Source organism: Phragmites australis, chromosome 5, assembly GCF_958298935.1.
Source record: "Phragmites australis chromosome 5, lpPhrAust1.1, whole genome shotgun sequence".
NCBI classification, from domain to species: domain Eukaryota; kingdom Viridiplantae; phylum Streptophyta; class Magnoliopsida; order Poales; family Poaceae; genus Phragmites; species Phragmites australis.
In genome coordinates this window covers 972,457-1,094,110 of record NC_084925.1, presented here as the reverse complement: position 1 = coordinate 1,094,110, position 121,654 = coordinate 972,457, and the positions used below count along the sequence as shown (strand labels likewise).

The following is a 121,654-nucleotide window of genomic DNA, read 5'->3' as shown; positions in this document are numbered from 1 at the left end:
ACTGCCGTCCTGATCGTGAGGATCAATTAATGCTTGATTGCTGGGTCTACGGGAATTAGATCAGACCCTAAAATTGCCGACTATATTTGATTGTGTCTTTTGTAGCAACGAAACCAATGTCGACTACATTTGGATTGTAACTATTTGGCGGCATTTATTATCTTGGTGGCCACCATAGCTAGCCCCATCTATAAAACAAAGAGATGTATTGATTGTATTATCGTAAAATTGCCGCACCTATTACCATGTGCTGACAATGGGATATTTCTTTTCCTACTACAAAATGCTGCTCTATTTACTAAAAAAATGTAATAGTGTGGTTTGAATCAAATTAGCGCAAGCACAGTATACGTAACGTACATAAATCATTAAGCATCACCCATGAACCATGAACATGAAAATCAACTCGGACTTTCGTTTTTGCCCTACTCAAACTGTGACCAACTCGGCCTCTGCTAGTATGATTGCTGCACACCACCAATATAGACCAATTGAAAGTCATATAATATTTTTCTTACCACAAAATGTACATCAATTTACCGTATAAAGTGAAGTGCATTACGATATTTAAATTCAGCCATGATAACAATAAAAGCTAACATCAATTACAACAATGGAGTGTGGTAGTTACTATATTTTTTTTAGTGCCTGTATTCATTTTACATGTAAGGATACCACAGGAATGAATTGGAAATTGAGTTACTACAATTGACATGTTAATTGATAATAAAATGATATATCACTGACAACAAAATGTTGTAGTGGTTTGGATGAAGAGTGAAGCTAGAGAGAATATATTTACAAGAATTCCATGTAGTGTTTACTACATTTATGGTCGAGCAATTACGGCAGTAAGTAGTAATTCAAATAGATGCACTCTGTTCAATTACTGCTCTCAGTAACATATTTTAACTGTTAGATGTTGAATCAATTACTACAATAGAGTGCATTAGTTACGATAGTTTTAAATTCAAAATAGTTTACACTGCTATGAGATGCACGACGAAATTATGGCCGATTACCAGCTATGATGGTAAAATATTTGCCATAACTGCAACGCGGAATGAATGTGTAGTGATGTAAAACAGCCAACAACTGCTAAAACGGTAGCAATAAAAATAATAGAAATGTGCAAGGAAAAATATACCACAGATAGGCATGGTAATTGATATTATAAATTAGAAGGGATTGTGGCCAAACTAAAGTGTGTACACAAAGTACACGGATGTACACGACACACAATAAAGTAACTAGGAAGTTGTATTACAATCAGATAGAAATTTTAAATAAAGTTGTGCCATGAACATTATTGAGGGATTTGAAGCATAAATGGATCAAGGTTGGGGCTTAATTGTCTCTAGGCCATAGGAAGCTTCTTTATCTCATTCAGGGGTGGTAAAGCACGTAGAATAGAACTTCAGTCCTGAATAGTACGACCCTACCCTGCAATGGTAAAGTGATGTAACTATACTGAGATGAATGGAAATTAAAACTGAAAAAATGGATGAATATGAACTTCGTTGAAATGAGAGGACTGGCCGAAATTATTGGTGTCTCGAAAGCTTTGACCCTCCTGTGGAGCTGCTAGGGAGGATTCTCCTCTAAAAGAAAAACATGATATGAACAATACTGTTGTGCTAAGCTCCCTGAAGACAATCAAGTGAGTTGCACACACATTGCATGCCTGAGCAACGAACCAGCACTATACAACACCTATAATTTGGAGGGCAAATTACTGTAACAGAACAACGCTCTTTCCAAAAGCGTAATTTTGGATTTACGACAAATAAAATTTACTAGAACTAAATAACATTAGAGTAGGGATTTACTATAAGCCTAATCTAAGTTCTAATATTGTTCAAAAATTAGGATTCCCCGCATTCACAAACCAATCGAGCCATGAACACAGTTGACATGCAACTAATTAATAGAAAAAAATAGCGAAATTAATGTAACCAGGTGACATGAAAAAGGAAAAAAAATACAATGGTAGGCTGAGAGCTCTAAAATCATCTTGATGTGGAGTAATCCATTCTATGCAAAATTTAACAAGAACAACGGTGAACAGTGGATCAATAAACCTAACCTCCCTGAACAATAGTGTTGTGCTAAGCTCCCTGAACAAGAAATCTAACAAGAACAACAATGAATAGTGGATCATCTCAGGCATGATATGAACAATAGTGTTGTCCTAAGCTCCTTGAAGACAATCAAGTGAGTTGCACACACATTGCATGCCTGAGCAATGAACCCGCACTATGCAGCACCTATAATTTGGAGGATAAATTACCATAACAGAACAATATTCTTTCCAAAAGCCCAATTTTGGATATCCCCACATTCACAAACTAATCGAGCCATGAACACATGACATGCAACTAATTAATCGCAAAACAACGAAATTAATGTAATCAGGTGACATGAAAAAGGAGAAATACAATGGTAGGCTCAGAGTTCCAAAATCATCTTGACGTGGAGTAATCCGTTATATGCAAAATCTAACAAGAACAATGATAAATAGTGGATCAAGAAACCTAACCTCCCAGAACAATAGTGTTAACCTAACCTCCCTAAACAAGAAATCTAATAAGAACAACGATGAAATTGAGGTTGTTGTGGGGGATGCGCCTATGCGCGCCTACTCACCTAGAGAGGTTTCGGATCCAATCCGAGATGGCGGTTGGCCAAGCACCCTAGCGCCAAGGACGACGGTCGCCAGACACTGTGGGTGCTCGAATCTCGCTGCTTCTGAGATGGAACGACAGACGAAGGCAACACGACTCGGAATGGAGAAGGTGCCGGTGGAAAATAGGGGGGATGCAAGGTCCGCCGCCGTGATGAATTGATGTCGTGATCTCAGCGGTGGGACTAGGGGTGGTTCCAAACGAATCGAGGTTTCTAGAAATGGGGCTCAATTTGGGGGGCACTCAGCTGGTTCCATCACTATGGATGAGGATGACTGAGAGAGCCGAGCCAAGCCGGGATGAAGGGATCAGGAAGGTAGCGAGTCTGTTAGGTGGTTGGGTTGGACCAGGATGAGATCGATCAGTCAGCTGCGCTCGCTTTGGGTTCGGCTACAAAATTGTCTATTCTACAGCTGGCTATATATATATATATATATATATATATATATATATATAAGAATATGCATTGCTAATATACATTAAGCCTAACCATATATGATTTAATTTTCTACGCTCGAATAATTGCATGTAACAGATTTCACACGATATACACACGTAACTATACATACATAGCATGATATATGAACTCCGATCTAATTCGAAATATACAAATTTCATAGATCAACATCAACATAATCTTAAACCCTAACTACCCTAGAATTACTAATGCAAGCCAAAAACCCCCCAAAAACTTGAAGAGAATGGATGAGCTACCTTCCTACGACACGTTCCTATGAAATCCCATTCGAATCGGGCCTGATTGGTGGAGAAATGGGGATCGGAGCCGCCGCCGAAGAGGGAAGCATTGCTTATGCTCATGCGCAGCTGGAGGAGGAAGAAGAACTACGGGAGAGAAGGGCTGAGGCAACCCTTGTATGCAGCTGAGTCACGCCAAAAGGATTGATGTGATAGGCGTTAGCGCCAACCCCCATGACACGACTCAGGTCTGCTACGTCGGCAACGCGTGGCACGGTGCCGAGGCGGCCACCAACGTGGCTCCTTGGTGACGCCAAGGTGACCGAGACGGAAATCACGCCAAAGAGTCTGGCATGACCAAATGAGCTCCTTCTTAGAATTTTAGATTCTCACCTGCTGTTATTAAATATTAATTTAAAATAGGCTAAAAAATTCTGCTGGTAGTTGGATTGTAGCATATTTTATGTTGCAGATTGTGTACCTAAACGCAATAGCTGTTGAGTCGTTCACTTGAAAATGAAGCAATAATGCCTAGTGCCTAAGATGACCCCAAATGAAAGGCACAATAAAATAAAATAAAATGATGATATTGTGTGGGCAGTTGTTAGACACATATAAAAGGGAAAACGAAGAAGCTAAAGAGGATGATGATTGGGGAAAAGACGTCACCGAGAAAAGGAGACAAAAGGGCAGTTGAAGAAGGCCCTAAATGGTTATGGTTTCGTTGCTGAATAGGCGTCATTTCATCTGTAAGCATGCATACGAAAGGAGCACTTAGGTTTTATAATCAGATTAGATTCATACCTTTTTACAAACAAATCTCCTCTAATTTTCTTCTGGCGAATACTCCAACATTTTTTCGTTGCACTTGACTGGCGGCAATCTCCTCTAGATACGGAAGGCTCACCTCCATGTGGGACATGTCTGTTCTGCATTGCAGAGCTACTCCTACTGGAGTACATACTAGAGCTTGTCCCAGGACACGACATTCTTTAGTTAATTAATTACCGATTAAATCTGATTAACTTGTGCATTAATAATAGAGTAGTACCCACCCTCATTATAAATATATATCATTTTGGATAATGTAAGGTCTCTAATACATAATTTTAACTACTATTTTCTATTAAAATATATTTATAAATTTATTAAATATATGATATTATAAAAATATTTTTTAAGATAAATATACACATACGAATTTAAGAATTTCGGACTAAATTTTTTGAAAGCTATTATTAATTGAAGTTTTTAAAAATTGATTGAACTTTTTTAAAACATGTATTTATAATTAGAGTAAGTACTGGTGTAGAGAGGGCAGGAATAATAATTACTCCTACTACTAATAAAGAAGGAAATGATGCGCGCGCACACTGTGGTCACCCCACCCACCGCCTCCGTCGGCTCCACCCACTGAGCTCAGGCTCCAGCCCCACCCGCACCGGACCCGGCCACCCCACCCACCATTTCGGCGCGGAGACCGCTTCTTCTCCTCGCCTCCTCCCCCGCAACCCTCTCCCCCCCCCCCTCCTCCGCGCTTCCCTCCATTTGTCCCCGCCTCCCTCCCTCCCGATCTTAACCACCCTCCACGCCCTCCCGCCACCCGGTTTTGTTCGCTTCTTCCTCTCTCAAACCAAACACTCGCCCTCTCCCCCCCTTTCCATCTCTCTTCTTGTTCTCCAAGAGGAGGAGGAAGAAGAGGAAGAGGAAGAGGAGGCTCCCTGCCTGCCTGTCCAAGAAAAGGGTAGAGAGAGAGGAGGAGGAGGAGGATGAGCGCGTCCAGGTTCATAAAGTGCGTCACGGTCGGGGACGGCGCCGTCGGCAAGACCTGCATGCTCATATCCTACACCTCCAACACCTTCCCCACCGTACGCCTTCTTTTCTTGCCTTCCCTCTTGTTCTTGGGTGCAAGATTGTTCCCTTTTGCCGGGATTTTGGTTGGGATGATGTGGAATTGCGGGTAGGGGAAGCGGCATTCTTGATCTGGATGGATTTGGGGGCAAAACAAAAGGGGGAAATCTCCCACCTTTGCTCAGCCTCTGTGCTTGATTTACCCGGCGCTTGTGAATTGGGCCCCAGTTAGGACAGTGCTGCTGTGAATTGCGATTTTTATCTTGTTTAGGGTTCGGTCGCATAACGAAACAGCCGTCGATTGGTTAGGGATAAGGGGGGTCTTTTATCTGATATCCCCAAATCAGACCCAAATTGGTAGCTTTTGCAAAGCGTAGTACGCTACCGTTGATATCCTCAAGTTTGAGGAAAAATGGTTATTACGGCTGCAGTTTGTTGGTAATTACATTTAGGAGCAGCAAAGAAACATTTGGGGGAAATGTAGATTCCCTCGATCCTTGTCAATTTGGCTCGCTTTCTCTGTCTCTGCTGCAGCTGCGGATCCGTTTCAAACAGACCAAGATCACTTTCCCGACTTTTTAGTTACCCTGCCTGTACCTTCCTTCACCACTCACACCTTCCGTATGGTTGGTGAAATGAATAGGCATTGTCTCACTTCACGCAAATCCACACCGGTTGTTGCACCTAGCTTTTCACGCACGGTTCCTTTTCCAATTGAAAATATATCCCTTTCGAGGAAAATTTTCGAAAGAAGTGATTTTCACGCTTGCGTCGCAGTAGATTAGCTTAAAACCGTGAGTAAGTTTGACCGTGTAGTAGTATATCCACAGGACTGGAAATTTTTCGAAAGGAGTGATTTTCACGCATGCTATGCGGTAGATTAGCTTACAGCCTTGAGTAAGTGTGACCACGTAGTAGTATATCCATAGGACCACTGTGGACCGCCCACCACGTTCATGGAGGGTCTGGTGTATCATTTTGGTAAGGTTATCCTATGATAATCTGACAAATTCTTTAGTTGCTTTACGTTTACAGTGGGTATGCTTTGTACCTTCATTTCTTCTTGTCCTCTTCCATGGGCCTGTGCCCAGTTTTCCAGTGTATTAAATTGCTGTGCCTTTAGGTGATATGAGCACTTATTGTTGTCACCATTGCTTTGCCAGGATTATGTTCCGACAGTGTTTGATAATTTCAGTGCTAATGTTGTGGTTGATGGCAACACAGTCAACCTCGGGCTATGGGACACTGCAGGTGACTAGCTATTCTATCTTATTTTGTTACCTGTGGCCCTTTTTCTCCCTCATGCTTATTTTTGCTGGTTCAGAGTTGTAAAGTTTCTCTCTGTGTGACTACAACAGGTCAGGAGGATTACAACAGACTGAGACCACTGAGCTATCGTGGAGCTGATGTTTTCCTTCTGGCGTTCTCTCTAATCAGTAAGGCCAGCTATGAGAATGTTTCGAAGAAGGCAAGACACTAATTCAAATTTTCTCTGTTTGTTTTTATTTATACTGCAAGTTACTTATCCCGGTGTTCTTTGGACATGGTTGTTTTTGGATCATTTGTGCAATAATCTCCATTGAACCGATTCTGATAACATTCTCATCCTTCTGTCTTGTCCATCATGTTCCGAGTGATTACATTTTTCAGTAAAAGAAATGATACTAGATCGAACTAAAAATTGATCTCCAAAACCAATTTCTGAATAGGCATTAATACAGAGATGGACCAAACTTCTGTTGCTCGTTATCTCGACTTCTTGTTTGCTGACTCTGAACTCCTTTTATTTTTCAGTGGATACCTGAACTGAAGCATTATGCACCCGGTGTGCCAATAATTCTCGTGGGCACAAAGCTTGGTAAGAATGATGCAATTCCAAACTTCGAGAAATCTAACCTTCTGTGCTTATAAGGCTTCATTCTGTTAGTTTTTGATGGAAGAATTCATTGGAATTTTTGGTTAGACAGGATCATATTTGGTGGTTGATATTTTGATAGCAATGCATGATTTTGGCAATTATTATGATATCATGTGATGATAGTCTGCACACTATAAAAGCAGGGATGCTACCCAGATTACAAAATAATGTATATATACCTGTATCAACTGTTTAGTTTCTATTATTGTTTTGTTGAAACCAACACAACAGGTAATGTTTAGCTGTCCCTCAGTTTGCTATTGCCCTGTTGGGTTCAGTGCATTTTCTTCTGATGCTCTTACAGCGCTTATGATATGCAACTAGTGCCATAACTTCTAGATGAACCAACATATGGCATAATGCTTCAGATCGCCAGCCGCACCGCATCTCACATTTTTCACAATGTACATTTCACTAACAGATCTTCGAGATGACAAACAGTTCTTTGTGGACCATCCTGGTGCTGTTCCTATCACTACTGCTCAGGTATGGTTATAGGTGTTTTACTTCCTTGTTTACTCTAGGAATATTACATCAAGATTTTGAAATCTTGTGGATGTCATTAAGTTTGTCCTAGTTTTCTTGTTCTCCTTTAACTGTGCTGTCTAACTCACATGGTTACCTTGCTACTTGTAGGGAGAGGAGCTAAGAAAGCAAATAGGCGCTCCATACTACATCGAATGCAGCTCAAAGACCCAACTAGTATTGCTATCTGCTCAATCGTTTTGCTAAACATGCAATATCATGTGAGAAACTAATGGATTTTTTGTGCCTGCCTGATTTGCAGAACGTAAAGGGTGTCTTTGATGCGGCGATAAAGGTGGTACTGCAGCCACCCAAGGCGAAGAAGAAGAAAAAGGCGCAGAGGGGGGCATGCTCCATTTTGTGATCTAATCATAAGTAGACAAAGAACAAGGGCGAAGTTGCCATGCTTTATTATTTGTTGCATCTTGCTTCAGCGAAACAGCATTGGTGGTCCCCCTAGGTTTACTGGCAGCTGCAGCAAGTTCTCTTTATCGAGGCATTGAGCGATCCATTTGTTTCATTTTCTTCTTCCTGCCTTGTGATTATCTGGTGTGACTGACAAGTCATGGCAATTAGGTAACGTGCTTAGAAGGTATTTCCCGTGTTTGAGCAAAAAATATCTTGCTATCTATGTTCCATAAGTAGACATGATGTACTCGTACTAAGTTTATATTTACTTATTTCACTTAAATGGAAAATTATGCTTCCCATTATATGGTCATGCTTGTATGCGAATGCATTCTTTTAGAATGAAGAGTGCTCTTTTCGGTGTCATGCTTACAGCATTTTGGTTTGGCAATTGGAGCATCTAAAGTGTTTTGACTTTGATCATTTGGACACAACAATGATTCCAGGGATATTACAGCTTGCACTAGTAATATGATATGGTACCATGTAGATCATGGAGAGCATGTTCGCAAGTTGCAATTGCAGCAGAGGAATTTTCATGATCTATGATATGATATCTGAAGGAACATAATCTTTAGAAAGCCATGTGGGCAACAACTTAGCCGAGTGAATGTGCTGCACACGCCCAGGTTTCAAAAATGTCATTGGATGGTTCATCACAATTCCATGGTTGGCTGCCACTTACCATAACCGGCTGAACGTCGCCGATTTCAAAATAAACATGAAAAGGTTGGGACGAGAGGTTAGGGATTCGGAGGAGAAGACAGGATAGCTCAAATTAGACAAAAAGTGTTGGGTTTGCTGCTGGCTTTCAAGACAGTATGGGGCGGGAAACAAATGTGTACTTGGGTTTGCCAAATTTCGCTTTTATTGGAAAAAAGAACTTGGAAATGCTTGAAACTTTCCAGATTGTTTTCTCATGAGCTGGCAGCAATACTTAGTTCATTCAAGAATAAATAAATAAACAACAAGAGACAAATCGCAGGAACAGAGACACACCAAGTCACCGATCCCAAAAAAAGGAAAAAAAACTTTCCGTAGTCCCAGCTAGACTACAACGGAGCTTTCAAACCGTGTTTTTTTTTTAAAAAAAAATAAAATTTCTTAACAGAGAAAAAGGCAAAAAGAAATGCGACGCCTGAGAGATTCGAACTCTCGCGGGGAAACCCCATGTACTTAGCAGGCACACGCCTTAACCACTCGGCCAAAGCGTCGTTGTTGAATGTGATACAACACGTGGTACAAATAACATTGAATTCATAAACACCACACCAAAAAGGTGGTATCACTTATTCTTCACCAAGAGGAATCCTTATTTTCAATTCTCAACTCGATTTAGGCCTGAAAGAACCCTTATTTTCATGGCTAAATAACATTCCATGTCCAATATGATCATTTTTTCCGACACGGGGAAACCCATTTCCATTACCAAAATAACGGAATGTCCCACTATGATCTTGGTTGGTCCCCCCTCCCCTGCCTGCTCTTCCCAGGGTGCTGCTAGCCCATGGCATACTTCTGCGTCCAGCCCCGCGCGGTGGACTCATACCTCAGCCGGTCAGTCTTGCACATGTGCGCGATCTCCGGCACCAGCGGATCGTCCGGGTTGGGGTCCGTCAGCAGCGAGCAAATCGACAGCAGAACCTGAAATCTCTCAATCAGATTGTTCAGTTCAGAATGAACACAGATAAGTCCAGTGATTGTGATTGCTCACCTTCGATATGGTGAGGGCCGGGCTCCACTGGTCCTTGAGGATGTCCAGGCAGATGTTGCCATTGCTGTTGATGTTGGGATGGAACACCTTCGTCTTGAACGCCACCTGTTGTTTTCCATCCATCTTCCTCTTTAGTTACACAGCTCTTTGTCTGATCTAACATTGTTCGATTTGAGATGCGAGTTTTCAGTCGGATGAAGAATCTTAAAGTACCTTGGGAGGTTTGAATGGGTAGTCTGGAGGGAAATGGATTGTGACAAGGAACACACCCCCATAGTAGGGGCTGTCACTGGGGCCCATGATGGTCGCTTGCCAGTGGAACATGTCATCAGACACCGGGCCTGAAGAAAAATAACAACACCAAGCTCATCAATTACAATTCAGAACAATTTTCAACTTTGATCTTTTTTTTCTTCTCAACTTCTATATCTGATCATGGCTAGATCAAATTCATGCAAATATGTAGTATCACCTGCACTGCAGGAAGTTGGTGGATCCCTCTGCAGTTCCTTGAGCTCCTTGATTATTCTCCTCAGGGCCATCTCTTGCGCTAGTTTTTTTAACTTCTTGAAATGAAGTGTGCCTTGATCTGAAGGTCTCAAACTGCTGAATTGGTAGAACCTGTTTGATTCGGTGTTCGGGGACTGTGGATCGCCGGGACTATATATACACATATTTGTTCTTGCTCACCAAAAGAGCCTTTTTGCAGTGGTCAAATGGCATTCGATTCTTGAATGAGATGGAAGAAAGCAAAAGGCTAGGACATAATAATAAACAATGATAATATCACACCTAATATCCTCGATAAACTTTAAACAAGTCGCTTCACATCTGCACTTGTGCCTTAAACGAACCTAGGGCTCCAAGAGAATTCATCATGAAGCTAAAGAGGCGGAATTCTGACCGAAAGGGCAAGTGCAAGTGGAGAAGCTAGTGTCGAACTTTTTACTACTGATGGGTGATGGCTCTAGTTCGGGTAACTTGATCCCTCCATGTATGTTTCAAATGCAAGAATAACAAAAGAGAAGATTTCCCACTGGGAAAAAAATCTACTTTGCATCTAAGATCTATTGAGCAGGCGGTCGGCGGCCGTTCTTGAGAGCATATGCTTGAGCCAGAACCGTCGAAAAGATTCGAGCTTATCGCAAGAAGAATCTTGACTGTTTGAGGCCAAATCATATAGCACTACCTCTTGGTTCTTCGGTATGTTCTAAAAGGACAGAACAGTAGCTCTCACCGTCTTGCTGATGCAAGCTGACATGGAACTAACGATTCAGTTCAGGAATAGTTGTTTATGTTCATGTGTAGTAGTATGCTGTTCTGCAATGGTAATCACCGTGAACATGTGCTAACTGCAGAAAGAACAAATCAAGAAAGACTTGACAATAATTACCGTGACACGTGTTTGTTTCTCTGGAATTGCTTTTGCCGTCGTCACTGACTAGTTCTGCAATCCAGTTCAGGAGACAGGAGGCTTCTGCCTGAGGAACACTGTGATTTCTGAAATACTAGATCATCACCTGCAGTTCTTACATGCAGCAAAGCTAGAAGCTATTGCTTCTGCAATTCTCCTCTGATATATTCAGATTTTAGATCCCTCTTGTAACTATCCTTTCTCGTGTGCCTGTCCTTTTATGTCACTGTTCAGCTGAGAACTCTGATGCATGGACATTGCATCAGCAAATATATCACCAGCTAAGCTCCTTTTCGTTTCAACAACCGCTTGCGTCTGCGTTGCTGCCACTGAGAAGGGACCAAAAAGCTCTCTGACCCCCTGCCATTTGAACCGACTCGGTAGACAAATTACATACATGCCCCCTCTCAGATGATAAGTCATTAGTTTTTAATATTTTTTCAGAACATCAAAGTCCATAATTCCATTGCTTTGCCACAAATAAGTTTTTATTTCATTCATAATTCATGAGATATAGGCAGTGTGAGCATTTTATTCCCATGATACATGTTGTCCTCAGAATGAACTCATCTTCTTTCAGAAACGAAAAAGCATGAGAACTGTCATTTATATTAAAAAACATGGTGGCCAAAGGCCCGCCAAAAGCCTATCCTGCTAAGTGTTGGGGAAGATAAGCTTCTTATTCTAAGCACGGTTTTGTTAGGCCAAATTTAATTGCAGATGAGTTGCCACGGTGGAAACCTGGTCCAATTTGCTCCAACACTCAGCTTGCTTAATCGTATGCTGGCTCTGGCTGGTCATTCTTTCACATGGCACAATAAAATCGTTTGCTGCTCATTCCATTCCATATATAGTCCATAAGATTATATTGTTAAATATTACAAACATTTGAACGTAGCATGTTGGATAGATATGCTGAATAGGTGAGCTTATCCTAGCTAGATTTACAACGTAAACACCCACTGTCTTTTCAGTTATATGTTAGCATCTAGTGCATAATTTGCTTATAGAAAACTGCAGAACAGTGCATATTTGCTTATATAACTGTCTTTTCAGTTACATGTAAGCATCTAGTGCATAGTTTGCTTATAGAAAACTGCAGAACAGTACAAAATGCCAGCAAGCCCCTAAAAAATCTTCAGTGTCCTAAAAAAAATCACACAAACAAAAGCATCCAGGATTACGGAGTATTTACACTCACTTAACCTGTTATTAATCGTAGACAATGAGTCAATGACGCGAAAACTCTGCACGAGGTGAGAGTTTCTGCCCCTTCCAATCGCTGGAAGACAAGGTTTCGCTGGAACCTAAAATGTCAGAGCAGGTTCGGGTCAACGTCAAACCCTTCAAACTCAAGCGATGCTCGTCTTCAAACTCGTGTTCTTGGGATAGATGTCTATATTACTCGTGTTCTTGGCACAGATGTCTATATTGCTCGTGTTGACAAGAGCAGTTCTAAATGGAGCAGCTCCTTGTTTGGTTGCATGCTGAAGGTGTGGGACAGTGCTGAGCTAAATGCTAGCATACAAGTCAGTTGGCTTATGCATGCTATGCTACTCCGAATATTTTTTATTTTCTTTTTTAGTTAGACGTGTTAATTAATCAAGATATACTGGTGGAAAACCGCATAAATATTACCTTTTACCAAATTTAGTAGCAAAATCAAATTAAGTAAGTGGATTCTACAGTGCAGCTAAGTGATATGTAGCATGCTACTGCCAAAGTAACGTGTATCATTTCTATGCTTTTCTTTGAATATATCATTTAGGATTTATTTATGAGAAGTATTGAAAAGAAGAGTGCTATTTAAAAAAAATGTCATTATGTGTCACTATCTTGTGACCCTAGGACCCACATGTCAACTATACATGGTGTCACCCTCGTTTCTCCCTCCCCCTCTAATCTCTCTTTCTCTCTATTCCCTCTCTCTGACTGCATGTTTGAATCCCGACGAATTTGCGCTCAAGTTAAGGAAGGGAGGCGTCCATGCATGGTAACCGTTGACTGCAGTAACGAAGGGCATCAAATTTGAAGGAAGACGACGGGGAAAACGGAAACTGAAGTCCCAATTTCTTGCCGCTATTTTAATCCCGCTAGTCGAATCAAATTCACTCTCCTCCCTTTATAAAACCCGAATCAAATCTTCGGTCGAGCCTCCCTTTACCATACTGCGCCCAAGCCCCCAAATCTTGTCGATTTTTATCCACCTGAGAGCTCCCGCGCCGTCGCCAAACTTCTTCCACACCCCGTCTTCATCACTGGACCTCTCCACACCGCCCTGGCACCATTCAAGTTCACACCCGTGCTCTCCGTCTCGCATCTCGTCGTCCATGATCGACCGCCGTCGAGTTCCGCCGCTGTAGCCGAGCTCCTGAGGCCGCTAAACCTTCGTCGTTGAAGTTCGCCGCCGCCAAGCTATCCCAGTCTTCCTCGACTCCATCCAAGCCCTCAAATAAGTTCGTCGTCGACACCTGGTCGTGCTAGTTTAGCCATTTAATAACTCATTTAGCCGTAATTCTCGCATCGTTGCTTCGATTTGGGTGGTTCTTACACCTAAATCTTTTAAAAATCGTACTCTAGCTTGTTCTAGTGTCTGTTTATTTTGTTTGCTTTGTTTATTGTTTGTTCTTAGTATTGCTTATTTGCTCGTGTGTAGAGGAGTTTGTCCCCAAGGTGTTCGAGAACATCCAGATCAAGATTTCAGGGATTTCGAGCAATTCAGCATAGAAGGCAAGTGTCCTTGAACATTTTGCGTCTACTTTTATAAAATTTTGTATTACAAATTGCATGCTCGTCAAGCATGATATCTCATTGTTAAGGTTTTTACTAGTTTTCCTCGATCTTCCTTGTAGCCATAGATTGGTTTTCATGTTATGGGTAAAATGTGCTTAGTTGCGCTTACTTATGGGTAGCATAGGAAAAATATATTGGTTAATAATGGTGAACTTTGGTAAAATGCTTAGATTCGGAAAGTTAGTGGTGACCGTTTTGATCTACAAAATTACACTCTTTTGTGACAAGATGGATTAATATGAAAAGAAAAGGATGTCTGCAAGAACTACATGTTCTGTGGCATCCCAAAAAAATACAATTTGGTGTTCCGTGTAAACAACGTTTTGTAACATCACTTCTTCCTGATCAAGCGAGACTTGGGCACTTGGCATGAGGAGACCTTTAGGCCACTATCATTTATTACTTTTGTACGGCAACAAGTCACAATGCTTTAAACTTTGGGTCAATCGATCTACATCAAGAATGGATGGAGTATCTTGCAACTAAAGCATTGCCTTGGAACGTTATGTCTAGTAGATTACAACCAAGCGTTTGCTTCGTAATTATTCGAAAATTTCTACAAAATATCATGTTCATACAAGTGGACATAAATTCATTTATTTTACTATGGAAGCAAGCTATTACTCATTAAATTCAAGAATTTGCAAATTTAAATTCTATGAAGGAATCCAATTTTCATTTCATTTGGTGAGGATATACACATAAGTTTTAACTGAGTATCTCACCTTGCTGTTAGAAAACTAGATCTCTAAATTCTGTCAAAAATTATTCACGTTTATAGAGTATATAAGTATGATCGTTATATTCCTCGCAAAATAAAAACAAAATATGATCAGTATATTACAAGTGATTCTTATACACCATTACAGCCATTCCCATCCCATTGTGAATACCTGATTACAATGGAATTAATGTTCTGAGTCACGTGAAAACATCAATGATACAAGAAAGGGCCACAAAGGAGATTGCATCCCAATCCTAGTGTCCAGATAAGCAATCTCTATCTTATAAGGAACATTCTTTACACTTCCTGTCTTTATCCATGCACACGATGACACAAACAGCAGGGTTTTCCAGCTCAATTCTTCAAAATCCACAACATGTCGTCTTGCAGTCGTTGTAGCGATGGATAAAAACAGCTCAGAATAATATGTAACATCCGAATGGTAATGTGTTTCCCAGGGAAGAGAGACCATCCAAATGATAACACCACAAGTAATCCCCCCCCCCCCCCGCTTTGTACAATGTTGCCCGGTACGTGTTTCACATACGTAAAATCAGTTTGAGATATAATAATATATGAAAGATAACTATTAAATGTCTAGATATGAAAAACAAATAATGAGAGATTGAATGTATTTTTAGAATATATGAAAGACAAATATTAGATATTTAGATATAGAAGACAATTAGGAGATTAAATTTATTTTTTGAAGTAGGAACGGGGAGAATCTTTGCACGATGATCGTTTGATCAACCTTGTGTGTATAGTAAATATCGTTCGGTTATGTCACAACTTATGCATTTTATAGAAATATAGATAGGCAACGCTGAGGGTTGAGTGAAACTTGCTATTGAATGTCCTATTGTTATATTCCTTCTATATCTCCCAGCTGATAAGGATAATGAGTGAATTGAGCCCTTTCTTTGGTGTGTTTGGTGCATGAGCCAGTGCAGTCCACCATTGGTGGATGCTATCAGATAGGCTCAGGCCGTCGGCTGTAACGCTGGTTGTAAGGTCTATGTCCTGATAATGGACCAAACATGTTTGGTGAAAATACACTTTGCGAAAAGATGATGGCAAGTTTCAGACTGTCTTCGGCACAATAGGCAAATCGGGTTGTGCGGCCACCCTCTTTTAGCTAGCGTGTCTGACGTCCACAATCTGTTTGAATTGCTAACTAGGCGAACACCTTACATTTCAGAGAGGCCCACGCATTCCAGATAATGATGTGAAACTCGTGTTGATCGAATCTACAAATTGTGCCTTATATGCTGCGGCAGATGTATATTGGTATGATTGGTTCATCATCTGAACTTCCAAATGGATGATCATACCAACATCCATAGGGGTGCAGAAAGCGATGAACACCATCACCTCCTCCTGACATACTGATGGAACCTGGACAGATGGATAGATATGTATGTTGAGATTGATCGAAAAGAAAGGAAACAAAATTTGCGATCAGAATGAGCCTTTAGGGCTGAAAACAGTGAATATCGGATATTTTGAATGAAACATTTGGATGTTCCAATACGATCAGATGTTCCAACCGCCAACATCAGATGTTTCGATATGTGCACTTTTAGCCCTAAACTCATTTTTTTCTCGTGGATCGATCAACAAGCTAGCGACAAACTTTAGGAAAAGATGTCTATGATGAAGAATAACACTAGGACCAAAGGGATTTGAGATTCTTCCAGAAAAGATGAAGGGGATAAGACGGAGCTTGAGGATACCTTGATCCAAAAAGGAGCGTGATTCGAGGAAGATTGGAGGATCCGATGCGATGGGAGATTCCGAGCCTTCGGGAGATCCAATCACTGAAGAGGGGGCGAGAGCACGAGAGGCGTCGGGTGGAGAAAAGAAGTAAATGGGTAAGATGGAACTATCCATAGAGGGTTAAGAGATTCTGTTGAAAATCGAATATCAGATGTTCCGATCAGTGGAAAAATGACAAAAAAGGTTCTGGTAGAAAGCGAAGATTGGATGTTTCGATGAGGGAATCGGATGTTCCGATATGGGTAAAATAGCAAAACTTTGGATGTTCTGATTTGAAAATCGGATGTTCCAATTAGTTAAAACTTCCAGATTTTTAGAGAGACTTGAGAGATGAAACTTGAATTTTGAACGAGATTTTGATGGAAACTTTTGAGGATATACTTGAGGTGTTTTCTCTACTTATGATCAGCGAACACTCAAGCATACAAAACAATGACAATAAGTGAATCAACATGATCCGAAGATCAAAATAGAATAATTGGCAAGAAAATATCCAATACATCCGAACAAAGAATATAAGAGACCAAATGAACCAAGATGGTGATTTATCCAAATTTTTAGACATGTACGAATTCATGTAATGTACTAGGACCAAAATTCACTTAGAATGAGATCCCTAAGCACTTGGATTCACTTTTAGCCCATAATTCACTTAAAAGTTTCTTAATTGCTAAAATATCAATTTAATCATACCTTATGATTTGTGAGTGCTTATTGAGAAAGCAGCACTAAACCAAGATATGTTCTCCATCTTTAGCCCAAAAAACACCTAGCCAAATGCAAACAAGGTATGCAAGGAGTCAAGCCATGTTCCGATAATCTAAGATATTTAGCTCATTCATTAACTCGCAAAACCTATGTTCATCTAGGGATTTGGTGAAGATATCCGATAATTATTTTTTAGTCCTTACATGACTTAGGACTATATCACCTTTTGTTGCGTGGTTTCTTAGAAAATGATGTCGGATGTCTATGTGCTTGGTTCGAGAGCGTTGGACAATATTATTGGCTATTTTAATGGTGCTCTTATTATCACACAAAAAGGGGCACATGATTTATATGAATTTCATAATCTTTCAAGGTTTGCCTCATCCAAAGTATTTAAGCGCAACAACTACCCGCCGAGACATATTCTTCTTTGACGGTGGATATGGCTACAGAGTTTTATTTATTGGATGACCATGATACTAAGGACCTACCCAAGAATTAACATGTACTCGATGTACTCTTGTTATTCACTTTACAACCCGTATAATCGGCATCCGAATAGCCGATAAGATCAAAGTTCGAACCCTTATGATACCAAAGCCCTAAGTTTAGGGTATGAACAAGATGTCTAAGAATCCTCTTAATTTCCACTAAGTGGTACTCCTTCGGAGCGGCTTGAAATATTGCACACATGTACACAATTAACATGATATCTGGCTTAGATGCACAAAGATAAAGCAATGAGCTAATCATGGAACGATATACCTTTTGATCAACGGGTTTACCATCATCGTTGAGGTTGAGGTGGCAATTTGATTGCATGTGGGTGCGAATGGGTTTGGCACTTGCCATATCAAACCTCTTTAGCATGTCCTTGATATATATTTTTTGACAAATGAATGTTCCTTCCTTGAGTTTCTTCATTTGAAATCCCAAGAAGAATTACAACTCCCCCATCATTGATATCTCAAATCTTTTAGTCATCATCCTACTAAACTCTTCACTAAAAGTTTTGTTAGTAGAGCCAAATATAATATCATCGACACATATTTGGTATACAAATAAATCATTATCAATCTTAGTAAAAAGAGTAGTATCGACCTTCCCAATTTTAAAACCATTCTTGACTAGAAAATCCTTAAGAAACTCATACCATACTCTAGGAGCTTGTTTAAACCCATATAGTGTCTTATAGAGTTTATAGACATGAGATGGGTATTTGGGATCTTTGAAACTTAGAGGTTGTTCAACATATACAAATTCTGAGATAAGTCTATTTAGGAATTCACTTTCATTTAATATAGCTTAAAATCATAGTGAGTAGAAAAAACAAGTAATATACGAATTGACTCCAATCTAGCAATGGGGGCATAAGTCTCATCAGAATTCAAACATTCGATTTCACAACCAATCTTGTCTTGTTTCTCATGACTATTCCATTTTCATCTTGCTTGTTTCTAAAGACACATTTTGTACCAATTATGTTGTGGTCGAGTCTTTTCACCAAAGACTATACCTCATTGCGGGTGAAATTGTTCAACTCTTCTTGCATTTCCATTACATAATCTAGATCTTCGAGTACTTCTTCTACCTTCAAAGGTTCCAAAGAAGATACAAAAGAGTAATATCCATAAAAGTTAGCAACTCCCCTATTTATGTCACCAAGTACGTTGTCAGCAGGGTGATCTCTTTGCACAGTTTGATGAACTCTTGAGTGTGGGACTTGAGGTTGAGGTTCAACTTCTTCTTATTCACCTTGATCTACAAATGTGTTGGAGACATCTTGATCTTGAATTGAAGTGGGAGGCTCCACTTGTATTGATGAAGAGGAGGGAGTGGGAGCTATTTCAAATTCTTGTGGCCTAATTTCTCCAAATACAATGGACTCATGTGGCGATCCACTTGGATCAAAATGTGAAAACATGGACTTTTCTCCGATCATGTGATTTGTGCAACCGCTATCAATCACTCAACTTCTTCCACTGGAGGTATATTCCTATAAAAGAAATTATGCCCTATTCTTAGGTACCCACATTTTGTTGGGTCTTTTTATGTTAGTCACAAGCATTTTAGGCATCCAAATGGATTTCTCAACATGAATGTTTCTATTTCTAATGTCAACATATTTATCAAAGACTCTACCAAAGTAATCTTTCCTAAGCACATACGATGCATCAATAGTACCATGAGAAGCATAATCAAACTTTTGGATACTTTGTGCCTTCACGAACTTAGTGAAATGTTGATTCCTTTGCACCCAAGTCTTTCCTTTTTCCTTTTTAGGTGGAGTGTATCCAATTCCTTCATGGTTGAAGTTTTTCTTTTGAGAGCCAAGGACTACCCTTATGGCATTTAAGAAAGTCATTTTGAAGAAGCCCCTTGAGCCTCTCATTTTGATTTGCTAATGCTTGCATAGATTTCGAGTTAGTAGCATAAACATCAATATCAATATCTTTATAACTAGAACAAGCAATTTCATTTGAGATATTAGGAGAGCAATTTGATAGGGTGATATTGCTCTTGAGAGTTTCAACTACCACTTCAAGAGATTTATTTGTTTTGTTAAAGCGATCAAAGTTTTTTTGAAGTGACTTGTTTGAGCTCTCAAGTTTAGTATTTAAAATTTTAGCTAACTCAAACAATTTGAACAAATTACCATATTTCACCTTCTCTTTAGTTAAGGTACTCTCTAATTTAAGGTTTCTCTCTTTTTCAAAAATGAGCAATTCTTCTTGTTTTTTGAGAGTGTCCTCTTGCCCCTCTATTGTCTCAAGCAAATCAGACATACTAGGTAAAGAAGATTTATCTAGGTGATCTAGCAAGTCATCATCACTATCACTATCATGCTCACTAGTTGGATCAACATTCGAAAGCTCGGATTGTTGTAATACCTTACGCCCTTTTGCCATGAGACAAATGGGTGACTCATCGTCGCTTGAATCTTCAAATAGCGACTTGGTTTGTGGCGAAGTGACAAGAGCAATTATATCGACACCTTCATCTTCATCGGAGTTAGTGTCGAAGGCCTTTGAGTCTCACTCTTGACCAAGATGAGTTTGACCCTTGTAGCTCTTCTTATAAAGTTTGCTCTTGTCATTATTGTGGTACTTGTCCTTGTTGTATCCTTTCTTCTCACATTCGTCCTTATTCTTCTTGTTGGGGTAATTAGCGATAAAATGATCCTGTTCGCCGCACTCATAGCATGTTCTTGTTTGAATGTCTTGCCCTTGACTTGTTGAAGGTCTTCTTTCTTCCACTATTTTTGTTGAAACCACTTCTCTTGAGAAATTCTTTGAATTTCTTCTCAAATAGCGCCATTTCTTCTCTATCTTGATGATTTTCACTTTCTTCTTCACTATTGCTTTCTTCAACTTCTCTTCTTGCCTTCAATGGAATATTTTGCTTCGTGGAGCTTGAGCTTGGATTATTGATATCATAGACCTCCTTGGAATCTTGTTGCATCAAATCATGAGCTAGAATTCTTCTAAGGAAGTCATGAGGTGTTAGCTTCTCGAAGTCATCTTGCTCACGGATGAAGGTCACCAATGTGATATTTCTTGGAGTGATTGCACGGAGCATCCTCTTGACAATGAAGTTGTCGGTTATCTCCTTACTTCCAAGCCTCTTGATCTCATTGACTAAGAGATTTAGGTAGTTGTACATCTCACTTCGGGTTTCATCATCACTCATGATGAACCGATCCAATTTGCTCTTGAGAAGCTCTAGCTTGGACTATCGAACACTTGAGGTGCCTCCATGTATGTCACAGAGAGTGTCCTAAATTTGCTTTGCACTCTCAAGTCTGGCAACCCAGTTGAACTCATCTCCACTCAAGCCACTACAGATAGCATTTGCGGCTTGAGCATTCTTATTTTCATTGATATCATCTTCGAGAGTGGGATTGTCTGTGTTCTGCAAAACATAGCTAATTTCCACTATGCGCAAAATAAAAGGGTTAATAGATTTTAAATGCATTTTCATCTTATGCTTTCATGATGCATAATGAGTACCATCAAAATATGGTGTCCTACAGGAGGAACCATTCACATATGAAGGTGCTGAAAGGTAATCATATGAAATTCTTACTCCTCTTTCACTAGAACCTACTTCCTTATCTGCCATCCTAGATTTCTCTTAATTAAAAGAGATTAGGCTCTAATACTAATTGAAGGTTCGAGATGGCGGCCTAAAGGGGGTGAATAGGCCTTTTTCCAAAATTACCCTAAAAAGCTAAAATTCCAATTTAATGAAATTAAATACTAAATTTAAATCTACTCTAGGGCAAGTAACAAGATACAAAGCTGTATGAGATATAAACTCGAAGATTAACACAAAGCAATTTATGAACTTGCAACTAAAGCAAAGTAGATATTTGAAATAACCAAACAACGGAGAGATGATAATGTTGTTCCTAAAGTTCGGATCCTTGAGGGGATACTACGTCTCAGTTGAGAGGTTTGATCACACTTGAGCCGAGTCTCTTTCAACCATTTTCCTTCCAATGTTGCACAAAACACTCCTCAGCTTCCTTGTGGTATTTCTTCTCTTACGAGGCAAAATTTAGCCTTCACAAACTTTCTCACGGTACACCACAAATGTGTCGGTGGCTCGTGAGCAAATCCTAGCTGTCTAGAAGTCCTCTAACTCTAAGAGAAACGAATGCAAACATAAAAGTTGGAGAAGACACTTAGTGCTCAAAGATCTACTTTTGAATCTAGCACTCAAACTCTCTTTTTCGAAAACCTCTCAAAAGTGGAACACAATTTTGGGAGAGGAGAGGGGGGCTTTTTCTTTAGAGAGCTCATAGAGTCGAAATGTGCAAGAGGTTGTGAGTGAAAGGGTGGAAGGGTATTTATAGAGACTCCTTAAAAAACTAGCTGTTGGACATATTTTCAGCACACATCGGATGTTCCGAAACTTCATATAAGAACATCTGATCAATTCAAATTTATAGATTTGAACTTCAACACTTAACTCAGAACTAGAGAAAAACACACATCGGAACATCTGATATGGAAAAAACTAAATCTAGTCCAAAAGGTCAAATCTTGCTAAAACCGGAGGTTCTGACTGGATCAGAACATCCAATCCTAATATCGGAACAATCGATAATTCCAAACCGAGACCTCTGAACTTGCTAAAGTCAGACGTTCCAACTCACATCGGAACATCCTATATGAACATCGAACATCCGAGTGCATCGGAACATCCGATCTTGACATCGGAACATTCGATGTGAACCAGAACAAAAAGACTCGGTGCTTAAGATGTGAGCTTATGACCCTTTTTAGACTTTGTGGAGATCTTTTTGAGCATTAAGATTAAAACCAAACTACAGTGTTACACCCCTCTTAATTGTACCGCGGTCCTATACTCAAATTTAAAACAAAAGAGTACTTTAAAGAGTAAATCGTTCGTCATCTTCTTTCATTCATTTTGGGAGGTCACCAACGTCGTGTTGCTTCACATAATGGTATTTTTACCTATTAAAAACTCATGGAATACATTTGTCCCTTAATTATTTGTCGTCAATCATCAAAACCCACATTAGGAGACTAGATGTACTTTCATGGTGTCAAAGCGTTTTCATCAAAAAGCGACATATTCATCACAATTTTATGGCGGTTAGAAACACATCACATAAATTGCACCAGAGCGCGACGCCATCTCTGTTACTCAAACTCGACATCACAAAGTCTTTCTACCCTGTACATTGGAAATACCATATTACCCTATTACAACTACGTGGGGGTTTCCAGTCAGATGACATGATTGGATTGCTATGCTACTTACAACGTCAACCTACAGCGTCCTTCTAAACGGAATCCTTAGTATACCAATTCGACATGGTGGAAGACTCATCTCTCACCCCTCCTCTTTATCATTGCAATTGACCCTTTACACCGTATCCTCAAATTAGCAACAGAAAGACAATTGCTTAGCCGTATGAGGGGACGCGATGCAAGGGTTCACATTTCCATGCATGCCGATGGTGCGATGCTTTTCATCGCTCCGAAAAGAGAAGAGGACGCGGCTCTTGCGGAAATCCTAAACATGTTTGGCGAGGCAACCGATCTAAGAACAAACTTCCATAAATCAATTGTAGTGCCTATCAGATGTGAAAATCTGTGACTTCCCGGCCGTCCAGGTGGCTTTCCCTATCACGTACTTAGAAGGAGCTCATCAGTCATCACAGATTAGACACCATAATATATATGAGATTTCTATTTCTAGATCTGACACCATAATATATATGAGATTTCTATTTCTAGATCCATGGAATTAGGGGAAAAAACAAATTGAGAAAAACACGCTCACGCCTTTCTTGCAACTGACCTACTTGTAACAACCTTCACAACAATATAGGTGTACTAATTGAGAGTAAAAGCCTAGTTTGCTTTCAGTTAATCCTCAGATTTCACTGAACAAATCTCTAGTCTGGAAGAACCCAGGGGGTAATTCAGAGAAGAGACACATATGGTCTGCCAGTGACTATATATACAGTACACGCGCATGACGCAACAGTCCTGCAATAGAAATGATTCTTCGGTTAGCAATAGCTTTCAGCTGATTCACACCTCTCTGCTGAATCATTACCGTATTTCTTCACCGAGTTCAGAGAGGGATATCACCAGGAAGCCGTAAAGGTAGCTTTTCTTCCCACCGGGCTCCATACCTGTCCATGGTAGCTTTTCTTCTCTCTGCTTATTGCCACAGATTACCTAGGCAGGACTCCAGATATCATCATCCAGGTGAATCTCAAGGATGCACCTTTGTTTCTTGCATTCCTTGTACATAAAAGTTACTCCTATTGATAGACTACTTCAGTTTCAGAAACGAAGGTTAAAACAACAGGATTAATTTTCTTACATTCTCCGAGTATGATTTTGTGGTCACATATATCGTACTGATGATACATGACACTGAGCACATGAACAAGTCCACTGGGTCTGATTGTACCCTTGCATGAATCATCTATAGCCTGAAGTTTCTTGCAGCCTTTTTCACACTGATGACATCAAGAGATCCTATCCTGACAACTTGAAAGCAACTCTTGTCCACGCCTTCACTTACAGCTGCATGCAACTGACGCTTACATTACACTGCTCAGTACCATGGGAGGAGGAGATCACCAGTGCATGGCCGCCGTGGCCGCCAGTGGAGGCGTCAGTGTGGAAGCTGCGTTGAGGCCTCTGGTTGGTGCAGACGCCTGGGACTACTGCATCTACTGGAGGCTGTCTCCTGACCAGAGGTGGTATCACGTATCAGTGATCTGGATTGCTTTTATTTTACTTAGAATCATTCGAGTAGTGTGCTCACTCGATCACTGTCTCTGTGGCACCGACTGCAGGTTCTTGGAGATGACTGGGTTCTGTTGCAGCAGTGAGTTTGAGGCACAGGTTTCAGCACTTGGCGACCTGCCCTCATCGATCCCACTGGGCTCCTCATCCGCAGGGTAATTAACAGAGCACTTGGGGTATATTACCAGTTTGATTACTAATCCTTGCTGTTTTGTTTTGTTTGGCACACACATCACACATGCTAATCCTCAGGATGCATGCCGAGGCAATGGTGTCCAACCTGCCGATTTGGCAGACCAGCTGCGCATCAGAGCTCCCAACAAGCTACCCCAGTGTAAGCACAGTTCTTCGCTGTCACTGCCTATGCATCGCATTGCACTGCCTGATCAAGTAACCATGGCTGCAGGAGCCCGGATCAGGCGGCCCGAGGACGCGGCTGCTGGTGCCAGTCGCCGGCGGCCTCGTCGAGCTCTTCGCCTCGAGACACGTAAGAGACTACATTGCCGCCATTAGAAAATCCAGGATTGGTCGATCGGTTTCAGTTAGGCTAAGGGTAGTTAGAGAGCTGCAAGTGCACAGCTTCTGCGTGAGCCAACGACGCCGGCCGACCGGCCCGCCAAAATCTCGCGGTTAACCGCACGCAACAGCCACAGCCTTTGCATTTGCATGCCAAGGCACACACAAACACATGACACACCTGACTCTTATATGTTTGCGCGCGCTGCGCCGTGCGTGCGTGCGCAGATGGCGGAGGAGGAGCAGATGGCAGAGCTGGTCATGGCGCAGTGCGGGGTGTTGTCCAGGACGGGCGCCGGCGAGGGGAACGAGGACGGTGCCGTCCAGGCGTGGGGGGAGGAGCCTGGCTTCGCGTGGGACTCCGGCGCCGCGGCGGGCTCGGACACGCAGCGGATGTATGCGGTGGCGGCGTCGTCGCTCAACCTGTTCGACGCTGCGGGCAGCGTCGCAGCGGACCCGTTCCTGGCGGCGCAGCAGGCATCGGGCGCGGTGGTCGACGACGCGGCGGCGGGCGGGTGGCAGTACGCGGCGGGCGGGAGCGAGCCGTTGGTGGCGGTGCAGCAGGAGCAGCTGCACGGGGCGCGGGCGGCGGGCGCGGAGTCGGGGTCGGAGGGAAGCGACATGCAGGGGGACCCGGAGGACGACGGCGATGGCGAGATGCAGGGGCTGGGAGGCGACGGCAAGGGTGGCGGGAAGCGGCAGCAGTGCAAGAACCTCGAGGCTGAGCGGAAGCGGAGGAAGAAGCTCAACGACCGGCTCTACAAGCTCAGGTCGCTCGTCCCAAACATCACCAAGGTTCGTATCGATCGTCATGTATGGATGCCATGCTTTCTTGCTTCTTTGATCGATTCTTGCCTGCGAAATGACCCTTGTGCATACGTTGAACATTGCTCAGATGGATCGCGCGTCGATTCTTGGGGACGCGATCGACTACATCGTGGGGCTTCAAAATCAGGTGAAGGCGCTGCAAGACGAGCTGGAGGACCCCAGCACGCCGGCGGACGGCGCGCCCGACGTGCTCCTGGACCACACGCCACCGGCGAGCCTCGTCGGGCTTGAGAACGAAGACTCACCGCGCACGAGCCACCACCAGCAGCCGCTCACCGGCGGCAAGAGAGCCCGTGCGGCGGAGGAGGAGAAGGGGCACGACATGGAGCCGCAGGTGGAGGTGCGGCAGGTGGAGGCGAACGAGTTCTTCCTGCAGGTGCTGTGCGAGCACAAGCACGGTCGCTTCGTCCGGCTCATGGACGCCATGAACGCGCTCGGCCTCGAGGTCACCAATGTCAACGTCACCTCCTACAAGTCCCTCGTCCTCAACGTCTTCCGCGTCGTCGTACGCAGCCCTACCTGCGCCATTGATACAATTCTTACGTACTGAGACGTGGCACGTGCTCAAGAACGTTGGTTGGTTTTCGTGGGATTTGCTGCAGATGCGGGACAACGAGATGGCGCTGCAGGCGGACAGGGTAAGGGAGTCGCTGCTGGAGGTGACGCGGGAGTCGTACGGCGGCGTGTGGTCGTCGTCGGCGCCGCCGGTGGGGAGCAGCATCGACGCCAAGCTCGATGGCATCGACGTCAAGCTAGATGGCATCGACGTGCAGGCACCGGCCGCGGCAGAGGATCATTACGGCGGCTATAACCATCTTCTGCGATACCTCGCTTGATTATTAATTTACTGTTAGTTCGTGTTCAATCAAGGGATCGACAAATAAACGGGTTCCGTAAGTAACTAGCTATGAACTACTTGTGATCGGTGGCACTTGGTTAATTAAAACTGTTTCATTTTGTTTTATGGATATTTCTCATCACTTTTCTCTCTCCCTCTTTCTTTTGTTGGTTCGATGAGGGCAAAAATCCAAAATTAGACAACATACGCGACCGTATTTACCGAAATAGATAACATATCAGCGTATTTACAATTTTAGCATCCGTATTCGGCACACCGTGTGCTGAATACGGCATTGTAGCCACCATATTCGGCACACCGTGTGCCGAATATAGGCTGTAGCGTTGTACGTGGGTCCGCGCCAGGGACGATGGCGCGAAGCGACTTCCTCCTAGCTCCGTTCCTTTTGCTTTTTTCACATGCTGTCGTTTCGGTGTCTTCCTGTCTGTGATTATGGCCGGTGGTGCGTCATTTTGTTGCGATGCTTTCAGCACGTCGCCTGCCGCCTGTGTCATTTTATGTAAGCTATTTCATGTGATTTGGCTGTGTATTTTATGTAACCAAATTAAAAATTAGTTGGTAATATAACTGTACATTTTAAAATGCATGAGTAAGAAAGCAGTCAAATCACATGAAATAGCTTACATAAAATGAAGAGCCAAATCGGCACGAAGAAAATATGTATTTCAGCACACCGTGTGCCGAATACCAACTGTATTCGGCCGAGTGCCGAAATACACTTTTGCTTGTATTCGGCACACGGTATACTACGAAAATTCGCTCCAACTTTAAACAAAATTTGAAATTATTTGCTCCATCGTCCCTGGCGATTACATGAAATGACAACACGCCGGTATCAAATGACAGTTAAATTAGCAAATAATTTTAAATTTTGTTGAAAGTTGGTAATTACATAAAATGAAAATACGTCGGCATCAAATGACAATTAAATTAGCAAATAATTTTAAATTTTGATGAAAGTTGGTAATTAAATGAAATGACAACACGGCATCAAACGACATAACTGATCTCGCGCTGCTGCTTCTCCTCACCTCGCGCTCTGCTCCTTGCCTTGCCCTCTGCTGCTCGCTCCTCATTTTGTAGCAGGCGGCAGGCGACGCACTGAAAGCATCGCAACAAAATGACGCACCGTCGGCCATAATCACAGACAGGAAGACACCGAAACGACAGCGACGCGACAAAAGCAAAGCACGATGTGAAAAAAGCAAAAGGAACGGAGCTGGGAGGAAGTCGCTTCGCGCCAGGGACGATGGCGCGGATGTAGGCCGTGTCCGCGCCAGTCATGATGGCGCGGACCCGTCCAGCGTCCGCGCCATCGTCCCTGGCATGGACCCACGTACGACGCTACAGCCCATATTCGGCACACCGTGTGCCAAATACGGATGCTAAAATTGTAAATACGCTGACATGTTGTCTATTTCGATAAATACGGTCGCATATGTTGTCTAATTTTGGATTTTTGCCTTCAATGAGGACGTACGGATTATATACTGAAGTGGATTTTGTGTTGTTTTGCGGAAACAAAATTTGTGCAGTAATTTGATATCGTGTTGCTTGTTTATGCTAAGCTTTCGTGATCACTACTACATAAAATGATTTAGTGGAACGTTTCTGTTCAGAGTATTCTATGAAGCTATCTGTATAAAGATTATCACATACGACTAAAAAAACCATCTGCAAAGATGACGAGACGTGTCCAGAAGTGGTAATACGCTTTTAGTACAGACGTTAGAACCGTCTGTAATATTAATATAGGCGAATCATTTTTGAAGCCATCTGTGGTAAAATAAATATCACAGACGGCTCTGAACAGAAACCGTTTGTAACATTAATATAGACCACTCATATTTAGAGATGTTTATAATAAAACAAATATTACAGACGATATCAAACAGTAACCGTCCGTAACATTAGTACAGTCGGCAACAATATGAGCTGTCTCAGAAAATGACGGGAGAGGTGAGACATTTTAGTACAGACGGCTCGAAACATGAAGCCGTCTGCAATGTTAAAATACTACATCATCCTCTACCTCCAGATCGAAACAGAACATTGCAGAATAATAAAGAACAGTGCACAAATTTTGGAGGAAGTGGCCGACGATTTTGACCAAAATTGTTAAATTTTGGTAAAAATTTGAAGATTTATTGGTATTTATTATTGCAAGGTAATTATTATGTTCTAATTTTATTTAGATGGTCTAGATTTAGTTTGAAGAGCTAGCTACATCTAGATTTAGATCTAGATTTTTTTTTCATGTTGATACAATATTGTTCTATTCATTAGATGATGTAGATTTGTATTCTAATTATGTCATGAGAGATCAACTACATCTACATCTAGATTTAGATTTTTATTCATAATTACCTAGAATATATTAATTGTTCTAGGTATATATAATGCTCAAAGTATATATTAAGGTTTAGTTATATGTTACTATAAATATCTAGCTTTAATTTAGTGTTCTAGATAAATTTTGAATTTTTTTATATAAACATAAAATTATCAATAACTATATAATATTTAACGATAAATTTTGAATTAATATTAGCCCTTATTTTGAGTACAACTCGAAATATGGAAGTTACTGTCCTAGCTGATGTTGAAACTTGAAAGTGCAATCTTGGTCAGTAGCGTGCTCAGAAAGGGAAGTAGGTGGGCAGAAGCATGCTAGAATTGCCCCTTGGTTTTGACATGGAGTACGTATCATTTTTTGAATTTTCCTTACACCCCGTTTGGTTCCCGGAATTGGGCCTAGAATCCTGGAATTGAAATTGGGTCCAATTCAATTCTGATGTTTGGTTGTTATGTCCCTCCGGAATTGAATTGACTCTCCAATTCCATGGAAATCGCATGTAATTGGATCCGATTTTGCAGCCCGGACGTGTGAATCGACTGATTTCGCCCCCACCCGACTCAGCTTGGCTCTCGCGCTCCCACCGACGCCGGCCCCGCCCTCGCCGCTGCCGCTGTCGTCGTCGCCCCCGCCACCGACCGTGGTCCACCTTCCGCCGCAGCTCTAGCCCCTCCCCCGCTGCCACCGGTGCTCAGCCGCAGATCGGGCGCCGTCGCCACCACCCATCCTCCACCCCCGCCTCCACCGTAGATCCGGCGCTACCGCCTCCTCCCGTGCTCAACCACCGCAGGCACCCGTCCTCCACCACCTTCCGCCGCCGCTCCAACTCCTCCCCCGCCACCGCCGGTGCTCAGCCGCAGATCGGGCGCTGTCGCCCCCGCCACCGACCGTGGTCCATGTTCCGCCGTCGCTCCAGCCCCTCCCCCGCCGCCGCCGGTGCTCAGCCGTAGATTGAGCGCCGTCACCACCTCCCGTCCTCCACCCCCACCTTCACCGTAGATCCGGCGCTGTCGCCTCCTCCAGTGCTCAACCACCGCAGGCACCCGTCCTCCACCACCGTCTCCGCCGCAGGTAATACATTTCCACCCGTGCTTCATTAATTTGGTTGCAGATCGTGCGTCCGTTTGTCGGTGTATAGCAGCTCGTCGAAGCCAAGAAGGCTGTCGTCGTCGCATATGTATTACATCGACAGGGCAACATGTTGTTCCTATTATTCTGTATTAGCCTCCAAGCTCACCGCAACACTTGTTGATTCATAGTGTCCCTACTAATCCAATGAACTTTTCGATTCCTATGTTCAGTGCCCCGCCAGAATTCTCGTATGAACCTAGTCAAGTCATCACAAAAGGCCTGCAGGAAGATATGTGCTTGTACTAACATTTTGCCATCTGACAGACAGAGCTAGATGATTTAGTGACTATATTCTCTACCAGTTCTTCCTGAAGATATGATATACAGTCTGACTATAAAGGTATGTTTTTTCTTAACCACCTTGATGCATTGCATTTGGTCCTTAATGTTTTAGCTCTTATCATCTGCTATTATTTTTGTGCCACTACTATGCTTATTTATGTTTTCTCCATGATCCTTCCATTCTTTAGGATGGCTCAGAATAATGCTGATATTGATCTCCCTTGTATGTTAATGTCATGTAGCTATGTTGTAGTTTGCACATAGAAGATTCATCATTAAACATGTGTGCGTACATAAGTGAAGAGAATGAAAGAAGGAAAAAGAGACGAAAGTACATGTCAACTCTCTTTCTTGCCACGATTGTGTATGTAGTTGCACATGTATGTTTTGGAAGGATACCAAAGGAGATTGGTGAATTTAATGATGATGAAGAGCGATATAGAATTAGTAGGTACTTGCTGCAAGATATGTATGATGGCTTAGAAGTAACTTGTTACGATCAGTTACGGGTTACTAAACGCTCATTTCATGACTTGTGTGTCATGTTGCGAGAGAAATCTAGGCTTCGTGGCAGTGTGCACATAAATGTTGAAGAGAAGGTGGTAATGTTCTTGCATGTGCTGGGACATGGTGTGAAATGGACAATGCACTTTTGGAAGTTCTTGTGGAGCACCACAACAATGGTGACCATGCCCAAAATGGATGGAAACCACATGTATACACTGCTGCTATAAAAAATGTAAGCGAGAAGTGCTCTGTTGAGATCACAAAGGACAACATACTGGCAAGGTGCAAAACATTTGACAAGCACTATGAAATTATTAGTAAGATCCTTGCTCAAAGTGGATTTGGATGGGATTGGGAGAAGAATAATCTCTCAATTGATAGTGAAGATGTGTGGGCAAAATATGTGGAGGTATTTATTCCAAACATTTCTTAACTAGTGCATTTCTGCCCCTGTTCATACTTCCTACCCTTGAAGTTTTTTTTGACCTTACCTCATTTTTCGTATTGCAGAGCAACAAAGCTGCTGCCTGCTACAAGAACAAAGTTGTCAAGAACTGGGATGCAATTAGCCTCATATACTCCAAAGACCATGCAACAGGGGAAGGTGCAAGGACTGCCGTTGAGAGTTCCCATGAGCTTGCAGCTGAATTAGGTGGTGACAATGGTCATGAAGGTAGTCCTACCATCTCATCTAGTCATTGGGGCCATGAAAGTAGCAAGGCAAAGAGGCACCGAACACATGACGCACTTTGCAACTTTCTTAGAGAGATTACTACTTCTTTTCAGGCTTCTACGAAGGCAGTTGAGCCTGTGGTAACTCAACCTACGATAACTTCACCTGAAGAAATATTTGAAGCCCTCCAAGAGATACCCGATTTGGCCCATGAAGATATTCTGAAAGCCTACCCTGTTCTTACTAGTGATGAGCGTAAATTTAAATCTCTTATGGCCCTACCCATGGACATGAGAAAGGATTGGTTACTCATGCAAATCTGAAACTAGTATGGTTAGTTGCTTAGGATTAGCCACTTTTGTTGGGACATGTAGTGTATGTTATATTTGGACGGGTCGTCATGTATTTGGACTTTTTAATGTATCCATGTTGTGCTTTTATAGGTGTGAACCTCTCGTCATGTATTTGGACATTTTAATGTTTGCATGATGTCATTTTGTATGCTTCAGACAATGATCTCGCAATATTCTAAGTATGTGACAGCGTGTTTCTAGTTTCTAGTTTAGCTTCTGGCCCTACCCAATGTATTGTTTTTTCCGCCCAACAAATTTGGCAGCTTGTTTCCAGTTTTCCAGCAGTAGTTTCATGAAGTGAATGTAGATAACAATATTTAAGTGCTGCTTGTAAATACGTAGTGTGATTACAAGAGAGAAGAGATCTCGGCTGTAATTAACATTTACCAGGTGGGTAATATGTTTGTATAAAAAATAGTTTACAAGAGATCACACGTAAACAATTTCAAAAATGGTAGATCCAAACAGGTTTAGGAATTGAATTGCATCAGGTTTCTATCAGGCGAATTCAGTTTGCAACCAAACAACAGAATTAGAATTACAGACCAATTCCAATTCATTAGGAAATAGAATTTGTTCTCCAATTCCAGAAAACCAATTCAATTCCAGGAACCAAATGGAGCATTAGGGTACCTCAGGTCTTTAGTTATTTACTGGGCCGGCGCCACCAGGAGGCTTGCTGTACATCGGCGCGGCATTGACCGGCGCTGCTGCAGTGTGCGCGTCCTCACGGGACATGACCATGGCCGCCGATTGCACGAGCTCTAGGCATAGCCGGAGCTTGTTGGGCTCGATGTGCGCGAGGCCCGGCACCGCGCCCTTAAAGAGGAAGTCGGAGGTGAGCGTGCGGAGGATGTCGAGCGGCGTGACGCCGTCGACGGTGCGTACGTTGGGGTCGGCGTGGTGGTCGAGCAGCACTGCGACCATGTCTGGGCACACCATCTCGGCCACGACGTGAAGTGGCGTCTTCCCGGCGGGCCCCGCCGGGTGGTTGACGTCGCCGGCGCCGAGCTCCAGCAGAGCCTTGACGACCTCACGGCTGCAGTTCCCCACAGCGTAGTGCAGCGCGAGTGCCTCGTCGAGGTTGATCCCCTCGCCCATTACCATGAGCTTGACGAGCTCGACGTCGGACGAATCAAGCGCGCGGCGCATGCGGCGGATCTTGTGGTGGTCGTCGATCTCGGCCGCGGACGAGGCCTCGATTCCCGCCGGGTGGTGCGGGTGGTGGTGCGCGAGGAACGGCGAGCGGCGGGACATGGTGGACTTGAGGCGGAATTCGTCAATCTTAGCGAGATTGATAGTTCCTCTTTGCCTACCAAAATTAAGAATAGTAGCTTGATGTTTCTTATCCAGACCTTTTTTGACTTTTAAGGATGAAGCACTAGTATATATTATGTGTTACATGCTAAAAGAACATTAAAGCCACCTAGAGGTAGTATACCTAAAGAGCACTTCGACTCTCCCTTTATATCACCACAACCTTTTGTTTCTTTGTTCCTTTATTTTCATTATCAACTCTACCTAGTACATTTTAAATCTGTCACGCTATAAGGTGCCAAGAACTGGAGCCTTTTTCCCTGTATATAATGAAATAAACATAGCATTAGCACTTTCTTGCAGAAACTGTACAAAATCCTAAATTTATAATTAAAAGGCAATACAATAGCATACGAACTGTTCTAATCTCTCTCTCTGCTGTGGTTGGTTTATTTATTTCTTTCAGTAACGGACAGAGGAAAAAAAAGGGTCAGGAACCCGGTACAAAGTGGGCCACCTTCACTTGGAAATTGCTACCAGCCTCCACGACAACTGACATTATATCCAGTCATCCAATGAAAGTGAAGGACCTCGATACAGTGGATTGGAGCAGTCTTTGCAAAGGAAATCCATCAAATAATATGATTACTGGAGTTCACCTTCCATCATGTACCTAATTTTATTGAGAAGTGCTTAAAATAATTCTTCTTTCAGTGAGTGGTCTCCACAAGTAACTGTTATCTTTTCTCTCTGTTCATATAATATAATGGTAATCATTAATTAGTTTTAAATGAATTGTCATTTGTATTGTTCATGCATGCATGCATGTTAGCTCCATTATTTTCGAGGAAAGTCTTGGTTGCTCTTTTTTTATTAGGTTAATTTGATATTAATTTACTCTATATATTTTAGATAGATTGTGACTGGATGTACTGTTTTCGTATGAACCAATGGTATCTTGATGGTGTGACGACCTTTCTGGCAGCCGCCGAGGAGGATCGTTTGGAGAAGGGTATTGAATTTATATATTATCTTTTATTGTGATTGCATGTGTTATGATATTCGATAATGAATATATGATCTGAGATTGGGCATGTTGTTCTAAGTACATTAGTTTAGGCATGTATTATTTGTAGCTTTTCATTTGATTTTGGTAGCCCCTGGAGATCAACTAGTGTTTACTTGACCTGTGTCTGTGTACTGTGAAAATCTTGTTGAGTTGGTACTCTCATGGGCTACCAGTTTTTGATCCCTGAATTGTTGCTGCTGCTAGTTCAGAGTGTGATGACCAATTTTGATACTTGATACCGCAGCTGCTATAGCTCTCTAGTTTCTGTCAGTACCTGTTTTACAACAACTGGTTGGCTTTGTTCATGTCACTGCAGTATTTTGCTTTCTCAATTTAGAATCTATGTACTCTGGTTTGATGCAGCAACATTATCCATGATGTTTTAATTCTAAAGAGTTATATTCAGGTTCTGAAACTAGATGAGAACTTAGAAATATGCCCCGCCAATGATGTGTCTTCATGGAATAATTAGGGAGCAGGATCACAGTTGTCCTAGGACCTACTGTTGTAATTTATCTGAGAGTAATTCTTTTTTACCAGCAACCTACTGCTCATTTACTATTCTAAACATGATGTATGATAATTTTGCTTATGAGATGTTGTTATTTTCATACAAGGTCATGTTTAATCTATATTCGTTATCCTGCTACTTTATCTTTATATGTGGAGAGGGGTGTGGACACGCGGGGCCACATGTCGGCGCCGAGTTTTGGGAGAGGGGGCATACCATGGAACGGGGTAGACTGCAACATACGTCTTGCCTGGTGCCTGAAGTCTTTAGGAACCATTACAGTAGTAAAGATAGAGATATTGGAACTAACACATGGTTTGGTTTGAGAAATGAAATAGGTTGATACATCTCCAACTCATTCCTCACATGATTAGTGTAATTATGAGGAATTGTGATCCCATAAAAAAAATCGTGGTTTGAACCATGATTGACCATTCCATTAAAGAAGGATTTATCCCTCAAACCAAAAACTCCATATTGAGCACTATCCCATGTGATTGAGTAGGGCCATTAACGTGGAGTGTAAATTTCAGATCAACACTTGATCATTGGAACCTCATTGTTACATACTTCGGTTCTCAGCTCATTTTTTGAGTGTATTCCCGAAAAATGTCGTTTTGGCATTGGAGTTTGATTTCTTCATCTGGGCTCAATGTTATGATGTTCTTTGGTGTCTAATCAGTTGATCACATCTTGGATGGTTGGCTGTGGATTGGTTTACTCAATCACTGTGGGAGTATCGACGTGATGGCATCCAAATCATTTTTTGAAGCAACTTATTAGTGTTCCACATTCCAAATAAGGGAATGATCCTGGATTTAATTGTCGAAAATTTTCTTTTGTGACTGCTGTGTCTGCATTATGGTTCTCTAACTTTGGTTAACATACTGGAATGTTTGAGAACTTTATACTGTTATGTTGAGCTAGAAGAATAGAATGCTTGTACAGATTATAAATTGGAAAAAGGATCCTTGATTTAATTGTTAGGCTTTGCAAGCTTGTAGAACCCAACCCTTACCTGGCCCTCAACCCCAAGAAACCATCGATTTCTCCATACAAGAAGCTACCACCGCCTCTGGAGACCGGAGAAGGAGCAAAATTTAAAGATTAGAAGTTTAAAGCAAAATACAAAAAGTGTGAAAATTGCATGACTAGAAAAAATTAAAGTGGGTAATGTATAAAAAAAACCTTTTTTCTAAGGCAATAGGCACTAGAAGATTCTCTATTACTTTGGAAGATTGGTACAATTATCATTTTAACACAAAGACCCTTACAAGTATAAGAAATTATGTAATGGTCTTCAATAATGATAGAGATGACACAATAGAAAATGAAAAATATAGCAAGGTCATATGAGGAATAACGGCACCGACGATGTTGATGAACCCTAAGCCACCGCAAAAGCTCCCCCACATGAACAGTCAGGGTCAGCAAAGGCACCAGCATCATACCTTCATGCTTAGACATCGCCATCCATATTCAGACCCTTCAATGTCTACAACTCGGAGCCGTCGAGCCACCATCAGGGGCAGGCTCATGGATATATACCTATTTTTGGCAAAATAAATAACTATATATCATGTTCTTTGGTGGCCCAACCACCCTAAGCCCAATGACTTATACAAAGAAGCAACTATGGGCGTGTTTAGTTCTCTGCTCACCTCATCTTGCCTAGCCTTGTTTTTGATGGAGAGTCGGTTTGGCTCGCTCAAGCTGTCAAAGAAAAAATTGGAATAATTTCTTGCTCATTCAGACAAAACAAGCTGCGATAAGGAATCGAAACACGCTCTATATACATTCATTATTAAAATGCTAGGTCCACCGTTGTCTACCACAGCCCTGATGACCAAGTGGCCTATGTTCATATCGATTGATCCACCGTTCGGAGAAGATTCACCGAAGCACGTCCCGCGTACATCCCTGATCGTCGGATCAGGCGATCTAACGGCCTAAAATGCTCCCATCTCTGCACGTGTGCTGCCCTCCAAACCCTGTCCCTTTTGCCATTGCTAACGCCTCAACTTTTCTCGCCGCCGCCACCGTGACGACGAGCTCTGCATCAGATTGACCATCGACGGTGAGGCCAAAGTGCCCCACAAATGGCGGCGGAGGCTGCAGCCCTAGAGGCGCCTCCACTGGACAAGTCCTCGCCGCGGGAAGCCGCCGTCGACGAAGAGATCCGGGCCCTCATCGTCCCCGACGCCGCTGACCTCCCGGCGTCTCCGCCCTCCGCCGTCGAGGCCAACTTCGCGCGCTACTTCGTCGCCGGTAAAAGTCTCGAACTTTTTTATACTTGATTCATTGATTGTTGTCAAAGCTTTGAGCTTTTTTGATTTTGAGGTGTGCTTGTTCTTAGAGTGTTAATTCGTCGTCCTTGCAAGGGTATGGTAGCTTAGGAATGTCGAGGAGCTTACTTTATTAATATTGGAATGCAGTGTTTACTGTTTAATCCCGTGTGATTGAGTAGGGCCATTAACGTGGAGTAGGGGTTCGAGATCTTTGGAACCGCACCGCTAAATACTTCGGTTCTCAGGTCATTTTTTGAGTGTATTATCGAAAAATGCCTTTTTTATATTGAAGTTTGATTTCTTCATCTGGGTGCAATGTTGCGGTGTTCTTTGGTGTCTAATCAATTGAGCACATCTTGAATTGTTGGGTATGGATTGTGTTTACTTAATCACCGTGGGAGTATCGTCGTCCAAATTATTTTTTCAAGGAACTTATTTGTGTCTCACATTCCAAGTAGGAAAAAGGATCCTGGATTTCATTTTTGAAAATTTTGCGCCTCTTGTGTCTGCATTATGGTTCTCTAACTTTGGTTAACATACTGGAATGTTGAGAACTTTATACTATGAACAACAAAATGTTTCTACTGATTTCTAGAACTCTTCTTCAAGTACTCCAATTTGAGTCTTATCACTTTCTTGGGCAGATTTTCTCAATCCAGGACATGATCAGTATGTGTACCGCCATCCAAACGGGTAGGCTTTCAATTTCAAGAATTCAATATTGAGCTTCTTAGGGGAAAAAGCTATACTGTATGATCTTTTGGTGAACATTTCATTTTCACAACATGGACCTAAGCCTGACAATAATTCACTATGGTGCGTCTCTTCAAAGTGGATTATTTCTAGGTAGTAACTAAGAACGCCAAATGTGCTTGAAGACATAATTGGGGTATTGCTTTTATCTGTGGACAAGTGATCTGTTCTTGTGTTAGGTACTTGTTTTCTGCTGTAACTCTAGTTGACAAGTCTAGTAAACTCCTAATCACTAATTTCAATCTGGTTGTTGAGTTCCTTGGTTTATCTGCTCTTGATGATTTCACACAAGAAGGAATAGCTTATCCCGAAATTCCTGTGATGGAGATACAGAAAATTGCAGTAGAAAGGTGCAAGCTGTCCCCTTCGGAGGTCACAGTTGATCTGCTTCTAGCAAGGAAGGAGGAGGAAGGAAGGCTAGGAGCAACGAGTAGCAAGACTTAGTCCCAATCAATGGATAGTTATTCTCATTTTGCTTTTAGCTACAAGTGGATCACATTGTGGTATTTTCTAAATTCTCTGGATTTCATCCATTCGGGTTATCTTTTCTTGTGGATTGCTATCTGGCTTTGGCCTATTTCCTTCATTGGCTTACATCATTGTAAATGCCTTCTGTTGTTGAATACTCTGAATGAGTGGTTTCGTGATAACCTTTGGTTGGTCGGTGTCTGTTCTCTGCAATCCTGTATCTATGGATAACAACACCAATCGAAGTTGGAATATCCTCAATTGGATTATTAGAGGCATAAACTCCAAAGATAAATGTAATGCAGTTAGAGCCAAAATAGAAGAAAGTGCTTGTTCCATATTCTGCATACAGGAAACTAAAAGGGAACACTTTGATCATTCATTTATCAGAAAGTTAGCCCCTAAAAGATTATGTCAGTTTGCATATTCTCCTTCTATGGGCAATTCTGGTGGTATCCTCATGGTTTGGAATAGCAATATCTTTTCAGGGGACATTGTTGAGATTAATAAATTCATTGTTACGGTTAGATTCACTTCAGTGCACAATGGAAATATTTGAAAGCTTTCTACTGTTTATAGACCTTGTCAAGGACTGGAAAGAGATGATTTTGTTAACTGGATGAACAATCTTCAAATTGAGGAGGATGAAAACTGGATGATCATGGGGGACTTTAACTTTTACAGATTTCTGTTAGATAGAAACAAGGAAGGTGGAAACATGAATGATATATCTATATTCAATGAAATCATCAGCAACTTAGGCCTGTTTGAGATCCCTCTCAAAGGCAGAAAATTTACATGGAGTAACATGCAAGAAGACCCACTTCCTGAGCAGATTGACTGGTACTTTACTTCCTCTAATTGGATCAGTGAATTTCCCAATACATTACTTCTTCCTTTGGCAAAACCTCTATCAGATCATATCCCATGCAAAGTTCAAATTGGCACTTCGATTCCAAAGGCCCAATTATTCAGATTTGAAAAATTTTGGGCTGACCACTCTGGAATTTTTGAGTTGGTCCAAAGCATTTGGTCTACCAATGTTAGAGCTAATAACAGTGCTACTAGAATCACTGACAAATTGAAATTGTTCAGAAAGGCTCTCAAGAAATGGAGCAAAGACATATCTCATCTCAACAATGTGATCAAAGATTATGATAGCAATCTTGTAGTCCTAAATAACTAGAAGAACAAAGACCCTTGTACCAGCAAGAGAGTAATTTCCGAAACATTCTAAAAAAACATATCTTGAAGCTACTACATTACAATGAGTATTGGAAAAAAAGATACACAGTGAGATAGACCAAATTTGGAGATGGAAGCACAAAATTCTTTCATGCAGCTGCGGCAGAGAGATACAGGATAAACACCATCACAAGCCTGGAAAGTGAAGATGATAGAGTAGCCACTGATCATCATGAAAAGGCCGCCATCCTTTTGGATGCCTACAAAGCAAGGATGGGTACCTCATCTCGGCCCAAGATGTATTTCAACCTAAATAACCTGGTGAGGAAACACAACAACCTTGACCAACTTTCAGCTCCCTTCGATAGAGAAGGGATTGATAAAGTTGTGATGCAAATTCCTGTTGACAAAGCTCGGGGCCTGATGGTTTCAATGGCCTTTTTATCAAAAAGTGCTGACACATAATTAAAGAAGATTTCTACACACTTTGTGATGATTTCTTCAATGGAACTCTTGAATTGCATGCCATCATGCATCATTCATCACATTGGTGCCAAAAAACAACAACCCTACAGGGGTAAATGATTTTAGACCAATCTCTTTGGTAAACTGTGTTCTGAAGCTGATCACAAAACTCATTGCTAATCGCTTACAAGTTGTTACCATACCTATTATTCATGAAAACCAGTATGGTTTTATCAAAAGCAGGACCATACATGATTGCTTAGCCTGCGCCTTTGAGTACATCTATTAATGTCAACACTCCAAAGAGAGTTTGTAATTCTCAAGCTGGATTTTGAAAAGGCATTTGACTCCATTGAACATAGTACAATTCTGGACATGCTGTCACACTTGGGTTTTGACAGCACATGGGTTAATTGGACGCAGAGAATGCTTAGCTCAGTAACTTATGTTGTTTTGCTCAATGGAGATCCTAGCCAACCATTTCACTGCAAGAGGGGTTAGGCAAGGAGACCCCCTATCTCCTTTGCTTTTTGTTTTAGCCACTGAACTTCTTCAATACATCATAAACAAGTTTCATGAGTTCTGAATCCTTGGTCTCCCAATTCCAGCTAGATATACCAATGATTTTCCAATAATATAATATGTGGATGACACAATTCTTTTTATGAAAGCCTCACAAAAAGACCTGTTATGCTTAAAGGGTATCTTGGAATCCTTCACACAATTTACTGGGCTCAAAGTCAACTACAATAAATCATGTCTGGTTTCTGTCAACACATCAACAAATAAGGTAGAACAACTAGCTAGGTTTTTTGGCAGGAAATTGGGACATTTGCCCTTTACCTACCTAGGTTTACCTCTAGGGACAACAAAGCTAAAAGTGCAGGACTATGCCCCCTTGATGAATTAAACTGAGAGGAGGCTCATTGCAACATCATGTATGCTATCACAAGCGGGTAGGCTGTAGTTGGTAAATTCAGTGCTTTCCTCATTACCTACATACATCATGTGCACCCTTCAAATTCCTGTGGCTGTAATTGAATTCATTGATAGGGCTAGGAAATATTGCTTATGGAGAGGATCAGACATCAATGCCAAAAGCAAACCGCTTGTTGCATGGAAAAAGGTCACCAAGCCTAAGAGCAAAGGGGGTCTGGGAGTTATAAATTTAGGCAACCAAAATAAAGCTCTCCTACTCAAACACCTTGACAAATTCTACAATCAGAAGCAATGCCATGGGTTAAGCTCATTTGGGCTACATACTACTCCTTCTGTTCAGAAATAGTAGACGTATTTTTTTTAAAAAAGTCAAACTTTGTATACTTGACTAATATTTAATCAAATTATAAGAATGTATAGTGTATAAAAATTATAAAACTATGTTTACAATTCAAAATGATTTCACACTATATAGGTTTTATAGCTATAAATAATATATTTTTGTGAGAAAACCTTATTCAAAATCTAACTTCGAAGACCAAGCCCAAAAGAAATACGCATACTATTTCTGAACGGAGGGAGTACTCTGATGGACAAGTCCCACAAGCTGCAACTGAAAAGGGATCCTTTTGGTGGATAGATATTGTGACATGTTCAGAGGTATGGCAACCTGCTCCATTGAAAATGGTGTAACAGAGTTGTTTTGGATGGACTTATGGAATGCACCTTATGCAAGAACTTTCCCAAGATTATTCACATTTGCCAAGGACAAAGTAATTTCAGTAGCAATTTTTGTGACAAGCTCATCGATTGAAGATCAATTCCACGCACCATTGACAATGCAAGCTTATGATGAATACCTTCGGTTACAAGAGATTCTACAAAACACCAAATTACATGCTAGGCAAGATGGCAAGGATTCATGGCAGTACATCTGGGGATCTACCACCTATTCTTCAAAGAAATGTTATAACCTACCTTACAAATACATAAACCCCCCATAACCCTTCTTGTGGATCTAGCAATCTAAATGTTGCAACAAACTCAGAGTCTTTACATGGCTTCTCATGGACAGGCTGAACACAAGGAATATCTTTAGAAGAAAGAACTACAAAATTGAAGGCAACAACTATAACTGTGTGCTTTGTAGGGAGCATCCGGAGGGAACTGTCCTTCATCTCTTCTGTAAGTGTGCCTTCAGTAAAGATTGCTGGAAAAGTCTTGGAATACAATGGATTTCACAGTTACCATTTTTCAGTATGTTGACCAATGCCAAAGCAAGCTTCAATAGGCCTTTCTTCATCGATGTGTTCATCATAGCTGCTTGAGGAATCTGGAAGCAAAGGAACAATGTGAGTTTTGAGAAGAAGCAAGCTTCGCTGCGTTTTTGGAAGAGGAGTTTAGTTGATGAAGTTTTACTTCAGGCAAATAGAATAAAGGAAGATGCTAGGGTAAAATTTTAGAATGGATTGAAGAATTCACAGCTAGAATCTGAGCTCCCTCTTGTTTTGGGGTGGGCTGTTATGTCTCCACCCCTGCCCTTGAACTAGGCTCTTTCCTGTGGCCTGTGGAGCCTTTGTCTATTCCTGTACTTATGCTCTTCTTTTTCAATTTTTTATAAAATCTAACAGTAGGGGCCTCCCCTGCTGTGTTTTTCTTTCAAAAAAAAAAAGTGCCAATACCGTCCTGTTCTCAGATTTAGTGCATATTGAGATTTCTAGTGAGCATAAACATCTATTCTTATGGTTGCTTCCTTTTTCTTAAAAAAATTAGATTGTGTGTGGTTGGTTTAACTCCAGCCCATGTTGCGTTTAAAGAGGAAGGACTAATAACTGCTGTTGACTTCAATGTTGGCAAGTCAGATCGCAGTGAGATGAAAGTCACAGGGAAACGCAAAAGGGTAACTAAATTGCTTGAATCGTGTTTCCTGTTTGGTTAAATAAATGGCAGCATGAATTGATGTTGGTTTTACATTGCAGAATGCACAATATTTGCAAGAAAATTCAGCATTGTGCAAAGTTTGCACAAATGATAAGTCTTTTGTCGTGAGGTTTGTCCACTTGATCTTACAATCAAGTATGTCTGACATCACTGTTTTCTCTGCTGATGTATTGCTTTATGCTGAACTTTTACAGATGCTGTGTGAAAGGCTCACTTTTGGAGATCAATGATAGATTGATCAAACAACCAGATCTTCTTAATACTTCTGTGAGTATACCCTAAATACCTGTATTTCGTTGACTCTTTGTACACTGCTTTGTTGTTCACTCTCCCTTTTCCTTCAAATATTAATGAGACTTTTGCTGCTTTATTATTAAGTGACAAGATATTATCTTGCTAATATTGAAAAAGAATATTAGAATTTTTAATAAAATCTAACAGTAGGGGCCTTTATTCTCCCTTTTCCTTTAAATATTAATGAGACTTTTGCTGCTTTATTATCGGTATGTTTGTTTTGTTTACCACCAACCACACATCTTTAATCCTTTTTTTCTTCTTACTTTTCACATTTAGGCTGACAGAGAAGGATATATAGCAATCTTCCAGCCAAAACCAGCTGACTGGCTCAAAATTAAGGATAAATTTCTTAGTTATGAGGACTACAAGAACTTGAGAGGAGTATGCTGAGACCTAAAAGGTATCTAGTGCCATATATTTCACCCTTTTGCTTTCCTAGCAGCAATGAGCTTGGAGGAACACGATTTCCAACAGCAATGATCTGAATCTTCAGTCATACTGTCTTCTGTTGCGGTATGCAATCTATTTTTTCTTGTGGTCCATGCAGGAGTTTACAACATGAAGCCAGTGCCTTGGTCTGATGCAACCATTGGCTTGGTGATATCTTTACTGGTGCTGATATTCGATTTGCTAATGAAGTCTTCATATTGCCATAGCTACGGGGTTTCCTGTGTGGGCTTTGCTGGGCAGTTTGATAGAAGTTTCATCAGCCAGCTACTGCCTACTGTACCGAATGCTTCACAGCCTACCAAACTGCAAAGCAAATATGGAAACATCATCGGTGCTGGACTCGAAGTTGTGCAACTTATCGGTCGATCAACGAATGCCATCTCATTTGATATAATTACACTGATGATGTTTGCTTACTTACTTTCTTCTGTTGTAAAATTGAAGGGTGATAGTTCAGTCATTTCTTGCCTTAATTTCCAATATGTCAACTTTTGCGACAGTTCCAATTTATCAAAGCAAAAATATCTTTCAGAATTTATGTCATTCAACAATTGACAGGAGATTAGTGTACTATAGAAATGCACGTGGATGACGAGAGTATTGTAATGGAATGATTCATGCTCTCATGCTGCATTGCATCTAATGAATCAACGAACGGTACATCTGTGCATATTCATAACAGTTGGGGCGTAGACAGACTGGATCGCACGCATGCTACCACCTGCTTTCTGTTTTGCTTGCATAAGCTATTCATAGTACAATGCACGCTGAATCACGGCAAAAGTTCAAAGAAGCATCCTTTGGGATAAAAGTTCGAATGGATGGCTTTACATGGCATTGCTCCTAGAATTACATACTTGTATGCAGAGGACCAATGTGACGCCCATTCAAACTCGCGGCCCAGCCCAATCTTCTGATGTCGGCCCAGCTAACGCAGCCCAGCCCGCTCCTCCGTGTTCGCTCGCTGACAGTCGGGTCCCACCTGTCGGCGCCTTCGTCTCCACCGCGCCGCGCCCGTGCTCACGCCTGCGTCGCTCCCGCAACCGCCTCGCGCCCGTACTCTGATTTCGCCGGCACGCCCCGCCCCACGCACCCACGTCCACGCATTCAGTTGCGCGCCCTCGCCTATTTAGCCCCGTAGCGTCACCATCCCGTCTGCCTCACCTCACCGAGAAACCGAACACCCCCACCGCCGAGCTCGCCAAGCAATCCGCCGCGCTCGAGCCGTCCCCACCGCGTCTGAGGGCACCGCCAGCGTTGCCGGAGCGTGGAGAGTCCATTTCACTGCTCGCCGAAGCCCCTCCGCCGCCGGAACCGTGCTCGCACCGATCGCCGGTAAGCGCCGCCGCCCCCTCGCCGTCATCAGCGTTACCCGACTCGTTATTCTGTCAATTGATCCTCTCTCCGGCACCGCATGCTTCCCAGGGAACTCCTCCGACCGTCGATTTTGCTTCTCCATCGTCGCAGTCGCGCTTTCACCGAGCCCCGAGCTCCGCCGTCGCGTCTTGCCGTCGTCGACCACCGCCAGAACCTTCTCGGCCGTCGATAAGCCCTCGGTGAGAACCCCTGTGCACCCCTCTTCATTTTCCGCCGCTCTCTGTAGGTTCTAGTGGCTAGTAGCGCGAGTTAGCGTGTCTCCAGCGAGATTCTGGCGAAGCCCGAGGCGGCGCCGCCGCCCTCCGTCGTCGTCAGCCCTGTTATTCCCCCTGATCAACCTCGGCCGTCCAATCTTAGATGAGCGCCCCAGATTAGAAAGCCCCGTACCCCTTCGCTAGCCAGTTAGAAGTCGCCACGTGTCCGCTTTAATATAGTCAGCAAGCCAAGCCACGTCAGCACGCCATGTGGGCGTTCCTGTCCTACGTGGCAAAGCAATGTCAGCCCTAGAGCCCAGTCAGCCGTCATGTCAGCCAGTGACGTCAGCATTGCTCAATAAATAGAGTTTTCAGTATAAAAATAAATTAAGTTATTCTCCGAAATTAGGTAAACTTGCAGATAGACCCTTAGACTTTACTGTTTTCACAAAAAAGCCCTTAGATAGTTTTGTTTTATGCATTTAGGCCCCTGAACTTTAGGATACTTATCGATAGATCCTTGAACTTTGCACATAAGCCCCTAGAACCTTCTTTTTTCACAACTTAGTCCCTGCAACCCTTCAGAAAAACCCCTGTACAATAAAACTAGCGTAACTTTTTCATACAAGCTCCGATTTAGGTGATTTTCGCGCTCTCGAGATCGTAGCAGCGTGTACTTTCCTTTAATAGCCTTTTTAGAGTTAATTGCCCCTGTTTGGTATGTTGTATTTAGCTGTTTGTTTATTGCTTTTCGGTGTGTGCTTTGGCTTTAGGAGATGAGCAGAGTGTCAGTGTTCAGGACCAAGCTTTTGAAGACTTCGAGCAGCCTACTTTTGAAGGCAAGTGTTCTTGATCACTTTGATGCTATTATAGGACATTATAGTTTTATTTTCCTTAGTTGCATGCTTGTTCAATTATGAAATCCCATAAATAGGGTTTTACTAGAATTTGTGTGATCATTCCTTGTAGCCTCTTTTGGGTCTCGGGACATGAAAAGGGTAGTCATGCTAGTGCAGTCAGGGATTGGAATAATCATGAATTTTGACTAATGTCTATGAAACAAGTAATTGAGGAATGATAATCTTGTAGTAACTTGAACTAGGGATCCCAACTAGATGGCTAGTATGAGGTGGAGCTACACAGCAGGGATTGTGTACGTTCTTGTGTAGGATCCTAAGGACCGGTTCTTGGAGCCTGTAACCCGGCATAATAGCACAACCATGATGTCTATATGTGTACGGCCTGACTAAGTAATTAGTGCCCTTCATATTCTGTACGCACCAATGGTCGGTTAAGTGGCACAAGAGGGGGCCTCTGCAGTTGATGAAATCCCTGTTAGCGGTGAAATCTTAGTGGGTGCTTATAGATGTGAAGGTACTTTGTAACGGCCTTGTAGTGAGACCCCGGCTCTACACCCCGGAAATGTAAAGTAAAACGGGAATCACGACTCATAGGTAAAGTGTTCAAACTCTGCAGAGTGTAAAACTGATCGATCAGCCGTGCTCACGGTCAAAAGCGGCTTGAACTTCTCTATGATTAGATGGGAATCTTAAGGGTTGGTTTGGGCAGTCGGGTGGTGGTACTCTCGATGAGTCGGTAGCCGGATATGGGATATCTGGTGAGTCTGATAGTCGGATGAAATCCGATGAGCTATGCTCTTTATTTGTTGAAGTTTAATCTAGTAAATAGGTTGCTAGGTTATTTGAGTCTTATTTAGTTAGGTATAGTCACAGTAATCCCCAAGTCAACTTTTTCTTGTCATTAGCCTGCATATCATACTTTTCCCCCACTTGCTGAGTACTCTGTGACTCACGCTTGCCTTCTCCCAAACTTCCAGATGCTGCTTAGAAGGTGAAACTTTTGAGAAATTTCCGGACAATGATGCTGAATTCTAGAAGGAAGAAGGTGTCGTTTGAAGGCCATATCCTAGGCTGGTGTTTCCCCCGGACAACACCTGTGGATGGATGGGAGTTCCGCTGCCGTTTGAAGATTTCTTAGTATTTTTTTTCAGACCTTCGGGTCCTTTTGTATGAAATGTTTTCGTTATTTAAGACACAGTTTATATTATCACTAATGATGTCGCTACATGTATGAAAAACTTAATCCTGACATATATGTAAAATACATTTGACTTGTTTCCTTTAAAATCGGGTGTGACAACCAAACATTCCATTCCATTTCCTTGTGCTGGCAGTCAACTCCTGTAAATCGTAACACATGACACATAAGCCATTCTGAATCACGGCTACAGATTTTCTAATAATCGACGAAATGTTGTTACGTCACCTGAGAGTCATTTAGGTTTTTCCTTGTCTAGTGCAATTTCAACAAGCTGAATGTTTCCCTGTAGCGATGCAGCCTTGCATGATGGCAGGAAGGAGAAACCATCCACAAGTTTCAAACACTTCAAACCCCACTTCACCATCAAAAACTCGATCAGATGATGACCACTGCATAGAGAAAACCAACTGATTTATCGGAAATGAATGTAGTATGCCACACTTGTTCCAAGTGAAAGGGGATGAAACGATTCGTTGGGACCTGCGATTGTGGTATGTGGTTATGAACACCGCCCCAGGAGAATTTTCCAGGAGAAAGGTAACTGTCGCGAAGAGATCATCAAAATCTTGCCAGATAGATGCAGTGGTATGTCGGTCAGTCAAAATGATGAGAATACAAATGGAAATGGGCAGCCTGGTGAAGGCACAGGCCAGCAAATGATCATCCACATTTAAGAAATAACAGTAATTTACTAGACATGGTAGAGTAGACGAGCAGCTCACTTGCTGAATCGTAAAGCACATCAGCTCCAAGAATAATGTCAGGATGCAAATCGAATACCGGCTCATCCCAATCTCCCCAGGTAAGTCCTGATACCTGCATGGTTATGATCTAATTGTGAGCTCTGAGTTCAGATAGAATGTAACATGTAAAATTCTGTCCTCCAAATCAAACCATACAGTGCAGTTGGCATTATTGAGAGCGCATATTCTTCTGATGTTGTTCAGTACCTAGTCATTGAAAACAAAGAGGAAACCAATCAATACTGAAACACTGACAAGGAACAGCTAATAAGGATTCTAAGATGGGTTGGAACTAACTTCTGTATTATGTGCAATGTCTGTCAGTGTTACATCTGCTCTAACCTTTGCAGCTACTAATCCTGGTAGGGAGGTTCCAGCGCCAAGCTGTAAGTCATGTATGCAAATCAGAAATGAGTGTAAAACATTAATATCAACATTATTACTCTTCTATTTTGCATCAATAATCTCACCATAGATGAATGTGGGATTCCGTGAAGAGAAGAGACTTTTCAGCCTCATACATGGACTACAAAGGAACTGGGACTTACTTACCAGCTATTGAGCTAAGATTATTCAGTGAATTGCGATTTACACTTTATTGCAATAACAAGTGGACCACAAGTCCACAACGGTCATTGGCCGCGAACATTCAGGGTAGCATAAAGATGAGAAGTAGTACCTCAACAACTCTGGAGCCAGAGAACCGTGATCTCTGCTGCCACACGTACTCGGCCAGAATGACACTGCATGGCCAGACAAACATGCCATAGTCCTCTTCGATATTCTGTAAATCCAACCAAAAGCAGCTTGTCAGGACAAGACAATATGCAACAAAGCAAGATAAAGTAGATATCCAATGTACATAAGGAGGGGGCTCTGGTTGCAACAAAGCAAGACGGGATGAAACTGAAAAAGGAGGGGGCTCTGGTTGCGACAAGGGGGAAGGGAGCTCTGGTGAAAGGGCGATGTGAGAATCTCACCGTTCCGATCGCCGGTGAGCCGGCCACCGGCAACCACGCAGCCCTCCACGAAGCTGGTCCGATTCCAGGACACGTAGATCTTCACGCCGGTTCGACATGTCTCGCTCTCCCAGGAGCGGGACCCCGAAGTCAGCCCATGGCTGCCACCGACACCGGGCCCGAGCGAGCGAAGAACAGTGCCAGTATATTCCCATCTCGTTTCGCATCTGACGAGCCACATCCTCATTCCTCGCCAGTCTCGTTCTCCTCATCCTCTCCGCCTCCTCCATCTCTCTCTTTCCCTAACCCTAGATCGGATTGGGACCATAAGGTCGAGCATCTATGGAGGCGGAGTGCTAAGGTCGGGATGTGCGACAAGGTGGTGGTCCACAGCACGGAGGTGCGATCCAACAAACTCAAATCTTATGTCGTTCCCCTTCATGGTTCGGTCAAGGGATTTGAGTGATCAACGTTAGGAGGTGACACCAGATCTTTCGTGCGGGTGGTGAAAGATCCCCCTCGGGTGAGAATAAACATGGCTGATCGTGAGCGATTTGCGCCTCACCACGGTGGTCCCAACGCCGGTGGTTTTGGCCGCGGGCCTGGCCGCCATGGTGCACGCGGTGGCTTCAGGAGAGGCAAGGGCGGTAGAGCCAATGACCGCCCTCTGAACGAACAGGGTCAATGGGGGCAATGGAATCGGGAGAAACGGCAAAAGAGGCCTACCAACCAGGACAAGGATTTGTCCGAGGAACCCCATACCCAACAAGGGGAAGGTACAATGACCAATGAATGCGGTCAGGATCAGCAGCAAATCAGGGGGGGGGGGGGGGCATGAACGATGAAGGGGGTGACGACAATACCAACCAAGTCGGGGAGGATATAACAACTTAGGACTTCCCTCTGCGAAATCCTTGGGAGTATGTTGCCTCATTCTGCGGCTATGTTATGCCGGGTCCTGGGTTCTATTTGATCCCTGCTGGATCACGTGACGCCAAGGCCCGGGACTTGGCTAGTTGTGCCATGATCACTGTAAAGGAGGGAGTGGTTAATGCTAGACAAATTGAATCTGAATTCAGAACTCTTGCTGGTCCGAGTTCTACATGGAGATGGTATGCTAAGAAACCGAGTGAGAATCAATTCCAACTGAGATTCCCTACTGCTAAAAAAGTTGAAGAACTATCATTTCTTGGAAATGAGAATGAGGATTGTCCCAACTGCTATTATCAAGGTTAATCAATGAAACTCATCTATGGGGTCTAAAGGCCCTCTGGAAATGGCTTGGTTCAGAATCAAAGGCATACCTTTTGACAGAAGAGATGAATCCACTATCTGCTATATTGCCTCCTTGGTAGGCATGGGCGTATGGCATTGGAGGTGGACAAGGAAAATCTTGGGAAATCTGAATATGTTAGAGCCAAAATTGCTTGCAAAGCTATGAACAAGGTGCCAGCTGTGGTTGAGGGAGTGATTGATCTGCACATCTATGATTTCCTATTCCAAAGAGAGGTTACCCAAGAAGGGGCTACAAATACAGCTGGTAACAAATGGGTTTGGGTTAACAAAGATGAACCCGAACATCCCTCCCCTAAGAAACCCAAACCTACTGGTCATTTGGAAAAAACCAACATGAAGTTTATGGTTTATGGCTGATGCTCAGAAAACCTACAATACCATGTGCCCATCGCCCACTCTTGGGGCTGATGTTGGCAAAGGGAAGGCCGTTGTTACCACACCAAGTGATGATAAGGAAAATGATGAGGGCTTGTTAATATGTGACATCATTGCACCAAGTGGGGAGTCCTTGATGTTTGAGCAAACCAACATATAACCTGAAGTGATGGAAACCAGAAAGCTATGGGTTGTGCAAATCCCCTCGTCGGGATTAACAGTCATTAATGAATATGGCTCCAATTGGACTAAGTCCAAATTGATTCCTTGGTTGCTATTGAAGCCAAAATAGCCATTACCAATGGGCAAAAGTAGAATGCAATGGGTGCCCGAATTATTGAAGGTACTCCTACACAGACCAAGAAAATGTTGGAACTCCATGTGCTTAGAAATGTGACATCCGAAACTGATAAAGAAAGGGATGTTTCTTTAAGCATTGGGGAAGAAACACAGGAAGGATCTGCTTTGGAGCTCAGTCAGGGAGAGGTGGAGCAACAAAGCCAACCTGAAGGGGAAACTGTAGTCAGGGTTGTGAATGAGAATTCTCAAGTCCAACAGCAGCTGCCAACAAATGAGATGATGAATGAACATGTTGATACTGGCACTTAGACCAAAGAATCTCAGGAAGAAAAACCTCAGCAGCAAGATGTTAGTCAAGACCAGGAGGTTGTCAATGTCAGGCAGAGCAACAGACTCCAACAACAACAAGACAACAACATAATAGAAAGGAAGGCCACCCTCTTGTCCAAGAAGAAAAACCTTGAAGGTACATCCCTATCTGACTCTAATTCTTTTGCTATCCTTAATTATTTAGATTTGGTTTCTAGATCTATGGGGATAGGTATATCTATTTCTGTGAATGACATGAAAAAATTTGATGTCCTTAAGGATTTGGAGGTGGCAAGACATAATGTGAAGGTTATGAATGAAATTGGGGATCAAAATACTTTTGTTAGTGATCAAAATGATAAAAAAAAACCCTCCCCTTTGAGGAGCAACTAGCACTGATTTTGGAATCAGACGAATCTGACAAGGAAGGATTCCAGCTTGTTTCATCAAGAAAAAAGGAAAAGAAACACAAAAAATTGAGTAAGCAAAAGGAAAGTAGTAGTTCCAGAAGTGTGGTAAGCCAAACTCTTGATGGTGAAAGCACCTCTGAAGGAGATACCACCAAGATTCGCTTTGGATGGAATCTCATAAAAAGACCAGTAAACAAACTAAAATATAAATAATGATAGGTATCATTTGGAACTGTAGGGGAGTATCCAAAAAAGGAATGAGGACTTTCTTGAGAGAGCTGATTCAGGAACAACAAGCTGACTTCATTAGGTTGCAAGAAACTATGAGAAGAAATTTTGGGGACAGATTCTTTAGAAAAATTGATACTGAAAAGTCATATGCTTGGCACTGACTGCCCTCCTCTGGCAGGTCAGGTGCTATTTTGTATGGAATTTATGTTGACCAATTTGACGTTGATTCTTTCTCTTCTGGAAAGTTTCACACTCTAGCTAATGTGACAGAGAAAAGATCAAACAAGAAATGGACAATGGCCACTGTTTATGGCCCTGCCCAGGATGAAGATAAAGAGTAGTTCCTGCTTGTACTGTCTAACATTTGTCGTTCCAACAACCTTCCTCTGTTAATTGGTGGGAACTTCAATATTATTAGATTTAGCTCAGAAAAAAAATAAGCAGTTTCAAGAAAATAGAGTTAGTGATATGTTTAATTCCATTATAAACACTTATGAGCTCAGGGAAGCGTGGCAAATATACCTGGAGCAACAACAGAGAAGATCCAACTATGGAAAAACTGGATAGAGTCTTGATAACTAAAGACTAGGAACAAATGTTTCCCCTAACAACCCTTAAAAAATTGCCAGATACACATCTGACCATAACCCCCTTCTGTTGAACACTGGAGATGCCCCTACCAGACAACCAAAACCTTTTTATTTTGAATTGTCTTGGCTCTCCCACCTTGAGTTCAGGGCTAAAACCACTGCAATCTGGAGTAAAACAGTGATTGCTAAATCTTGCTTGGACATGTGGGTCATAAAAGAGAAAAGGGTCAAGAAATTTCTAAAAGGATGGGGAGACAATATTAGAGGAGAGACCAGGAGAAAAAAGAAACAACTCAATGAAGAATTACTGACCCTTGAAAACCTAGAGGAAGAAGATTTCTTAAATGAGGCTCAACTTAGAAGAAAATGTCATATCCAATCTGAGTTAATGCTTAGGTTGGAGGAGGAAGAAATCTACTGGAACAAAAGGTCAAACTCTAAGTGGCTCTTAAAGGGAGATAACAATACCGAATTTTTCTATAAAATTGCTAACGGTAGAAAAAGGAAGAATACTATCTTGTGCCTCCAGCAGGATAATAGGATTATTGAGGGTGATCAAAACCTTCTCCTTCATGCCACTTAATACTATAAACAACTTTTTGGTCATGGGGAAAAGCCCTTGTTCCATTTTGATGCTAACTGCTAGGGTGAAGATTAAAAAATTAATGATGAGGTCAATACTGATCTAACTAGACCATTCAGAGTTGAGGATGTGAAGCATGCGGTTTTCTCTATGGAGAAAAATACTGCTCCAGGACCAGACCACTTACCTGTTGAATTCTAATAGCAGTGTTGGGACATTATTTACCCTGACTTGATGAATATGTTCCATAATTTCTATGAGCATGATCTAGACATTTGTAGACTCAATTATGGGATAATTAAACTGCTGCTCAAACTAAAAGAGGCCAATAAAATACAGCAATATAGACCTATCTACCTCCTAAACGTTAGCTACAAGATTTTCGCTAAGGTGCTGACCTTGAGACTTGAAAAATACATGCACAAACTGATTGATCCTTGCCAAAATGCCTTTATAAAGGATAGAAATAATATGGAGGGGATAATGTGCCTACATGAAATCCTGCATGACACTAGAATCAAAAAGAAGAGTGGGTTGGTGCTGAAACTTGACTTTGAAAAGGCTTATGATAAGGTCAATTTGGGGTTTCTCTTCACATGACTTGAACAAAGAGGGCTTAATGACAAATGGTGCCATTGGGTGAGAGCAGTGGTCACCCAAGGTACCCTCAATGTCAAAGTAAATGGTAAAATTGGGCCTTATTTTCAAAGCAAAAAAGGTGTTAGGCAAGGGGACCCTTTGTCCCCCTTCTTGTTTAATATTGTTGTTGATACTCTTGCTAAAATGATTTCTATGGCAAAACGAAATCAGCTTATTACAGGGTTGATACCTCGCTATGTTGAAAGTGATATTGCTATTCTTCAATATGCAGATGACACAATTGTGCCCTTGAAAGATGATGTTGAAATGGCAATCAACTTAAAATTGCTGCTTTACAATTATGAAGCAATTTTTGGCCTCAAAATTAACTTTCAAAAAAGTAAAGTCCTCATAATTGGTCAAGAGGAGGAAAAGAAACCTTTCTATGCCGAAATGTTCAACTGTGCCATTGGCGAGTGGCCTATTAAATATCTTGGGGTCCCAGTGGCTACGAATAGGCTTCAGGTGATACATTGGTTACCTTTGGATGAGAAACTTATAAAGAGACTGAATAGTTGGCAAGGCCTTTCTCTTGGTGGCAGGACCACCCTGGTCAACTCTAGCATGAGTAGTGTTCCCATTTATCACATGTCCATGTACATCTTACCCAAAACTATTCATGCCAAGCTAGACAAAACTAGGAAGAAGTTCTTTTGGAAGGGAGGCAATTCTAAAAAAAAAAAGATATTATCTTGTCAAGTGGACTAAAGTTTGTAGTCCCAGAAAAAAGGTGGTCTTGGAATTCAGAATCTCAGCAAGCTAAACATCAGTTTGTTATGCAAATAGTGGTGGAAACTTGAAAATGAAAACAGGTTGTGGCAGCAAATTGTGGAGAAAAAGTACATTAAAGGGAAATGTATTGCCTAGTTAAAGCCTAACCCAAAGAATTCCCCTGTGTGGAACGATTTAATAAAGGTAAAAAGTTTCTACCTGGCTGGTAGAAAAATGAGGGTTGGAAATGGTACGAAAACTGACTTTTGGCGAGATGTTTGGTGTGGTGAGGTGTCTTTCATTAAAAATTTAAGAATCTCTTTGAGATTTGTAATGAGCAAAACATTTCTGTAGGTACTGCTGCCTCAAATGGAACCTGTCATATAGGAGATGGCTTAATGAAGATCTCCAATGTCAATCAAGTAGATTGAGAGATATTCTTATGACTTGTGCTCTGTCTCCTGGGAAGGATAGGCTAATATGGAATTGGGGGAAGTATGAAAATTTCTCTGTGAAGTCTATGTATAAGCATTTATGTAGAAACCAGAATGGGTTGCCATATAATATGATTTGGAAAGCCAAAATGCCTTTGAAAATCAAAATTTTCATGTGTTTGTTGCAGCAAATGCTATTCTTACTGAAGACAATCTCACCAAGAGAAAGTGGAAACGGGACCTCAAATGCATTTTCTGTTCTGAATCTAAAAGCATTAACCATTTGTTCTTCAATTGCACCATGGCTAAGTATGTGTGGAGTCTAATTGGAATGATGATTGGGGCTAACTGCCGGCCAACAAACATTAATCAGTACTTGATTTGGGTCAGTCATTTTCTTCCTGGTGCTGAAAAGATATACATGGTGGGCCTAACGGCTATTATATGGGCTATTTGGAGAATGAGAAATATAGTGGTGTTCGACAAAAAAACTGTTAGATCTCCAACTGAGATAGTGTGTTGTGCTTGCTCTTTTCTGCGTTATTGGGCAGGGCTCCAAGAGGGGAAACACCAGGACGTGCTGATGGTCGGGCGTCCAAACCTGCAGGATACGACGCTCCTCTTCCACGCCAAGAAACAGGAAGATGAAAATGTAGTCAGCCAAGCCGGTGCAATCATCAAGCTTAGCTAGTAGGATCAAAGATGGTGGGCAGTTCAATTCAAGAGACCGTCTGAAGTCGTGTTTGGTCGCTTTTAGGTGTCCAGTTGCATGTTTAGGCTCACCATACGTACATATTAATCTGATATATGTTGGTCCCCTCTGTTGGTGGTCTGATGGGCATGTACGTTGGTTTAGTTGGCGGGTTCTGGTTGGGAATAGCCCTAAGTGTTGTGCTGGTAATCTCGGATGTAGGTGCAGTATCTTTTGTTCTCGTTCCTATTCTTTGATTGTTGAGACATGTTGTAATTCCGTTGCCTCTGTGTAATGAAATTCGGGGACAACCCGTTGTGGAAAAAAATCCAATGTAAATAAGTGCAGGCACAGAACAGCTAAATTGTTGAAGGATCATTCACAGAATAAAAATTGATCAACAGACAGTACTAGAATTGGTATAAACATATAGTATGGAAGCATGGGTAAAATTAAAAATCCAAGCCAAACACTCCACCAAGGAACCAAACACCTTTGCGGCATTTGACCGAACAGTTGCCTGGCATTGCATCAAATCGCCATCAACAGCCGACACTAGCACGGTTCCTTGCTCGTCGCCTTGCTAGCCACGATCGAGCTTTAAACTCGCTGCCGCGAGTGTCCGGAAGAAACGCCCAGACCCAGCAGAACAGACGAACAGTGGTCCTTGGCTAGGTGTCCGACGCACGCGTGGGGAGGAACGAGCTGGCATGGCACATACCTCGATGATGTCCACGCGGAGGTCGTGGTCGCGCTCGGTCGCGGCGCCGCCGAAGTAATGCCGGGATACGGTGGTCATACGCGCGGGAGCGGCGACGCTCCGGCCGCCGGAGGCGGACGCAGTGCCTTCCATCGCGACGGCCTCTGGATTACGGCTCGACGTGAGGGAGGTCGAAGGAGGGTGGTGTGTTATTTACTTTTCTTTTTCGGACATCCATTTTTTTCCCATTTTGGGCGTCAGTCCTTTTATAAAACTTGACCATTAAGAGGTGAATTAATTGTTTTCCACTCTAGCAAATAACGACTTCTAAACAACATTCATTCAAACTATTATGTTAAAATATCATTTTTATCCTCAAAACACTCTGCTTTGCCATTTTAAGCTTTTTTTCATTGCCCAATGAAAAAAACTCAAAGTGGCAAATGAGAGTATTTATGTGAGATTCAGGTGGTATTTTAGCATAGCAGTTTGAGTGAATATCATTTAGAAAATTAACCTTTGATAGAGTGAAAAAAATTAATTAACCCATCGCTAAGGACATGCATGAGCTGAGAGTAGTAGACAAACTTTGTAATTAAATCATAATGGACTAGAAAGAAACATCCAAAGATACCGTTATGATATTGTAATATAATCAAGTAAATATAAGTCAATCAGTTAGAAATATATGTATTAACTACTGATTCGAAGACTGATATGAGTTGCAAGATGCAACAGGTCCAACAAATACATCATTGTTCATCTGTGCTGCGCTACAGGAGCAGCCAAAATGTTGTGTCGTCAACACTCTGTGGTCTGCACATGCATGGCCACCTACATTGTCAGGTAATCCGGCAGGTTGTTGGTGGAGCCGAGGACCCTCCCGCCGACGTCCGGGAACGTCTCGTGCCCCTGCAACGCCGCGACCCTGCCGTCGGTGCCGACGTGCACCGGGTACCTGATCAGGTGGCCCTTCAGCGCGCCCGGCCGCCCCTCGCTGGCCGTGTACCTGATCCAGTTTGCCCACGCGATCTTGTTCACCAGCCTGACGCAGTCCCGCGACTCCGGCCGCTCCAGCTCCGGCTGCTGCCGGACGACCTCCTTGCCCAGGTGCTCCTCCCACAGCGACATCCTGTACCCGTACACCTTGCCGCGGGAGTGGGTGGTGGTGTGGTGCGGCTGGTAGGCGCCGACGGCGATCTCGGTGTCGCGCGACCCGGCGAGCGAGCGCTGGTTGATGTTGGCGGAGCCGACGATGACGTACTCGTCGTCGACGATCATGCCCTTGGAGTGCACGTAGATGATGAACCGCCGGTGCCTCCGCGCCAGCGCCTTGGGGCTCGTGCTGCCGGGGTGATCAGGCGGCCATGCGCAGTGGTCATCGTCGGCCACCTCGTCGTCCTCCCGGTTGCCGAGGCAGCAGAAGATGAGGTAGTCCTGCGGGTGCGCGTCCTTGAGCCCCTGGGTCTCCATCTCTCGCGCGATCACCTTGTACATCATCTCCATCGTCTGCCTCTGCCAGAAGAGGATCTCCTGGGCCGGGCCGGAGGTCGGGTTCCCCTCGGGCCACATGGGGATGACGACGTACGCGGCGAACGGCTCCCCGGCCTTGATCTTGCTGGCCACCTTGAGCGCGATCTCCATGGGCACCAGGTTGCCGGCGCCCGGATGCCTGTAGGACGGCCACGCGTAGGAGGAGCCGATGAAGTACTGGTTCTCGATGTAGATGAACCGCTCCGCGGACCGGATGGCGGTGATGTACGCTGCGTGGATGCTCTGCTCCACCGCCAGGTTCTTGTCGCACAACAGGTGATTCTGCACCTGCATCATACGTATTGCACGACCCATCGATCGATCACCATTAGCTAGGTTCAATTAATTCATGGAAGCTTGATCGCTCATGCATGCCAACTGAACTGAGAATGAGCTAGCTGATGGAGAAGGACCGGACCATCTCTTGCGTCTCCCATGGACGTGGAAATCCCTTCACCGATCCAGAGTCCACCGACCGGAACACCTGCCAATGCAATTTAATTCTTCATCCGTTAAGTTCAGTTGGTCGATAATAAACATGATCGATCTGCTGTCAACTCAAATGATCTGATGATGATACGATCGATGTAATTGAAGTTGTTGCCTGAGCGTGCCAGCACTCGGGATCGTCCTCCGGCAACATATGCAGGCCACGGTCGCCTGCGCCTGCCTTGGAGGGGCTGAGGATCCAAGAGATGCGCTCCAGCTTGAGCAAGGCGTCGTCCTTCCAGTGCGACACCTTGCCGAACACCTCGCGCAGCTTCGTCGCCTTCCTCCACCGCTGCTCGAAGTTCCGCAGCACGTCGTACGCCGCCGGCCCGTCCAGCCGGCAGTGCATGTCGTGCCACGGCTGCCGGGGCCCCCTCTCGTCCACCTACACACATACAGATTGCAATTTTTTTGCCCTCCGTTGGTGTATGCATGTCGTCTTACATGTACACTGACAATCAACCATGTATGCATGCATGATCGATCGATCCATCGATTACAGGATTACGTACACCGAACGTGGGGTTGTAGACGTCGCCGTGGAAGACGGTGTGGAGATCGCGGAAGAGCCTGTGCGTGGGGGTGTCGTAGCGGCCGGCGCAGAGGTCGAGGCCCCCGAGGAAGGCCGTGATCCGGCGGGTGGTTTCGGACGCCGGCGTGTCGACGAGCAGGCACTTTTGGTGGTGCGTGTACAGCGTCCCGACCACCTGCAGGGGCGCAGCTGGAGACGTCCCACTCAGCATATATATATCTCGATCGATCGATCGATTGCAGCTACTGTAGCTAGGAATTGAACGAATTAGAAATGGCTTGCTTGCCTTCTGCTTGGCTATGCTGAGCTTGCTACTGGGGTAGCGCGGCGACAGCGCGCAGATCACCGACGAGTGCTTGAAGAATCTCTTCGTGTCCTCGTCGTGAGTTTGCATCACGCCTCTCTGCAAATGCATCATCCGGCCAGTTTGGTTTGCATCCATGCATCATATCCACCCGTGCGAGAAAGAAGGAAGATTTCAAGTTCATGTATCGATCATTACCGTCCTGAGGAAGAAGTTGTCGTGTGACGTCTTGTCGTCCCAGACGAGGAGGCAGACCCGGACACCCTCCTGGGACTTGTACTTGAGCAGCTCGCCCAGGTTCATGTCCTCCACAGCCACGCCGCTCAGCGCCTTCACCTCCGCCGCCTTCTTCGCCATCTCCGGAGACATCGCCTCCCGCAGCAGCCTCACCTGCGTGTACACCGACCACCCCACCACGTACACCAGGTGCTGCGCGCCCAGCACCGCCATGCACACGTCCTCCCAGCACCGCCCGGGCTCAAACACCCCGGGGACGCCCTCCACCTCGCCGGCCGCCACGTGCGCGTCCTGGTACAGCTTCACCTCGCACCCGCGCCGCGGAGGGAAGTACGCCGGGACGCCGCCGGAGCGCCAGCCTACGGTCCTGGCCGCCGGGATGAACGTGGCGGAGATGCGGATGGCGGAGTTGGGCTTCGGCGGGCCGCGCCCGTCGGGGCGGAGGAGCGTGAGCCATTCGGAGTCGATGGGCTTGTCCGCGGCCTCGAGGATTTTTTCGGAGGGGAGGGAGGCGGTGCCGATGAGGTCGGAGCCGAATGGGTCGGCGTCCTTGACCTGGAAGGCGAGGTGGGAGGCAGCGTGGGCGAGCGGGAGGAGGACGCGGGCCGACCAGTCCGGCGATTCGGAGTTGCGGACGACGTGCGTGCGAGCGAGCGTCGTGTCGGGGGGCCCGGGCACCACGACGGTGGCGTAGGGGTCGGAGGTCGGGAGGATGCGGTGGCCGTGCGGCTGGCGACTGTGACGGTGACGGTGGTGAGTGCTGTCATCATCATCACCGGACACCGAGCGGCTGGAACGGGGGCGGCTTGTAGTGACCCCCAGGTGGAGGCAGAGGCAGCGGAGGAGGGTGGAGAGGACGTCCATGTTGGGGAGGTCGCGTGCCTCGTGGATCGTGAGGTCCAGGTCGCCGTGGAGCAGCAGCACGGGCGGTGGCTGCTCGCCAGAGCCAGACATTGGAAGCCTGAGCCGGAGATGGACAAGTAGAGAGATGAGGTGTAGAACTGTAGATCGCCGTGTGGAAGGAAGAAGGAAAGGTGGGAGGGAATGCGATTCTTGGCTTGGCCCGCCGGCAAGCTGGCCATGGCGGGAGTTAGGATAGCATAATGGATTACGCTTTCCTGTAAAGGCGTAAAGCAATGCTCGATCTTGAACTGGAATTAGCTTTTCTTTTAATAAAGGAAACGGTTCGGGTCTTTTTTATCTTTTCATACATAAAGTCCCAATTCATTATTACATCATTGATTCGATATAAATGAAATAAAGGAAAATCATAGCATTAAATACATAGCCTATTATTAACCGACCACCCATCCTTAACAAAGATTTACATGGCCACCACCTTTAAAGAATTACATGTCTTCATAATACCTTACCTTTGTATTTTCTTTTGTAACAGCCTCAGAAACATGTATTAAAATTATAGAGGGTTTAAAAAAAAAATACAAATCATTACGATAGAGCTATATAAACTAAAAGATAGCAGCCGCCACTACTTACAACTTGGGAACTAGAAATATCTCCCCTTATCCTAAGCCAATTTCCCATTATATGGTTCATACTGTTAGATTTCGTGATTGACTGCAGTGCGATGCCGGCAAGCAGCCCCTATCGCAGGAAGCCAAGAAAATCGCCTCATCCGGCCGTAGTCGAAGTCTGTTCATGGATACCATTTAATTGGCACCTATTGAATTTGTTAAACTGGAATTAGCTAGCAGAAGAAGCAGGCTCATATCAACCCAGGCTCTTGATTGGATTGGATGATCCGATGTTGTCGTTTAATTTGCAGGTCAATGATTTATTTCATAGCATATCTGGCTACACGCGCCAACAGATTTATTTGCAATTCTGAAAAACCCTGCTCTGGTTTTCCATCCGAATTCCAGTTCAGATCTGCCAAGTAATATATAGTTTGGTGCTGGACCTTCTTTTCAGTTCGTGTTCTTCCTCGCAGAGCTGGCGCTGATGGAGTGCTTACATTCAGCTCATCCAACTTTTTGGTTTTGAGGAGCCGCAGCTTGTGTTTAAGTCTCATTGAATCTGATGTTCTGAATTTTGTTCATCTGAACCTTTGTTGGTTTAGTATTTTATATGGAATGTTTGTGTGGTGATTTCAGGGAATGTGCCAGGGCACTGGTTAGCCTGCATACCGCTGCTCCTGATGGAAAGCTCGAGACAATTTACAAGAAATATTCGAGTGAGCAGTTTGGGCGCGTCTGTCTGCACTCTGCACCAACCTGCAGTCACCATGACAATTTGTGAATGGCTGTGGGCCTAAAACCGTCCTGTCGTGTATTCTTGGACACTGCGTAGGATCTCGTGGTGCGGCGAACCATGGTTTGCAGCTCTCCCTTCTGATCATACTTGGAGCAACTTCTCCTTGAGCATCTGCACTCCGGCGGCCACCACGCCGGAGTAAAAGGGATTTCATAACTAAAAGGAATACTATCAGAATCATTCAACAAAAGGAGCTCACTAGTACTTTGTCGGTAAGTTGACATCATCGGCGAACCGTTAAAAACATAAATATATTTCATTTAAGCTTATAAGATAAGAGAGCTCTGCAGCAGCTGAAGTTGCAAGCAAGACCCCTTTTCACTAAAGCTATACTATTAATGTAAATTGGATCCGTCGTTTTGAGTGCCATTGAAGTAACGAAACAAAGCTTCGAATTCCATTTGTTATCTGAACCTTTTTTGTTTAGCTCCAAAATTAAGGTATGGGGGGTTTATAGAACCGCAATAGTGTATTGATCCACAATTGCCAAGATGCAATTTTTCTGAAAGATAAATGCTGTGACAGCCATAGAAGGAGAGTATAAGCAAGGAGGAAACAACAAAAGATCAAAATAAAGCATCTGCCTTACCTTCAACAACACTGGATTTTCTTTGTACGATAAGTTTACAGGAAGAAAGTGGACATTTGGCATTCTAAGTAGAATTGATGATATGTCTGGCAAGCTTAAAAATTGTGTATATATATTCAGTGTCAGTCACCAAAAGGAAACTATACATATAGAAAGGGGCTACAAATGATATAGAAATGTATTGATGGACTATACACCCCGACATCATTTCCTAAAGTAAAAGGTAATGGCAACAATCTAAAGTGCAATAATGGCTTGCTCAAGACAAATGGAAATAGCAATGTTTCTCAACTGTAAGTAGAGGCAACAATTTAGACACTTAAAGAGGATCTGGGAATGGACTTATTTTCTGTTCTTGAATATTCAGAATAATTATTGAAGGTTAAGTAAAACAATGGAAAGATTGAATGCAGTGGGCAATATAACTTCTCAGGCAGAAGGAAAGAGAGTCACACCTCCACCAATCTACCCTCAGGACGAGTGCACATATGCAAACTTGTTATGTTCAATTTAATCATGTGAGCATTAGCAACCTAATACTGAGAGAAGGAGCTACTGTAATACCCCGAATAATTATAGGAAACTCAATGTGGATATTATGAAAATAGTTCGTTGACCAGATAAAGCTGAGAGTAGGGAAAAAAATTGACTTTTTTTTAATCATAGCTCGGATGCACGATCCGAGACCTCGGATGCGTAGAGCTCGTCGAAACAAATCGGTTTGACTAGTCAAACTCCTCCTTTGGACACTGCATGAATATGCAGCGAGTCAAGAAATTTATACTGTTGTATCAGGAAGAAAAAAAAAACAGAGTCCATCTCATAAGCAATTAGGTCTACCCCTGTATAAAATAGAGTCGGTCCATGGTAACAGAAACTACTACAACTTGATATTTTCAAAAGACAAGAAACAATCATTCGATTATGCTTTTCTATTGGATCTTGATTCGCCATTTTGTTCTTCCAGTTCTATATTGTATTTACTGAATGTTTTTACTCACTCTTGTATTTCTTGTTTTTTGAAAACGTCGAAGAAATAGTAGTTTTCATCTAAAACGAACAACACTTGAATCCATCCTTAACATTTACCGGTAAAACCGAGCAAATGGTGCTAGCACTTACTCACAGGAATATGAATATAAGAACCAAACTGCACATCTAGTGTTTTTAGAAAAACCTCCGGAACATGAATCATATGATAGGAAAAACTTGAATCTCGATTCAGCTTTGAAAGGAACATTATCATGAAACTTGAATCAAATCAACACATGAAGATATGAAAAAATTGAAACAATATAATCAAACAAGTCAAGAAAACAACCAACAAGTAAACCATAGCATCGCACACAAGTTCATCGTGCACTTGTCTTAACCTTAGCGAAACCCGACATCACGCCATTGGCACCGAAACTCTCAAAATCTAAGAAGCAAAACTACATTACAAACTCTCCCAAGATAACCTCAAGTCTAAGTAGTGAATACCAGAACTAGTTTCTCAAGAAAACCTTAAAACCCCCAAATCTCGTTTTATTTGAAAATTCGTCTAACCTCTAAAACACTAATATGTCACTTTGGTCGCGTATCCGCATCAGACACCGTATCCAATACGGATACGTCATCGATACATGGCCGATACGTATCCAAGCAGTATCTGCCTAAAAATAAATACATAAAAATCGGATACTTGGGCCGGTACGTATTGATCCACGAAGTCGATATGGCCTAGCCCAAGCTGATACATCAAATCATAGGTGTTCCAGTCGGTCACTCCATGACCTAGCCGCTCGCACGCACAGGCGCAAAGCAGCAGCAGCACCACCGCCTTCATGCCAACAGGCCGTAGCGATGACTAGCGGCGAGTCGACAGCAGTGAGGTGAGCTCCTTTCCTCCTCGAGTCCCCGTTTCTTCCTCTCCATAGGCAGCTCCTCGCCTGCCTCTTCCTTTCAGCCAGCAGCCACCCTGCCCTCTAGCCGGCAGCCGCCCCACCATCATGTAGCTCCATACGGAAGCCACTCCGCCCGCTCGCTCGGCCACGCCTCGCCGCCTCCAGCCGGCAGACCCCCACCTGCCTCTAGCCGGTAGACCCTCGCCTGCCTACGCCTCCACTCCCTCCAGTGGCAACGTCTCCACTGATCTGATGAGTAGCCACTCTCCGCTCCTTCTCTGCCCTCTAGCCGGTAGCCTAGCAAAGCATGGTCTGTTCTTGTAGTTATTGTAGAGTTCTTGTAGAGCAACCCTCCAGCCCGGCATGCAGCTACAAATGACAAGTATTTACTAGCGCTTTCTAGATGCAAATGATAAGGTCCTCAAGCCTTGATTGATTACCATGTCTTTTTCTAAGCTCCCAGCATATACTTCTCAGCTGAAATTGGGTTCAGCTAAAGAAAAACAATCTGGCTTCATCATCTTTTCGTTGTTGTAGTCTATTAGAATCGAAGAACTGTCATGCCATGTTTCCTTAAGGAATTTCTCATTTATCGGTATAGCACTCTGTTGAATGAGCAAACTTCGCAATAACAAGCTCAGTAGAATTCTGAACTTGTTTCATGCATTTTGCTACCATTTCCACCCAATTTATTGGCTACTCAGATGTGGTTTTCTTGTTTCCGTCAGATTAAGTTTGTGAATTGTGATGTGCGATGTCAGTGCCAACTTGCATCCTAGCAGGATAGTTCTGTACTTCTGTCAGCTACATCCATCATCGATAGCTTGTCTGATTAATTAAGACTTTTAAGTATGTTATGTAATATAATTTAAGTAGAATATGTGAGCAATTTATTTGTGTTTTTTAAAAAATGTAAACGTATTTTGCGTATCGGGTTTTCTGAAAAAATAGTGTATCCCTGTATCCGAGTTAAGCTGATACTGATACCTGTATCCGTATCGGTGCTACATAGCATCTAACTTTATGTGTTGCTTGTTGTTTTGTCCATATCTTTTAATTCGCTTAACTGATTACTGCAAACAAATGCATCTAGGGAATCTACAGGAAATTTTCTAGAATTTGTTATTATGGTTTTTGGCGAAATCCTTCTCCAATTATATAAAAACAGATAAATAAAGTACTGTGTAGATTAAACTTAATTTGACAACAGCACTGTTTTGACCTTTTCTCCTAAACCGTTTATTCAAATTGAACCAGATCAGCATCATTAGAAAGATGTCGACGAGACCTATAACTTTTATTTTAATCTTGTGATCGAAATTGGCACAAATTAATCTCAGTCTTCAAATAAAAGCACTGCACATAAATCAGATTAACAAATCCCGTACTTCGACACTAGATCTTCCATCTAAGTTGATCTACCATCATCTAGGATTAATTTCACAGCGAGGAAAAAGAATCACCAATGAATTTTCGACGAGTCCACAAAAAGTCCCCCTTTTCCTTTTTTTCCCCCTTTCTTTTCCTCTTTCGTCGTTCTTTCTTCTTCTCGCTTTTCTTTATTATCTGTTCTTCTTGTTCCTTGGACCGACACTGTAGCGATCAGCTACTGTATGGTTGCACAGCACAACAGAACAGCAGCCTTCTCATCTCCTTTCTTCCTGATCTTGTTCGGTTCCCCAGCAGCAGCCACTGCACCAAACAGCAGCAGCCCCTGCGCCGAACTGCGCAGGAACAGCCACCCGCAGCTGGGCTTCCTGCAGCAGCCACACTTGCAAAACGCAGCAGGAGCAGCCACACGCAGCACAGCCGGAGGGGCGACAGTGCAGCAGCCGGCGTGGCAGCGGGAGAAGGAGGCAACAGCGGCACGCAGCAGGAGCAAAAACGACTACGGCTTTGGGGAAAAGTTGGCAGCCGCCTCAACACGCCAGGGACCGACTCTATTTTATTCGATAATGCTCTGCTCTAAATGTCCGGAGCCCAAACAAAAAATCGGACAATGGACTGACATAGTGACACAGGGGTAATATATGAAAATAACTATAAAAATATTTTTTTTTAACGTCTGAAATATTAATTTTGAATATTCAAAATATTAGAGATGCAAAAATATAAAAATTAACTTAAATGGATAATTTTTTTATCCAGATCAATCGGATGCCAGACTGACTGACGCCGGGTGCAACATACGAAAATAACTACAATAACAAATTTTCATAACGTCCGAAATATTAAATTTGAACATTTGAAATATTAAAGATGAGAAAATATAGAAATTAATTCAAATGGATAATGTTTTTATCCGGATCAATCGGACGCCGGATTGACCGACTAACATCGGGTGCAATATACGAAAATAACTATAGTAATAATTTTTCATAACATCTTAAATATTAAATTTGGGCATCTGAAATATTTGAGATGCAAAAATATATGAATTAACTTAAATAGATAATTTTTTCAAGTTCGGATATGTGTGCTATTTTGATGCATATCTTTGATATTGCAAACAGTCATTTCAATATTACAGACATTATTTTTTATGTTACAACAAACTGTTAGAGCATCCGATCCATCAGACGTTCGGGAGCTAGCATCTCCCATATACAGGGTAGACCTGATTGCTCATGAGATAGATCCTGTTTTTTTTTTCTTTCTGATCCAACGGTCTAAATTTCTTGACTCGCTGCGGATTCACTCGGTGTCTAAAGAAAGAGTTTGAATAGCAAACGGATTCGTTCGATGAGCTCTACGCATATACGGTCTTGGGTGGTCCATCTGAGCTATGATTAAAAAAAAGTCAATTTTTTTCCCTACTCCATCCGAGCTATGATTCAAAATTTGCCTACTCTCCGCTTTGTCTAGTCAATAAACTATTTCCGTAATATTCGCATTGAGTTTCCTATAATTATTCACGGTGTTACAGCTACAAAATCTAGATCCCAGCTATCTTGGGTTCTAGATCAATGCCTATTAACAGGGTGCAAAATTATTTGATCATACACGCCAAACTGACAATATTTAGCTGAGTGTACAACATCAGGACGCCTGCCTCAAAGAATTAACACAGGAAGCAGGAAAATATGCTTCTTCCACATTGCAGCAAAATGCAAAATGGAATTGTACAAACCGTGTTCTTAAACATTCATGTCACAGATTCTAGGTTTTATTTCTTGTTTGCCACCTTGCAGCACCTATGCGCACATTATTTGCTAATTATAACAGTAGTTTCCCTTCCTTATTAAACGTGTCAGTTAAACTAGAGATAGTGATAGGGAATAGGATGCATAATCGATTTGTGCCAGTAAAACACAGCTAATTGTAACAGTGAACTCCTATAAATATTCTACGGCATGCAACTCCAAAAACAAAGTTTGTCTGTGTACTATCAGACATTTCCCAGATATTATGTGCCTGCAAAAATAGGTCAGGTTGCAACAAAAAGCACAATGTGCTCCATTTTTTTTACGGATGCAAATTTCTCTAACTGGAAATATGAATGGAAATTCAGACCTTTGTCTTAAGAAATAGAATATTAGCACCCAAAGCCAGAGAATAATCTTTCTAATTATATGTAGACGAATATGAAATTAAACAGAAAGATCAAACTGATGGTGTTGCTGAGGAAATACCTACATTGTCACTTTACTTTTGCTTGCTTAGCTATATAACCTACTTCAAAAGAAGTACAAATTTGTATAGGACAACACAACTTTAAGAAAATAAGATGACAAACCGGAATTAAGATGTCTTTGTTTTGTATGCTATATGCAAAATCACTGTACAGGACATTGACTCCTATCTTTGTTTGTTTTAAATTGATTCAGCTAGACAGAAGCTTATATGTGTATATGCAAATCACTTCTTATGGCAACAAATGAACATGATTATGGTAGGACTCACACGGGAGAAAAAAAGAAGACAGTCTGGATTAGCAAACTTTCTAGAAGCAGTTACTATGTTATAAGACGAAAACTGTAGAGTACCACTGAGTATTCAGAATAGGTAAAAATGCCTAGTGGGGAATCAACAATGCTTCCACAAATGGTGCATGCTGAAAGTTGACATGAAGTTCATTCACTACTTACATGGATTTTACTATTAACTTTGAATAAGAAATGAATTATGGAGGAACAATCTTATAATCTTGAAAATCGTACCTATGAACCACATAAAAATGATTGAAAACTGTTGTTTGAACATTTATTAGTAAAAGCATGAACAACTGTTAATTTGGAAAATGGAAAGACAGGGAGTGAGTTAAATAACATATAAATTTCCGTAACTGCAATTTGTCACTTTGGATGCTATATATCTAATATAGAGGTGGAAGTCAAGTATTTTCTCATGCTCGCGATTGCATATGAAATGACATCATGTTGATATTCAGAACAATCACGCATACAGCTATGCAGAACAAACCCACAACGACACATCACAACATTAATAAATTGATTGGCAGCTGAATTTTAGCTAGAACATTAGCAGTGCAGAGTAAGACAATCAGGAATGATCATAATGGGTAAAACAGAGCAACTAACATCAGTCGCTACCCTATCACCAGACCTAGCCAAATGGGCCAAGTCTATGGGCTGACATGTGGCCCGGTACTAGGCACCACCCAAAAACAGCATAGCCCGTTTATTATCGTGCCGGGCCGGGGCTGGGCTTAAACCGTGGCACGTTGGGTCGGGCCGACACGATATGGCATGGTGTCACCGCAGCAACCAGCACAGTATGGTGGAAATTGTATAGCAGATATCCATATTATCCGATATTTGTATTCGGCTAAACGTAAATATTGTAAGAAAAATTTGTATTCGATTGACAGATAAATACGAATATAGATATATCTGAATTTGTTTATCAAATATGAATATGAATATATCTGAATCCGTTTTCTCATAAATAGATATGGATATGAATAATATCCGTATCTAAATATGTAGAAATACTTTTATGGAATATAAAATTCTATTCTTTTATCTTGTTCTTTTACTAAATTCTTTCGATCCTATCTATCATTCGTTCATAAATAGTATGCATATTTCTTTTGAGCTCGGTCTTTAAAGTTGAATTTTAACTAATTTTTTTAATAAAATATATCATTTATAGCTACAAAACCTATATAGTGCGAAATCATTTTGAATTGTGAATATAGTTGTATAATTTTTATATACTATACACTCTTATAATTTGATTAAATGTTAGTCAAAATATAAAAAGTTTAACTTTTTCAAAAAAAATATGCCTACTATTTTTAAACGGATGGAGTATTTTATTATTTGGTATTGTACCATGTATACTATAGCAATAAATATGGATCTTTCATCTCTCATCTAACGGTCTAAAATTATCTAAAGTCATGATGTTATATTAAATATGGCCCTTTGCCTTAAGTAGATGATCAATCCAATAAAAATGAAGTTCCTTATATTACATTGTCATCATACTTATGTTAAATAAATCTACTATTTCACAATTTATTGTTAAAGCTGTAGAATATTCACATACATCTGAATTTAGTACATATTTGGATATGGATTCATATTCAAACATGCAATTCGTATTCACATTCAAGGATATTCGAATTTGTATTTGTATTAAAATATAAATTACAATGTGAACAATAATTTATTCAATTCGTATTCTATCCTTTTCACCCGCGCAGGCATGCAGCACTCAAGAGAGCTTGCGAGTGGTGTGTTTGTTTATTATTAGTATTGTACTCTATTTATTTATTTGAAGATCGGTGGGGCATGCAGCACAAAAACACTCTATTTATTTATTTATTACTAGTATTGTACTCTATTTTTCTTGATTTTTCATGTCCTAGGCCAAAACAGATCCATCGTGTCTATCGTGCCACGAGCCAGCCTAATACGCCCAATCTTAAGTGAACGGTGACTTAGACCGATAATTCAGCACATAGACCGTCACGGCACAACCCACTTGGCTAACAGGTTGGAGCGGACCGTGCCTAAAAGACCTAGGCCGGACTATACTGCCCATTTGGCCCGCTATACCTATCACCATGCCGTGCATAATTTATATACACGCACACATTCTTGTTTATTTAGAATATTATATGTATCATCTATATTATTATCATTTAGTATTTTATAATTTACCTCTTACTATTTCAAAATAATTTCTTACTAAACATGTTGCTAATCTATATAGATTTCTACTTATTCTCATTGTCCCTAACTTCTTTTGTTTCTATAGGACATATCTTAATTATATAATATAAATTTATTATATTTATTTTACATACAATAGAGTTTTTATTATATATATATATATATAGCAACAAAACTAGTCTATACTCTAAAAATACGTACTCCCAACTCGATCCATGTATATCAGGCCTGTCTCGTGATTTTGTTCCCAAAAAACGATTAAAAAAATCAACAAATCATGCTATAGCATGCTCTTTTCCGAAAATCCATCAATTTTTTTATGATATCCTAGGTAGCTAATCACCACTCTACAATTCCCAACGAAACATATTTTGTTATCGCTAGATGCTACATAATTACCTTTAGGTCAACGCCACCCTCATGCATGCACCTTTAATTCTTCTTCTTTTGCGGGTGCATTATTATTTTATTTTCCTTCATCTTTTCGGGTGGATTATTATTTTCTGGGTGCGTGCTAGCTAGATCGATCATTCGCGTTATTGCACAGATATAGCATAATTTGATCGAAATGGATTTCTCTAGCGATTTAAGGGTACGGTGCGCTCTTTGCAAAATCTCTGCGTTCCAAACTAATCCTAAGTTTTTAACCTGGGGTCGAACTAATTCGGTCAATCCATACACTAATTAATTCGATCAACGCATACAGTAATTAATTCGATCAATACATACAGTAATTAGACGACTGGGCCAGTGTCCGGTTAAATTAGTTTCCATTTTCAAATCGGGACTCCAAGTCAACGCTAAACGGCGAACAGGCATGATGCACAGTGACAATAACGCTCAGTGGAGCTGAGCCGATGGGAGCTCGAACACTAGGTGTTGCACCTGTCAAAAAACCTCCGTGAAAGTTCCGGCATAGAACCGGTTCTAAAAAAGTCAACGATAAACAACTAGTCAATGGATCAGTGCTGGCCTAGCTGGAGCCCTCGTCCAACACCTCATCCCTCCACTAATCATGATTATTTTAACCATGATCGGTTTGAAAGCACGAGCATCGGCAACTCTCGTTTAATTATATTTGACTCCATTTGATTAGAACAAACAAATAGTGGCGTACACGATTTTACGGCAATATAATGACCATGTGTATCCCTTCCCCAATTAGCTAGCGCCTGAATAGCTAGGTACACAATGGACGATTACATTTCTTTAGTGACACACATCTTCGTCTTCTTCGCGGAATTGGCTATGTATAGTGTTTTTCTCTTGTCGTCTTCGCGATGTTGATTGTGGTTTTCCACCTCTCGTGGTCTTACCACACTTGAAAATTTGCTCCACTGGTTCTATTGACGCCAATGGCTAGATAACGTCTACCTCACATGCATTCCTTTGTATATTTTGTAATTGTAGATAGCTACAAATTATAATCGATGTCATGGATCAAACTGTAATAATATCAATAATGGACAAATGTTTGTGGGCATGAATTGATTCACATTCTTTACACCTCAACCGACGCGAAGAGCATTGGCATGTGACAAACCCTTGAATTGAAACTTAGAAAATCCAACCCAAGAGGCAAATTTCAAGTTGAAAACCAGGTTTTAAAAATAAACAACAAAAGTTTGATGTAACTGAATCGAAAATTTTGAATCTCAAACCGAAAGTTTCAATTCTTATATGGAAAGAATGATTTGATTGTTGTCTATAAAAAAGAAATCAAGGAAAGACAAGGGTTGAAAGCCTTGAAAACAAGATATCTTGGTGTAAGTTGAATACCCTAGTCTTATTATAATTTTCACACCTAAAGCAGCTAGTTCAAAATGGGATTTTAACTTGTTGACTGTTTATCGAAGTTTCATAAACTTATTCTGTTGGAGAGGAGTTTGGTTTATTGGTTACAACTCAGGCAGTTGCTCAAGTTCTAAAAACAGCTATCATAGTTTAAAAAACTGCTGCCCAAATTGTTTACAGTATCCTTTTGATTTATTTATACCATCATGTTTGTGCTATGATGCTAAAATTCTTTCTACTCCAAGTTGGCGCGTCGAGTGTCTAGGAGGGATGAACCTAGAGTTAACCTGATATGAACCTAATTGTCTTCTCTAACCAATGTATTAGCATCTGCAAGCTCCGCTGGTGCTATTGGTGCCAAGGGCCGGATGACTCTATCCCACACGTCTCCCTTCATCTCTTTCGTAATTGTAGATAGCTACAAATTATACTTGATGGCATGGATCAAAATGTAATAATACCAATAATGGATAGATGTTTATGGGCAATGAATTGGTTGAAGTTCTTTTCACCTCAATCGGTATAGCGAAAATGACCACATTAGACCATAATTATGATTTTAGTAATTAATAACAAAATAGTCAATGAAACTAACATGTTTGTCAAGAATATATGTTAATAAGTCTCATGAATAAAATATATGAAGAAGCCATCGCAACCGGGAAAAAGTTGGATTGAATTGGAAGAAGAAAATGCTCGGATGACTTAGAATAATTCACCGGATAGTTTAGTGATAGAGATGAAATATACACCGGAGTGTCCGGTGTTCACGAAGGCTTGAGTGGGGTTCCAACGGCTAGTTTGTGAGAGTGTACTCATCGGATGATCTGGTGTTAGTATTTTTTTCTCACTGGATCATCCGGTGTTGACAACTTTTCTGAAGGTACTGGAGTCCAAAGAAGTTCATGTACACCTGACAAGACATTCAAGCCACCAAAGTACTTAGAGTGATTATACAAGATAATTAAGCACAATATTAGTGAGTGATTAGTACTTATAGGCCTAGAGACAGTGTTGCTAGGTGATTGCTGTCTAGAGAGTAGATCAAAGAGTGATCCAACCTTGTACCAAGTGGTACGTCGGCACCTTGGAGTCTTGGTGACTCGCCGGCAAGCTTGTTGACCCTCTGACTTGATGTGGAGTAGTAGCAAGACGATTGTGCGGGGACATAAAGACCCTTACCTTGGTGGCTCAAGCTCCGAAGTGATTATAACGACAAGGAACTAGAAGAGAGGCTAGTAGTGAGACCTTGCCTTGGTGGCTTGGTGGCTCATCCGGGTGGAGGTCTTGTCTTTGTGACTTGGTGGCTCAAGAGTTGTGAACGTGTGCTGACCGAGAGCATATCCTTTGTGGAGCTCCAATGTGGACTAGGGGTGGCATTCATGTTATCGATACCACGAAAAAAAAAATCCTTGTACTGAGTTTGCTCTCTCTACTTTATTTACATTTTCGTATTTATATTCTTGCAATTTACCTTCTTAGATAGGTTGTAAGCACTTTGATGGGTAGAGTAGACATGCTATATAAACATAGAGCACATTTAAATAGAAATTGATATAGTTTTATCTTGTGTTGTTTTTGAGCTGAAATAGTTCTAAGTGTCATAATTCACTCCTCCCCTCTTAAGACGTCACCTATCACTTCAACCGGCATGAAAGAGCATTGGCATGCGACAAGATCCTTGAATTGAGAGTTAGAAAATTCAACTGAAGAGGAAAATTTTGAGTTGAAAACCAAGTTTTTAAAATAATCAACAAAAGTTTGATGTGAGTGAATCAAAAAGTTTGAATTTCAAACCAAAAGTTTCAATTCTTGCATGGAAAGAATGATTTCATTTTTGTCTTAAAAAAAAGAATCAAGAAAGGGCAAGGGTTGAAAGCCTTGAAAACAAGATATCTTGTTTTAAGTTGAATAACCTAGTTTTATTATAATTTCACACCTAAAATAGCTCATCAAAAATAGGATTTTAACTTGTTGATTGTTTATCAAAGTTCCATAAACTTATTCAGTTGGAGAGGAGTTTGGTTTATTGGTTACAACTCATGCAGTTGCTCAAGTTCTAAAAACATCTATCATAGTTTAAAAAACTACTACCCAAATTGTTTACAATATCCTTTTAATTTATTTATACCAGCACGTTTGTGCTATGATGCTAAAATTCATACTACTCCAAGTTGGTGTGTTGAGTGTCTATGAGGGGTGAACCTAATCTGATATGAACCTAAGTGTCTTCGCTAACCAATGCATTAGCATCCACAAGCTCCGTTGGTTCTATTGACGCCAAGGGTCAGATGACTATACCCCACATTCCTCCCTTCATCTCTTTTGTAATTGTGGATAGCTACAAAATACACTTGATGTCATGGATCAATTCCTCCCTCCATCTCTTTTGTAATTGTGGATAGCTACAAAATACACTTGATGTCATGGATCAAACTGTAATAATACCAATAATGGATAAATGTTTATGGGCAACGAATTGGTTCATGTTCTTCTCACCTCAACCGGAGTGAAGAGCATTGGCATGTGACAAAATCCTTGAATTGAAAGTTAGAAAACAACCAAAGAGGCAATTTTTTAGTTGAAATCCAGGTTTTTAAAATAAAAAACAAACATTTGATGTAACTGTGAATCGAAAAGTTTGAGTTTCAAACCAAAAGTTTCAATTATTGTATGGAAAGAATTATTTGATTGTTGTCTATAGAAAAGAAATCAAGGAAAGACGAGGGTTGAAAGCCTTGAAAATAAGATATCTTGTCGTAAGTTGAATACCCTGGTCATTTTATAATTTTCACACCTAAAACAGCTCATTGAAAATAGGATGTTAACTTATTGATCATTTATTGAAGTTCCATAAACTTATTCAGTTGGAGAGTGAGTTTGGTTCATTGGTTACAACTCATGCAGTTGCTCAAGTTCTAAAAACAGCTATCATAGTTTAAAATATTGCTGCTCAAATTGTTTATGATATCCTTTTGATTTATTTAGACTCTGTTTGGTAGAGCTCCAACTCTGAGATATATGCAGGATTTAGAGTTTCTAGAATAAAATAAAGTGATTTAAATATTTATTTTCAGTCCAAAATAAGAAAAGATGCCTAAACAAAAAGACTCTCAATCTGCCTACAGCTCAAACTTCAAAAATTTCTAGAGCTCTGATAACATGCTGTAAGAATTTTTGGAGCTGGAGCTCTACCAAATAAGCTATACCATCATGTTTGTGCTATGATGCTAAAACTCATTGTCGAGGGTTAGTCCCTGACAATAATTTCGGGGTATGCTGGACAGCGGGTGCATGAACAACATTTCAAGAATTGATGTGTGCACGTATGATAGACTCATGGACATAGGAAGTTATACAGATTCAGGACTCCTAGAGGATAATAGCCCTACATCCTGTGTGTTGTGTTATGGAGGATCTTAATTTGTTACAGAGGTAGTTCTAGTTGGCAACCAGACTTGATCTGCCCTTCTCTACAAACGGGGTCTTCATCCCTTTATATAGTGGAGGAGGATCACTTACATGTTGGTCCAAACAGAAGACCATGCTTATCCTAATATCTAACCCAAGCTATCATTACGGAGGATCATACGTCTCTACTTGCTCAGAGGGCTTAGTATATCTCATCACCATGCGTTGCTGTGCTGATCTGTAAAATCCCACTCCGCAGCATTTAATGCTATGAGATGGGGGTAATACCCCTTTGTGCTGTCCCCGACCACTTGCTTAATTGGTCTACTAGCAATGTCTCATCCGTCGTGTGGCGCCACGTCGACCTACAAAAGTCCCACTTCATAGCATTTAATGCTAAGAGACATGGCAATGCCCTTCTGCGTCGTCCATGATTTCGTCCACTAGAGTTGGCGTCTGGGGAAGGAAAACACTTGAGGGGATATCAATAAATGTGATTGGACAGGTTGTGTCAGATCTGGACATGCGACCAGTGAGGCTAGTCGCAGGTTTATGCGATGGTGCATGGAGACTGGTCGCGTATGTCTTGTACCGATCACAGGAGCCATACCCTAGTCGCACGACCAACCAGTTTTAGAAAATATACGCCTCTGGCCTTTATATCCCTCGTAGGGCCCATTTGCCAGGGTACCCCTTTACTCAATACACCGACAGTAGCCCCCGAGCTTCCTCATGATCGTGGCCCGGCCTGGTCACACCACTTGGGCCCCGGGCAGACGTAGTCTTCCTAGGGAGTGGTCATTGATGTCGTCAGTCCTTAGAGTGAAACTCTGAACTTCGCGTCACGTGGGGAGGTTTAAATGTCCCGAGAGGGAAAAAAGAGGGTACAAGAGAGAGAGAGAGATATTGATTGCCGCTGGACCTGAAGGACTCTTGGTTTCTTCTGTGCGCCCCCTCGAGTTTCGAGCGGTTTGAAGGCCGTGCTGGTTGGGGTGTCGTTGTGGTTTAAAAGAGGAGTGCTTAATGGCATTTCGATCCACCCCTCACCTTCCTTCTCACCCTCAAGCCTTTAGTGCCTAGAGTCAATTCACCTCCATCCTGTCCCGAATTCTGCTCCGTAGTGTCTGCAGGCCCTGAGGCCATGGCGTACTGCCCTCCTTCATTGCTACAGAGGTCGATGTCAGATGGCTCGGCAAGGGCAGAGTCGCCTCCAGCTTCGAATTCGCTCACCATGGTGCTTCCGGAGGCAGCGGTTGTCACGGGTATGCTTGCGAGGTTGAAGCCAACGACCATCGAGCTCACACCCTTCCAAAGAAGGCCGCCCCTGTCGGTCCGTCTCGATCTCCCGCCCGGGTGGATCCCTCGGCCGAGGTCATCGATATCTCCGATGATGAGGAGAGGGTCGATTGGGACCTTTTGGAGAAGGAGATCGATGAAGAGGAAGAGTTCGAGATGAAGCAGAAGGGAGGTCTACAAGGTACATAGACGCCGGTCAGCAGCCCCAACAGGGTCTTTGTGTTGACCACCTTCCCTGGACCTTATGCCGGTAGTCGTCCGATCCCTAGAGTGGTGAGCTGCTGCTCCAAGGAGGAGTAAAAGAGGTTCCTTGACTCATTCAAGGGCAAACAGAGGCTAGAGTTCGGCGAACCATTTCTATCAACTTTGCGCTAGCCGCTTGAGTCAAGGAGGATAGGGCAGGTATGTAATAAGATAGTTAGTTCGATCAGATGTAACTAGTCAGTATGAAACATAACCTTTCTATGAATGAAAAAGCGTGGGGGTTGGACGTCTGTTCTTGTTCAATTCCACACGCTAGTCAGGTTCTTAGTGCGCGGAATAAGACACGGCTCGGCAAGTCCGTTGGGGGCGAGTAGCGCTCGGGACCTAGCGAGGACTTGTGGTCTTCTGGTCATTGTCTTCGGCCTCCTGGTTGTTTAGCATCTTGGTCACTAAGTTCTATATTGGCCGTAGAGCGTGGTTGCGTGCTGTGGTCGGAGAATCAATATGCGGGGAGCCCGTGGCTTGGTTGTGAAGTCTGCAAAATAGAGAGTCTTTTTTTTTAATTTAAGAACTTACAAGTGTGTTCCACGCTCATCCAAAAGGTCCTACAAAATAGAAAGATAAGACTATCTTTGATTGACCCTACACATAGAACCTACGCAACAAGGTGATGTTCCATGAGTTGTGTAATTCACGACTGTTCTCCATGGCTAGCTTGATCGCGCCAGGTTGGGTGATGGCGATCACGTTGTAGGGTCCCTCCCATTTGGGAGAGAGTTTATTCTGACCAGCCTTATTCTGGATTTGCCTAAGGACGAGGTCGCCTATGATCAGTGTTCGCTTCGGCACCTTTCGGTCGTGGTAGCGTCAAAGGCTCTACTGATAATGGACGGCTCGAATTAGAGCATGATCATGAAACTCTTCGATCAGGTTTATGTCATCCTCCCATCGTGCCACCTGGTCGTTATCCGAGTAATTGTTGACTTGGGGCGACTGAAGGGCGATTTCATAGGGGAGCATTACTTCGGCGCTAAAAACCAGGAAGAAAAGGGTTTCAGCTGTGACCTGGCAAGGGTCGTTCGTAACGACCAGAGTACTGTGAGGAGTTCGTCCGCCCAACGTATCGAATAGCTTTTAAGCTGGTCAAAGACCTGAGTTTTGATCCCTTGCAGTTTTATCCCCTTCGCCCTTTTGACCTGTCCGTTGCTTTGGGGGTGAACCACAAACGCATAGCAAACCTTAGTCCTAATCTCTTTGCAGTAGTCTCGGAGAGCACTACTGGCGAACTGAGTTCCATTATCCATGATTATGCAGTTTGGACTGCCAAACCGCACTACCAGCCCTTGTATGAACTTAATTGTGGTTGTGGTGGTGATCTTCCTAACGGGGTTGGCCTCGATCCACTTAGTGAATTTGTCGATTGCTAGGAACAAAAACTCAAAACTGCATGGGGTTTAGGGAATAGTCCCACGATATCGAGCCCCCAGACAGCTAAAGGCCAAAAGAGTGGTATGGTTTGCAGTGCCTGAGCTGGTAGGTTGGTATTTCGACCGTGATACTGACACGACTCGCGCCATTTCACCTGTTCGCAGGCATCCTCGAGGGTAGTGGGTCAATAGAATCCTTGTTAGAATGCTTTTCCGACTAGTGTGCGGTATGAAGCGTGTCTACCACATATGCCTCCATGGATATCAGAGAGCATTGTGTGCCCCTCTTCCTGAGTGATGCATTTCAGTAAAAGGCCATTGCTCCCTCAGCGGAAGAGGCGTCCCTCTACCAGGGAGTATCTACGGGCTTGTCGTGAGACCTTTTTTGCTGATGTATCATCGTTAGGGACTGCTCGATTCTGAAGGTAGTCTAAGATTTGATCCATCCAGATCGTACCCGAATCGAACAGGACAACCATATGATTGCCACCTGAGGTCAACGGCACCAAAGGAGGCATTGCCTTCTAAAGTGTTGCCTTGGGTGCTCCGTTTTTGAGCAGAGCATCCCCTTCACCTTAGCCTGAGACTGTGGTGGATGATCATGAGAGCCTTTCTTCAAAGACTCTGATCAGGATAGGTTCACGAGAAGAAGCTAGATGAGCCAGCTCATCGGCTAGGAAATTATCCTTGTGAGGGACGTGCTTGACCTCAAAGCCGATGAAGTGTCGTTCTAGTCTTCTCACTTTGGCGAGGTATGCCACCATTGTCGAGTCAGAGCATTGAAACTAATTGTGCACCTGGTTCACGACTAGTAGCGAGTCCCCTATCACCAATAGTCATTTAATCCCAGGTGTGGAGGCTGCTCGCATTCTAGACAAGAGGCCCTCATATTTAGCAGTGTTATTAGTGGCTGAAAAATATAACTGAACTACGTACCTGAGGATATCGCTAGTTGGTGAGGTTAGAACCACTCCAGCCCCGGCTCCCTTTAGTTTGAACGATCCATCAAAGTGCATGGTCCAGTGTTCATCTGCCTCTGGTCGTTGCACCTGCTTGGGCTCAAAGTACGACCACTCGGCTATAAAATTGGCCAGCGTCTGGGACTTGATAGACATTCGGAGGATGAACTGGAGATCGAATCCCCTGAGCTCTACTGCCCACTTTGCTGATCTTCCTGTCGCATCTCTATCATGGAGAATTTTCCTAATTGGGAACGAGGTAATCACCTTGATTCTGTGAGCCTAAAAGTAGTGTCTGAGCTTGCAGGTACCAAGCCTTCGTGTCATGCAGGACCTTATTGGTGTAATACACTTGTCGCTAGAGACTTTTCCGCTCGACGACTAGGACCACGCTCGCGACCTGTGGTGTTGAGGCAACATAGAGCAAAAGCTCATCGTCATGTCAAGACGCGGTCAGTACGAGAGGGGAGGAGAGATACCTTTTGAGCTCTTGGAATATCGCCTCTGCCTCCGGTGTCCACTAGAAGTGGTCATTTTTCTTCAGGAGTTTGTAGAGTGGTAGTCCCTTCTCCCCTAACCTTGAGATGAACCTGCTTAGAGCAGTAATGTATCTTGTTAGTTTCCAAACCTCCTTTAACCTGGTCGGGGATCTCATCTAGTCGATGGCCCTGATCTTGCTGGAGTTCGCCTCTATCCCTCGATGATACACGAGGAATCCGAGCAACCTGACGGAACCTTGGATATACTTCTAGAGATTGTCAAACGTTTCTCGAAGGTCTGCAACTAGGTCTGTCTTGGTCCTGCTTTTGACGATCACATCGTCCACATATGCCTCGATGTTTCTTCTGAGCTGTGGTCGAAGAATAAGTTGAATACGCCATTGGTATGTTGCACCTATGCTTTTTAAGCCAAAAGGTATTTTACATAGCAAAAGACCCTAAAGGGTGTAACAAAAGCCGTCTTTTCCTCATCTTACCTAAACATACTAATCCGATGGTACCCCGATCGAGCATCTAAGAAACATAAAAGATCGCTACCGACTGTTGAGTCAACTAGCTGGTGAATTCAGGAAAGAGGGAAAATGACTTTTGGGCACGCCTTGTTAAGGTCGATGAAGTCGACACACATTCTCCACTTAACATTGTGCTTCTGGACCATGACTGAGTTAGGCAGCCATTCTGGGAACTGCACCTCCTGGATGAAGCCTGTTTCCAGGAGCTTGTCGATCTCATGACGAAGCGCTTCCTTTCGGTTCGCTGCGAATTGACATGCTTTTTGCTTTACTAGTCACATGTTTGGTCGCACATACAACTTGTGCTCGATCACATCCTTAAGGACTCCGGGCATATTATACAGACTCCATGAAAAGACGTTCGCATTTGCCTGGAGGAAGGTGATGAGCGTGAGTCCGTATTTGGGGTCCAGTGCAGCCCATATCTGGACCGACTTGGACGGGTCAGTGTCGTCCAGGTTCACTGCCTTGAGCCAATCATATGGGCTGGCGATGACATGGACCTTTACTGGTCGCCCGCTGGGTTCAGCGGTCACGGGCTGCAATTTGGGAGTCAACTCGACCACATCGAGGCTCCTCTTGTCGCAGTGCAGGGCCATTTTAGCGTTGCCAACAATGGTGATGGCCCCTGTTGACCTAGGGATTTTGATTGCTTGTTATGCATAGTGGGCAATGTCCATGAACTAGGCCATTGCTGGTCGTCCGAGAATCACGTTATACGCAGCCCTGAAGTCAGCCACATCGAATAGGACCCTTTTCGGTTGTGAAGTTATCCAGCGAGCCGAATGTAATGAGCAGCTCGATTTTCCCTAGCGACTTAGCCTAGAAGCCCGGGGTGATTCCGAAGAAGGGTGGAGACGGTCTCAATGAGCTCCTCAGAATCTGCAGGTCATTCAGTGCATCGGCGAAGAGGAGGTTGATTGAGCTCCCCCCATCAATGAGTACGCGGCCTAGCCAGATGTTTTGCACTGTGGGTTCGACCACTATAGGGTAGCGACCAGGGTGTCTGACGCACGCGGAGTGTCGACCTGGCTGAAAGTGAGCGGGACCTCTGATCACTTCAGGTGTGGACTCGGGTCTGATGCAGTCGCCCACACCTCCCGGACCACCAACTTGTATTCCCTATTAGAGGAATATGCCGTGGCGCCTCTGAAGATGTGGTGGACCATGTGATCGGCCTGCTGGTATCCTAGTGCCGACTGGTTAGAGGCGGCCTCGTCCTCATCATCCTTGCAGTGCTTGTGCTTACGCTCCTCGAGCTCCTGGTCGATGATACCTTGAACGACCTTGCACTCGGTCAGGTCATGGGCGTTTGTACGGTGGATCGGGTAGTAGCCCTGACCCTTTTTCCCAACTTTCTTCTCGAAGCATTTGTGTGTTAGGCCAGTTTACTCGATCGCTAAGACCTCGGGAGGTCCGGCCTGGCGCTTGCTCTTCTTGTCCTTCCGACCAACCCCTTTGGAAGAGGCGGGCTGGTTTGAAGCAGGTCTCAGCCTGGCGTCAATCTGCCGCTCTTGGGCCTCGGTGGCCTGCGCGCACTTGTCCGCAAGCTCAAAGAGCTCAGTTGTGCTTCGGATTACTCGGGTAGCCAGCTTCTTGACCATTTTCTGGTATTTGACCCGCTGCTTGAACGCTATGATCATAGACTCTTCCATGATCCTTGGAATGGTGTTCCGATGGTCGGTGAAGTGCCATATGAAGTCTCGCAGCAACTCTCCTTGTCGCTGCCAGACCTGATATAGGTCATCCTTGACCCCTTGTTGGGCGTAAGTCCACTGAAAGTTGGCGACGAACTGGTCACACAGGTCCTCCCAGGAGTGAACCGACCCATGGTGGAGGTTCATCAACTAGGACCAAGCGGAACTGATCAAGGCGGTAGGGAAGTAGTTGGCCATGACCTTAACATGGCCTCCCGCAGCCTGTATTATGGTGGTGTAGAATTGCAGGAACTCCTTCGGGTTAGGTCGAGCCGTCATACTTCTCAGCTAGGGCCGGCCAAAACTTATCCGGCCAGTGCACCTCCCATAATCGGGCGGATAGGGCGTTGCACCCTGTCCCGTAATAGGGAGCCACTCGTTGTTGGGTGACGACACGCACCCCAAGGAGAGACGGCGGTCTCGGGATCCTAGCGACGGGGTGGAGGTCTCCGATGCCTCCATGTACGAGGAAGACGTGCGGTAGGTCTGCTTGCCCCCTTCCTGCTCCCGCCTATCCCAGTTCTCCTGCTCTCTAGTGGCCACCTGGCTCTGGATCACGTCACGGAGGTCATGTCGGCGCAGAGAGTCGCGTAGGTCGAAAGGTTGGGTGTCTCAATGTGGCGGTGGTCCACGAGTACCCTCTGTGGTTGAGGGAGCACGTGACCTATTCCACCTTGGGCCCTGCTGTGACCCTTAGCAACCATGACCGCAATGCATGTTGACGCGGTCTGGCGTTAGGCGGTCTCGGCCAGGAGGGTGAGATCATGCAGCCACGGTGCCACAGGCGAGCCCTCCAGTATAAGTACCTGTGGGTGGCTAAGGAGCACTCGCAGGGTCTGTAGGTTCTGCGCCAGCGTTATGGTCTCGTAGTCGAGACGTTAGGCACCGAGCGACGATAAGTCACGAGGGGGGAGCCCCCGACGCTTAGACAGTACGATGGCCTAGGCGATGATGCCACCGTAGACTGCGCCCAGTTTAGGGGCTCCTCGGGATGGTGCTAGGGATGCAAGGGCTGTCTCGAAGCACCCGCCTGTCCGGTGCCAGACTAATTTTCCTCTGAGCGTATAGAGGGGGGTTCGCCATCGATGCTTGGGATATGAGAGCCCAGCGTTGGGTCTTGGAACTCTCAAACTCCATCTCGGTGTCCCATGCCTGGAGCACATCGGGTTCATCTGGGTGGTACCCCATGACGAATACCTCGCGGTGGTAGGGGTCCTCAGAACAAGACTCAGCGGTTGCTGTAGATCCGACCATGGGTAACCTGATCAAGCTTTTCAAACTTGATGAAACGACGAAAAATGCGTCCCTCTACCTGGCGCGCCAAATGTCGATGGTTAGTTCCTGACAATGATTTTGGGTATGCTGGACAGCGGGTGTGTGAACGGCGTTTCAGGAATTGATGTGTACGCGTACGATAGACTCAGAGACATAAGAAGTTATACAGGTTCAGGCCTCCTAGATGATAGTAGCCCTACATCATGTGTGTTGTGTTATGAAGGATCTCAATTGGCTACAGAGGTAGTTCTAATTGGCTGCTAGACTTGATATGCCCTTCTCTACAAACAGAGTCCTCATCTCTTTATATAGTAGGGAGGAGGAGAACTTACATGTGGGTCCAAATAGAAGATACTGCTTATCCTAATATCTAACCTAAGCTATCATTACGGAGAATTAGACATGTCCACTTGCTCGGAGAGCTCAGTATATCTTATCGCAGTGCTGCTGTACTGGTTTGCAAAGTCCTACTTCGTAGCATTTAATGCTATGGGATGGGGCAATGCCCCTTTGTGCCGTTCCCGACCACTTGCTTGATCGGTCTGCTGATGATGTCCCGTCTGTCGTGTGGCACCAAATCGACCTGTAAAAGTCTTACTTCGTAGCATTTAATGCTACGAGACGGGACAATGTCCCTCTCCGCCGTCCATAACTTCGTCCACTGGAGTTGGTGTCTGAGGAAGAAAAATACTTGAGTGGATGTCAATAAATACGATTGGACAGGTTGTATCAGATCTAACCTTATGACCAGTGAGGCCGATCGTAGGTTTATGCGATGGCGTAGGGAGACTGGTCACATATGACTTGTACTGATCGAGGGAACTATACTCTGATTGCGTGACCGACCAGTTTTAGATAATATACGTCTCTAGCTGTTATATTTTTCATAAGATCTATTTATTATGATACCCCTTTACTCAGTACATCGATACTCCTACTACTCCAAATTGATATGCCTATTTGACATCTTGTTGAGTGTTTAGCAGGGATGAACCTAAAGCTAATATGATGTGAACGTAACTGCCTTCGCTACCCAATGCATTAGCATCCACAAGCTCTTGAACATGGTAAAGCAAATATGCAGGTTGCATGTGTCTTGTAGACGTAGCAATTACATGTCCAAATCCAATTCCTTTTTAAAAAAGGTGAGCTATAGCCTAGAGCCAACTCATACAAGCTTATCTCCAAGTCTAATTTAATCCAAGATTTGGTTTCTAAAATTTTTATTACCTCTTTGAAAACACAAGTTACTGCAAATGAGCTGAAACATAACACAAAATTACTCTGATTTGTTTCTTTCCTCTTGAACGTAACCCTGGATCGCAGTAATTTCTTTCCTAAACTGGAGGCGCAGTAGAAAGTAAACAAGCTCCCCTCTCTTCTCCTCTGCTCGAATTTCTTCGTCGAATTCGCCAAAGCGTCCGTCTCCGACTCACTCGCTGTCCCTCTATCGGCGCTATAAAGCTCGCGCCTTTGTCGCCGTCTCTTCACGTGCGCGCCACCACCTTCCATGCAAGGGTAGTAGGGGCACGGCTGTCTCGTGTGTGTGCAATCCGCGCGCCGCCTTTCCATCGACTCGCCGGCGCAGCCGCCGTTCCTCGTTAGATCCATGGCCGCGGAGGATCCCCCAGCGCCGGCGCCGCAAGAGCAGCGGGAGCAGGAGACCGGCGCGGGGGGACGGCGGACGGACAAGCAGGGGCGCCGCCTCGAGGTGTACCACGAGGTGCTTGGCCGCCTCCGCGGCGCAGCCGCCGCGCCCGTCGAGATCTCGCCGGCCTTCGAGGACGCGCTCTGGGCCCACTTCCACCGCCTCCCCGCCCGGTGAGTCGCTCGCTCGGGGGCGCTGCGCCGCCTGGGGAAATCTTGCGATGTACTGGCCGCTGGCCGTTGTGTTGTGTTGCTTGGCCTCACGCGTTCTCTTGCGCAGGTACGCATTGGATGTGAACGCGGAGAGGGCGGAGGACGTGGTGACGCACCAGCGGCTGCTGGAGGAGGCCCGCGACCCGGAACGGCGGCCCGCCTTGTCGGTGCGCGTCGTCCAGGTCAGAGATCCATCCTTCATAGCTACTGTCATCACATGCTTGCATGTCGCACACGCCTTCTTGATTTGCTATTCGTTCAGGAATCTATGTATCGTCTTCTGACCAAGTACCAAGTAACCTGTTCGATCATACCGAAGACTAGAGCTTGCAAAGATGCACTTTTTTATAGGATGCTGTTCTCTGTTCCAGGAGTTTACACACCTTTTTTTTAGCAATAGTTTACACCTTTTGACATGTTAAGACCATACCAACGAGTAGAACTTGTAAAGATGCACCTTTTCGTTATTGTTCTTGGTTCTGGAATATGTAGATTCTTTGACGTGTTCGATGGTGCCAAAGTTTGGAGCTCACAAGAGCTTGCATCCTTTTCATTTCATTTTTTTTTTTTGTTAAAGGGGCTTCTTGGATTAAAGGTGATATACGATCGTCTATGATTTCTGAAGCAAGTTGTTCGTTTCATGCTTTGGCCATCAGGTTTCTAGAATTATTGATGGTGATATGGGTGATTCTTTCAACCCTGACACGGAGACGGTTGCTTCTAATCACGTGGCTAACCAATTGTACGTATGATCTATATATTTGTAGATAAAGTTTGTTCGTTTCATGTGTTGATAGCTCTTATGTTCTTCATATATTAATGGCGTGATTGCACAATGCTTCAGGGTTCACCCTCCTCCTGCATTTGGTTCTTCCTCCAATCTAGAGGCGCTTGGTCTCGAAACAAGTGAAGGCGATGCCAGGAGCACTAACAATGCTGATATTAGTGTTCATCTTATTTCCAGGTACTTAATTAGCGTGATATTTTGTTGCTGCAATTTTAAAAGTTGCAAACATGGCTACATTGTGGTAGATCTTACCTTTTTTAAGAATGGCCATTTGGTCTATGCTTTAACAAATGAAAGCAGTAGGCAGTAGTCACTAATGCTTAGCTGCAAATCAGCTTCCAAAATGATTTCAATGTCTTTTCTTAAAAAAATGATTTAAGATGTTAGGATATGCACACTTTTCTTTTGAAAACGAGAAAATCCCTACTTTAGATGATATCTCGAACTTGTTTGGGGTTCAAGAAATCTCTGGAAAAGCGTATACTTGCCTGAGCTAGCTTCTTTATTATGTACTGGTTTGATTGTGTCGGGTGAAATTATTAATTGCTATGCTTGGAGGGCCTTCATTTTTCCTGAGGAGATAACCTGAAGCCTATATTATTTATGGACATATGTGCAAACAATTAGAGAAGATACTTGGATGAATCTGTGCTTTCTGTATATTCCAGTTAGTTGATAATTCTTTCTATATTCCGAATCTTTCAGGCCAATGCATGAGATAACTTTTGCATCGATTGATAAGCCAAAGCTCCTTAGTCAGGTATGCAAATTTCCTTTTTCCTTGGAATGTGGAAGCTTTCAGACAAGGGTACTTAGGGAATCAACTACCGTTTACTGTAAATAGAGCAAATGAAATTCAGTAAATTCAGAAGGTAGTATTTGGTTAATAAACATAATGAACGAAATTATAGTTTTAATAAAAAGACGTGATAATATGATGAAGAAATTAACAGTATACAGTAATCATTTGAACTCATGTTAAGTACTTTAGAAATTTTGTTCAGCAACAGCTTGCATTCTTACATTCTGCCATTTATATATTTACAGCTGACCTGCTTGCTTGGTGAGCTCGGTCTTGACATCCAAGAAGCACATGCATTTTCAACAATTGATGGTTACTCCTTGGATGTATTTGTTGTCACTGGGTGGCATCTTGGGGTATGCAGTAGCTCTCTGCTTCCAGCATATTATAATGCAATTAGTTATTAGCTTGATAAAGCTCCTATTAGATCAGCAATGTGCTCTCATTTTTTATTTTGTTAATTTTCTCTTATTCCTGAAATTTCTAGGGTACTGAGCAGCTACAAGGAAAATTACTTCAGAAATTTCACAAAATTGAGGTATAAGCTTCTCTCCTCCCTTTCTTGTGTGAAGTTGGTAAATCAAACTATAGAAAATGCAATCCACTTTTCAATCACTTGGTATATGTAAATTGTTATTTTTTTCTTGAGAATTTCCTTAGGTGGTCAAAACAGACCACCCTTTAGGAAATAAGAATATACTAAGAAAAATGTTAATTTTACCTGCAAAGAAGGAACACAAAAGTTTTGCAGTTTCCCCACCTTCATGATACCAAAAAGGGAATACCTTTAACGTTTCATATGGATACTAGTGATTCTAGTCATTTATTCTGATGTTCTCAAATTACAAGCAAATTTTTTAACTGTGGCAAGCTAGTGTTGTCTACAGGCACAATCTTGGACAGTATCAAGCTCATCATCACCATCATTGGAAGGTCTGCAAGGTGCAGAAAATATGCCATCTACAAGTGTGGAAATACCAACAGATGGTGCAGATGTTTGGGAAATTGATCTGAAACTGCTCAAGTTTGGAAATAAAGTTGCTTCTGGATCAAATGGCGACCTGTAAGTTCCAGTTTTTATTAATCATAAAGCGGAAACGATAGAACCTTCAAAACTTCATTTGATGCTTGGCTTCCTTAGGTACCGTGGATCATACTGCAGTCAAGATGTTGCCATCAAAGTAGTGAGGCCTGAGCGCATGAGTGCGGATATGTACCGAGATTTTGCACAGGAAGTGTACATTATGAGGTTAGTTTGAAATTGTTTCCAGAGATTAGCTTCCCTGAGACGGTTGCATATCCCATTTGTTGTGAATTCACTAGTATTGAAAATGTCAAATCCCAATGTAGCTCATGTAGTTTACAATTCACACTTATCTGCCTATCAACTTTGTTAATTATGTATATACATGCTTGCAGAAAGGTTCGTCACAGGAATGTTGTGCAGTTTATCGGTGCCTGTACAAGACAACCAAACTTATACATAGTAACAGGTATACGACCATGAGATTCATCTTTGTGAATAAATTTCTGTGGTGATTGACCCCTTCACCATTTTTGCATATATACTTGTCTTAGATTTCATGTTAGGAGGGAGTGTCTATGATTACCTCCATAAAAAGAACAGTTCTTTCAAGCTTCCAGAAATACTGAGAGTGGCAACCGACATCTCTAAAGGGATGAACTACCTGCATCAGAACAACATGATTCACCGCGACCTCAAGACTGCAAATCTTCTCATGGATGAAAACAAGGCCAGTATTTCTCAAATTCATAAATCATACTACTTCACTATTTGTTTGATTAAGAAGCGTGCAAAGCAATCTTTGATCTCAAGAAATAAAAGGAATATACTTTGCAGCTTGTAAAGGTTGCAGATTTTGGTGTTGCACGTGTCAAAGATCAGTCTGGAGTGATGACTGCAGAAACTGGAACTTACCGTTGGATGGCACCTGAGGTGCGCCATCATGCTGATGCATATTTCATGAGAAAGTAATGCCTCTTTGTCTATTCTAACATGCAGATATTATTATTTTAACTTCAGGTCATAGAACACAAGCCATATGATCACAAAGCAGATGTTTTTAGCTTTGGTGTTGTTCTGTGGGAGCTGCTAACTGGCAAGGTAACTGCTGCTGTATTCGTCTACATGAGTAGTCTTTTTGTTTTTTAGTTTGTATATAATTAATTTTAGAGTTAAGTTTATGTTTGTAACTGTTCCATTTCTCAGATCCCTTATGAGTACCTAACACCACTGCAAGCAGCAATAGGTGTTGTTCAGAAGGTAAGTGCATTTTCAACATCTCTGCTTGGTTTCTGCAGTTACATTAGTACTAACCCGCAATGGATGATGGAATCCTTGTGTAGCTGTATTCAAAACATGTTGGTTTTCCGAAGTTCTTATTTTTATGTAAGGGCATGTGCAGACACTTGGAAAGAGGGAGGGGAAGAATTCTTTTTAGAAACAGTCTTTTAAAATGATGCCACCTTTACTCCTTTCAAGGAAGAGTCTTTTGAATACTAGAATGATCTCCTTTGCTGTGCATTTTATTCTTAACATGTTACCGAGATTAGAGAATACTACATATTCTCATGAAAATAATAAAAGAGGGACCATTTCTCAAGAAACCCTGGTGTTTGGTTTGAGGAATGAGGCGATCCATCACCACCTCATTCCTAATCACATGTTTGGTTTGAGGTGTGGAATTGGTTAATCCATCACCAACTCATTCCTCACAAGCACATGATTAGTGTAAACATAAGGGACGGTGCCATCCCACTAAAATTCATGGGATGAACCCATGATGGACCATTCCATTAAGGATGTGTTTATCCCTTAAACTAAACACTCCCCATATGTATAGCCATGTGATTTATATAATACGGCAGAAAACGTGCAGGAAACACTTGTAATGCTTGGTTTGAAAGGAAACAGTGTGTCTCCTAGTAATTTCGGGTAAAATTTGGGTTTTTTAACCATATACTCCACATCTGCGGAGTGGAGTATAACTACTTACACATAATCAAAATAATATAATAGCATTTTCTACAAAACTTATTCACCCTTGTGGTTTTTTCTTCAGAGAATTAGGCCGACAATCCCAAAAGACACCCACCCCAAGTTCGCGGAGCTGCTTCAGAAATGCTGGCATAGAGATCCAGCTGAAAGGCCTGACTTCTCCCAGATACTGGAAATCCTTCAGAGACTCTCCAAAGAGGTGAGTTCTGCATTTTCGGTCCTTGTCATCAGTGTATCACACATGTTTCCATAATTTTCATGATTTTCTTTTACAACACAAAACTTGTTCCTTGCTCAATCTGTCACTGTCGTTCCTGTTCAATATTATGGTCCGGAAATGGACATTGTCATCTCATGATTCTCACCTCACTTGAAACCAGGTGGGATCTGACACTGTGGGTCGCCATAAAGCGAAGTCAGGTTTTCTTTCAGCACTGAAGAGAAGCCACTGAAGGGCACAAAATAGTTAGTTATTCCAATGTAGGTGTTTGATGCATAATGTAACTGCAGAGTCCTGCTGGAGTAAATTGCATTGTAGTGTACAGTCATATGCTGATGTTTTGGTCTCTTGGCTCGTTTGCTTCCTTTGTTATTTTGGCTTTAATCATCCCTTGTTCTAGTTTTGTTGAATTTTGTTAACAAAGAAGAGATGTGCTCAAAATTAGTATATGATGATAATCCTCGTCATGTCTGGACTTGCTGCTGTACCCGGAATCTTTTTGATAGGTTGTTACTGCATCCGGTATCTTCTTTTCTTAGATTTAAATTTGATCCACACATCAGTCAACTGTGTGTTTCTTTATTTTGGCGAAAAATTTGTTGAAATTTGGGCCTCTAGATCAAATCTTGTCGGATAAGAAGGGCTGATAGCTATCCTGGCATTCCCCTTTCATCCTGGACTATTCTTAGTGTTTTTTCGCATCACCACCACCACGGCGTCACCTTCTGTCCATAATATTTCTTTGAAAAAGTGTAACAACGAGATTAACAATTAGATAGGGTAAATAGGTGTTTTAATATTTTTTGCAAAATTGATGGTTTTCTTCTAATACATTTAAACTCAAACGGAAGTAAAAATAGAGAGAAGTTTTAACAAAATAAAATCGAGGCAACATGACTACACGGATGATATATGAATCATATGTTCTATTTATGATCAATTCATATGTTTTAGAAATCGAAAGATCATAACTTGCAAAGAAATAAAAAAAGATGAACATCGAGCAACGAAATTTTTTATATTGATTGTTTAAAAGCAAGAGAATTTAAGATCTCATCATATAAGCATGTGTATATAAATTTTATATCTCTGACAACAAGAAGAATGACATCATAAGTACTAAAATTTCAGCCTAAAAATCAAATCCGGAAATCAAAAAATTTGCAAACTTGCAAAGAAACCACTGGAGAGAAACTAGAATAAGGTGGACACAATAACATGAAGAAAAATAAACTTCATTGCATCAAAGATCAGTCCTATTTTAAATAAAATAAAAAAAAATTCTCACAAAACTCTCGCTTAAGACATAGAGTAAGCACTCATCTTTCTCTCCTGTAAAATCATAGCAAAGACTCTCATATAGATGACACAAGAGACTCAAAATGGCTGATTCCTCTCCTCTTATAGCCCTACCCCTCTATTTATGAGCTTAGAAAACTTGACTCTTAAGTTTTCTATTTTTTTTTTCAAAATACCTCTATCTTGTAGTATACTCATACCTACCACCAAGGGTATTTTGGTTTATTTTTTTCTCGATTCATCGAACGTATGCGACGCTTTCACGACTTAGCTTCGTCTCGATGCAAGTTTCACGATGGTGTCACGTACTCCTCCAGTCCTCATACGATTTTGAGGTTAAACCATGAAATCCTAGCATGTTTCTCAAAACGTGACTTCCCCACTTGCTTACACCTTAAGCAAAGGTTCCGATGTCGATGCGTGTACTCCGTCTTGTGATCCTGACCGTCGGCAAAGCTCCTGATCTCTTAGACCATCTTGTCATTTACACCGGCACACCATCGCTTGACTTTGTCAACGCCTCGTTTCTATCTGCATTCCATACGTTGCTTGACCTCTACGTGTTTAGCTAGGATTACCCTTGGCTCCGCTGCTCTCCTTGATTGTTTGGCATTAATCACCCCGCTTAGCCCCGATCATCCCACCATTAACCGACAAGTTGCATACATCACCTGTACACCATAAGATAAGTAAATATATATCTCCAACTTTAATTCTAGTTAGTCCATAATCAATATGGCCAAATAAAATCTCAAATCAATTCAAATCACGTCAAAATTGATGCAAAACCGAAGATTATCAAACCAAATAAATATCAATACCAATCACTCATCACAGATAAATGAAGACATATTTCAACTTAATTTTGTCAAAAAGCAATATCTTGTGGTAAAATTAGGCAAAAAAGCAACATGGAGAAACACGTCCAAAATTATGAGTAATGGATTGATGCATAGCGTATCCAAATCTTGAAGCACATCCAACCATGAGAAAAGTTTATAAAAAAGGTAAAATCTAATAAACTGACGGTCGGGTGCATAGCAATATTCTTAGTGTTTAGCCAATTCGATGATCAGCCTCCGTTGATAAACGATAAGGCGTCGTCAGTTCTCGCCATCTCTCATCCAAGATGCCGGCGGTGGCGTCCCTATCGGCGCCGGTGACGGAGGTTCTCCCCCGCGGCGGCTTCGCTGCGCCGGGTCGCATCGGGCGGGGGCTCCAGTTGGCGGAGCGAGCGGCGGCTGATGTCGGAGCTGGAGCTCACGGTGACGGCCGGCGCCTCCGAGCGCGTCATCCGCAGCTACGTTGGCAACAAGTCGGAGCTCGCCGCGCTCTCCAGGCTCCTCATGGACTCGGACCCTCTCGCCATCCCGGTGCGCCCGCCTCCCCTCTCCGAGCTCCATTTGAACCACCTTGCCTGCGTGACTGCCTCATAAACCTCCTCGTCCCCCCTGCTCTCCCCTCTCTCATGCATAATTTGGCTAGATGCGTGTAGAAAGTTGCTGCCCTTGTAAATAGCATTAGAGTTTGTGAGGAACCATGGCAAAAATTGAACCTTTGTTAGTTATTACCTCTGAATTCTAGCGATCGTACTGTTTCTGATGAATTGTCATTCCATTCTTTCTGCAAATGCATGCCAAGGACACTTAGAAAAGGTCTAACCTTGTTGAACTCTACTCTACTCCAAAATTGGTTGCACAGCAAACCATCCTCATGAATTGGTAATTCTCTTTTTGTTGTTGCAGTTTTATGAGGCAGTCACGCAGGCAAGGTGGTTCAAATGGAGCTCTATTCATGCCGCTGCAGTCGCCGCCCTGCTCCAAGCCAATGGAAGCACCGGAGAATCAAGGTCCCTCATCTTCGACTCCACCTCGCGGCACTTCCAATCCACCAATGAGGTGGCTCTCTTCTACTGTGACCTCATGGCTGCTTTCTCCTCGCGCGGACTGAAAGACCTGGCGGTGGATTTCTACACTGAGCTAAGGTCCATGCCGCTCACCGGGCGCAAGATCTACATGGCCATGATAAAATCCTTGTGCCTGATGGGCCTGGCCACTGAGGCTGAGGAAGCACTTAGGGAGATGGTCTGTCTAGGCTACCAGCCTGAGGCCTTCCAGTTTGGATTGGTCGCGAAATGCTATGGCAAGTAGGCTCGTTGGTCGACATGGAGAGGGTTATTGCATCCATGTCAGATGCTGGTACCCGCCAGGGCACCGGCGCAGCAAACATTGTCCTCTCATGCTACAGCTGCTGTCGTGATCATTCCAAGATGCTGGCATGGTTCAAGAAGATGCGGAAATTGCGCATTGCAGCAACTACGAAAGCCTACAACTTTGTGCCCAACTCATGCCCCACACTTGCTTCAGTGGTTCAAGAATTGGGTCCTTCACTCCCGCTGTCAACAACAGAGCTAGTCAAGAAGCTCAAGTCTGGATCTCCGCGGCCAGCAGAAGCTGAGCTGGTGCACGAGCTTCTGGCCTCGTCAGTGCTGGACAAGGCGATGGAATGGTCAGAAACAGAGGTGAAGCTGAACCTGCACGGCTTCAGTACGATTGCAGGCTATGTGCTGATGCTGCAGTGGGCGAACGTGCTGAAGGGTCACACATTGCCATTGGAGGCATCTGTGGTGTGCGGCATGGGGAAGCATAGTGATGTCAGAGGTGAGCCCAAAGTGCGGGAGCTGGCACAAGAAGTTCTGAGCCCGATGGGGAGCCCCCCTTCGGCTGTCCACAGGGAACAAAGGGCGGTTTGTGGCTAAGCGTGACAGGGTGAAGCAATGGCTGGCCAGCTTTCCAGTTCCTGAGGAGAGCACAGATCAATCACCTGATGCAAGTAACCAACAACCATTTGCATTTACGCTTTTCAGAAAACTTGGACAATTTTTTCCACCCTTGTGTAAGTTTTCAGATGAATAGCAAGGTAGTTCAGCTTGAGCATATCTGTTTAAGTGTAGAATAATACAAAGTCTATATAAGGTGCTCAAAGATGTCTTGGCCTAATCCTTGTTCTGATCTTGTAGAGTTATGCCTCAACTAGCTGCTTGAAGGTTATGGGACTGACGAGCTGTGCTGGTCCGTCATAGAAGGCAAGGCCTGCAAACTTGGAAGTAGCCTGGGTAGGGTGCAGGAGGTCCCAGAAGAGGTACTTGCTGCGGTCACTGCAGCAGCTGGAGTTGGGGGTGCACCCTTCCTCGGCATTTAACCTGCCACCACCGCAGCATGCACTCTTCACCTCCTCTAATCCTGCAGACAGCAAGTGAGCAAGTCTGAAGATGTTCTGGAGAAAGATGTGGCTAAGCACAACTGTTACAGTGTCCAAGGTGTGAGTTCCAAGTCAGAATACTCCTGCTAAATTGTTGCAACTTACCAGCAGCCTGTGGGTTTTCAATTAGACTGGAGACAAGCTCATAGGAGCTGGCAATGGAGTACTTCATGCCCTGCATTTCCGTGCTGAGGTTGCTGAACAGGTCCTTGATTCCATCATTCAGGCTCTTGGCCAACTTATTCAACGGCTCAATGCATTCTCCGGTTGGATTCTGGCGTCTACAGTAAGGGCAGCACCCGATAAGTGGCACATTGATCACTGCAAATTTCCTCGCTCCCGAATTATACAATGTCTGCACAACAATACATGTACAGTTACAGTTAACTAAAAACAACTGTTTTCTCAGCATTTCAGCTTCAGAATTCTTACTTTGACGTGGCTATCATATGTCGAGATCACAGCATCAGAGAATTGCTGGAGTGTGGTAGAGTCGGGCGATCTGTTCTGCGTGAAGAAGTCGAAGGCGTCATTCCCACCAGCACTTATGAGGAAGATGGATTTTGACAGCAAGGCCGACACTCTGCCAGCGCCCAGTCGGGTTGATATCTGGTCTTTAAGGTCTGAGAAGTACTCTATCTGCTTCGTCATGCTGATTGTAGTTCCCTGGTGTAATGACCATTTGGAATTTTGGTGTTAATATTTTTATTCCGAGTAATTATGTTGTTACTTGCTAATGTTGATTGTACTAGTGATTTAATTTGGAAAGGAAAAAATCTTCAAAATAACAAATGTGCTTCACCAAATTTATGAGCTGGGTACAAAAGTTGTTAGTTCGGTTGAACTTTGTGAACAATCTTCTCAACTTTAGGTAGTAGGAGTAATTATGTTGTTACTTGCTAATGTTGATTGTACTAGTGATTTAATTTGGAAAGGAAAAAATCTTCAAAATAACAAATGTGCTTCACCAAATTTATGAGCTGGGTACAAAAGTTGTTAGTTCGGTTGAACTTTGTGAACAATCTTCTCAACTTTAGGTAGTAATGAATCACTTTCTGTACAACTACAATTAAAGATTTCTATACCAAAAAGCTTTTCCAGTGATCATACACATATAGTACTTGAAGTGTGCCGTCAGGGCAGCCTAAATTCGGTAAAAGCTTTTCTTTTTTTTAAAAAAAACTAAATTTGCTAAAAGCTTCCTGCACAGCCAAATCAAATCAATCGAGATTTGTATATCAGCGAAATCAGAAATTTCACTTCAGGCATCGGTTAAAGAACAACATCAAGTCTCAAAAACATAAAAGAGAACATGGTGAAATATACAGGTGCACATACCGTGGAATCAAGAACACCAGAGCCTCCAGAAGCAAAGTTAGCTCCGGTCATGTAGGCTGAAGCTGCCATTGTCTTGTTCTTCATCATTTCACTGCTGATGTTGTTGGCAGCAATGGCCATGAAAGAGAGGTAAGGTGGTGGACTCCTGCTGAACCCCATATCGAAGGCTGCAAATTTTATCACAACAACAACAAAAAGAAAACATTCGTCAGAATTCAGAAACTATCTGTCTGTCCGATAAATATCAGAAATTACTATCAAGTGATGTAAATTCATCACAGTTTTGCTGCATTGATCTGTCAGATGTCTGCATGCGCATTGTGAGAACGGTATTTACAGTGACCACTGATCATTGCTCACCCAGGAAGTCTACGCCGATGAGGCCGTTGCTGAACCTGCCCGTGGGCTTGCCGCCGGGAAAGTCGACGCCGTTGTGAGGGAAGTTGGCCCTGGCGATTGTCCACGGCAAGTAATCGTTGTTCCCCACGTCGGCCGTCGAGTCGCCAAACACGAACATCGCCGGGACCTTCGCCGCGGCGGCGCCAATCGCCGCCACCGCCACAAGAAGCACCCGGAGCAGTGCACCTCGTTGCACAGCCATGGCCCTCGTTACGTCACGACCAGAGTAGTGTGTCAGTGTGTTGCATAATACTACAACATCCAATGAGCATGCAAGTATATATATTTATATAGATATAACTGCACCAATTTATTTGTCAGAGGTAAGTAAACAACACTCAACAAACAGGATGAATTGATCGAGACTCATGAGCACCTCCAGCTCGGTGTATGGGCTAGCAGCTGTCATATTCCGTTGTGCTAGCAATGCCATTGACACACTCCCTTGCAGTAAGTATACTTACTGCTCCTTACTAGAAATTCATTCCAATGGTAGTTAACTACCTACCACGAAGACATGAACACTGAATTTCTTACTGAGGTCCTAATAAGGTAATTCAGATATGAACAATATTTGTTTTAACTCCTTACCTCCACAATCGAATTGTTTGTGACATTTTGTTACTCATGAGCCTAGCTCAATCGATAGGTGTGGGGGACTGGGTGTACGCTGGTCGCCACCTAGATTTAAGTCCTCTTTGGTTCAAATTTAGGTATTTACAATAATGCCTAGTTTTTTCTAGATATTCTGTTTTTCGTTTGGATATAGTTAAGAACCTTAGAGACTGTCAGCCTACACACATACAAAAAAATATATGAAAGAAAAAGTTTAACTATGGCAAGATTTACTTATATAACAATGCTGACAACTTTGCAGTGGATGGTACAATGTGAAAAAACTTGGAAGGCATTATCTGCCAATTAGCTCGACAAATTCCCCCAAAAAAGCCATTTTGCCGAGCATCGCATGAACAAAATGTTACCAATCAGCTCAAGGCAAGATACAACAAAATGTTACCAATTGCTTCGTAAATACATTGTTTTCTCATCTGATTAAGTTCTTGATTCTGATGTGAATTTCAGGGGACAGCATCTCCGTAATGACAGATGCAAATATGCTTCGCAGAGCAGCCTCCCTGCGATGGACACAAATAAGACATCTGCTTCTTTGGCAGATACCATGTGTGAATGCCACCGACCAGGGCAACACACCAGTGCAAGGATCAGAATTATGCCTTTTTCCTAGTGATCCTATCACAAGACAAACTTTGTGTCAACCATTGACCTATACAAGTGGAAAAAGGAGTTGATAGTGATGAACTGGGATTAACAAACCTGAAGCAATGGATCCCAAGTGCGTTGGTGATTTCATGAATAACGGAAGTAGCAAAATACATGTACAGCGCCACTGCAAAAATGATTAAAATAGTGAGATCAAACTTACAAAGCACAGGCTAGTAAGGTAAGATATGCTACAAGCCAACAACAATTTTTTCATGATTTTTTTAAGTGGACAATTTGAGCTACTCATCTGAAATTTACAAAGCACCAAGTACAGTCAGTAAAACACTCTAATGTCAGAAAACATATTACTTTTCGAGCAACAAAAAAACCCCATCAAGTTAGTACTTTAGCACACAACTGCAGCTTGTTCCTAGAAAAGATTAGTTGCGAGAATAACGCAGTACCTGTAAATAGGCAGTACATTAGGAGAACTAGCTGCTCATCAACAAGGGGATTCCTGCAACAATCATTGACCATAAATCAGATGATACACGAAATTACTACAGACAGAATGTAAAAAAAAAGGTAGCTAGGCACTAACCCATCATCAAGCCGGGCAGTCAGCGCATTTGCAATTGCAAATGGAAAATATGCTAGGGACTGCAAAAGCGAAGCATAATATTTTAGCATACTAGCATGGGGCATACATAAGGCCGGAGTAAGAGAAAAAAAAGAGAGAATGAAGGTGCTCTTCAGGTAAGTACCATGCACATCCCTGTCTTCAGACCTTTGGGTTCATCACATAAGTGAGCCAAAATCATCCTTCCCTGTGGAGTAATATAAACAAATATCAAGTAATTCCCATACATTCATACTGTACTTGAAAAGGGCATCTATTACAGCAAAAGATGCATAGAATCCTGAATGACGTTTTTGGCATAAGGGCACAATGCTTTTAAGTCTTATAAACATGAAGGCATCATTTATGAATGAGCAGGAGTACAAAGAAGCACAGAAATGAACACAGATATACAAGCATTGATTGTACGAATCGTATAAAGACTTACCACAAGAAATCCAAACGCAAAACCAGTTCCAATAATCAGCAGATGTGGCTGATTTCTCATTATATCTGAAGGAGACAGGTAGGACCTGCATAAAAATGCAATATCCTTCAGTGATATATTAGAGGCTTTACCTAGACTGGTAGCTGAAATTGCCTAGCTGAAATTTCTTGGTAGAGTGATGCATAACTGCGTATACAAACAAACAAAGCTAGGAAGGGTTCAACAGCCTTACCAGACAAGAACTCCAGCCAAGAGCAAACCGAAAGGAAAGAGCTGGCACACATGAAGAATATCAGATGAAGAAAAGAGAATCACAAGTATTCACAACAGTAGAATAAAACGATAAATTTAGATCTTACCATTGCTAGTGCCAGCATCATGCTTCCTTTTCTTGCTTCGACGACTTTATAAACATTGTGAATGCTGTAAAGTTACAACATTAACTTAGTCGACCTTGATTATATATTGAATGTCCAGTCAATTCAAAATAAAAAAATATAATATGTTCACAAATTAAGTAAATGAGGAACTTTTCAACCCAAAACAGTTTCACTGGCTTGGGAAAACTTGCTTTGCTAGCCATTCGAACTAATATTAGAGCATGTACGCAAAACCTAGATATTATATGAAATGCATTTGCTTAAATACCAAAAGAGCACATAATTTAGCGGTTGGTTGGTTGTGCCTTTCCATATGTGGATTTAAATTTAAGGATTTTTTAAATTCTGATGATGACTTCAACTAAAGCATTAGAATCACTTGGTACAATAAAAGGGTGTTTCAGATATATTGTGCAGAAACACGTATCAGTGAAAAGGCTGTCAACTGGTCCATTTGCAACATTAACTAGATTTGGCATTATACTACATGAATCAGCTGGTCCATTTTGCAACTGTAACTAGGTTTTACTATCAGGCTCTTTAGCAGTTTTGCTTCACAACCAAATGTCAGTTTACAGATAAACTAATCTTACAGGTGAAGTAATATATGGAACTAAAGATTTAAATAAGATTATTGATTTTTTTTACTTAAAATCAGGGGCGAAGCCCAATGGACCCACCCTGGTGCACAGGCACCAGGGCCCAACAAAATTTTCTAGCTGTAGGCCCATATCTCACCCTTTGTGCACCCCATGCCTTAAGTGTGTGCACCAGGCACTAGCCTTTTGCTCCTGCAAGTGTATGACCCATTCAGGATATGTTGAGTGGTGCATCAGGGTGGGCTGAGCTCTAGCTTCGCCCCTGCTTAAACTCACTAATTGTTTTTGGAGTTTAAATTGACAAACAAGATAACAGAGAATGTAATTTTAGAGGGTTTTATAGAGAAGATTACAGGGTCACAAACGATATAAAACGATGAACAACAGAAAACACTACTTGAAAATAATACATATTGTGACACATAACTTACTTAGATCCAATTGTCGGGATTACAGCAAAAGCAATCATTAGACACAGCACGATGCCATATACCGGGATTTCTGGGAAAAGAAGAATTGAGCAATAAACTTCAGTGCAGGGAAGGCATTTTGTCACTTTCTGACTTAACAGTATGGCTTCATAGAGTATTGACAGAAAAAATACACTGGAAATAGATGATATAGATGGCGCTAAGATCAAAGGAATTGATGACCACATGGTTATATAAAATATAAATGCAAAAGGTGAATCATAAACTTGGTAGTATCTATATACCAGTAACAAGAGGCACCCAACCCAGTAGGGGCATTGACTTCCGGAAATCTTGTGCCCACCACTCAGCTCCTATGAACGGAAAGATGAGCTATCAATACCACTATGACCATATGATATTAAGTAAAGGCCTTCGTACATATGCACAGGAATTAGCAGGGGAAAACTAAAAATATTTAGAAGTACCAAATAGATCTGATAAGCTTAAATGTTGACAAAAGTTTAAATCAAATGATACCTGTGAAAAAGGTGAAAAAATGGCACAAGTAGATCAGCATAAGGCCTTCAGTTGGTCCATTGACTATAGGAAGAATAAGTGTATTTGTAAAAAAGCTGCACAGAACAATAAATCTTGACATTAAAAAGATGGAACTTGAAATCATTACAACAAAAGTTTCAAAAGAAAGCACCCCAATAAACAACATAAAGTATGTTGTTATCAAATTTTACAAGAGTAGTGAGAACATGTTTTTAATTAGACAATTGTCTCTATCGCTTTTGGAAAGCATTGAGGCACTTCCTACACAACAAAGGTGTATATTGTGCATAAGACCGAATCATCCATATTGAATCATTAGCACAAAGGTAAAACGCATCAAGCTGTAAGGTTCATATGGGAAAAAGAAAATGCTAGCACAATCACTATCTAAACAGTGGAACATGCTCGCCATTTGAAAATTAAAAAGCATCCAGAAGACTCAGAATCACGTGGGAGAAACTATTCAGAAGAACTATGACACATTTGGCAAAATACGTACAGTATAAAACTAGTGAGTGTTAAATTTGTTTAGAACAATGTTTGGTCCTAGGATAGTTTGATATCCTAATATAGGAGGGCAAGAACTCATGAACTCACTGTTCCCAGGTTGCACAGTAAAATGGGACAGCTGCAATGATCCAAAACCAGAAGGTAGCCTTTCCACACATTGCTGTGCTTCCAAAAGCCAAGGTTTCAAACTAATAGATAAAATAATCACATCAGTCAAATTTCAGAATCTTTGCAAACGAGAGAAAAAAAAGTTTACAGATAGCCTTACCGCACATGCAAGCGCGTCACATCCTGGTTAGGATAAAAGCTTGTCAGCATAATGTATAGGCTTTCTTAAAACTAGGTTCATCAATTTATGTTTGTGGAGATTACCATGGTCAAAAAGCTCTCCTAGAGGACTTGATGAGTTGGTACGCCTTGCTTGTTTTCCATCCACAGCATCGAATGTCTGCATGCATATTATTCCATATAAAGTACAGTAATTGAAACTTTTACATAATAGATTCATAAAAAATCATGAAGCTTGTAAATCCCAGGCAAACTGGAAAAACTAATAATCACGTGTCCAGAAGGTCAATAAAGGCCTTAGAAAATTGCTAGAAACCTAGAACTGCAGACTGATGACTATGAGCACTAGTTGAATGCTTACACCACGCTTATGTTATGTTGCAAAAAATGGAAAGAAAGAATATTGTAGTAAAATTTTTGCATACTTTGGTTTCTCCTAAAAAATGCATACTTTGGTAAGCATATGAAGTTTGACAAACCTGATAAAGGAAGAGAAGTAGGCCATGAGCAAGATGAACCCATCTAGGGGGTGCTGTATCTAGATGTGGTGAATACAGCTGCAGGTAAAATGGAAACAGTGATAAGGTAAATCGTACTAGCTACTACAATATCATATATATATATATACATATATATATATACATATATACATATACATATATACATATATATATATACATATATACATATACATATATATATATATACATATATACATATATATATATATATACATATATATATATACGGCGAGGCTATTTTGCGCCTATGCGCAGCTACCATTCGCGCTGCGTGCATCCCGCAACCGCCAGTTACAATCCGAAAAATTGCAAGTTACAACTCGGCCTCCAACATGCACCAAACAACATGAGCCAGCTAACCAACTTGTGCCACGTCACCCATCATCCACCCGCTAGAGCGTTGCATGCGGAGAATCTTTTGTTGATTCGAATCGTTAAAATGCAATATCTTTAGAACTATAGATCCGATCCTCGATCCGTTTGATGCATATTGTTGGAAAAAATGTGCTTAACAAAATAAGATCCATCAAGACTATATTTTGATGAAGTTTTAGAATCATAAAGGAGTACGTCTATATAGTTACAACATGGTGAACATCGCAGTTACAACATGATGAACATTGCAGTTACAACATGCTGAACACTACAGTTGCAACATGGTCAAGCAGTACAGTTGCAACATGAAAAAATAAAATCAAATTAATTGCATCATGCAACTAAAAACAGTTACAATATGGTGAACACTACACTTACAACATGGTAGACAATCTAGTTACAACATGCATATAGTTGTAACCGCTCTGTCTGATTAGTTGTAACCACTTTATCTGTAGTTGCAATCACTCTATGGACAGTTACAATACAGTATACGGTGAGTTGCAACTCGTGAGTTATTATTCTGTGCTTATGCGCATGCTATACATACGCTGCGCATAGGCACAGAATAGCAACACAGTATATATATATATATATATATATATATATATTCTCTATTCTACTCCCTGCGCTAAAAATAGCTATTCAACGCACCGGTCGCACCGCCCCCCCCCCCCCCCCCGACCCAGACCAAACTCGCAAAACCCCGCCAACCAACCCGCAATCGTAATCCAGCAATTATTACGACCATAAAATTTTATGTTATTACGACCGTTTATGTATTATATCCTTACCGTAATTATTTAATCTTTATAACCGTAACCATATAGCAACCAGATCAAAACAACCGCAACCGTGTTCTATTCATATTTCAACCGTATATTTCTTTCTTATTTAACGATTCGACGTGGCAATTAACTGTATCGATTCCCAACCGTAATTTTATATTATATATGGTCGTATACGTCTAACATACCTTTAACAGTCATGTTGACGCCGAACCCGCACATAACCGTACTGAACTAGATAATATAACCATATATATTTTATTCTTTCACGGTCCCCCTTGCGGCACATAACCTTACCCATTCGTATTTACTCATTTGTTTTAACCGTATATACGTTATTTATTCACGACAGGACAATTTAAAAAAAATGTTGCCCATTTTGTTTCCCCCTCATAACGCCCTCCGTAAATAACAACAGCAGCGTACCGTATTAAATTAATTATAGTTACTGTCGCAGTCTAAATTGAATGGAGCCCTTTTAAATGGCTACGACTCCGAAAAATAAAAGCACGAATGATTTAATCATAATTGATTTATGGTTACATGGATACTTTGAATATGTTTATGTGTACGAAAGATCACTCGTTACCATAAAATTAAATTTTACGCTTTATAACAATATGATTTACGGCTCTCTGTATGATTCATATATGGTTCATAAATGTATATTTTACTACTGGCCAATCTAAGTTATACGGTTCCCTGATTGTTTTGTGTACGATTAAAAATCTGGAAATCAACTCGTTCTCAACAAAAATTATTTTATGGTTATACGGTTCCCTGATCAAAGGACATCTTCATACGGTTGCGGAAGCAAATTTACGGCTGCGATCGAAAGTTTTACGGCTAAAAAATGTTTTCCCGATCGAAACGGACCAAATATGCTCTTCATACGGTTACGGAAGCAAAATATACGGCTGCGGTCGAAAGTTTTACGGCTTCGAGCGGATTTCCCGAGCGAATCTACGATCGGGACGCGGGGTATCCTGGGGCGCTAAATATCTATTCAACGCGCAGCGCTAAGAATAGCAGCGCCCTATATATATATATATATATATATATATATATATATATATATATATATATATATATATGTTAGAATAATAGAATATCATATAGATGAAATTTTAGATACTTACGAAGCCAAGGAATGCTGATGTCAGCAAAAACATAAAGGCTGTCAGTGTAATCTGGAAAAGAAAAACAAGAAGCCATGTTCTTTAACGCCTTCAACAAAAGCAGTATAGCTCATAATAACACCATGTGCAGAACTCTCACCAAGTTTGGCCTGCGGGTCGTTCCAGCATGAAAACAAAACAAAGGCGGTTAGCACCCAATGCATAGATTCAAAGAAAGAAAGCATTTTGATGAGCTGCAATTATCAGCTTGAAGGCAGAACGTAAATAAAATATGACATGCTGTACGTTGATGCTAAACAGCAAACAACAAAGTTCAAAAGAAAAAAGAAAAGCATGCTGTGTCCTGGGCTCACTATAAACAACTGAATTGCTACAGGAAAAAGTCTTCTTTGAAAGAATAACAAGATTTGAATTACTTTCTCCTATTGGAAGCAAAAGTGACCGCACTGAAGTTTATGGATCATAATGCCCAGATAGACTAAGAAGGAAGTCTCAACATGAAAATTCACATGTGACATGAAAATGATTAACTAATCCAGACGTATATTCGGAAACTATGCAAAACAAGCTTTCCAGCTTTGCAAGAACGATCCACTAAGCCAACGTTCTTGCTTTCTCGCTGTATGCCGCGCCTGCAAGATGCTTCGCAAGCTAAAGATGATTCCTCATGCTACACTAAAGCTTGGGATCCCGCATTACAGAGCAAATTACCAACTAGAAAGCTCAAATTGGCCAATCAAACGCACGGCACATATTTCATAACTAAATATCTCTGTTTAATGAATCAAATAACAGCATATAGAAACAGAATGGCAAGATGCCGGAGCCAGTCGCTTTGAGTCTGAAAAACAATTTTAACTTCTAACAAAAGCAGTCAGTCACATCACGCATTTAGCACCGGAGGGCTCGAGCTTGACATGGACGGAGAAACAAAACAATAATCAAACGAAGAGATGAGCGAGGGGATGAGGCGCCGTGCTTACGGGAACCATAGCGGGAAGATGTTGACGAATCGGGACCAGAAGGGCTGCAGGATGTACTTGGCGACGAGCGAGTGGTCGACGCCGCTGTACTTGTACCGCCGCAGCGTCGCCACGCCGTGGTGACCAATGTAACCCATCTCCCTCTCGAAACCGCGATCCCCAAATCCAAATCCGCAACCGGAACGAGAGGAGGGAATGAACCAAGGAAACCGACAGGAGAGGAGGATGCGTGGGAGGAGAATTTATGCGGTTGTGCTGTGACGTGATTGGCGGATTTAATGCAGGATCTAGCGGTGGTGGTGGTCGCCGGCGCCGGCTGGGTGGGGGTGGTATGACGAGGGAAGAGGAGCAGAATTGCGTTTTGGTCCCTCCCCTTAGACGATATTCGTGTTATTTTATCAATATTATTCAATTTGCCATTTTTATGCAATCAGCTATGCTAATCTAAATTTTTTGAGAAAAGTGGTTATCTAACAAAAATGATTATCTAAGATAAATTTTATAAAAAAAGTGATTCTATCAAAAAGTGAATTAGATGAAACTGATTTTTCAAATCCTAATATCGAGATTCAAACATTCCTATGTTTGGAAAAAGAACATAGGGGTTGAGCCGGCTTAGTGCTATGCTATTTTTTTCATCTATGAACGATTACTTCAGAAAATTTTCAATATTTTTACGATCCTCTATTTTACACATGTATTCATGTTATTCCCATTTCTTTTTTCAATTGACGTTTTTTTAGTCTACTCCTGCGTTGCAAAGAGACTAGGACCTTGGACAGAAACCGCAGAAAGCGGAGGGGCCCGAAGCGAGGTGGTGAGGTGACCTGGAATACAGGATTGGGGAGTGGGTGCAGATGCAGAGCGCGTGCAAGTGGCCGGGATGTTTGCCCGACGACGAGTCGCCGGTCGGCCAGGCCCAACCAATCACAACACTGCCAAGTACGAGCAGGAAGCAGACATTTTCTTCTCTCAGCCGTTGGTCCTCACACCAATACAAAAAGGAAGGCAACTGTTTCCCAGCTCTGCCTTTGACCGTCAATGCATGTGCACCGATCTTGTAAGGCCGTCTCCAACGGAGACGAAATGCTGTAGGCACGATTTTACCGCTCCGGCCTCTCATTTATCGTTCCAACAGAAATAGCAAAATATTATCGCCTCTCGCTACAGTAATAGAGGAGCAGCTTCGGTCGGCAAATTTGCCGCCCAGATCCAGCACCGTACCCCTGTTACTGATGACTGACGTATGGATCCGAAGAGAGAAGAGTAATAGAAGTTAGAAAATAAGATGTCTGTTGAAGATGAAAAAAATAGAGGATACTGTAATAGTGATAGAAGATGCTGTAATAGTGTTATAGAATGTTATAATAGTATTATATGGGTGGGTGTCGGTGACACAAGAACTGGGAGTCCCTGAGTCCCGAGGCCAGAATAGCAGAGTGCCACGTGGTGTCCTCTCTCGGGGGTTATCTCCCCGAGTTCCGAGAAGACTAAGTTCCGGGAGGGGGTGCTCGGGGCCATAAACAGTGCCCCCCGAGTACCCGAGCCTCCCGATGACCCGAGAAGACGAAGTACCGTGAAGAGGGTGCTCGGGGCCATACATAGTGGTCCCCAAGCACCCAAGTCCCCCGATGACAAGAAAAGCCAAGTTTTGGGAGAGAGTGCTCGGGGCTGTGAACAGTGGCCCCTGAGCACTCGGTTCCCCGAGGATCCGAACAGCCAGTTTCGGGAGAGAGTGCTCGGGGCTGTGAACAGTGGTCCCCGAGCACTCGGTTCCCCGAGGACCCGAACAGTCAGTTCCGGGAGAAAGTGCTCTGGGCCGTGAATAGTGATCCCCGAGCACTCGGTTCCCCGAGGACTAGGAGAGGGTATATCCGAGAGAGAGTACTCGGAGCTGCGAACAGTAGCCCCCGAGCACTCACAGTTCCCCGATGGCTTGTGAAGTCCTTCGCCGGTGATCCCCACAGAGGTCCAGCGGTGAAGTGTCAATTGGTGAGAGGCCCGATGCGGCATTTAAGAGGGCGCGTTACCTGTCACTTCCAACTGCTCTCCCCACACCTGTTGTCAGTCCCTGCCACGGCCTGGCAGGAAGGCGTGGGGATATTTAATGCACGAGTCTCATCGCGTGTCATCCGGCGCGCCTCGGGATAACTTCGCGGAGCTCGAGGCACACCGCCTGCTGCCCTGCTGTGTCAAGCTTGCTCTGACCGGGCAGGCACACCGGACTGCTCGGTGGCTGGCCGGTGGGCCCTCCCCGCAGCGCCCGTTGAAAAGCGGTATGATGACAAACAAGACCGGACGGGGGCGTGTTTTCAACCCTCCCCGTCACCTCGCGCAGCAGCCCATGGTGGTTGCTTTACATTTATAGTGCCTTAGAACTCGCTCCATCCTTTCTGGGCACGCTACAGCCCCGGTGGGTATATAAGCGGGGCGAGCTCCCTGAAGAAAGGGAGGAGAGATCAAGACAACAGAGGACGAACCAGAAGACAAGTCTCGAAGAACAAGAAGCACGAAGCTCTAGACTTAGACAAATATTCTTGTAACCCAGCAGATACTCAGAGAGACATTCTCAGAGTATTTATAGCATACGCACAGGAGTATGGTGTTACGCTCAGGGCGGCCCGAACCTGTCTAAAAATCCCCTGAGCATTTACTCCTTCCTGCATCCGATCAATCCACCTCCACCTGCATTTCATTTACTCCCATTTATTTCACCTACGAAGCGGATTCAGAATCATCCCCCGGCCGAATCTCAAAGGGGTCCCTCCGGATTCCCGCTTGAGGAGTTCACCCTCCAACAAACGTATAATCTAATATTAACTACTCGCTCTTTATTAAGTTGTATTGTGATGTTAAACGTTGGAAAGACATGTGTTCTGATCTTAGACATAAAATACATGTTAGGACTATCAGGATGATATTTTGATTAGTCATGAGAGTTGTGATTAAGAAAATGATTGACTTAATTATTAATTGAAATACTGTTTGGATGGTTACTCATAATTTGCTAAGTTTATTTGGAGAGCAATGCAGATTGCTTTTGGTTTTGGTCCTCCGAAAAGCATTTTACATGTTTTTCGTGATCAGTTATGTAGTATGGATCCTAAGTTGAAATCCCTAATTTTTTTTTGGGACAAACGCTTTATGTTGGGTCATTTGGCTAACTAAGAATGCAACTATTTTTGACAAATCAAAACCAAACACTTATATGCATTGATCTTCAAGAGAACACATTGGATTCAACACTGGTTCCTACTGCAAAAGGAGGAGACAAGAAATCGAATAAAGTGGGTGTGTCCTGTCCTGTAAACTACAATAATGAAGATATTCGTCAAACATGAGTGGATGTTTACTAGGAGGTCTGGTCCTGGAAGTTGGATTTCCATCATGTTTATGATTGATTTTATAATAGCTTTTGCTATTTGTTGGATTTTTATTTGCAGCCCATGGCTGAGACGATGTGATAATAAATAATCGTGTGTATATCTTATGCAGAGACCGGAATAATAAAACATTCCCTTATCTAAGAAAACACTTGTTTGGCTCATAATCATAGTTGTGACAAGATTTCTCTTTTATTGTCTAGATCCCATATGTTATAGACAAAAAAATAGTATGGTAAGATTGTCTTAGACTAGTTAAAGTATGGCGTCAAAATTAATTGTCAAAAATCTTAGACAAGTTTGACAAAAATCTATGGCAAATATTAGCATCCTTAGACAAAACCTAGAGAAAGGTTAGGTTCACGACGGGAGCGGGAGCGGGACTGATATCGGCTGTTGAATTCTTATCCAAAGGTTTAGAATATGTGATTTGGGAATTTGTAAAATTTAAATGGTGTTAGAACTGGACACACCCTTTTTAATGAAAAAGAAATAGACAGCTAGGTTCATTTCGTTGGATAATGGATCAGATAATGGACAGCTACCATTACAGATTTTATTTTTTTCAAATTTAGCAATTTTGGGTGTCCATTTGGAAAAAAAAAATAGTAACTATACATGTTTGTCGTTGGTTGGAAGGGCGACAGCTAAAATTTGTCTTTTTTATTTCTTATTGTACAATTAACTTTTTGAGCTGAAATTTTTATGAGAGCTACATGGTAGTATCATCTACATCATAATTTATTTTCATAACTCTTTGTGATTATTGACATAGTGTTTTTAATTTTGAGAATAAGAAAATACTGTATTTTATTTTTATTTTAACATATCGTCTATTAGAAGGGTGACACCCTTCCAACGGATGATAGACGACTATTCGTGCTATTTTTTCAAAAGGGCGTCTAAAATTGTTAAATTTAAAATATAAAAATTCTACAATTACATGTAAATGAAAAACTCGGCCCAATGGACCTTAAGATAAGGAAGCCCAACGATGTCATATTGGGCTGAAACCGGCCCATCTCGCCATCCCCATTCGTCTCTCGGTCCCTCCCTTCCATTCCCTTCCCTTCCACTTCCACGCCGCCGCGCGCATCTCTCTGCCTCCCTCACCGCCGCCGCCGCGGAAAGGATGGGGAAGGTGCCGCACACCCTGCGGGGCACCAAGCTACCCCTCGCCTTCCTCCCCAAGCCCAAATCCCACAACACTTCTCCCTCCACGCCGCCGCCTCCTCCGCCCGTGCCTCGTCCCACCAACCCTACTGTATCCCGCAACCCCCGGGAAAACCGCAAAACCCCGAGAGCCCTGACCTCCACCACCGACGCCGCCCCCGTGGTCGGCGAGGCCGCGTTGTGTCGGAGGCCCATCAGAACCCCCGCCGACCTCGCCGCCGCCATCCGGTCTGCGGCGGACGCGGACATCGACGCCGCGGCCTCCCTGGCCCTCACCGCCGCCCCCACCATCCCGCTCCCGACCCACTCCCTCGCACTCCTCCTCCGCCGCCTCGCCACCCACCGCTCCGTCGCCGCCGCGCGGGGCCTCCTCACCAAACTCCACCCCTCCTCCACCACCCCGCCCCCGCGCGGAGCTCTCCTCGCCCTCGCCGACGCCGTCTGCCGCCGCGGGGACCCGCGCGAGATCTCCCAGCTGCTCCCGGTCCTCGCCGACCACGGCGTCCGCGCCGACGCCCACGTCTACAACTCCCTCATGAAGGCGCACGTCGCCGCCTCCGATCCCGCGGGCGTCCTCGCGGTGCTCCGCTGGATGAAGGACGACGGCGTCGACCCCGACCTCGTCACCTACAACACCCTCATCTTCGGGCTCGCGCGCGCGGGGATGGTCGCCAAAGCGAGGACCTTCCTCGACGCCATGGCCACCGAGGGCCTCTTCCCGGACGTCATCACCTACACCTCGCTCATGAACGGGATGTGCGTCAAGGGCGACGCACTTGGGGCTCTCAAGTTGCTCGAGGAGATGGAGGCCAAGGGGTGTGAGCCGAATGAGCGGACGTACAACACGCTGCTCATGGGGCTGTGCAAGAACAAGAAGCTGGACAAGGCCGTCGAGGTGTACAAGTCCATGGTAGGGGCTGGTATGAAGCTTGATGCACCAGCGTATGCGACCTTTGTCAGGGCATTGTGTCGTGCGGGGAGCATTGTGGATGCTTATGAGGTGTTTGATTATGCCATTGAGACCAAGAGTTTCACAGTGGTGACGGCCTATAGTGAGCTTGAGAACTCACTCAAGTGGCTGCGCAAGATGAAATCATGAGCCAACTCGTGACGAAGGGCGAAGGCTCGATGCTTCTGGTACTCGCTTCAGCCTTCATTTACTCAAACATTGTCGAAGCTTAATTTGTTGTAATACAGTGGATATCTGCAAAATGCATTAGAAACAGGAGCTGCTTGCTGATCTGTACTACTCTTTGCTAGCGTGATTTAGTGCCTGGATGTAAACAAACATAAGTTCTGTTCTTCCTCTGAGGAATGATTGTTTTTCAATTATCACCATGAGAAATACAAGCTAAGGAATCACTGAAAATATGTTATTGGATCTGGAAATTGGCTTGAATCGAATTGCAGTAGCTAATAAAGTAAATGGAGCATATTATTTGTCATGTACTGATAAAAAGTACTATGATGAGACTTTAGCTGTTGTCAAGTGTCCCAATACCATATCTAATGGTATGTCCGTAGGTACAACCATGCAACATTACAAATTGGTGGCAACTGTCGGTTTGGTCTGCATGAACTGTTATCTCCCCCTGCTAACAATTTTAGCTTATGTTAGTTATTTTTGCCATGACCTTATTAGTTCCATCATCTTCCCTATTCAGAAATAAGCTTTCTGTTAGCTTGGGGCACTTGTGTTGCTCGAGGAGATGGAAGCCAAGGGGTGTGAGCCGAATGAGCAGATGTACAACACGGTGCTCATGGGGCTGTGCAAGAACAAGAAGCTGGACATGGCCGTCGAGGTGTACAAGTCCATGGTAGGGGCTGGGATGGAACTTGATGCACCGGCGGATGTGACCTTCATCAGGGCATTGTATCGATGGGAGAGCGTTGCAGATGCTTATGAGGTGTTTGATTATGTGATTTGAGACAGTTTTACAGGGGTGAGGTGACTGCGTATAGTGAGCTTGAGAACTCAAGTGGTTGCGCAGGATGAAATCATGACTCCTGAGGAAGGCTTGTTGCTGCTAGTACCTGCTTCGGCCTTCATTCCCTGAAACATTGTCGAAGCTTAATTTGCTGTGATACATTGAGTTTCTGCAATTGCAATTGAATTAATGCTATGTTTGTGGCGAGTAGTGATGTTGTTTCTTTCATCCAAAAACTTGTAGTACAGCTTGAGTAGTTGAGAAAATAGCAGGGGCTGTTTGCGATCTTTATCAAGCTTTGCTAGCATGATGTATTACCTTGTATACAAATATAAATCATGGGCTTCCTCCAAGGAATGATTGTTTTTCAATAATGATAATGGAAAGTACAAGCTAAAGATTGCTGAAGATCTATTATTGGAACTTATGAACATTGTTTAAAAACTCGACTAGTCAGGGATTAACTAAATTAATCGGTGGACTATTAATCGGTTAGTATAAAATATTTATATAAACATGTGTAAAGTGCTAAAAACTAACTAGGACAACACGGTGTTACTTGATAGCTTGATATTGTAGTTTTGATGATTAATGTTACTTGATAGCTTGATATTGTAGTTTTGATGATTAATGGAAGATGATAAATCTGCAAAATAAATAACAACCTATGAGTATATACTTCAAATATAAATTATAAATTTCAAAAAAATGGTAGCAATCATTCTCACCAATCAAACACATTAATTTGTGATGAACACACATCAAAACATCTGATTGTAACTTTATAGGTATAAAGGATGTATAAATAAAGTAAATAAAAGCTGCTGAAAAATACAAAAGAAAAAGAAAAAACAGAAAAGGGGAAGGGATCTGTTGGGTTGGGCAATAGATCCCTTCCCTACTGCAGCCCAAAAGCCCATTAGAGTTCAATTACTTACACATCGCTCCCTTCCTGACTGCCAAGTCCCAAGTCTGCTCCTATGTCGTCACTCGCCTGCGCCTGCTCCCCCTATTGCCGCCCACCCGCGCCTGCTCTTCCTCACCGTCGCCTCCTTAGCTCCCCTACCGTCGCCTCCCCTAATATCGCCGTCTGCTCTCCCCTTGCCGCCACCCGTTGCCCTACACCTGCTCTCCCCTGCTGCCACCCGCTGCCCGCACGTGCTCTACCTCGCCGTTGCCTCCTCAGTTCCCCCTACCATCGCCAACTCCTTTCCCCTACCGCCTCTTCCTCCTCTCCTTCGACGCGGCTAAACGTGTTGGAATTGGAATATCCTTGGAAGAGGCCTATAAACTTGGTGGTGGTGAAATGAATACCTTTGTGATTGCAGAGAAGGCTCCAATGCCGAATTTTTGACCGTTGGAATGATGGTCACCATATCATACAATGACCAGAGTTTCTAGACAGACCCCTCTAACAACTAGTTTTTGAAGTTAGCCTTATAAATACTCCATAATGGCCATATGAAGAATGCTGGAGCTAGAGGAAGTGTTACTACAAATATTTGAGAGCTCTTGCCATTAAAATAAAGATATTGAAGATAAAATCAATTAGCACAAGATTAAATACTTGATTAGTACTAGTTTAGACCTAATGTGTATCTAGTTAGCTAATTAGCCTACAGTTAGATCAATGAGTGATCCACACTTGTTACTCTTAGTGTTTGCCTACATCTAGATGGTTTGGCGGTGATGAGTCTTGCGACACCCTCCAACTGAGTTTGTGGAGCAGCCGCAAGCGTTGTGAGCGGGAGGAGTAGCCCGTGCCGGAGCGACGAAGCATTAACTTAGTGAAGACGATGGTGAGCATCCGTGTGTATCTAGTAGGAGATCCACCAGTGTGAGAGATCTCTAATGGGTACAACCACAAAGTTATCCGACTGAGAAACTTGGCCACTGTGATGTGCTCTAACGTGGACTAATGGTGAGAGACAACCCACTGATACCAAAGGAAAAGTCGTTGTGTTGAGTTTACAATATCTATCTCATTTACATTCCGCACTTATTTATTGCAACGTTTACTTTTCGTATTTATCTTTTCTAGAATTGTCATGTGTAGTTTATTGGATTGGAATCAATGGTATAAAATTTTATTATGATAAGTAGTCATACTAGATGAACTTATAGCGTATTTAGATAGAAATTGATTTAGATTTATCTTGTTATTTTTGAGTGGATTAGTTTTAAAATTCCTAATTCATCCCCTCTTAAAGCATCACCGGTCCTTACAAAGCCCTCTTTCGCCACCATTCTCGTGATTAAGAATGGGAATAAGAAGTCATATGTGGTAATCATGGATGGAATCGGGAATAGGATTGTGGGTGGGTTAATCGAACAACATATGATGTATGTCTACTGTAACTTCAAACTTGCCGAGTTGTTTGCATGGTGTGTACCATTCCTTGCTGCCGTGCCCACATCACTTATCACTTATCAGGCATATGTTTTCCTTGTTTGAGATGGGTGGGTTGTTGGGCCGTTTTGTTTGAGTGAATTGGAGAATGTTTAGGTGTATAGGGAAATAATTTTAGATACGAACACATACTGCAGTTGCTTGAATTTTCCTGCCATCATCATCTTGCAAGCAAGTATTCAATGGTTTCCCTCCTCGGTAGATAAACAAGCATCTTGCAAGCATAGGCTTTGGAGTTCTGATTAATCTTCCAAAAGTTGTGGTGCAGCACAACATTGCTTTTGCAACAATTGGGTCTCATACTATCGATGGAAGGGTCCATGCAGCAGGAATATATTGCCCTTTAATTGGTCCCTGGAGGAATCAGATTCCTTGTCTGAATAAGGATCATCTACAATGTCAACTTATCTTATTTTCCTTTGGTCCCAATTTGTAGGGTCAAGTTGCTTCTATAGGCTATGGATATAGTGATGTCTGGTCTGGAAGCAAGGAAAGACGAGCAGGCTTTACCATCTGTTCTAACAAGTCTCATACTACTCCATGGTCGGTAAACGGAATAACGACAACTGCTCTGGTTGCCAAACCGGGAACTGAAAATGAAAGCCATGAAAAAAGTTTGGTCTCTTGTTTTCTTCTAGCCAAATCGTACTCACAATAAGCCAACTTCTGATGAGTGAAATTCAGAATTCATTGGTCCCGTATTGTTTGTACCAGTTAGCTTTAGATTCAGAGTTTCCTAGAGCAAGCAACGCTCAATTGTAAGGCCATCTCCAACAACACCGGCAAAACGAGTCTGTATCACTGTTGAGCACGTTTTACTGCACGGATGCAGCCATATCCCGCTCCAACAGAATCAGCAAACATCGGCACAGTGATGCGGATGGATACCGACGGCAGCAAATTTGCGGATGGATACGGGAGCCTCCATCACTGTTTATAGCGTATGCACGTGGGTCTGAGAGGAGGAGGAGAGTAATGAAATGAAGAAAATAGGGTAGCTGTTGGAGATTAAAAAAATAAAGGATAATGTAATAGTGTTAGGAAATGCTGTAATTGTGTTATAGGGAATAAAATTTTAGAGTATGTATTGAAGATGATCTAATATATAGAGTCCACCCTTGCTATAGTGCCCAACAAATATGAAGTTTGAGCTTCAAGCTTATCCAACCTAAACCGCTATTCTTGTTATACTCCTAGGACAATCTCTTTACGATAACAATCAATTTATTCATGGCGATGATGATTTAATTACTAATAATTAAAGATTTACTGGAAATATGGTATATCTTGAAAATATATCACTGTCATACACGTGCCTTTCATCCAATATTGTAGATTTTATAACCGATATGAGCTAAATAAGGTATGTGCTAATATTCCAGACAGTTCATTGTGTTATATATGAATGAGTCATCCATATATTCAGAAGGAATACAATTTGAAAATGTTACACCTAAAGACTTTAAGTATGACATGCCTCCTAACCTGACTATATAAGGAGGGGATAGGTACGTCCAAGGGAAGAGGAGAGAAAGGGAAGCAAGGTTAGAAGTCAAAAGTCGCACAAGCAATATGAAGCAAATCTAGTTGGATATAAGTGAAAATAATCTATTGAGATCCATAACAGATTCGAGCCACGATTAGATTCATCCGATAGTAGCTTTAGAATTTAGAATATGAGAGAACTCAATAAGATCCTTAAGATTAGATTTACATACAATCATTGTAATTATCTTCTTCTAAGATTAATTAAGGCAGAATATGACGTAGGACTATTATTCTAAGTGAGGCATGAACCTATATAAAATCTCGTGTCATCCTTTTCGCTACGCATATTTGATGAGCAGGTATAACTATTTAACTAAGTATTTACATGATTGATTTTACTGATTGTTGATCGCTGACGTTGTCCATAGGGATTTGACAAGACATGTTTTCATCAACTAAGCGTATAAAGTCTCTGGTAATGAGCTACACTGATGACGGGTTCAATGACAACTTCTTACTTGACATCTAGTGAAGCCCGGCAAGTTGCCTAAAGGATCATTTTCTACCCATCGACTAGATGATTGACTCAACTTTTAGATGTGAGTTACTTAGTGTCCTATATGTGAGCGCCTAGCTCGTGACACCAGCTTACTCACTCACAATACGTAAGAAACAACATAGGAGATAGTGGCAAGTTCAAAGAAGTGACGAATCATCGCTAATGATATGTTATTAGTGACGGGAGAGAAAATCATCCATCACTAAAGACCGTTGTGACGGGTCATATAAAAGTTCATCACTAATAACTCTAATAACAGAGTCATTAGTGACGGGTGATAGCTATCGCCCGATGATAACGAGGCGCCACCGAGCAACACCAGGCGGATGAGGAGGCGTCCATTGCTTCCTCCATCAGCGCCAAGATCCTCCGCGAGACGCGCAAGCAGCAGCAGGAGGAGATGCTCGTCGACTCCAGCGACGAGGGACCCTCAGCCGCTGCGTCGATGAATGGAAATGGACAAAAAAAATTATTTGGTTATACAATTCCTGATGTTTGTGTTTGCTTGCACATATGGACGGCCTCGTGTGAAGTTGGACAACAGCATTGTTGAGCTTTATAAAGAGTATGCGACTGCCTCCTATCTTGTTTCCTGTAAAAGAAGTTTTGCATTTCTCTACACAGTACTGAATTTTTCATATGTAGGGTTAGGAAGTTCTTAAGCCGATACACAAGTGGCAAAATTCCAAAAGCTTTCAAGCACATACAATCATTGGAGTGCTGGGCAGATGTGCTGCAGCTAACTGAGCCAGAGAATTGCTGCCACTCTGTCGGGTAATTATTCTTTTCAGAGATAAGAGTTCAGTAGAACACAGGGGCACATGGCATATCCATTTCCTTTGTAATGCTCTCTGAACTAATATCTCGATTTTTTTTGGATGGTTAGTGATTGCATCTCTTATACAGTTACATAATGTTGTTAAAATCCTGGCAAACTGCATTTCCCGATGATTGGTGATTGAAAGGAGTTATATAGTTCAACATATAATTTTGAGAAATTGAATGGAAGCTTATTCTCCTTCAATGAATTATTATGTCTACCAGGCAGCTTTTTTGTTTCCCCCTTGGTCACATTTTAGTCTTGCTGCACAATGATATCTACTGTTAAAAAAAATCCTGATGAGACGGAGCGGACACGTGTAACCGATGCTACGGCCTACACGCTGCGGCATGAACTCAAGTTTTGGTGATATGACCTTTGAAGCATCGAGTTCGTTGCTCCCCACTGTGGGTGGCCTAAGGGATTGATCCTCTTGGCCATTCCCGTGGAGGCTGACGAGGATGAACGCCTCCGAGTTGTGATAAGCAGGCTACATGGTAAACACTGCACAGGGATCCCGAGTTAGCTGTTCCTTGTCAGTTAGACTAATTTGCCCGAGTAAAGACAGGAATTAAGATAGTATTTGGTTCATGGACTGTTAATGTAAACGCAAAGGGAATTGGATCACAGGGGAATCGACGATGGAATATGGACGATTACTTTGTTTGTTTGGTTTATGGAACAGTTAACGGAAACGCAGAGGGTATCGTGTGGTGGGAGGAAGAGAGGGAAGCCGTGATGCTGTTTAAGAGAACAGGCGCTCTGCGAAGTAATGATATTGAATCCCACCCAAAATTGGCCGTAGTCAGCTTTCTACTGGACCATTATCCGATTCCCTGGTTTCTGATTACATAGTAACTGAACCAAACATCAACTAACGGTTTGCGTTAACAGTGTAATCCGAATACGTTACAAAATGTCAAACCAAACACCACCTAATAACCTGGATGGTGGCCTCAGCCTAATTTTGCAGTCTCTTCAATTTGGCTGTCTGCAGGGAAGGGATTGCTGCTGGTGGTGGTGGTGGTGGGACCTAGCAGCACTTGCTTATATACACACTCTCATATGTGGTATGTTGATTACAGGAAGATGGAGGCGTAAACTGAGCAGAAGGAACGATGGGGACGTCAGATCGAGATCAGATCAATGCCGGTGTGATGGGGTAACAACTGGCCTTTTCTTCACACCAAAGATGACCGATGTGATGCCTCATCATCTTATGGTTAGGCACCAACTAACAATAATCATCGAGGAAAAATCAATTATGTTTCTGGCGACTCCTGTGGCCGATATCTTATCCGTCCATCTTGCATTGAGATTAGTACTAGGTGGGTCTTGCGTTTGTATTTCGATTGTATTGTATTTTTTCTTTAATTGTGGCATAGCAGATACAATGGGACATAAAGTGGGTGAGCAGGTGAAGGAGCAGGTGGAGATACCAGCAGAGCAGAAATATGCATTTTTTAATTTTGAATCATAACCACGTCCTAACATAGGGAATGAAGAGATGGAAGATGTGGACCTGTTGCTTCTACGTGTTCAAACCGGATCAGGTTACTAGACAGTCCACTTTTGAATTTTGAACCACAACCATGACATGTCACTTATGTCTTTATTGACCTTTTTGCTCCCCTAGTACCATCCAACCTATGATATAATGTCATGTGTAATGTACTTTTCTCATGCAGAATAGATAATCTTTTGAATTTTCAACCTTTTGCTGTTGAAGAGAGCTATTTTTAGGTACAGAGAATCATGCCATTGAACATATTCAAGCTTGTATAGTAAAAATGTCTAGGTACAAAATAGTGGCGTTGAACATGTCAAAACTTGTATTGTGAAAATGTTCAGGTACAGAATCATGACATTGAACATGTCCAAGCTTGTATAGTTTGATAAGTGTACACTTCTTTATAGTATATAATTAGAATAATTCTATCTTTATTTATTCATTTCAAAGTCTTTATAGTTGTTCTCTATATTTATTTTCTTACATTTAATACTTTGAACATGTATGTATGCACATGTAATTCTTTATATTTATTCTCTATAAGTACATGTGGGTATTTTTCTATATGTACACATATGTAATTTTTGAAATACATGTGTTTAGTACATTCAGATATTTGGTTATACAAATCCTATATAAACTATACATTGTAATTACTTATAGTTATTCTCTATAAATACATGCGAGTATTTTTTTTTATGTACACACATGTAATTGTCAAGATACATGTGTTTAGTATATTCAGATATTTGGTTATATGAATCCTATATATACTATACATTGTAATACTTGAATGCTCAAAAGTGGAACAAACACAATCTGTACCACTAGAAAACTAAAAGCCTCGTTATTTTCATTAACACATAACTTATTATTAATCCTTTTTTGTCACATGAGTTTTTAAATTTAAGTCGTTCTGGTACATGATGCATGAAGACTTGATTTCACACGTACATGGTATACGATGCATGAAGACTTTAAATACATAATACTAATATGTTTTACGTTATTTAAATTTGAAGAAATGAGATATATAACACCTATTGATATTTAAAGAAATGGCTCATGCACACCTATATACCAGTTCCACCTAGATGCACTTCTATCTATACTTATAAAACAACAAAAACTTATTAAATCAATGAATATCAGGGGCTTGTACCAAGGTACACCTGACCCAAATCAAGCACTAACATTAAGAGAAGAAAATGAGACTTACATACATTTATCATAACCATAACAAATAAGACCGTACATGTAACGAAGTTATTTGAACCTGAATGCTCAAAAGTGGAACAAACACAATTATACCACTAGAAAACTAAAAGCATCTATTTCCATTAACACATATCCCATTATTGATATTTTTTGTCACATGAGTTCTTAAATTTAAGTCATTCTGGTACATGATGCATGAACACTTGGTTTCACACGTACACGGCACATGGTGCATGAAGACTTCCAATACATAATATTAATGTCTTGCATTATTCAAATTTGAAGAAATGAGACATGTACCACCTATTAAAATTTAAAGAAATGGGTCTTATACCACCAGTGTATCAGTCTCACCTAGATGCCCATTTATCTTTACTTATAAAAATACAAAAACTTATTAAATCAGTGAATATCAAGGACTCGTACCAACTAGATACCATTAGGAACAAGATACACCTAATCCAAATTGAACACTAACATGAAGAGAAGAAAATAAGACGAATATGTATCGTCGTAACCATAACAAACAAAACTATACATATAACGAAGTTAACTGAAACTGAATGCTCAAAAGTGAAACAAACACAATTGTACCGCTAGAAAACTAAAAGCCTCATTAACCAATTATTGATATTTTTTTGTCACGCGAGTTTTTTTAATTTAAGTTGTTCAGGTACATGATACATGGAGACTTGGTTTCACACATACACGATACATGGTGCACGAAGACTTTCAATACATAATATTAATATCTTGCATTATTGAAATTTAAGAAATGAGACAAGTACCACGTATTAAAATTTAACCAAACAAGTCATGTACCACCTATGTACCAATTTCATCTAAGTGCCCTTCTATCTATGCTTATAAAAATCAACAATTTTCTCCAGTACCATCGCCAGTGCAGTTATTAAATTACACAAAAATCCACAAAAAATTTCAAACATCATCAGTACAGTTCATGTATCATCATGTACAGCCCTGTACTAATAAAAATTGCACTAAAAACTTTCAAAATAATAACAGTTTTGTTCGCCACCTCACTAATTTAATCTAATCATGTACACACATACAACCGAAAAACAGAGGAACATAAATAAACTAAATTTCTATGGAATTCGAATAGATACACCACACATGAGAACATGAACTGAAGGATCTTGGTGTCCTGAGCAGGGAAGACTTGGTCGCCGTTCGTGAACTTGATGACGGGCTATACGTACAGGCAGGGACGGAGCCAGGGAGGGGCTAGCAGGAGCCCTGCCCCCCCCCCCCCTATGGTTGATGATTTACTCTATATAACTTAAAAAAAATTATGTATAATAATAAAAAAAAATTATTTGGCACCCTTAATACTCAATTCATCCTAATTGGCTCCCCCTTTGATTATTTTCTAGCTCCGTCCCTGCGTACAGGAAGCTGTCCAGGCAGACCAGTGCAATTTTGAATGAATGGAAGTACGTAGTAGGCCTCACAATGGATATCTCCTGGAATCTCATCCAGTCCATAGTAAGCCTGCATAAATGGAAAATTGGCACTGATGAACATGACTGACTACACGCCCATAAACAAGATAAAAAGCTAGCAGAAAGTTGCCTATGACTAAGTCCAATCCCAGATCCCCAGCTATAGTAACCAAGTGAGGGATACACCATAGTCCCCGGCTTAAAATCCAAAATTAGACAACATACACGACCGTATTTACCGAAATAGACAGTATATCGTCGTATTTACAATTTTTCCGTATTTGTCACCTTATTTACCGAAAACTAACTTTTGGTACACCGTACACCGAAAAATGCGAACCTAGCCATATTCGACACACGAGGTGCCGACACCTCATATACCGAAAATCATGTGTATTCGGCACATGAGGTACAGAATATGGGCTACAATGCCATATTCGGCACCTCGAATGACATGTACCGGCTGCAGGCACTTTGATGCTGTTATTTTATGCCAGGAACCTCATGTGCTGGTTATAGGCCATATTCGGCACATGAGGTGTTGGTACATCATGTGCCAAA

At 42.5% G+C, this 121,654-nt stretch overlaps 13 protein-coding genes, 1 non-coding gene and 1 pseudogene across 21 annotated transcripts; 7 read left to right on the top strand and 8 right to left on the bottom strand.

Moving 5' to 3' along the window:
* Positions 1–4,796: 4,796 nt before the first annotated feature.
* On the top strand, positions 4,797–8,387 carry LOC133918244 (rac-like GTP-binding protein 6). Its single transcript, XM_062362008.1, has 7 exons — positions 4,797–5,248; positions 6,395–6,482; positions 6,590–6,699; positions 7,026–7,089; positions 7,571–7,635; positions 7,786–7,851; positions 7,937–8,387. The coding sequence occupies exons 1-7, from the start codon at positions 5,150–5,152 to the stop codon at positions 8,036–8,038; spliced, it is 594 nt and encodes a 197-aa protein (XP_062217992.1). The 5' UTR covers positions 4,797–5,149; the 3' UTR covers positions 8,039–8,387.
* A 785-nt stretch (positions 8,388–9,172) lies between these two features.
* On the bottom strand, positions 9,173–10,454 carry LOC133918245 (ubiquitin-conjugating enzyme E2 28-like). The gene is made up of 4 exons (XM_062362010.1): positions 10,269–10,454; positions 10,010–10,137; positions 9,797–9,901; positions 9,173–9,726 (listed from the first exon to the last, which is right to left on the bottom strand). Exons 1-4 carry the CDS (start codon positions 10,336–10,338, stop codon positions 9,583–9,585), a joined length of 447 nt encoding a protein of 148 aa, XP_062217994.1. The 5' UTR covers positions 10,339–10,454; the 3' UTR covers positions 9,173–9,582.
* On the bottom strand, positions 9,215–9,296 carry TRNAS-GCU (transfer RNA serine (anticodon GCU)). Its single transcript has one exon. It is a non-coding gene; the product is annotated as a tRNA-Ser (tRNA).
* Positions 10,455–24,329: 13,875 nt separating the features above from the next.
* LOC133917291 (transcription factor TDR-like) lies at positions 24,330–26,778 on the top strand. The gene is made up of 7 exons (XM_062361202.1): positions 24,330–24,466; positions 24,566–24,670; positions 24,768–24,849; positions 24,925–25,002; positions 25,260–25,826; positions 25,927–26,364; positions 26,462–26,778. The coding sequence occupies exons 1-7, from the start codon at positions 24,330–24,332 to the stop codon at positions 26,693–26,695; spliced, it is 1,641 nt and encodes a 546-aa protein (XP_062217186.1). The 3' UTR covers positions 26,696–26,778.
* Positions 26,779–29,832: 3,054 nt separating this feature from the next.
* On the bottom strand, positions 29,833–30,171 carry LOC133917290 (uncharacterized). The gene has a single exon (XM_062361201.1). It carries the CDS (start codon positions 30,169–30,171, stop codon positions 29,833–29,835), a length of 339 nt encoding a protein of 112 aa, XP_062217185.1.
* Positions 30,172–31,124: 953 nt separating this feature from the next.
* Positions 31,125–31,990, top strand: LOC133917289 (uncharacterized). The gene is made up of 2 exons (XM_062361200.1): positions 31,125–31,403; positions 31,505–31,990. The coding sequence occupies exons 1-2, from the start codon at positions 31,125–31,127 to the stop codon at positions 31,988–31,990; spliced, it is 765 nt and encodes a 254-aa protein (XP_062217184.1).
* Positions 31,991–32,475: 485 nt separating this feature from the next.
* Positions 32,476–36,523, bottom strand: LOC133917288 (BTB/POZ domain and ankyrin repeat-containing protein NPR5-like). Its single transcript, XM_062361199.1, has 2 exons — positions 36,519–36,523; positions 32,476–33,401 (listed from the first exon to the last, which is right to left on the bottom strand). The coding sequence occupies exons 1-2, from the start codon at positions 36,521–36,523 to the stop codon at positions 32,663–32,665; spliced, it is 744 nt and encodes a 247-aa protein (XP_062217183.1). The 3' UTR covers positions 32,476–32,662.
* A 186-nt stretch (positions 36,524–36,709) lies between these two features.
* On the top strand, positions 36,710–44,177 carry LOC133918242 (uncharacterized). Of its 2 annotated transcripts, none has more exons than XM_062362003.1 (7): positions 36,710–37,125; positions 37,790–37,838; positions 42,729–42,855; positions 42,935–43,005; positions 43,091–43,163; positions 43,470–43,593; positions 43,687–44,177. In XM_062362003.1, the coding sequence occupies exons 1-6, from the start codon at positions 36,957–36,959 to the stop codon at positions 43,581–43,583; spliced, it is 603 nt and encodes a 200-aa protein (XP_062217987.1). In that variant the 5' UTR covers positions 36,710–36,956; the 3' UTR covers positions 43,584–43,593; positions 43,687–44,177. The 2 variants fall into 2 exon arrangements, with proteins under 2 accessions (XP_062217987.1, XP_062217986.1); XM_062362002.1 differs by having other exon boundaries at positions 36,714–37,125; positions 43,741–44,177.
* A 98-nt stretch (positions 44,178–44,275) lies between these two features.
* Positions 44,276–56,469, bottom strand: LOC133918240 (uncharacterized). 4 transcript variants are annotated; one of them, XM_062361998.1, is made up of 9 exons: positions 56,268–56,469; positions 48,698–48,802; positions 48,316–48,402; positions 48,175–48,225; positions 47,998–48,091; positions 47,756–47,840; positions 47,501–47,664; positions 47,379–47,415; positions 44,276–44,518 (listed from the first exon to the last, which is right to left on the bottom strand). In XM_062361998.1, the coding sequence occupies exons 1-7, from the start codon at positions 56,397–56,399 to the stop codon at positions 47,508–47,510; spliced, it is 711 nt and encodes a 236-aa protein (XP_062217982.1). In that variant the 5' UTR covers positions 56,400–56,469; the 3' UTR covers positions 44,276–44,518; positions 47,379–47,415; positions 47,501–47,507. The 4 variants fall into 4 exon arrangements, with proteins under 4 accessions (XP_062217982.1, XP_062217985.1, XP_062217984.1 ...); XM_062362001.1 differs by having other exon boundaries at positions 47,756–47,816; XM_062362000.1 differs by lacking the exon at positions 44,276–44,518 and having other exon boundaries at positions 47,334–47,415.
* Positions 56,470–56,890: 421 nt separating this feature from the next.
* On the bottom strand, positions 56,891–60,393 carry LOC133918243 (phospholipase D delta-like). 3 transcript variants are annotated; one of them, XM_062362007.1, is made up of 6 exons: positions 59,303–60,393; positions 59,087–59,203; positions 58,781–58,975; positions 58,384–58,653; positions 58,198–58,263; positions 56,891–58,067 (listed from the first exon to the last, which is right to left on the bottom strand). In XM_062362007.1, exons 1-6 carry the CDS (start codon positions 60,293–60,295, stop codon positions 57,081–57,083), a joined length of 2,628 nt encoding a protein of 875 aa, XP_062217991.1. In that variant the 5' UTR covers positions 60,296–60,393; the 3' UTR covers positions 56,891–57,080. The 3 variants fall into 3 exon arrangements, with proteins under 3 accessions (XP_062217991.1, XP_062217990.1, XP_062217989.1); XM_062362006.1 differs by having other exon boundaries at positions 56,891–58,061; XM_062362005.1 differs by having other exon boundaries at positions 56,891–58,061; positions 58,781–59,203.
* Positions 60,394–84,516: 24,123 nt separating this feature from the next.
* Positions 84,517–90,445, top strand: LOC133918235 (serine/threonine-protein kinase STY46-like). Of its 2 annotated transcripts, none has more exons than XM_062361993.1 (16): positions 84,517–85,129; positions 85,236–85,350; positions 85,825–85,910; positions 86,013–86,132; positions 86,661–86,715; positions 87,003–87,113; positions 87,245–87,295; positions 87,633–87,820; positions 87,899–88,006; positions 88,177–88,250; positions 88,336–88,511; positions 88,619–88,714; positions 88,802–88,882; positions 88,988–89,041; positions 89,841–89,975; positions 90,157–90,445. In XM_062361993.1, exons 1-16 carry the CDS (start codon positions 84,918–84,920, stop codon positions 90,226–90,228), a joined length of 1,734 nt encoding a protein of 577 aa, XP_062217977.1. In that variant the 5' UTR covers positions 84,517–84,917; the 3' UTR covers positions 90,229–90,445. The 2 variants fall into 2 exon arrangements, with proteins under 2 accessions (XP_062217977.1, XP_062217978.1); XM_062361994.1 differs by having other exon boundaries at positions 84,519–85,129; positions 87,645–87,820.
* A 1,774-nt stretch (positions 90,446–92,219) lies between these two features.
* On the top strand, positions 92,220–95,389 carry LOC133918236 (pentatricopeptide repeat-containing protein At2g17033-like; annotated as a pseudogene).
* LOC133918239 (GDSL esterase/lipase At5g55050-like) lies at positions 94,123–96,976 on the bottom strand. The gene is made up of 5 exons (XM_062361997.1): positions 96,255–96,976; positions 95,895–96,061; positions 94,989–95,222; positions 94,662–94,911; positions 94,123–94,537 (listed from the first exon to the last, which is right to left on the bottom strand). Exons 1-5 carry the CDS (start codon positions 96,493–96,495, stop codon positions 94,317–94,319), a joined length of 1,113 nt encoding a protein of 370 aa, XP_062217981.1. The 5' UTR covers positions 96,496–96,976; the 3' UTR covers positions 94,123–94,316.
* A 145-nt stretch (positions 96,977–97,121) lies between these two features.
* LOC133918237 (choline/ethanolaminephosphotransferase 1-like) lies at positions 97,122–105,512 on the bottom strand. The gene is made up of 18 exons (XM_062361995.1): positions 105,139–105,512; positions 104,295–104,304; positions 104,156–104,206; positions 101,812–101,889; positions 101,417–101,492; positions 101,313–101,335; positions 101,132–101,232; positions 100,514–100,608; positions 100,279–100,347; positions 99,995–100,064; positions 98,944–99,007; positions 98,817–98,857; positions 98,585–98,669; positions 98,282–98,344; positions 98,119–98,177; positions 97,982–98,034; positions 97,629–97,701; positions 97,122–97,544 (listed from the first exon to the last, which is right to left on the bottom strand). The coding sequence occupies exons 1-18, from the start codon at positions 105,273–105,275 to the stop codon at positions 97,523–97,525; spliced, it is 1,170 nt and encodes a 389-aa protein (XP_062217979.1). The 5' UTR covers positions 105,276–105,512; the 3' UTR covers positions 97,122–97,522.
* Positions 105,513–109,575: 4,063 nt separating this feature from the next.
* On the top strand, positions 109,576–112,034 carry LOC133918238 (pentatricopeptide repeat-containing protein At2g17670-like). The gene is made up of 2 exons (XM_062361996.1): positions 109,576–110,831; positions 111,359–112,034. Exon 1 carries the CDS (start codon positions 109,654–109,656, stop codon positions 110,791–110,793), a length of 1,140 nt encoding a protein of 379 aa, XP_062217980.1. The 5' UTR covers positions 109,576–109,653; the 3' UTR covers positions 110,794–110,831; positions 111,359–112,034.
* The last annotated feature ends 9,620 nt before the right edge of the window (positions 112,035–121,654 follow it).

Bases quoted from the DNA above. Each gene is read 5' to 3' on its own strand.
- LOC133918244 (XM_062362008.1), top strand. From the start codon at position 5,150: ATGAGCGCGTCCAGGTTCATAAAGTGCGTCACGGTCGGGGACGGCGCC. The intron at 5,249-6,394 runs GTACGCCTTCTT...TTGCTTTGCCAG, and splicing joins CCTCCAACACCTTCCCCACC to GATTATGTTCCGACAGTGTT. The intron at 7,090-7,570 runs GTAAGAATGATG...TTTCACTAACAG, and splicing joins TCTCGTGGGCACAAAGCTTG to ATCTTCGAGATGACAAACAG.
- LOC133918245 (XM_062362010.1), bottom strand. From the start codon at position 10,338: ATGGCCCTGAGGAGAATAATCAAGGAGCTCAAGGAACTGCAGAGGGAT. The intron at 10,138-10,268 runs GTGATACTACAT...ATTTTTCTTCAG, and splicing joins ACCAACTTCCTGCAGTGCAG to GCCCGGTGTCTGATGACATG. The intron at 9,727-9,796 runs GTGAGCAATCAC...GAGAGATTTCAG, and splicing joins CGGCCCTCACCATATCGAAG to GTTCTGCTGTCGATTTGCTC.
- LOC133917291 (XM_062361202.1), top strand. From the start codon at position 24,330: ATGGGAGGAGGAGATCACCAGTGCATGGCCGCCGTGGCCGCCAGTGGA. The intron at 24,850-24,924 runs GTAAGCACAGTT...TGGCTGCAGGAG, and splicing joins TCCCAACAAGCTACCCCAGT to CCCGGATCAGGCGGCCCGAG. The intron at 25,827-25,926 runs GTTCGTATCGAT...AACATTGCTCAG, and splicing joins TCGTCCCAAACATCACCAAG to ATGGATCGCGCGTCGATTCT.
- LOC133917290 (XM_062361201.1), bottom strand. From the start codon at position 30,171: ATGAAGCACGGGTGGAAATGTATTACCTGCGGCGGAGACGGTGGTGGA.
- LOC133917289 (XM_062361200.1), top strand. From the start codon at position 31,125: ATGGACAATGCACTTTTGGAAGTTCTTGTGGAGCACCACAACAATGGT. The intron at 31,404-31,504 runs GTATTTATTCCA...TTCGTATTGCAG, and splicing joins TGTGGGCAAAATATGTGGAG to AGCAACAAAGCTGCTGCCTG.
- LOC133918242 (XM_062362003.1), top strand. From the start codon at position 36,957: ATGGCGGCGGAGGCTGCAGCCCTAGAGGCGCCTCCACTGGACAAGTCC. The intron at 37,126-37,789 runs GTAAAAGTCTCG...TTTCTTGGGCAG, and splicing joins CGCGCGCTACTTCGTCGCCG to ATTTTCTCAATCCAGGACAT. The intron at 37,839-42,728 runs GTAGGCTTTCAA...TAAAAAAATTAG, and splicing joins GTGTACCGCCATCCAAACGG to ATTGTGTGTGGTTGGTTTAA.
- LOC133918240 (XM_062361998.1), bottom strand. From the start codon at position 56,399: ATGGAAGGCACTGCGTCCGCCTCCGGCGGCCGGAGCGTCGCCGCTCCC. The intron at 48,226-48,315 runs GTTAGTTCCAAC...TTCAATGACTAG, and splicing joins ACATTGCACATAATACAGAA to GTACTGAACAACATCAGAAG. The intron at 47,841-47,997 runs GTGAGCTGCTCG...CTATCTGGCAAG, and splicing joins TGTGCTTTACGATTCAGCAA to ATTTTGATGATCTCTTCGCG.
- LOC133918243 (XM_062362005.1), bottom strand. From the start codon at position 60,295: ATGTCTGGCTCTGGCGAGCAGCCACCGCCCGTGCTGCTGCTCCACGGC. The intron at 59,204-59,302 runs GTAATGATCGAT...ATGCATTTGCAG, and splicing joins ACAACTTCTTCCTCAGGACG to AGAGGCGTGATGCAAACTCA. The intron at 58,264-58,383 runs GCAACAACTTCA...TTGCATTGGCAG, and splicing joins CCGAGTGCTGGCACGCTCAG to GTGTTCCGGTCGGTGGACTC.
- LOC133918235 (XM_062361993.1), top strand. From the start codon at position 84,918: ATGGCCGCGGAGGATCCCCCAGCGCCGGCGCCGCAAGAGCAGCGGGAG. The intron at 85,130-85,235 runs GTGAGTCGCTCG...TCTCTTGCGCAG, and splicing joins TTCCACCGCCTCCCCGCCCG to GTACGCATTGGATGTGAACG. The intron at 87,821-87,898 runs GTAAGTTCCAGT...TGGCTTCCTTAG, and splicing joins TCTGGATCAAATGGCGACCT to GTACCGTGGATCATACTGCA.
- LOC133918239 (XM_062361997.1), bottom strand. From the start codon at position 96,495: ATGGCTGTGCAACGAGGTGCACTGCTCCGGGTGCTTCTTGTGGCGGTG. The intron at 96,062-96,254 runs GTGAGCAATGAT...TAAAATTTGCAG, and splicing joins CATCGGCGTAGACTTCCTGG to CCTTCGATATGGGGTTCAGC. The intron at 94,538-94,661 runs GTAAGTTGCAAC...TGCTGTCTGCAG, and splicing joins TGAAAACCCACAGGCTGCTG to GATTAGAGGAGGTGAAGAGT.
- LOC133918237 (XM_062361995.1), bottom strand. From the start codon at position 105,275: ATGGGTTACATTGGTCACCACGGCGTGGCGACGCTGCGGCGGTACAAG. The intron at 101,336-101,416 runs GTAATCTCCACA...TATCCTAACCAG, and splicing joins AGGAGAGCTTTTTGACCATG to GATGTGACGCGCTTGCATGT. The intron at 97,702-97,981 runs GTACTGCGTTAT...TCATTTTTGCAG, and splicing joins AATGTACTGCCTATTTACAG to TGGCGCTGTACATGTATTTT.
- LOC133918238 (XM_062361996.1), top strand. From the start codon at position 109,654: ATGGGGAAGGTGCCGCACACCCTGCGGGGCACCAAGCTACCCCTCGCC.